We start from the raw sequence: 144,179 nt of genomic DNA, 5'->3' as shown, positions 1-144,179 counted from the left end.
TTAAAACATGATACTGAAACATTTGTATTACTTGGAGGAAGACTCCAACACATAATTATGTACTGTAACATCTCACATTTGCATTCATATGTCTAGACCTCTGCTGCGGATGGTGTCATCAGAAGACGGCACCTTGGGTCCCAGACAAATTGTCCAGGAAATGCAGCAGGGTAAATTATAGGTCCACATTCTGAAGGTACAAAATATAACATACAGAAGGTGCATACAGAAGGTGCAAAACTATCCAACAGAATAGTTGGAATTGTAAAGTCATAAGAAGCAATGATAGTTGATCTCCTCGTTGATACCATGAGGAGCCAGACTACTCAGTTTGTCAATCCAGAAAGTCTCTCTACGGTTCAACCGTTGGTTCAAGTCCTCGTGTGGATTGTTTTTCGTGATGACTTCTAAAATCACGAACCTAATCTGAGTCAAATTGTGTCCATTTTCAATCCAGTGACGTGCTATAGCTGAATTCATATTGGCATTCCGGATACAAGACCGGTGTTCATTCCACCTTATTTTGGGCATTCTAGTGGTTTGGCCTACGTAGAATTTACCACATGGGCATTTAATGCCGTAAATGGTGTTAATGCTGTCACAAGTTCCAAAAGTTTTCTGGGTAATCTTTTTTCCTGTCCTCGGGTGGTTAATGACATTCCCTTTGATTATTGCATTACAATTAATGGGAACCTTCCAGTTCTCAGGGTTGAGGGTTCCTTAAGGGGTGGTCTTGTGTGCACCAACTCATCTCTCAGATTCTTGCTGTGTTGGTATGCAAATACCGGTAACTCGCTGAACAAACTCTGTACCCTGGAGTCTAACTGTTTGATCCATTTGGATGGATCTTTAAGCGTGGTTCCGTGTGTACCAATAGATGTGTCGCTAATCAGTTCTAGAATGGCAGTTGCTTCCTCCGTTGAAAACCCTAGGGTTTCAGCACATTTGTTTGATAATCCTTCAATATCCTCAAACGACATAATAGTCCGTGTATTCCTGTATTGTAGGATGCTTTTGAAAAAATGTGAGCCTCCACTGCAGTGTGTCTCACCAAAAATGGGGGAGAAAAAGAGCAAGAAAGAGAATGAGTGGGCACCACTTAGTAATAAACAGGTATATATCGACCATCGAAAAAAGTAGACAAAAAGATCAATTTGTTCAAATATTTCTGTCCAAAGATTCAGAAAGGAGCTGGCTGTGATGGGACCGCAATAACCTTCTTCACCGTCTGAGTTTTCACCAGCCGAGTTTGCTTAGAAATCTCCCGTACAGCCAACTGCTACGGTTAAAGAAAATTGTAAGTGACCCAGATGATTGTATAGCCCAACAGCTTGTGATGAAAGACACATTTCTGGCAAGGGGGTACAAACAAAAGGAACTTGACACAGCTTCCGCCAGGGTGAGTACCATGACACGCGAAACTCTAATATCTACTCAGAATCCTAAGAATAAGAAGGAACTCAAGTCACCGGTGTATGTATCCAAGTTCTCAACACAAAGCCATAAGATTAAGAAAACCATCAGCAAACACTGGAAGATCCTGAAGAATGACTCCAGGGTACAGAGTTTGTTGAGCGAGTTACCGGTATTTGCATAGCAACGCAGCAAGAATCTGAGAGATGAGTTGGTGCACACCAGACCACCCTTTAAGGAACCCTCAACCCTGAGAACTGGAACGTTCCCGTGTCTTCATTGCATTAATTGTAATGCAATAATCAAAGGGAATGTCATTAACCACCCGAGGACAGGAAAAAAGATTACCCTGAAAACTTTTGGAACTTGTGACAGCATTAACACCATTTACGGCATTAAATGCCATGTGGTAAATTCTACGTAGGCCAATCCACGAGAATGGCCAAAATAAGGTGGAATGAATACCGGTCTTGTATCCGGAATGCCAATATGAATTCAGCTATAGCACGTCACTGGATTGAAAATGGACACAATTTGACTCAGATTAGGTTCGTGATTTTAGAAGTCATCACGAAAAACAATCCACACGAGGACTTGAACCAACGGTTGAACCGTAGAGAGACTTTCTGGATTGACAAACTGAGTAGTCTGGCTCCTCATGGTATCAACGAGGAGATCAACTATCATTGCTTCTTATGACTTTACAATTCCAACTATTCTGTTGGATAGTTTTGCACCTTCTGTATGCACCTTCTGTATGTTATCTTTTGTACATTCAGAATGTGGACCTATAATTTACCCTGCTGCATTTCCTGGACAATTTGTCTGGGACCCAAGGTGCCGTCTTCTGATGACACCATCCGCAGCAGAGGTCTAGACATATGAATGCAAATGTGAGATGTTACAGTACATAATTATGTGTTGGAGTCTTCCTCCAAGTAATACAAATGTTTCAGTATCATGTTTTAAATCCCATGCACTCGTGGGGCTGTCTCCTGATGACCGCACGCACAACATAGGGTATACATGCTTGTGTTGTTCCAACTGAACATGCCTTGTTGTGTTAACCATATTTTTCTACCTCACACTTCAGTTTTGGAGTATACAGCCTTTGTTTATTGGATCTTGTGTGTTCAACCACTTTGAGTATTTCTTTTATTTTCATCTTTCTTTTCTTTTACTTTTTTGTTTCTTTACACACTACAATTCCTCATTCATCGTTATGAGGACAGACAAATATGTTTTATTGTCTTTAATAAGCCCATCAGCCCGATTCAAGCCCATGTGTTTGTTAACATATAGTATTTCTTTCATTTCCATTACACCTCTATTCTCGTTTTTTATTTTTCAATCTTTACGCATCACAAATCCACATTCATTGCCGTTAGATTAGACAAATGTTTATATTTGTCTCACACAATCCCCTTAGCCTGATTGCAGCCTCCCATTCATGACTACGGTCACGTGTCTATAAAACGAAGCGTTGCTAAGCAACGCCTCGATGCAACAGCAACAGTATCACATGAAGGAGCTACGCGAGCGCTTCTGTTCTCCGTGCTCCGCATGGTAAGCCCACCAATATGCCTACGTTTTTGTCATACCTTACATTCATTAACACCGTTAATTTACTGAAGCTTTCTTATCACAGCCTGCCTACTGAAAGCTGTCCATCTGCGCTGATTTGCATCAGGCAGTTTGTAGCACCGCTTAACCTACCACGCCATATACTGTGTATGCACACTGCCATTTTTCAGGTAAATGGTTTCTTTTACTTACCTGACCATTTTTGATACATACTGAACAGAGCATATTCATTATTTTCCATTTTCTCTCTTTTATCTTTCACCATCCTCTTCTGCTACTACAACTAAATGGTATGTTCTTCAATTTATATATACATATGACACGTGTATGTGTGTTATGGTGATTTTGTGCATGTTGAATTTTGATAAATTGGTACATATTTTCTGTAGACCTGCCCTGATGAAGGAAATGTAATTCCGAAATGCATTGGCAACTTTTTGGTCTGATTGCAATACTATATATGGCGATTCCTTCCTCACTAAGAGTATATTAGTGATTTTCTATTCAAGAGATTCATCTTTTGTTGATAAAGCTAAGTTGAAATACAACTGAATGACAACGCTGGCGTTTCTTAAGCAAAAAGAATTTTTTTACTCACTGAATCAACTTTGAATTATTTTTCATTACTTGCATACCCTGATTGGGTCCATATGAGAGCGGCTGTGTGACCCAGTATTTCACTGGGGCTTTTTGTTGCACATGTATTTTGGATTTGGGTGTCTCCGAACCCATCACAGCCAGCTCCTTTCTGAATCTTTGGACAGAAATATTTGAACAAATTGATCTTTTTGTCTACTTTTTTCGATGGTCGATATATACCTGTTTATTACTAAGTGGTGCCCACTCATTCTCTTTCTTGCTATAGAGAACAAGCATACCTAAAACAACATTCATGTTTAATACATTTTCATTCTGCACACCGACCATGAGCTTCCATTATATATCTTTTATTAATTTTTTTTTTATTTTATATTTTATATATATTTACATATATTACAGTGTTTATGTGCCATTATAATAATCAACTTTTTAACTTCTCTGTCACTGCCTCCTGACTGTACCCATTTATTTTATCTTTTTGTGTTCAAGGGACTTTCTGTTGTATTGTGTGCATCAGTGGGCAGTAGCCCCAGGGCTTTCTGTTTCTACATGCTCAAGCCGCCTGATCTCGTGTCTGGGATGGCATGGCTTGATCTGATTTACATGGACAAACTGCTCTATCGCTGTTTCACCTTCATTCTTCAAAATGTTATACACTACAGGAGAGATCTTATCTATAATTGAAATGGCCCCTGCCAGGCTGCTAGAAATTTAGAATTTTTCTGTTTACTTTTTCCAAAATGAAACTTGTACACCTGATCCCCTACACTGTATTCTCTCACTGATGTTCTTTTATCATAGTATGTCTTAGCACTGTCAGCAGCCCTTTCCAGATTTCTCTGCACAAAAGCAAATGCATGTTGCAAATGCTTCCTCAGTTCATCATTGTACTCATGAACTGTGGATGCACTCACAAGTGTCTGCTCATGTGTTCTGTATAACAGGTGTTGTGGTAACACCATTTTCCTACATGTTAAGACCTCATGGGGGCTAACACCTGTTGCTTTGGCAGGAGTTGATCTGATTGCCATCAAAACCAACGGTAAACGTAAATCCCAGCTGGAACCTGCTTCTGCCACGAATTTCTTTAAAATATCCACAACAGACCTATTGCTCCGTTCAACTCCACCTGAAGAGGCTGCCCGATATGCAATATGTAGTTTCCTTTTCACACCCAGTATTTGCCATACCTTACTCATTAGAGTACTTGTGAAATGACTTCCTCTGTCTGACTCAATTCTTTGTGGCAACCCAAACCTTGAGAACACATGGTTCACCAGCAATGTGGCTGCTGTTTTGCGCACTACAATCTGGTGCAGGAATACATTCAATCTACTTCCACATCAAACATATCACACTTAAAATGTAACGGTGTCCTCTGCTCGACCTTTTTAAAGGGCCTACATAGTCTATTTGCAAATCTGACCATGGGAGAGTAAGGCCTCTTTTCATCAATGGGGCTCTATGCATTGGTGAAGCAGGTTTAAATTGGGTGCATACTAGACACCCTCTAGTATATAATTCCACATCTTGGGACATATGTGGCCAGTAAGCATAAACTTTTAGTATTTCCAATGTTTTTTGTGAACCTCTGTGGCCTGCAGTTATTGCATCATGTGCATGTTGTAGCATTAGCCCTCTGAATGAAAGGGGTACCACCCACTGTACCTGTCCTGTTATGGACTCTCTAATCATGAGTCCATCTTGTAATCTAATTCGTTTTTTATTCTTTAATAGTACTCTCAACTCTTCTTTTCCCATACAATCATTTTCTGTTAAAGGGTTTTGTTCAGGATCTATCAAATGATTATAATAGATTCCCAAAATTCGATCATTCTTTTGTGCCTCAATCAAATCTTGGACTGGCGTGTCATGGCCCCATTGCACCACTGGTTGATCTACCTCCTTTGGTGCTTTAAAACGTGTTACTGCATCAATTTGTATTTCACCCAGTAAATCATCAATAGGTAGCAATTCTCCCATCACAGACCCAATTTTAGCGAGGTGGTCTGCCTTATCATTTCCCTCCTTATCCTCTCCTGGTGTTTTTAAATGTCCACAAATTTTTCTCCAGTATATTGTCAAATCATTTTCTGACACCAATTTGTCTATGGCTTGTATCATTTTTCCATGTTTAAGTGGCTTTTTGCTGTATGTAACCATGCCTCTCGCTTTTCAGCCAGGTAAATACCCCACAAAGCTATTTCGTGCATAGTCAGAGTCAGTCACCAGGACAATTTCACTGAATTTATTATCAACTGCAGTAGCAATTGCTTTATAAATGGCCACCAATTCCGCCACTTGGCTGCTTCTAGCTCCAATCCTCATCCCTACACTGGGGACGCCTTCACATTTCAACCAGACATTCCCTATTCCTGACACTAATTGTTTATTACTGTCATTTTCAATGTGAAAAGCACAACCATCCACATATACAGTTGGCAGATCCTTGCATGTTTTTTCATCAAAAGCTTTGTGTGGTGATTGTTCAAATTCCTGCAAACTAGGTCCCACTTCCATTTCGTTTGATACTTGTTCAGCTAACCCTTGAGCAATTGGGCTCTTTTTATTTTGTCCATATCTCACTTCTACAGGAAAACCTTGTAATTCCAGCGTCCATGAAGTGATTCTGGACTGCGCTAGATTACCTGACCTAATTCTTTTACTCTCTAAAAACTGCAAAGGTTGAGGATTTGTTTCAATAATCACCTTTTCTCCCTGAACAATAGGGCGGAAATGTTGTAGCGCCCACACAGTGGTTAATGGGGCCTTTTCACATTCATTGAATTTCATTTCAACTTGGGAAAATGCTTTACTTGCATATGGAATAGTTTTGTGATTCACATCATGTTTTTGTGATAACACTGCTGACATACAATGTTCTGAGAACCCTATTTCTACAAAGAAATCCCTACCCTTTATGGGATATGCTAAACATGGTGCCTTTACAAGACATTCCTTCAATTTAGCTACTGCCTCAGACTGCTCTTTTTCCCATATCCAGGGTGTATTCAGTTTAAGCAGTTTAGTCAATAGTTGAGTAATTTCAGCATAATTTTCAATGAACTTTCTGTTATAGCCTGTCATCCCTAATAAACTTTTTACCTCTTTCACATTTTTAGGGTCCTTTAGTTTTTGTATGGTCTCTATTTTCTTCTTTTGTGGATTTAGCCCATGTTCAGTCACTTCATGGCCTAGAAAGTTCACTTTTTTCTTGCACCATTGTGCTTTTTGTAAGGACACTTTGGCGCCTGCTTTCTGCAATTGGCCAAGCATATGTCTTATTTCATCAAAATGGCTTTTCAGGCTTTCATTTTTTATCAGGACATCATCCACATAAACCATGGTTCCTCTTTCCGCTGCATCTGGCATGGCTTTTCTCAAAAATATGCCAAATTCACTCCCACTATTGATGTATCCGAACGGAGCTCTAAGCCAGGCGTATTGAGTCCTGTCAAATGTAAAGGAAAATAAATTCTGTATCTCCTCTGTCAATGGCACGCACCAATATCCAGAGGTGAGATCTAATGTGGTAAACACTTTTGAACCATGTACCTGAGCTAAACCCTGATCAATGAATGGTAGTGGCCATCTGGATACTGGCACTCTTTTATTTAACTCCCTCAAGTCTGCACATAGCCGCCATTGACCATTTGGCTTTAACACACCTAAAATAGGTGTATTGGATGTGCTATGAATGGGCCTGATGATTCCCCGAGCTTCCAAATTCTTTATAATCTCTGCTAATGATTCTAAACATGCCAGCGGTAGTCTATACTGGCGTACAAATACTCGACTTCTGCTACACCCTTCTGGTAGTGTGGCCACATGTAAATCAGTTAAACCGCAATCATAAGCATCTTTTGCAAATACATCCTTAAACTCCATAAATATCTCCCTCAGATTGTTTCTATCCTCATCGCTGTCACACGCATCCGCTAAGGAGATCTGCTCTTCTACCATTTTGGAAAATTCTGGAAAATCTTCTGGTAAGGGAATCTCGGCGCTTTCCTCTAACTGTGTGGCTGTGTCTTTTTGTAAAGCTGCCACTTTTAAATATTTTGGCATATCAGCTTCCACTTCAATGGGCTGATTTTCTGTTTCATTTTCATTTAAATTAAATATTATGCAATCCTCTTGATGGCAGCACACTGTCTCATTTGAATCATAAGGATACACAGAATGAATTTTAAATATTCCTTTGGGCTGGGAGTCTAGGTGTTCTGGCAACTCACCCTTGGCATCTACATACTTTTCAGGGATATTTACAATCACCATGTTATTTAAATCTGCCGTATAATGTGATTTTTGTATGGCCATTCCTAATGGGAAGTTTTCCTCTAAATGAATATCCTGACAACCTTTATTATTTACCATAATTTTTACAGATCCTTCACCAATATCTACCAATAGAATGTATTCATAATCCAGGCCTTGCTGTTTTATGGATTCATTCAGGCATACAAATGCATCAGAGTCTTTCATCTGCTGTCCATTTTTGCATTTCAGTGTTATTATAAACTGTTTTGTAAATGCAGGAATAATAGTATCTTTCCTCACTTGTAATTCGATTGCATAAGGAACCAGTTGTGCACAATGATAAGCCCTTCTTTTGTCTTCAAATTCAGGTGCCGGGCCACCTAGGCGTGACCATATTTTTTGATTAAGGAAATCTAACACCATACACATTCTGTGCATGATGTCATTGCCCATGTAAAAGTCATTTTGTGCTCCACTCACTATCCATACATTATGGTAAATGGTTTTCTGCCCAATGCTAATTTTAAGCATGCATCTGCCTGCAGTTCGGTTTTCAAAGTCTGGACTGTCCAACCCAGAAACATATTGGTTTTTAATCCTAAATTTCGGGATTTCCTCCCTCTCCATTATTTTTTGCAACAATTTCTCATTAATGAAGCTCCTTGTTGTAATGTGCACGGGCACCTGTAACGTGCACGGGCACCTGTGGAATGTTGATGCGTGTTTAGCTGTCAACATTCCACAGTGGGCAGTTGAGAGGGACGCTGAGGAAGAAGGCTGCGCTGTGGGGTTCAGACAATAAAGATTATATGTGCACGCCTTACTTGTGTCCGGTGAGACTTTGACATTGGCGACGAGGATTTGTCTGAACCCCGGTCCCACGTGTGCGCTGGCCTGGTTTCCCTGTGCCGTGGCCGGTCCCCGGCGTGATCAACGGAGGTACGCGGACGGACGACCTGCGGGAGCAGCTGCGGGCCCTGTGGGGTGTTGGAAGTGTGGCGCCGCCTGCTGTTGCCGGGTGCCCCGCTCACTTTCGAGGGGCAGTGGCGGTTGGAGCGGCGGCAGGCTCCGCGGGTGCTGAAGATAGCGGCTGAGGCGGTTGGAGCAGCTGCGCGCCGTGGGTGCAGGCGGGCCCCGCCTTCATTTCAGAGGGCAGCGGTGGGTGCAGGCTGGCCCCGCCGGCGGGTCAGCAGCTCTCCTTTGGCGGTTGGCTGCCCAGGGTCCTGTCGGCATTGGGGGAGGAGCGGCCGCTACGCTGCAAGGAGGTGCCAACCCCGCCAGCCCCGTCTGTCCCGCCTGCACGGCAGCGTAGGCACATCCAGCGGCCAGTGCTGTTCTCCCAAGGGGGAGGAGGAGGGGCTGGGGCGGCGCTTCGTAACGCAGCTGACAGCGGCCCTCGGGTCAGCTGATTGCTGTCCGCTTCGCCGGGCGGAAGTTACAGGGGAGAAGCGGAGGATTGGAGTTGTACTATCCTGAGTAGCGGCGCTGCGCAGCGCAGCTGACAGCGGCCCTCGAGTAAGGTGATCGTTGCCCGCCTCGCCGGGCGGAAGCAGCAGGGAAGAAGCAGAAGTTTGGGTTTGCACTGCCCTGAGTTTCACGGGCCCTCTTGTAGAGTGGATCGAGTGCAACAAACCTCTCGGGCTGTGCCACCTGACTGACAGGGAGGCTGGGGCACACGGCTGTGGAATAGGCCCGGTAGGTGGAGATCAGTACATTCTGGCTGGGCTGTGACAGGTGGAGGGTTTACTGTGGATCAGCTGGGATCATTTATATGAGGAGTGCGTTTTCCAGCCTGTTTTGACTCACCCAGTGCCAGTGACTGCTGGTTGTGCTCTGTACTGCAATTACGTGTGGGTGCATGTGCACAAGGTGACTGAGTGGGGACAGCTAATCATCAGAAAATCCCAGTGGCTTCCTTGGTGTTGGGCAAGTTTTGTTGGGGGCCAATTTCAGGGTATCCACTTTAGACATGTTGCATACGGCTGCCAGGCCTCTGCCTGCTTTTCTTCCAAACCCTGGGGAGCCTGCTGTCCCTTGGGAGCAGTGGGTGGATGCCTTCAAGGTATACCTCAGGGCTGCTGGTGGTGCAAAGTTCAACGATGATGAAAAAGAGGCTGCATTGCTCAATTGTATTGGTACTGAGGGGTTGAGGGTTTTCCGTCACCTGCCTGGAGAGAATGTAATGGTTCAAGGGGGAGGTGAGGGAGAAATGGTTATAAGTACTTATGAGACTGCTTTAAGGAAACTGCAAATGCGTTTTGGTAAGAGAGTTAATGTGGTTTTAGAGTGGTATAAGTTCTTTTCTAGGGCGCAAGGTTCCACGGAAAGCATAGATACCTATGTTACGGCATTACGTGCACTCATGGCTACATGTGGGTTTCCAGGTAATGGGGATGAACATATAAGAGATCAAATTATGATGAAGACATCCAATCAGAAAATCAGAGAAAGGTTGTGGATTGAGAGTGATCCATCATTAGAAAAGGTCTTGGAGATTGCCAGGGCAATTGAGGCTTCTAAGGCGAGCGTACAAATAGTTACTGAGAGGGATATGTCTAAGGAGGTGGTGCATGTGGTAATGTCAAGGAACAAGAAAGGTGTGGATAAAGCTGTTGGGCAAGGGAGTAAGGGATCTAAGAGCAAGGATGGGTGCAAAAACTGTGGATGGTCCAGTCATACTGCTGATTCTAAGTCTTGTCCTGCTTGCAATGTGGAATGCAGGAAATGTAAGCGTTTGGGCCATTTTGCACGCATGTGTAAGGGGCAGATGGTGGCTAGTGTGGTTCCAGACGATTCCACCATATTGCTAGAGGGTGCATCGGGAGGTGGATCTAGTCAAGGTGTTATACTGCGTGTAGAGGGTGGCGGGCGGAAGGGTCTATGGGTGTCGGTATTGGTGGATCAGCACCCTGTGGATATGCTGGTGGATTCGGGGTCACCCTATACACTGGTGTCTCCGGAAGTCTATCAGGAAGTTTTGGATAAACAGGTTTCAACTTTGTTGGCTTCGGACATCGCACCATGTGCATACGGGCAAAATCCAATTGAGGTACTAGGGTACAATTGGTCCAATTTTTCTTTCAAGGGGAGGCAAACCTTGGGTAAACTGTATGTGGCCTCAAAGGGCACGAGTGTGTTGGGTTGGGATGAGCAAGCTGCGCTAAAAATACAGATTCATCCTGGTGAGAAGGTGCCGGTTCTCAGTGTCGAGGAGGGGGCGTGGCAAAATGACATGAGGGTTAACCCCACAGTACTCATGAGGGAGTTTCCTGAGGTATTTTCAGACACCCTGGGTAAGCTCAGAGGTTTTACCCATCGCATTGTTTTGAAGAAGAGAGCAGTTCCCAAAGTGCATAAGGTCAGAGGGGTGCCAGTAGCGGCGAGGGAGGCATTGAAAGCGGAATTGACTAAGTTGCAAGCTGCAGGGATAATTGAGCCTATCGAGTCCTCAGAGTGGTTGTTTCCTGTGGTTTTGGTTAAGAAGGCAGACGGGAGCATCAGGATGTGTGTAGATCTCCGGGAGCTGAACTCTAGCATATGGGTGGATCGGCATCCTTTGCCGAATATCAACAAGTTGTTGTTGACTTTAGGAGATGCCAGGTATTTTTCCACCTTTGATCTGTCAACGGCGTATCATCAAATTGATCTGCACATTGAATCCAGACCCCTGACTTCATTTGTGACTCCTTTTGGGGCATACAGATTCTGTTGCATGCCATTTGGCCTTGCTTCGGCTTCTGCTGTGTTCCAGCGGTTGATGCAGCAGATGTTTGGAGGGGTGCTAGGTTTCAGTTATTTTCAAGATGATATCTTGGTTTGGGGCAGTAGCAGAGAGGAGCATGATGTCAGGGTTAGGAGCGTCATTCAGATTCTTAAAGAGAGAGGTCTAACGGTCAAGTTAACCAAGTGCCAAGTGGGTGTGGAGGAAGTTACTGATTTAGGACATACACTGAGTTCGCAAGGTGTGAAGCCCAAAGGGGAATTGGTAAAGGTGTTGAGAGAGACACCAGCTCCGGTCAATAAAGAACAGCTCAGGGCTTTTCTGGGCCTTGCAGAGTACTATGTTAAATTTGTGTCTAATTATGCTGAAAAATCGGTGGCCATGAGGGCCCTCATGAGGAAGTCGGCTAGGTTTGTGTGGTCTGAGGAGTGTGGGGCGGAGTTTGAATTAATCAAGAAGGATGTGGAGAATGCTCCTTGTCTGAAATCATTTGACCCGAAAAACAAAACTGTTCTGACGGTGGATGCGAGTGAGGTGGGACTGGGTGCAGTGCTGGAACAATGGATGAATGGTGAATGGATGCCGGTGGCTTTTGCCTCGAGAACATTGACAGATGTAGAAACCAGATACTCGGTAATTGAGAGGGAGACCTTGGCCGTGTTATGGGCTTCAAAACATTTTAGGACATTTCTGTGGGGCATACCTTATATTGTCAGAACAGACCATAAACCGTTGGTGCAAGTGTTTTCTACCAAAGGAGTCATGGCAGTATCCCCGAGGATTGCGAAGTGGTCAGTGCAGCTACAGGATTACAATTTTTCTTTGCAATATTTTCCTGGGAAGTTGAATGTTGTGGCGGACTGCTTGTCCCGTTTGCCTATTATGGAGGCAGACAGTCAGATGCGATTGGTGAAAAAGGAGGATCTGCAGGGGTGTCAGGTTGCTTGTGTGACTTCGGCCATGGAGAAGTCGTTGTGGGATGTGGAGTCTGAGACGGATCTTGATTTGAGATAGATTAGGGAAGGTCTAGTTAGAGGTTGGCACACTGTCAAGGATAGGCCTGAAGGGAAAGGTTACGCTCAAGTTCTTCATGAATTAGCAGAGGGTCCCTGGGGTGTGTCTAGGGGCAGTAGGTTGATTCCCCCGGTAAGTTTAAGAGGAAGAATGGTGGAATTGCCGCATGTTGGTCATTTCGGTCGATCTTTGACCAAGAGGAGACTTAGGGAGGAATACTGGTGGCCGTCAATGGACAAGGATGTTGAACAGGTGGTGAAAGACTGTCAGGCGTGTGCTGTCAGTGATAAAAGCAAAATACTGCACCCACAACCCGTACATCCTGTGGAGGTTCCTGAACAAGTATGGACCAAATTGGCTTTGGACATCATGGGTCCTTTTGAATGTTTACAGCCTGAGTCTAGATTTTTGTTGGTGTTGGTGGACTATACGTCCAGGTGGATTGAAGTGGCGGCTTGTTCTAGCGTCACTACTGATTCAGTTATTGCCTTCTTGAGGAAGGTATTTGATCGTGAGGGATTACCTGCAAGTCTAGTTACTGACAATGGTGTGCAGTTTACATCCAGGGCTATGGGAGAATTTTTGGAGCAGCATGCTATTTCGCATTATCGGACGGCTTTGTATAATCCGTCTGCTAATGGATTGGTTGAAAGGGCCAATGGTACGATTAAGTCGGCTATACAATTGGCTTTAGCCAACGGTTTGGATTGGCAGGAAGTTGTGTCACAATACTTGGCTGCATATAGGAGATCCCCTGCCGTGGTTACGGGGTGATCTCCATTCGAGCTCATGAGGGGCAGGAAGGCAGGTACAATGTAGAGAACTTTGGCCATGGGTGGTGGTGGCCCATGTGATATGGATCTGCAGGCTATACATCGCAGTATTGTGGCGCATCAGGAGGCTGCTGTGTCATCACAAAAGTTAAGGAAGGGATTGAGCGTTAAGCCGGGGGATTATGTGCATATAAAAATTCCCAGGAGGGTTCACAAAGGCTACAGCAAGTTCCTGCCTTCGAGGAGAGTGGTTAAGGTTGGAAAGGGCCATGTACATTTGGAGGGAAGTTCAGTCTGGAGTAAGAGACGGGTGGTGATAGATGGCTGCAAGGGTGATGATGTGTCAAATGCTGAGTCTGATCCAGAGTCTGAGGAAAGTGGGTTGGACTATAATCCTGTGGGGTCACCAGTGGTCAGGTTCGAACGGGAAGAGGTTGTTCCAGGTCCTTCGGGCGCAGATGGGAGTGTGGAGGGTCAGAATGTTTCCAATCAGCAACCCGAAGTGGGACAAGAAGGGGGCCGCCTTGCCAGGCGGTGTGGGCCCCCATAAGGTTTAGAGATTACATTTGTTAGATGTGTCATGGTGTGGAGAGGTTTATATCATTCTGCATTTTTTTTTAAACTAATTTTTGTATGTAAGAAGTTCACATGTCTAAGCGTAAAGTTACGTCCATGTTCATTTCTTGTTCTGCTTCGAATTTTGTTACAGGTTGTTGTTAATTTTTCATGTAAGGGAAGGGGATATGTTGTAATGTGCACGGGCACCTGTAACATGCACGGGCACCTGTGGAATGTTGATGCGTGTTTAGCAGTCAACATTCCACAGTGGGCAGTTGAGAGGGACGCTGAGGAAGAAGGCTGCGCTGTGGGGTTCAGACAATAAAGATTATATGTACACGCCTTACCTGTGTCCGGTGAGACTTTGACACTCCTCTCCTGTTCAAGTGCTAAAGTGGCTTTTATTGTTTTAAAACAATCATTTATACCAACATGAACCCATGGTTGCTCATCTTCCATGTGTATTTCAGCAAGAGTGGTAATGTGTTTTTCTGAATCTGTTTTAGGAGCAACATTCTGTTTGATTGTTTTCTCTTTTAAATAAAAACGTAATGTGTGCTCATCTATGGCAGTCTGCCAATTTTTCCTTGGGTCCAAGTATATTTGTACAGGTAGTCTTTCATTGTCGCTCTGCATTTTGTCTTGACACATTAATATAACAGTGACACTAGGTATGCAACTATTCTGGAGATATACCTCCACAGCATCATTTGTTTTGGCAACGGTGTGACATTCATTTATGTTGCTCTTTTGTGATTTTAGTTTCTTAGGTCTCAATGGTTTTTTGGTTAAGGACCACAGCACTCCATTCACCCCATCTATGAAAGGAGACAATCTTTTCAGGCAATCTGTCCCCATCAGAAATGGAATTTCACAAATGAGGTGATCAATACCTCTTGTTTCATTCTGTGCTTTCCTAGTTTTATGTCAACCTCAGTTACACCTATGATGGGCACCTCCTCCCCATTAAAGTTATGCACTGGACCTTGATTTTCCTTCACTGTGATCTGATTCTGTGGGGGTCTCCCGTCATTGATACTCTTTACCAGCTCCTTGGACATAATTGTGGCCTGTGCGCCAGTGTCAATCATAGCAAATGTTTGGCATTTTTCTTCTACAGTGATGGGTGCATAATATCTGTCCTCAACTTCCTCTAATACACATAAGAAGTGTGAATCCTTACTGATTTCAGGGCTCACCTTTCTCAGGCCTTTTTCACTTTTGGCTAAGCACATTGGTAAATGAAAAGACATTTTTCCCTCCTTTTTAACCATTTCTGCGCGAGAGACTTTATTCATTTCTCCATGTTCAGAGGTTTTTTGGAGTGTGGCCACTGTTCGCCCACCCATCTGGGTATCATCAGGGACCACATTACAACCTTCCAACTGAACATGTGTAACAACATCATTCAGCAATTTGTCATTGTTTAATTCTGTGCATTTGTGATCATTTAGTGTGATACCAGCCCTTTCAGCCTCTTCAAAAATATGTGGCTCAAAGAATTCTTCAGGTGATTGACCTGTACCCTCCTTTTGAGTATTTCCTTTTTCTGCCTGTGTTTGGTCATTGTTTTGCTTGCCCAGGGAAGGAGCTATAGCATCCCCACTTACTCCCTGTTCACTGGTATTCCCCATGCATGAGTCATTTTTCTTAAATCTGTCTCTTTGTTCTTTTGGAATTTCCGGTGTTTCTTTTTCATTTGCACAAATCTTCAATGTTTGATTTAGTTCTAGGTAAAACCGTACCTCTTTTTTAGAAGTATTTGCATTTTCTGTTACATGTTCATTTATTGGTGCTTTCACTTTTAAATCATTAGGCATCTCAGAGTCATTATGCAAAATTACATCAGGGCAATCTGTCTTTTTGGCACTGCAGGTGTCATAAGTACTTAGTCACTTCCCAGAAGCCCCCGGTCATTGTTAGGGCCATCAGCCCCTTCTTTAGATGGTTGTTTTTGCGCTGTATAGAGCTTTCCTATTTGCTCAGCTAAAATTTCACTTGGGCCTCAAGGCACTGGAATCTTTCCATCTCTCTAGAATCCTCTTTCTGTGGCCTAGGTCGATATTGGTTGTTTTCCCCCTGATTGGATCTATTCTGATACCTCTCAGGTGATTGATGTCTGTTGGGATGGTTTCTGAACTCTTGATTCATTTGTGGAGGGGAGCGGGGTGCACCCATCCTTTGATTATAGTCCCCTGGGGGGGAATCATTGTACTGACGTGGATTGTAGTTCATGTTTTGTCTCATGTCCTGTCTCTCAGATTGTGGGTACTGGCCCCTATGTTGATTTCCATTATCAGTAAATCGATCCACATATCGGGGTCTATCCTGATTACCATATATCATGGTGTTGGGATCAAATCTGCTCTGTGTCCCCAATGTCTGGTAGGGACCATCATGTCTTTGATCTTGATTTTGTCTCTGGTTATTGTTCATACCTGATATATCAGGCCGATATCCTACCCGGGGTCTGTCCCCTAAATACATAGAGCTAATGTAGCTCTCCCTATTACTAGGATCATGTGATTGGAACATTGGTACAGGAAAGGGCGATCTTTGTTGATTACCCCTTTGTTCAGGTGTCACATTATTTTTACCTGGGCTTTGAGCAGACTCAAGGGACATTTTGGCTGACCTGATTTCCATTACTGTGGCTGAGGGTTCTTTAGATTTAGGTCTAGTATCTTTCATTTTATCACTTTCTCTACCCTGACAATAGAGTACCTCATATAGTTTTGTGCTTTGATGTACAATCCATTCAAGGGACTTGTCACGGTCAAATTCACGGACCAATTGGGATATGATGTCTTTCTGTAGCCCATAGAAGTATGCAGTTTTAAACTCATTGGAATTTGGGTCAAAAGATACATCAAAGCGAGAAAATGCTCTTTTTAAGTCTTGTAAAAATTGGTGAGGGGATGTATTAGGCCTAGCAGTGATTGTGTAAGCGACTTTCTTTGCCACCTGCAATGACTGAAAAGGAGAAAAATGACGCCTAATTTCTTTTTCAAACTCCACCCATGTCATATTCTGCTGTTCATTTAATCCCCTTATGATGCTTGCCGTCGGGGCATCTAAAGTTAAATGAAAATATTGTCTGTACTGTTCCTTAGGTATCTGGAGTGCTTTAAAAATGTCATGAACCGCTTCTAAGTGATCCTCAATGCAGCATTCACCTCCCTTTTTAGATGGTTTGATCAGGGCTTTAATGGATTTCATTATTTGTATGGGGCTACTTGTTTCAATGCATTGAATTGCACTACTTTGTGATTCAATCCTGGTTTCAGGTGTATGGGATTGGTGGCTGCCCCCAATGGGAGTATCAAATCCCCCAAGGGCGCTGCAACCAAGTTCAGTCACTGGCCCAGTCACTGGAGCACTAGCTCTTTGGGCAGAACTAGAATTCACCACCACTCCATTGAATGTGGTACCCTGCCGCCTCTCCTGGGACCTGGGAATGCACATTTGTTGTTCTAAGTCTTTGCACTTTTTAAGTAGCCTGCGTGCTTCATTTTGCAGATAGTTGTTTTCATCACTCATTTTATCTATTACCTCCTGTATGTCGCGCATTTGTATTTGGCATTCATTGAATTCTTTGTTTCTCTTGTCTTTTTCTTGAATCATTTTAACCATTTCTTGCTCTGCACCTTGGAGATCACTTTCTTTTTCAAAATTTTCTTTTTGTAAAATCTGCATTTCTGAAACAATCTCATCTTTATCCTGTCTAATTTGGTCCACTAAGGCTTTTAAGTGTACCAATTCTTGCTCACTATCCTCAAGTTGTTTCTTGCTTTTGGATAACTGAGCATCAAAGTCTCTGCATTTTAATTGCATGTCTTTTTGGCATACATCCAATTCTGCTCTTAACCTTTCCTGATTTTTACTTGCCCCATCTAATTCAGTCTTTAACCTGTTAATTAGCTGAGTATCATTTTCCTGCATTCGCAGGGACCTATTCAAAATAAACCATATTTTGCCGCATAGCCGTATTAAACAGTCTTTCTCTGCACTTTTATCGGCTGCATTCAATAATCTTGTGAGGCAGACCTGAATTATGCTGCCTTCTGCAAAAATATTGTCTAGTTTTTCTTTCTGCACCTCACCCTGAATGCGGTCATGCCATTCTAAGGTACTGTTCGACGACCACGTCCCATGTGCAAACAACTTTGCCTCTAAATATTGCACTAGGTCTGAGAATGTGGTTTCCCTTTGTGACATTCTGAAATTCGTTTTTAGTAACACACTGCTATTATGAAATGGGTTCCCTTTAATGTACAGATGGCAGTGTGAGACACACTTGCCACGCCCAGTAGGTGCTCCGTGATCACTTTCCCGGCCTGCAACGCACCATAAAGATGTTGGGTATTTTGTGTAGATTTGGGGCCTGGCGGTATTTTCTTACTGCCAAAAATAATAATTTAGTAACGATCACTCTCTACATTCAGATTGGCATATGATACAACAATAACACAGTGGATATGCATTATTTTAGCACACAGACCTATTTAGATGGTATGCGCGGTTGGTATGCGCGGTTGGTTTGCGTGGTTGGTTGATATGGTGGTGAGCATAATTCCTTTGGTTTATTTGTGGCCCCAATATCCAGAACCCCTTGTTTTTGTTTAGTTTGTTCTTGTGATCACTAGAGAGACCTCAGGCCTACATTTCAGAAATACCACATTTTCATTTTTAGTGTGCCACCATGGGCAATTCTCACTGAATTATCTACAACAATGAGCTACATGTGGTATTTTTCACTAACTTAAATACGATAGTGAACTATGTCCCGGGCCTCCCTTTCTGCCGACTCATAGACCTCCGGCAGACTACAACACACACAGTTATTTATAATTGCTCATACTGAATGACATACACACAGCTGCAGCCAAATCTTATTTTTAGCTACCTTAAAAATGACAATTGCGCTGTCTAAACACCTCCCCACATCATCAGCACTGTATTGGTAAATATAAAACACACCACCCGTCTGCTTTCAGATATTTTTATGTATTATAAAAGTTGCATTTAAACACGATCTCACTCTTTACAGAAATAAATGAAATAGCACAGTAACAACATTATTTGTGATACACTGAAAAGAGAGTGGCAGGGAACAAGAACTCAATTTGCAACATTAAACACGTGGGTAAAGCACAGAAATCTCCTTTCCTACACTGACTGAATATTTCCGTACACACTCAGCCCCCACACCTGAGCGAGATAATTACCAGGCTTATTCAGCATGTAACTTCTTTGGCTGTTCGCCTTCTGGAGGGGTTCACCCAGCAAGGACAAGCATCTGCTGTCACTCAAACTGGGACTTGTTGACTGGAAATCCCAGTCTCTGCAACCAAGTTGAATCTGCTTTAGGAATCAGGCATCCCCAGCTATCAACCCAGTCCTTCTTCGAGCTGTGTCAAGATGTCTGTCTCTAGCTCCTTCCTCGAGATTAAACAAGAAAACTCTGGTTACCTCCTACCAAAGGATCCTAACCAATACAATTCTATCATGCCCTAACCACCCTCTGCACACAATGGTTTGGCTTATACAGTTGCAACTGTAACCAAACTGATTTCCTGCTTATTCGAGGTCTTGCTTCCTGCAGTTACTGTGGACAGAACAGCAGAGCAAAAAGAAAAAAAAACTGAATGTGCATTTAAATAATGACTTTCAGAGCCTGTCATTTTCCATTCATGTTGCACTGAAGAACACATTATTATTAGTGGGTTATGATCAGGTTAGTTGTTAATGAGGTTAGTTTATTAATTTTCAAATGTGTCTCTTGCAACATAGGCATTTCAGGTGAAAAATAGTGCGCATTTTGAATGTACAAATGTGTGCTTTTAACTGTGAAAAAAAATGATTTGCTTTTTATATGTAAAAATCGTTTTTGACTGAATAACCTGCCCTCACTTATATGTCCATGTTACACTGGCAACACATAGCTTGAAACAATTGCATCATAGCAATGCACCAAACCCATGCAGTGGGGCTGCAAGAACATGCTATACATTGATCCTGTGCAGTGGTGCTGTACTCTGTGCTCCCAAAACACGCTAAACAATCCTACGAGGGTCAACTCCACATCTAATTCCACCCTTTCCTGCTGCCTTCCCAGAGCCAAGGAAGGCATCTAGCCTCTATTCCCACTACTGTTGGGGATAAGAACGATCGTCCCAGACCCCCCAGCGCTTTCGGATAAGGCAGAGGCCTGGAGGTGTGCAGTAGGGACTCAGAGAGGGTACAGGGGGAGGGGGGTGCTAACAGGGGCTATAGTGCGGGGAACGTGGCATATGTTTCTTTGCTAGTGTACACGGTGAACCAAACGCCAGCTTAGATAGTAGCAGCCATATTGAAATCGAGGCCTATTCTGCACTGCGGCCAGGGTCGTGGCTCAAGCCACATGCACATGGAAATACATGTATGCATGCGAGGATAGAGAATAGATTGTAGTATAGGCACAGGTGAGATAGACCAGGGCTACAGAGACTGGTAGAGCCCTCATTGTCTCATGTTGCCAGCATTTGTATCCCAAAAGGACTGCACCCTGCAAGGACACAAGGGGGTTGAGAGCTCTTTGCAAAAAGCAATCTCACGAGAAGGAGGGCACGAGCCTCTGACCTTCCACATCCCAGCTTTAAGTAATAGCACTAAGATGCCCCATACCAAGACCCCTAGCATTCCAAGGTACCGGTCAGTCCCAGACCACAGACCATAAAACTGTTAGACCCCAAATCCATGAGAAAAAATCTGAAACATGGATCAGTTGCCTTCACCATAGGTCACTTGATTTGTGCTGCGAGGTGCCTGGAGGGACAAAACAACATAGGCAAAACTGGAGGAGAGAGCTTTGGTTGGGTGCCAATGTGTCTGGAATGGAGCTGTAGTTTGTTAGAAGCAATCACCTCAAAGTTTCTGATTAGCCCATATCTGCAGTATGTAAGAGGATTCAATTCAACACTACAGCTAAGTCAACGCCTAGTCTAGAATACTGAATGAAAACCCTTATTGATATATCTTTATGTCCAGTTCATGCGTTCTGGATGACTACCCCTATATAACAACCCTCCCTTGGAATCCCCCTGACCCCACTGAGCCAAGAAGTAGTTCTGTTTTGCAAGTTAAAAGGTTTATTTGATCATTTAAACAATAGATATATATATCACACTTTATACTAATTTAATAATTGAATATCACACCTAATCTGAGCAGTAATCAATAATGGATAGTCTGGCACTAGCACGCTTCTTTATAATCAATGATGAGTGGTTATAGGATGGATAAGATAGCAACAATACTTTATGGTTTCAAATGGATGCAAGGTGGAATGAAAATGCAGTACAGAAAATACTCAATATGCATTCAACAAAACAATGTAATCACTTTTCTCTGGCAATCCCCTCCCCCCTTTATGCAATGCAAGGAAATGGAAGGAAAGCACACAGTTCTCAGAAATGCAATCAACTGTAATTCAGTTCACCCCAGCAAGCTTAGACTACAGAAGTTGGAAACACAGGCCCAAAATGCTTTTATATGTGCTGGCAATGAAGTGAAAAATATGCTAAAATGCCTTTAATTCCCTCTAGAGGTTCAGGGTGAGTGGTATCAAATTAATATTAGCCCAGGCTCACTTTAGCAAGGATCTAGGAGTAACTAGCAGGTTAAACGAATTTTTGGCAACTGAAAGCAAGAAAACTGCTGTTTTCACACGTTGAGAAATTTGCAAATCGCGGCAAATTCGCATTCCAAGGTACCAGTCAGTCCCAGACCACAGACCATAAAACTGTTAGACCCCAAATCCATGAGAAAAAATCTGAAACATGGATCAGTTGCCTTCACCATAGGTCACTTGATTTGTGCTGCGAGGTGCCTGGAGGGACAAAACAACATAGGCAAAACTGGAGGAGAGAGCTTTGGTTGGGTGCCAATGTGTCTGGAATGGAGCTGTAGTTTGTTAGAAGCAATCACCTCAAAGTTTCTGATTAGCCCATATCTGCAGTATGTAAGAGGATTCAATTCAACACTACAGCTAAGTCAACGCCTAGTCTAGAATACTGAATGAAAACCCTTATTGATATATCTTTATGTCCAGTTCATGCGTTCTGGATGACTACCCCTATATAACACCCCTCCCTTGGAATCCCCCTGACCCCACTGAGCCAAGAAGTAGTTCTGTTTTGCAAGTTAAAAGGTTTATTTGATAATTTAAACAATAGATATATATATCACACTTTATACTAATTTAATAATTGAATATCACACCTAATCTGAGCAGTAATCAATAATGGATAGTCTGGCACTAGCACGCTTCTTTATAATCAATGATGAGTGGTTATAGGATGGATAAGATAGCAACAATACTTTATGGTTTCAAATGGATGCAAGGTGGAATGAAAATGCAGTACAGAAAATACTCAATATGCATTCAACAAAACAATGTAATCACTTTTCTCTGGCAATCCCCTCCCCCCTTTATGCAATGCAAGGAAATGGAAGGAAAGCACACAGTTCTCAGAAATGCAATCAACTGTAATTCAGTTCACCCCAGCAAGCTTAGACTACAGAAGTTGGAAACACAGGCCCAAAATGCTTTTATATGTGCTGGCAATGAAGTGAAAAATATGCTAAAATGCCTTTAATTCCCTCTAGAGGTTCAGGGTGAGTGGTATCAAGTTAATATTAGCCCAGGCTCACTTTAGCAAGGATCTAGGAGTAACTAGCAGGTTAAACGAATTTTTGGCAAGCTGTTTTCACACGTTGAGAAATTTGCAAATCGCGGCAAATTCGCGAGTGCGTTTTTCGCGATTGCGGCAAAAGTATCGGTTCTAGGTTCGTAGGAAAGCCATGATTCTAAGCTTTCTGAGGAAAGTTACGGCAAGTCTCTAGCACAAACGGTTACGGAGTTATGAGCGATTAAATAAAGGTCGTTTTTCAGATTTGAAATTTTAAAGTTCAAAAAGACAAGTGACAGCTAGCAACTAGAAAATGACAGGTGACCGCTTTACAAATGACAGGTGACAGTTTTACTCAAGTTAAAATAGCTTGCATTAGATTATTTTAACTAAGAGATTGGTTCTGCACAGTCTTGCTAGGTACTCACACTATATTCTTGAATTAAATGGGCCTCGCCACGGATCTGGTCAGGTTTTAGACTGGACTCTGGTCTGGTCTCTGCACTTCACAATGATCTGGGTCAGCTCTCTCTCTCTCTCTGGATTCTGGAGATTGATGGATTTGAAGTCTGGATCTTTCTGCACAGCTTTCTCTAGAGATTGATGGAGGTAAAGTATGGATTTTCCCGGCAGAGCGTCCCGCAGCAAATGGATTTGAAAGTCCCTATCTGTCCTGTCTGTCTGCTTTTATCTGTTTTGAAAATGGGTGTGTGTGCAGCATCACTAGGCTCTACCCCTCTCCACTTGTCATTGGCCAAGCTTTCATTTCTCCCCTGATTGGGGGAGCTAAGTTGTGTCAGAGTGATGTCATTTTACAGCCTGCAGAAAGTCCACTCCTCCTGTCAACTTGCACACAAATCTAGATTTGAACCAAATACATATTTGCAGAGGTACATATTCGTTTAAAATTACACGCACCCCTCACATATCACAGGAGGTATCCCCTGGTCCAACTCTGCTCTTCCTGGGAGCTTGCATTCAGAAATGGCACATATTTCACTTTTTAACTGATTTTGCAATGTCGGACATTAACCCAAATTTACACACATGTGCGCAAGGAGTATGGACATTACTTGATGAAGTGTCAGATTTTTCACATGCACACATTTTGAGTAATATCCTCTTTTCCGCTAAAACCCCCCGGAACATACCACCGGGTCCTAACACGTCTTAAAATGTGGGCAGAAAAATCACAAGAATTATGGTATCATTTATAAAATTTTCACACGTCCGCTCTATGAATGATCCATCTTTTTAGAGTTATGTTCTGGCCCCAAAGGGGTGTGGTTTCCCCCCAGCACAAGGTTGAATTTCTGGTTTTTCCAGTTCTGCCAAGCCAGCTTGCTCTCACAGGCAGTGCCCCTCCCCTGTCCTTCCAGGAGGAAGCTCCATTTACGACATCTGCAATAAACCATCTGCCTGGGTGAAAGGGATTGCATTGTTCACAGCTCCTGTATTCTGTGGGGGCTCCCCTTAATTCAATTATCAGAGAGATGGCATATCCTTAGTGTGGCCAGCAAAAGGCAGATAGGCCTGGGAACACAGCTGTGACTCAAGTTTCACTCCTGATGGGGGTAGTTGCCAGGCAGAATTCAGTTCCTTAAGCCAGGTTTCAGATAAAATGTCACTTTTTGTTACCCAGTTTAAGTCAAGACAATGTTTACATATGCAGCTAGAATGCTGATTCTAAGTTTAAAACTATGACATTTAAACAATTGAAACCTATGTGACACTCAAAAGTAGGTCACTCAGTCAATTTAAACATTTAGATTTTTAGTGTCTTTCAGTCCAAATTTACTTAAACTGCTGAAATCCACAGCTCAGCCAGTCTTGTTATAAACCTTCAAGTCACTTCAGAATATAACTTTACATTGTATCCACCTCTCAGTAAGTCTTTCTTTGGCATGTTTTGGGTTCATTTATTCAGTTTTCTACAAAAAAGTAAAATCTGGTGTTGTTTTAAAACGCCGGCTTTCTGATAGTGGTGAGTACTGGTACTGCACCCCTTTTTGGGATTTAAGAAAATGAATTCCCAACAGTTATGGGTTTGCTTTTGGCAATCAGCATTGCCATTCCCAATGGTTTCAGACTACTGTGTGGGTAGTCCAATGGTGGTTTTAGGCAGTGCCCTTCTGTGCCCATAACATCGGAAAAAATGAGTGGCAGCCTATTCTTCATGCATTTCCCTGTGCATTTTCTGGGAAGCTCTGGCCATCATGATGTTTTCCATGTCAGTACTGCACAGTTTTGAGGTAGGGCTTGGATGCGTGGATAAAAACATCCCACAAGTACCAGGTACACTTTAGGTTAAGCATAGAGCCTGTATTGCTTTTCTTCACATAATTGCCAATTAATTGTAGCTTCATGCCTGATGATGCGCAAGGAGGAACCCACGTGGAAGAAGGTGGACAGAAGGGGCTGGGAGCAATGGCCTGGCAACCCTTATGGAGCAGGTAGCCTATGCATAGGGTCTCGACCAACCAGCCATGCACGTCACTGATGATGCTGTGTGCCTTTATAAAGAGTTGCTCGTACTGTTTTGGCAGAATGTTCCATGGAAACAGAGTGCTTTGCTGGCGCATTTCTATTTCGGTGGAAATAAAGGTTTGTTCTCCTTGCGAGAGGTGTGCTGGGCCTTTTTCCCTAGAGGGTTGTATTTTTTCTGGTGTAAGCTTTGAGGGGTTTCTCTACACTACTCTACATCTATATAGCCTTCCCCCCCTTTTCTCCATTCCTAAGTGCTTGTTAACTGAGGAATGAGTAAGGTGGAGTACTTAGGGTGACTGTGAGCAGTTCTACTTTTGAGCCCCTTGTACTTAGTTCCCTAGCCTGGCCTATGCTCCCTGAAACTAATGATTGGTGCAGTACTCACCTGCTGTCCTCTTCTCCTGTCTGTGCCTGATTGTCTGGGATTTTGGAGCTGTCATCCCCTGCGGCCTCTAAGCCATTGCTGCTGCAGGCCTTGCCCTGCCTGCCATGACCGGTACAGGCACACAACCACCATAGCAGGAAGTGCTCCTGCAACTTAAAGATCTCCATGTGTGCACATTGTCTACCTGCTATCATCAGCTGCCCGTGCCTGTGCACCTGTCCGTGACTTTTGGAATTGTCATCCTCTGTTGCCTCAACATTGCTGCCAAGGCAGGCTTTCTAGCTTTTCCCTGTCTCTCTTGACTGGTGACTAGTGCAGTCAGATGATTTCATGTTACTGCCATATTATGAAATGCTCCAGGAGTTGTGAGATCGCTCCTGCAACCTGCTGGTCGCAGCGTGTATACATGCTGTTTACATATTATCATCTGCTCCCTGTGTTTGTGCCCCTGTCCAAGAATTTGTAACTTTCTTAATCCATAGCCACTACACTGCTGCCGCCGTGGTGTCTCCAGCTTTGCCCCGACTCCAGTGTTTGGCGACTGGTGCGGTCAGGTGATACCAGGTGGCTACCATATCAGGAAGTGCCTGTAGGGTGTCCTTCGCCCTGGGCATCCCATTCAAAGGGCAACCTTTTAGAGGCTTTGACTATTTCTGTTTACCCGTGCTCGCGTCAGATCATGCACTGACTAGCCACCTATTTAGCCACTTATCTATTTATTATATTTCTCTCTGTCTTCATGCCCTGTCCTATTCCTTCAAGAATAACCCATTGCACTTTTCTCCTGCTATCCTCTGCTCGCACATGCAATATTTCTAATTATTACTGCCCTTCATTACTTCTGATGCTCTCCCCAATTTCATTTTGGTCTTCTGAAAACTTGTTCAGTTTGCAACAAATATCATTATATTTTTGACTTATTTCTTCGCTCCAATTTTCATTTTCTATGTCTAACTGAAACCAGGATCAACCCTGACAACTCTTTTACTCCAGTCTCCCTTAATACTGATTCCACTTTGTTCTCTCATACTCCTTGCCCACATAGGTGTGGTGGGGGGCACAGGGTTTCTCTATTATTCCTCCTGGACTCTTCTACCTCCTCCTTCTAGTCTCACAAGCATCACCTCCTTTGAATATAACTTTTCATCCTTTTGTAATCCTTTCCCCGTCTCTCTTCTTGATGTATATCATCCTCCTGGTCCACTTCTGGATTTTCTTGTGCATCTTCATCTTCTCTTATCCAACCTTCTCCAATCTTCTTTGCCTTTATTTCCTCTTGGGGATTTCAACCTCCCCTCCTCTAATTCATTGTTTATTTGCTGCTTTTACCCCTGATTCTTATGATTTTGCATTTTCTTCCCTTCTTTTCTAATCAGTCTGGTTCCTGTCTTGATTTAATTTTCTCCTCGCTTCATTCTCCCTCCCCTGTATCTTCCCGCCCCGTTTTATGCTTCTGATCACCTACTACTTTCTTTCCCTGTTTCCCCTCCTGATCTACCTACTTCTGCCTCTTCGACTATCTTTACTCGCTTCATTCTTTCTTCTTTGAACTCTTCTCTTCCATCAATCCTGCTTTTCTCTTCCTTCTCCCTGATACAGCTTCTAGTACTTTACACTCTTCTGTGCAATCTCTGCTTGACTCAACATTTCCTTGGTGGCCTTTTTCTCCTACTCGTAAAACTTCACAGCCCTGGCTCTCTTCCAGTCGTGTTTACCTTCACGGCAGCTTGCGCAAAGCCAAACGGCAATGGAAAAACTCTTGCTCCCACTTTGACCTCGTCACGCTCTCAACTTTGCACTCCTCCTTTGATTCTGCTTTACTTACTGCAAAAAAGCATTTTTTTTCGGAACTCACACTTTCTCTATCTCACCACACTCGTTGTCTCTATCTGCTTCACAACATTCTGTCTCCTAAAGCGCTTGATCCATTTGCTTATTCATCTCTCTCTTTCTCTGACTTTGCTAACTACTTCACATCTAAAGTAGCAAATCTCCACTCAGCTTTCACTTCTCCTGTTACTCCTTTTTGTACTCCCGGTCCTATCCTACTTCTACATTCTTTCTCGTCATTCTCTCCGCTGACTCTTTTAGCTTGTGCACACCCTACTGCTTCTCCTTCTGATCTACGATCTTCTCTTATCCCTCACTTATCCTCATCTTCTCCCATATCTCACCTCTTTCATTAACTCCTCCTTTGCAAATTCTTGTTTTCCTACCACTTATAAGCATGCACTCATTCTTCTCATTCTGAAAAAACCCACTCTTGACTCATCTATTCCTGCTGATTTATGTCCTATCTCTCTTCTGCCTTTTCTTTCTAAAATACTTGAGTGGGCTGCCTATGCTCAGGTAACCCGCTATCTTCATTCTCTTCTCCCTTTCTACCTTGGGTATTACGGGGTCCATTCTTGAATGGTTAAGTTCCTATCTTTCCCAATGGTCCTACTCTGTAACTTGGACTGGGCACTCTTGTCCTTCATTCACTCCACAATATGCTGTCCCTCAAGGTTCAGTACGTTGTCCACTTCTCTTCTCTCTTTATACTGCTCCTCTTTCTACTCTTATCTCCTCTTTCCATCTTTCTTTTCATCAATACGCTGATGACATCTCAACCCTTCTAAAAACTGAGATTTTGTTCTTTCCTGCTTCTACTATTCCAATCAAACCTCAAAACCAGGGTTGTACTGGCCTATCAGTCATTTGGCCACAGGCTGAATCACTTGGAGGCCCTGGGGCGGTTTTATAAGCCACCATCCTGGGTCGGTTTTGGGTTTACACTGTTTTTGTAACTTACGTTATTTAAAGTAACGTAAGTTACGCTGCTTGCAGAGCTTGCCTGCAGCCCGCTCCAGCAACCAGCTAGCGGCACTACAGCACAGATGCATTTAACAAAGAAAGGTAACACGCAAAGCATCACAAAAGAGTAGGCCCAGCCTAAGCCAACCATGGCACCACAACAGTCAGGCCGAGGCACTGCTGTATGAAGAGTTATTTTTACAATTCACACTGGGAGTGGGCAGGGCTGCCTCCGAGCAGTCAGCATTTGCAAATTGCTTTGCTTCACTTACAAGCGCAACAAATTGCTCTGGGGGTGGAGTGGCTGGGTTGATCCTGATGTTGTGTGAGCTGACAATAGCAAAACAAAAGAGTTGATGGCTGGAAGGTTTAGAATAAATCTTGACCTCTGGCATTGCTCTGGGCAACCCTCCAGACCATCGTTCTTCGCCTGTCAAGCCATTACAAAAGGAGAAAAACCATATGCAAATCAGGCTTGGTCGCACCCCCAAAGGGGTAGTCCAGCCCGAACTGGTAGGTCACATCCCTTTTGCACGAGACCACAAGCATCCCCAGACATGTTTCAGCCTTGTTGGGCGTCATCAGTGAGGAGTAGCTTGGGTCTCTAGGCCCAGCAGGCAAGGGACCCACGTCTGGGCATACCCTTCCCACTCGGGGTGACAATAGCAAAACAAAAGAGTTGATGGCTGGAAGGTTTAGAATAAATCTTGACCTCTGGCATTGCTCTGGGCAACCCTCCAGACCATCATTCTTCACCTGCCAAGCCATTACAAAAGGGGAAAAACCATATGCAAATCAGGCTTGGTCCCACCCCCAAAGGGGTAGTCCAGCCCGAACTGCTAGGTCACATCCCTTTTGCACGAGACCACAAGCATCCCCAGACATGTTTCAGCCTTGTTGGGCGTCATCAGTGAGGAGTAGCTTGGGTCTCTAGGCCCAGCAGGCAAGGGACCCACGTCTGGCATACCCTTCCCACTCGGGGTGACAATAGCAAAACTAAAGAGTTGATGGCTGGAAGGTTTAGAATAAATCTTGACCTCTGGCATTGCTCTGGGCAACCCTCCAGACCATCGTTCTTCGCCTGCCAAGCCATTACAAAAGGGGAAAAACCATATGCAAATCAGGCTTGGTCCCACCCCCAAAGGGGTAGTCCAGCCCGAACTGCTAGGTCACATCCCTTTTGCACGAGACCACAAGCATCCCCAGACATGTTTCAGCCTTGTTGGGCGTCATCAGTGAGGAGTAGCTTGGGTCTCTAGGCCCAGCAGGCAAGGGACCCACATCTGGGCATACCCTTCCCACTCGGGGTGACAATAGCAAAACAAAAGAGTTGATGGCTGGAAGGTTTAGAATAAATCTTGACCTCTGGCATTGCTCTGGGCAACCCTCCAGACCATCGTTCTTCGCCTGCCAAGCCATTACAAAAGGGGGAAAACCATATGCAAATCAGGCTTGGTCCCACCCCCAAAGGGGTAGTCCAGCCCGAACTGCTAGGTCACATCCCTTTTGCACGAGACCACAAGCATCCCCAGACATGTTTCAGCCTTGTTGGGCGTCATCAGTGAGGAGTAGCTTGGGTCTCTAGGCCCAGCAGGCAAGGGACCCACGTCTGGGCATACCCTTCCCACTCGGGGTGACAATAGCAAAACAAAAGAGTTGATGGCTGGAAGGTTTAGAATAAATCTTGACCTCTGGCATTGCTCTGGGCAACCCTCCAGACCATCTTTCTTCGCCTGCCAAGCCATTACAAAAGGGGGAAAACCATATGCAAATCAGGCTTGGTCCCACCCCCAAAGGGGTAGTCCAGCCCAAACTGCTAGGTCACATCCCTTTTGCACGAGACCACAAGCATCCCCAGACATGTTTCAGCCTTGTTGGGCGTCATCAGTGAGGAGTAGCTTGGGTCTCTAGGCCCAGCAGGCAAGGGACCCACGTCTGGGCATACCCTTCCCACTCCGGGTGACAATAGCAAAACAAAAGAGTTGATGGCTGGAAGGTTTAGAATAAATCTTGACCTCTGGCATTGCTCTGGGCAACCCTCCAGACCATCGTTCTTCGCCTGCCAAGCCATTACAAAAGGGGAAAAACCATATGCAAATCAGGCTTGGTCCCACCCCCAAAGGGGTAGTCCAGCCCGAACTGCTAGGTCACATCCCTTTTGCACGAGACCACAAGCACGAGACCACAAGCAACCCCAGACATGTTTCAGCCTTGTTGGGCATCATCAGTGAGGAGTAGCTTGGTTCTCTAGGCCCAGCAGGCAAGGGACCCACGTCTGGGCATACCCTTCCTGTGCAGATGGGACCTGGCCTAGCAGTTCGGGCTGGGCTGCTACCTCCGGTGGCGACAGCTGCTGACTGATTTGCACATGGCTGGTCCCCTTTTGCAATGGCGCAGACGGGCTAAAAAACAGTGGTGTGGAAGGTTGCCCAGAGCAATTGCCAGTGGTTTAGATTCATTCGAAACCTTCCACCCATCACTTTTGTGGTCAGTTTGTTTCTCCTTGTGAGAGAGGGTATGCCCAGACGTGGGTCCCTTGCTCGCTGCGCCACAGGGAACCAGGCTGCACCTCACTGAGGAGGTCCAACAAGGCCGAAACATGTCTGGGGTTGCTTGGTTTTCTGTGCAGATGGGACCTGGCCTAGCAGTTCGGGCTGGGCTGCTACCTTCGGTGGCGGCAGCTGCTGACTGATTTGCACATGGCTGGTCCCCTTTTGCAATGGCGCAGACGGGCTAAAAAACAGTGGTGTGGAAGGTTGCCCAGAGCAATTGCCAGTGGTTTAGATTCATTCGAAACCTTCCACCCATCACTTTTGTGGTCAGTTGTGTGAGCTGAGCCTGAGGGAGCTGAACTCGTGCGGTGCCACCGCCATGTCAGTATCAAGTTTGCTTTCAATGGGGTGGGTGGGGGGAGTTGTTGTCTGTGCAAGGCTGGCTCGGCTGGCCCGGGGGATCTGGGCTGCACCTGCATGCTGCTCCTCCCATCCCTCACCCCATGAATGATAAATTTGACGGAAATGTGAAATGTCTCAGAGACTCATTCACAGAACAATTCCTTGGGCCTGGCACGAATAGCCAATCGAGAATCGGCCGCCGACACTGCAGCCGGGAATCTCTGGGACTGGTAGCAGGTAAGGACTGCTTGCTTATGGTCTTGTCTTGTGCATGATACTAGCTTGCTAAGTAAGCTTCCATGATATCTCCCCAAGTTGTATTTGCCATGTAATGTATACATATGTTCATAACAAGAGAACATATCAAACTGCAGAAACACCTGTTTGTTCTAAATCTTCCAAAAGGGTTGATAGAAAAAGTTGATCCCTCTTTCTTACCAGATGGCATGTGTAACCGATAATAATAGCCTGGGCTGTGCCTGATGCACCCCTGTGGGCACCTTTAAAAGGCCATAAGCTTGAGTAGTGAAACAGAAAAGGTCTAGTTTTGGTGTTAAAAACGGAATACGTAGGAACCAGAAAGATTGTGCATCCCTCCTTGCACAGATAAAAGGCATGGTATGAACATTTTTTGCAGAGGACAATGGCGGGGACATTGGCATAATCTCTGGCAGTACCCTCAAAAACCTATCCACGAGTGAGCTGCTTTTTCTCCTTCCATTTGCTGCAGTTTCTGGATTTAGAGCCCGGCATTGTAAGAATGGGCTTTGGCCTTGGAGTTTGACAGTTGTGTTTTCCCGCCTTCATGTGATCATCCCTGTTGCTGGTATACAGCCCGGCTAGTATTCAGATAATGGGACAGAATAAAGTGAAGTGCCATCTCATTGACAGAGCCTTAACCATGTGAGGGTTGAACTAATCCAAACTCACCAGATCTTCTGGTTGTTTCTCGCTTTTATTTTTCTGCCCGTCCATCCGCTAATTTACCCTCTCGGTACCTGAGTTTTCCTGACAAATTCGCACACACTTTACCATTCGGTGGCACAGCTTACACGCAGTTTCAAAAAAGATACATGGTTGGAAGTAGCTGGAGTCGTGTATCTGATTGCTAACTGCATGCCACGTGTCTTCATTACATTGTATTCATTTCATCATGCACCATTCCTCATATATTTCTTTTTAATTAAAAGAACATAGTTATATTAGCTTTTCCTGCCCTTTTAAAATCAGATTGTGAATGACATAATCCTGCAATAAAATGCAACGCAGTTACAATGATGAATATTTCGCACATTACCTGAATTCCTGCGTGTCAGGGAGCTCCGTTATGATGTCGCTCGTGTCAGCGTTATCTCTGAGGCTGGTGCAGAGGCTAAGGACCTCCGTTGTCTGCCTCTTAGGATGATCACGACTAGCACAGGCCCAGGGTCGGACTGGGGCATGCAACGTCTGAGGCCCAAAAAGTGGCCCACAGTTACAGGCAATGCATTCCTTTTGTGACAGACCGTTTGAGTAGCACCCAAGGGGGAGTGTTTGATAAAATGTGATACAAATTGTGCAATTTAAAGAATATTTATTAAGCAATGGTCACAACCACTAGCCGCAAAGTGAAGTAATCCGCCAAACTGGCCTACATTGGCCAGAAAAGTGGCCACTTTGACCAAAAAAATGGGCCCACACTTGCACACCAGCATTTTGAGTTTTTGGTTTGTCTATTTCCCAATAGGTCCGTCCGAGCCTGCTTGCACCAACAGGCTGACAAAGCAGCGGCAATTCAAAGGGAACGAGTTGACCGAACCTGCTTGTTCAGCACACTCTGCCACATTGCACCTCCAAGAGAAACTCACCCAATTGAAACACTGTTGCCCCGTCCTTCAGGACTGGTCACAGTGCATGTATATGCAATGAAGAATTGATGACAGTCACCTTGTCTGCAGTTACTCATGGTGTCACCTTCCTAAGGCGTTACTAACTGCTTACTCCTGCATGCCGTAACTAACAGGTCACCACTTATCAGAGCCGCATACAGCCCCTACTGTGAATTTCTAGTAGCTACGTGCAGCCTCGCTAAATCTCTTGCATGTGTACATGCACGTGAACAGCCACATGCAGCAGTGTTTAATATGTGCACTAATTGTAGCATTCTCTTGCAGCATTTGAACAGCTACTACGACACATCCTGGAACAACGAAATCGCAGGAGACAACAAGGAGCACTCTGGGCAACAACTAACCTAAGATAAGTGCTGCACTACTTCATGTGTGTTTATTATGCTGCTGTGCCTTTGTATACTGTGATAGTGATATTGTATGTGTGTGTCCAATCAGAAGCAGGGACGTATGTTTGTATGAGGGCTGTATAACAACAAACTGAAAGCATGCGCAGTGGTCAAACCTTACCCTAACATCCCCAACCTATCCAAAACCACTCCCTAAACCTTATTACGGTTTCCCTACTCCCCCCCCCTTTCTAGCCAACCACTGTCACCCTAACCCTCCTTCCCTGGTGGGGTTGCAGAGCCCTGTATAAGCATCGAATTGCAGGTCCCAAAACCTCAGTGGGGGTGGTTGGTTCATGCCACTCCTGCGCTTGGAACTGTGGACCCTGTCACAGAACTGTAAGTATGCAAAGTTATGTATTTAATGAGTTGTAATATTTGAGCAAAAATAAAAGTGGCAAGATACTTTCCGGTGTCATCATTTGCCTGTACTGCTTATTAAATGCAAAATGCAATGCAACTCTATTTTCATTACTGGTGGCAACGAGTAGACATGCCTTGAGTCTGGTTCTGCAAAATAAGTATTTAGCTATATGATGATTTTTTTTTTTAAAGAACAAAAGGAATGTTATCACTTTCTCAAGCGTTTACACAAAACATAACATGCAACAAACACATTAACCCTCCATAAACACTTAATCAGAAGCATTTTCTGTAAAGTCGTGAATTGAGACGGTTCATGGATAATGGTTTGAGGGCAACTTTTTTTGAGGCGAGGGGGGGACACTTTTTTAGGGTGTCCGTACCTATTTCTTGTCCCAGTCCAACCCTGCTCCAAACTCATCTTTTGTCTTCTCTTGTCTCCCAATCCTCTGGCTTTTCCCTCTTCTGTTTTTACCTATGTCTACATTTTATCATGATTGTACCTTTTTGGATATATTTTTGTTCAGCTCTTTTGGTGAAAGGTGCTCTATAAATCCAATAAAATGAAAATCGAAAATGAAAGCCGAGTTCCGTTAGGATATAAAGGTACTACGGGTGACTTGCAAAATTCTATTTGCATACGGTAGGGGGTATTTTATTCCTTTATTCCTTATAATACACAGCCGCACACCGCCATCCCTTTTAATTCCATACCTGGCCTCTTAAAAGTAAGGCAGCTTCCAGTTGTTCAGACATATAAACACTGTATAATTTTTGTGGATAAAAAAACCTCTGTTAGGCAGATTGTAATGTGGTGCAAACAAATATTTTAGCAAGTTGAATATAATGCATCTAAAAATCATGTTGTCATTTAAATTTAAAATAATTCCTAACTTGCATATAGATTCTTGTCCAGAAGTGCATGCAATAAGCATACCACTATAAACAGTTCCTTATCAATGGACGCAAAGTGTCACAAAATGATATTTAGAAGAAAGGTATTTGTAAAGCTGGTCAAAGTTTAAATTAAGTGCTGCTGTGACCGCTTGAATTCTGTTCTGTGCTGGTTCAAGCAGCAGGCTCTGTGACATCAGAATCCAAGTGCAATAACTGACTACAGTGTAGTAGTGACGCCATTTCCTTAACACAGGTCAGTAGTGGTGACACAACTAGTCTGAAAGAGAAAATAATGTACAGGCAGGGACGTCATTTAGGGGTCGCCAGGGGTCGTAACTGCGACCTCTGAGGTTTCCCTTGCTACCCCTAAAAGAAAAAAGTACAACTTTCTTTTCTTTTTTTTTTAGTGCAAGCTCCTGTGCTCTGGCCAGTGCCATGTGGCTCTTTGCTTCTGGAGGGGCTGATTTCTTGTTCAGGCCTGTTAAAAAAAACAGGGTTTCCACAAGTTTAACACTTTCAGCAGTGCCCCTAAATAAGAAAGAATAGGAATAACAAATAATTTGTCTTTCTGGAATTCTATACAATAATTGTTAAACTCACTAAAGGTTTATTTCAGAGGGTGAGTCACTGATTTAGGGCCTCATTACACGGTAGGCGGTAAGGGTTTACCGGTACCGGTATTTTACCGGTACCGGTAAATCCTTTCCGCCTTACTACGAGGTCCCTTTGCGGGTTGGGGAATTTAACACCTGCTTTTTGCAGGCGTTAAAAACCAACCCGCAAAGGGACCAGTGGAGCTAATTACGGTACCGCAATTTGCGGTTCCGTAATTAGCGCCTTCCCCATTCCCATAGAGCCCTAAAATGGGAATGGGGAAGGGCAATGGTGGAAGGGGGAATTACTGCCCCGCCAACCTTGGAATGGGCCGGTAATTCCCCTTTCCACCAAGGCGGTGCCGGTATTTTACCGGCATGAACCATGGCGCTAATAGCGCCATGGTTCACCGCCTTCCGTGTAATGAGGCCCTTAGTCTGTTCTTAAACACCTCAACTCAGCCTTTCATTCTTATTAAGTCGATAAATGAGTACCAACACAGGTTGACTGATACAGTATGCATATTGGTTCTATATAAATCGCTTATGTGTAAGTGCTACATAAGAACACATCATTATCATTTGGTCATGGACGTTTGCTTGCATTCACAGTGATTTGGTAAAAGAATTATTTTGGGGATTTATTGAACTTTTCTGTTCATCACGGTGGAACAGTTGTTTTATTGTCATTTGGTAATATGGGCTTATACACACTGATCTTAATGATGCATATGGTGATCTTTTCTTGTATGAAATGTTTATCACATTATAGTAATATCGTAACCATATTTTTCGTAGTGTATTTAAGAACAATGCTATGTGATGCAACTTCCTGTTTTGTCAAGGGGAGAAAGGTTGTGTTCCATCGCTTCCTGTGATATCACTTCGGGGTGGGGTCAAATTATATCACTTCCTGTGATGTCATCAAAGGTCAAGGGTCGTGTGATGTCACTTCCGCTACCTCTGTCATTTTTTTGTGAAATGACGTCCCTGTGTACAGGTATTCATATGAGTACTGCAGGCTGCCATTTGTTATGAGAAAGAGGCATTTGGATTTACTGCCTAAATTGTGAACTGGAGTCACTACATATTGCATTAAAGTAACAATAAGAGTATACATTGAAGAATTTGAGTGCTGTGTGGGAATTCTTAAATCGTTTTAGATGGGCCATGTTAGGATGTGGTTAGTTTTGATACATATGGATATAGTTTTTAACGAAGTACGCTTGATAACGATGAAATATGATGATTTTTCTTTTAACGAGAAATGTATTTTGGAAATGGGTGTAATATGATCTTACTTAATTGTTGGGCAGTAATGTGGATTCTTTTATAGAACACTTATTTATTGTTTTTAGACACCCATTTTATATATGTCACTTGTATAAACTATGGCTATTACGTATTGCTTAGTAATTGTTAATTGATAGCAAATGTAAAGTTTTTAAATAAATAAATAATTAAACGTTAGGGGGAAATGATGCTGCAATACACCTGTAATAGGTTATTTCAAGGGGTGTTGACATCATGGCCTGCTCTGATCCATGTCCTTAAATTAAATGCTTGCCTCGCATTGTGCCAAGTAACACTGCTGCTTTCAACCCAGTTGAAGGAACTTAAACATAAAGCAGGAATCCGCCTGGACATTCTTGGGCACACAGTGAAATCCGCGTTTTCCTGTGGTTTCCCCAGTAAAAGAAAATGAAAAAATAACACTGCTTTTTAAAGAGGTAGAGAGATCTTTCTAATTTGTTCGAAAGCGCAATACATCACTGACTCTGTGTGTGTGTGTGTGTGCGTGTGCGTGTGTGTTTTTAAATGCATCGGTGGGAAAATCCTTCTCAGCTCACTCTTGCTGCCTTGTAAGTATTATAAGACACAGGTGACCCCCTGCTGTATATTGTAAAAATATTGCAAGTCACCTCGCAGTTCCCTGACTTTATGAAGGCACTGGGCCTGAGGTGAGTCCCTGTGCCGTTATTTGGTCATAGAGCTCTCCAGTGATTTGCGATATCTTTGTAATTCGCAGTAATTGGAGCTATCAAAAACCGATCCTTGACATACCGAGCACAATCTTAGCATCACTAGTTCTTCTACATTTGGAGGAATGGGCATTGTCATTGAAACGGTTGAAAAAAGAACACACTGGGTTCACAGTGGGATAAGAATAACTCTAAATGGTCTAGCAGTATCACTCCTTCACTGAAGGGCTTTGGGCGAAGGAAACACCCTAGTATATGTGTTGCGCCTAGACAACAGCGCAGCATTTGACACGGTAATGAGATCACTCCTATGGAATAAGCCGCAAAGGTGGGGTATTCCTCCGGACCTTTTGAAGATGTTAATAATACTGCACACTGACACCAAAGTAATAGTAGGATTATGTACGGCGGGGCACGGTTCCAGAATGATCGCTACCATGATAGGTTTACAACAAGGTTGCGTCTTTGCCCCCATGCTCTTCACCTATATCTCTCTGATTTGGGTGACTGGTTGGCCAGTAACACGTAACAGGTTCCCCATAACATTTGGGAATTCAAGAATTCTTGGCTATGCTATGCGGACGACATTATGCTATTCGATTCCACACAGATCGGTCTGCAAAGGAAACTGGACGCGTTTCAGCAATACATGTTAAATAATAACCTGAAAATAAACTCAAATAAATCTAAAATGTTATTATTTACGAATGAAGTAAAGCGAGTTAACTTCGTCTGGTGACTGGGGGGTGTTCACATCGAACGCCTGTCATCGCTGAAATATCTGGACTTCCTTGTGAATGATTCAAAGAATACTAATTTCCTTTGGGACAAATTGCAAAACCCCTTAAAACCCCTAAGAGCACAGATGAACTCATTAATAACATTTATTGTAGATTTTCCTATGTGCCACTTATACAATTTTATAAGATGAATGTGAATCCCACCTTGACACACGGCTTGAATTTGGCACCAGTAAAAAGGTGAGAAGCCCTCACGAGGCTCTAAGCAAACATCTGGAAACCTTTCTTGGGCCTTGCCACTTCTACAACAATCTCATTTATACTACAGTTATTGGGCCTCTCCTCTTTAAAGGCCCATGTTTACTGGAAAAGATTGCAATTACTACGTAAAGTGTTGTCCCCAATAGAGAATTCAGTGCTTATGGATTTGCATGAGGTCTACCTCGCTAACTGGGCTCCCAAAGGTGGCCCGCTTTTGTTAGGAAAGTCAGGCACAGATGCATCAGATTGAGTCTAGTGAAATGGAGTTGCAGGCAAATCCAGACACAACCAAGAAGAAATGATGTATCTTTGATTGAGTCATGAATAAGCAGGAGACAGAATCATATGCCTCCTTCAAGGACTTTCTCCCAATCCACAGGTCTAGAGAATGGTTGCCAGAATGTAATACTCAAATTTCCTTCAGTCCCACTCAGAACATGTCTGTTGCACTTCCACTTGAACCAAGTTCTGATCTTGAGTATAGTTGACCCCTGCTTTGGTCTAACGAGAGAGGAAAGGGTCTGTAGATTCTGCAAATCCAGGGACACAGAATCAATGCTGCACCTATTGCTTTATTTCGAGGGTATGATAGCTGTTGTTAAGAAGGACACAAGTAGTCTCTAATTGACAATTGTTTGGTGGAAAAGACAGACCACAGAGAAGTTATTCAGCCTGGAACGGTGTTGCCAACACTTGCCACCCCTCGCAACAATTAATAGTGAAGTTGATGACTAATGAGTATTTGGCAACATTTAAATGTCCTATGGAGTGCACAGAAATTAGCAATATAGCTTATATCTGTTGCCAGGCGAACATAGCGTAATACAGATTAAAATGTCAGCAATAGCAAACAAAACAAAGAAGACAATGGCAATGTTAATGTCTGTTTTAAGAATACATCAGACGATTAAGCATAATAATTGTGATATTCACACGTGTTCATTTCTTTTTGTGTTTCCCCCTCCCTCTCCCATTCTTCTTTCCTCACCTGTTGATTGGTGAAATTGATCATGGTTACATTGACATATGGATTACTATGGTTTTGTTCCGTTTGTTATTGTTTTTCTCAAATTGTTTTTGATACTATGAATTTCAAATTCATTTGTGATATGTATGAATATTTTGAATCTAGATCTGTAAATTTGCCTTGAAAAAGACTGATGAGGTCAAAACACTTGTTGGCACAATTAAATTCTTTCAAGAGACCGTGGAGTAAAGACTAATAAATAATTCAAGATATTTCTGTTGATCTGCATTGTCACAATATTAAGATTTTCATATAACACTATTCATATCAGTGCATGTACATGGCACAATCCTGTTACCTGTATGTCACACTAAGCAGGGGTTAGCTTAGAGTTCCATAGTCTGCAGACAGTTTTTCAGACATCCATGACCCATTAGCCACAGCGCCCTCACACCTGAAGCACTTAACCAACATGGGAAATTATTACTCAAAATTGGGCTCAGAATGTATGTGGATTCGCATTTTAATGTCAGACTGAATATCTTTCCTACTCAAATTAAGTAAGGCTTTGGTGGATGTGGATGAAAGTCTGGCAAAAAAGAACTTGAGACTTTTAGAGTTAAGTAAATGAACTCTGGATTGGGGGTTGTGATCATTGTATTGTTACTATATGACCATGATGAAACATTAGTCATCAATTTTTACCAATGTCTGACCCGATCAGTGATGAATCATTTTTTAGTTGTTTTTATCTATACCTTGTACTGGTTCATATGTTTTGACATGTTCAATTGTGATGGTTATTTTTTAATGTTTTTTTGTTTTTGTTTTTTCCTTTTCTTTCAAAAGAAAAGGACAAAAGATTTTGTTATTAAACCAAATTAAAAGAAATAAAAGTAAAAATCGGAGTTAAGGTGCTTCATCCCATATATAACCTATTGCTGTGTTCACACAAAGCACATTGGGAGATACATGTTTGTAAATATTAGAATGTATTTTCCCTTTCATACCCAGTCTATCAGGCTAAGTCAACAAACCTTCTCCACGCTTCTGAGGGGAGTACTATGTTCATAAGAAATGTGTCCATCAAGATACATCATTCTCGTTATGTTATTCACAGAGGGAGGCATTCACATCACCAGTAACTCTTATCATCGAAAGAGCAAACGTGATGCGCAAATTCTACAATTCTCTCTCAGTATTGCAAGCTGAATCATTCTTGGCCAATACACACTAATGATAATTCCAGATCAAGGATATCTACTTTTAAATGTGGGCTCTTGTTTAACAGCTTGACCTACCAGGCAATTTAAATAAATGGACAGGGTGTCAGGTAGCCATCCCCATCCACTTATTCTCTCCCACACCCTCTAAGCCTGTGCATCCCAATGTGTATCGTCTATTGACTGGCAAACCCCTGCCTATTGCTCAGCTCAGAAATGACAGAGCAGAGATATCATTTGAGGGTCACCAGGGGTCGCACCTGCAACCCCTGAGGTCTCCTTTGCTTCTCCAGTGGTCTCCCTTGCTACCCCTGAAATAAAAAAAGAACGTGTTTTATTTTTTATTTTTATTGAAGCTCCTGGGCTATGGGCAGTACCATGTGGCTCTTTGTTTCTGGAGTGGCTGGCTTTCTTGTTCGGGCCTCTAAAAAGAAACAGGGGGTTCCACAAGTGTAACACTTTGAGCAGTGACCCTAAATAAGAAATAATAGAAATAATTGGTCTTTCTGAAATTCTATACAATAATTGCTAGACTCATTAAAGGTTTATTTGAGGCACACTTCAGGGGGTGAGTCACTGATTTAGTCTGTTCTTAAACACCTCAAATTCACAATGCAGACAAAAACATCCAAAAAGCATTCAGAGTAGAATGAGCATCCATTTCGGACAATGTATTTTGCTTTTCGCAAGTTGCAGTTATAGCATGTTTTATCTCTGCTGTTGTCTCTGTTATGATCATCGGTGTCCTCGGTCATTTGACAACATCCTTGTGCCTAACATGTGTATACAGTGTAGAAATGTTTGACCATAGCACATAAAGTGGCCCTTGATTTCATTGTGCCACAATTAATGCTTTGTTGGAATGTGTCAATCTTTCCTATCTCCATGGCATGCCATTCAGGACGTTTGTTTGCATGTATGAGGTAACGAGGGCCCAGAGTACGGCATGCCGTATGACTGCACGTCTTTCCCTGCGCTACTCTAAATTCTTTAATACACAGTTATGAACCCTCCCAATGGTATGTATTTTGCCAACCTCTGAAGCCTGAAAAGGAGATCCACGCAGCAGAGACGTTTTTATGGGAGGGCAAAAGGGGCACTTGCCCAGGGCTCCGACCTTGGAGGGGTCCCCACAAGGCTACCTGATCTAAAGAAGACTCCATTGTTCACCAGGCTTAAATAGCACATGTCAGGATATTTTATGGCATGCTGCTGAGGTTCTAAACGCGCTGCCTGTCTGTTTTGACAAAATTCTGCCTTGATGAATTCATCATGTAATACCTACTGTGTTCACTGTGGTATACATAGTCTGTGTGTTCCTAACAGCACAACTCTGTAGCATTCTTTCCTTCCTGTGGGAATTATGTTGATCATGTGCAATACCTAAAGTTGAAATGCATATTGATAAATTGATGTCACAATTATTAAGAAGTTAGCTCAGTGTGTTAAGCACTCATTGCAGAGATATGTAGTCATGTGCAAGATTAGAATAGCACATTCCAGCGAAGCTTGCTGAGCCTTTCCTATGTTTGAAGTTTATAAACCTGCCTGCATATGTACTTGGTTTAATAGCACAACATGTTCTATTATCAGCAATGTACCTGCACCAGATAGAGGCTGCTATAAACTAACATATCATCTGTATGGTGAAGGTCTAGAAATTGGTTTGTTCAGATGGGGTGTTGTAAAACCTAGGCATTCACCTGCAATGATTAGCATAAACTGTTAGTCCAAGAGGTGAATAAGTATCCAGTTTCAAGACTGTGCAACAAAAGCGTTCATACTTGTATCCTGGCTTTTTCAGCAGACGATACAGTGATCCTTGTCAAATCATCTAATACCTCTTACATTACTGTACTGTCTTCTGTGAGGTTTGCCTTCTTGCATGCAGTGGCATCGTTTAGCCCATTACTTGATATTTCTTCTTATGTAGGCCAATTGACTGGAAGAGAGTGGATCATGTGTTGCAGGCCTCGGGCAAGCATATTTTAAGGTCTGCTCGTTTGACACACAAAATGGTTTGCTTTTTTGTAAAAGTCAAAGGTTTTTATGCATGTTTATAAATGACAATGTCATAAACCATTGTATTGGAAGTATCTAAAGCTTTAACATACGAAAGAAAAACCCAGATTAAATGTGTTAAATCAAATAGATTGGTATGCGGGTACTCATATACTTCCCTTGATGATGGAGAGAATAAAGCTAGAATCGTTCCCATTTTGCACTTGTTCCTTTGATCCCTAATGGCAACACTATTTGAAAACCATATCACACTTCTTATCTCAGTCTGTCTGGATTTAGACACCTTCCTGGTAGCTTCTAATCTGCATCCACTATCCATGGTATGGTATGCGTAGATTTCTCCTTCCTTCCAATTGGTCTCCTCTAACCATGCTTGGGCACTTTTGCATTCTGTGAGGCAGCTTATGCGAGTTCTCTATCTATTCTTTGTTGCATGTACCTTTTACATATGGTCCTGCATTAATACTACAGGCTGCATACCTTCCTGGATGCTATTGATAAAAAAAAGTATCATGTATCTATACTAGAATAGAAGTAACCTCTTCGTAGACTGCACATTTTGGCTTTCAAATGTAATTTGTTTATCATTTTGATTAGAGCAAGAATGAAGAGGACAAGGGGATTTAAAGGGATTAAACATGCTTATTTTGAATGCTGCAAGGCAGCATATTAACCTATAGGTTTTGATCGCTATGATGGGGTGGGGGGGGGCATGAGCAGATATTCTTGATCAGTTAATTCCTTTGGTTCGGTTGAGGGGGGCCCCAAAGATGCCCATGCCCAGGGACCCAAGAGTGGTTAAGATGTCACTGCCACGCAGGCTTGACACGTGGCCATCTTTGCACCAGACCTGCAGATGGACTGGGCTGATGTTAAATCTCAGTTACCAGTTTAATGGTATCCACTACAGAGTGTAATTTGCTTTCTGACTTTGAGAACATTCAGACATTTAATTGCTCATTTTACTATAGCCAGTAAGATAGCTATAGCCGGTAAGATAGCTCAGCGGGTTGAGTGGTCGCTACTGTGATGTGTGTGTGTGATCTGAGGGTTGCAGATTCGAATTCCAGCAAGGCCAATTCAGCCTTTCATACTCCTCAGGTTGATAAATGAATACCAACACCGGTTGGGTGATATTGTACGTATATGTGTTCTATATAAAGCGCTTAAGCTTAAGTGCTATATAATAGCACATCATTATCATTTTGCCTTGGACATCTGCTTGCATTCACAGTAATTTGTTAATATGTGCATACTCACTGATATTAATGATACATATGTTGATACATTTTTGTATGAAATGTATATCACATTACAGTGATATCGTAACCATATTTTTCATAGTGTACTTAAGAACAATGCTATGTGATGTCACTGCCTGTTTTATCAATGGGTGAAAGGTTGTGTTCCATTGCGTCCCATGATGTCACTTCGGGTTGGGTCAAATGACGTCACTCCCTTTAATGTCATCAGAGGTCAAGGGTCGTGTGATGTCACTTCCGCTACCCCTGGCATTTTGGTGAAATGACATCCCTGTGACAGAGATCATAGTTTCCCCCCTCAGATTCCCTCCTCTCATGACTTACATGGTGGCCTACCGGTTGACAGTAAAGTCAAAGGGACACATCAGGAGTTGGGCAGTGCAGGAAAAATGCAGCGGTAGTGCTGTCACCGCTGCATTACTGCACCACCCAATCCCGAGTTTGGGGGAAAGTCAGAGGATTCACCTCCAGCTCTGAGCTGGAGGTAAATGCACTGACTTTCTGTCGATTTTCTGCGTAATTACCCTGGCGCAATTACTGCAGCTGTAATTGCGCTGAAAATGCCCCATTAAGTCCTATGGACCCAAACAAAATGGGGACTTACACCGCCCCTGACCCCTCTATTCCGGCCCTAATACCGTCGGACCAAGTTGCTGTAATGGTAATTGCGCTGGGTGGTATTGCAGCGGATTTACCACTGGGATACTGCCCAATTCCTGATAGAGCCCAAACTCTCCTCCTTGCTCAATGAAATACTGCCTCAACCCGCTACCATTCACTGACGATCCATAAGTCTGCTTCATAGCACCTTCTATGCAGCAAAAACACTATTTTGGGGCTCAGCATGCTTGACTAGGACAACAGCCTTCTAATAGGCCTCCACCTTTGCATATTACCTTAACAAAGTAACAAACTACTACAGATATACAAAGCTAATTTATCAATAAAATAACGGAATCCTCTACATTTAACGGAACAGCACCATCCGAGTGAATGCAGCCACAAAGTTCAGACTTTCCTTCTTACGATGTTCCCCTCAAGGACAGAAGACAACGTCAGAATTGTGTTTCAGGCATTTTAGCCTTACCTCTGCCTTATCTAATAAGCCAGTTTTTCATATAAAGAATGTAACAAGTCGGCTTGAAACACAGCTTTTCTCCAGAGAGCCACCCATTGAAATCCTAAACAACTAGAACCCCTTTATCGACCTAACTTTAGCATGCAAGATCCTTGACAAAACTATTGTTTCTCAACATCATGTTCAACTGGACACTGAAGTGCTTCTCAACACACTTAGCAACTCCACTCACCTACCGCACACATCCTTTGATGCAGACTCTTGGCTTCTCCCCATCATCACACCCATACCCCACATTCGTCCACCTCATTTACCACCTCAACCATACAAACCCCAGCTTTCACACTGATTGTTCTCACTTCACTGCTGACAACCACATCTGGTTACCAAGACAGAAACTCCATACTAAACAATATCCTCATCCCCCCTTGACCTCACCCAATATATCACCTACACCACACACATAATTATAATTGTTTTTATAACATACTTAATACTAAAGAGGTTTCTAAGCGTAGACACGGGATTCGAACCTGTGTTGCTCTGCATAGTTTTGCTTCCAAGAGCCACTGAGCTATACTACCCGTGCCACATAGCCAGCAACAATCTTGCCCGTTGGATTTCTGGGAAAAATACATGTCTGTGTAAAATTTAATCTAGGTGGCATGGTCTGACCACTTTGTGATCCCCTTCACACTTACTCTGCCCCACAACATACCTACATCTGCCAGGTATCCCCCCCCCCACCACCGGCCAGACAAATTAAACACATTACAGACACACCCTTAGCACGACTCATTACATCCTTACCCAGGCACTCAACACAATAAGCCCCGTGAAAGCACGCAAATACCACATCCACCTCTGCAAACCATGGTCCAACCATTCACTTCTGTCCATGAAACAGGAAGTCTGGTGCCTTAAAAGAGGCTGGGAAAAGAACCCATGCCCCGCCAACAGGACATCACTCAAACATTGCCTCAACATATACAAGATGGTCATACGCAGCGCCAAAGCAGCGCATTGCCTCCAAGAACTCCAATCACACGCAGAAACGATTCAGCATCATGAAGTAACTCCCCAACCCATCATCCACACACCCTTCCACCTCAGTATGCAACCCCTTCGTGGGCTACTTCAACTCTAGAATGCACAACATTAGACTAGCCCTCTGCAGTGCCACTCCCACCAACTACTTTCAAACCTGCCAACGCATGGGACGCATTGTGCCCACATCAACCATAACACCCTCATCACCCTGACACCAAACACAAAACAAGTACTCTTCCTGCTTGCCCAACCCAAACTGCATCCTAACTCCACATGGCTCAGCATCATCAACTCCTGTCTCGCACATAGTACAATCCCCTCCACGCTCAAAACAGGACAAATCTACCCCCTCCTCAACAAACCATCTCTCGGCCATGCACTTCCCAAAAACACTCCCCAAGCTACCATCCCATCAATATACTGTGCCATCTCACAAGAATCATGGCAAACTTTGTAACCAGCTAACTCCCACAAGAAATCACCACAAACAACCTTTTCAGCCCCTTTCAATCTGGCTTCTGACCTGGCCACAGCAGTGAGACTGCTACACTTCACATCCCCTATAACATCCACAGCATCACAGGCAAAAGACACAGAGCCCCCCTCTGCCTCTCTGCAGCCTTTGACACCATAGCCCACACTATTCTGTCAAAGATAATATACCACAGGATGAAACCCTTAGGCACTGTTCTCGACTGGCTAACCTAACAGGATGCACTTTGCCGCCATGATCCCTCTCAATCTGATCCCACTCCAGTCAAGTAAGGGGTTATCCAAGGATCCTCCTTGTCTCCCCTCCTCTTAAACCTATATGTAGAATCCCTTTGATAGACCATTAGCAAACACATCAATTTCCACCAACATGCAGATGACACAGAAATGTACTTCCAAATCTCATCCCCTTTACAAGTCCCTCCACCATTACCACCTCGATGGCTGCCCACTTCCTCAAACTAAATGCCTCCAAACAGAATACCTCCTCACATACCACCAATGCACCAGCCCAACCTCACACTTTGCATCAAAGAACTCACCATGCACAACCCAAAAATGTTGCTCCAAACCTGTCAGAGCCCTGGGCTTTACAATCGACCCCCACTTTACTTTCACAAACCACATAGTTGCCATCACCAAAACATGCAACCTACAGCTACACCACCTATGCAAGATGAGACACAAGATAAGACTCTGTACCCCAGAAAACATATGGAAACCTATTCTAGTAAGTTTCCATACCCCTGAGGAATGCCCTCTTAAAAGTCTTTCAACTATTCCCATATGTCTCCATCCCACGAGGAATGCCCTCTTACAACAACTAAAGTCCAAAGGTGAGGGCCAACAGAAAGTTTGAACCTATTGTTTTTAAGTCCTTTAGGCTCCAGGCTAAACCCAAACTACAGAAAAGGAATTCTCCAAGTTTGGCCAATAAAATGTCCAGAAAACAAACAAAAACCAGATGCTTTCCTAAACAATCCCCCAGAGGAGTTACTCATGGTTCTGTGTTCTACCAGATCTCTGGTTAGACAGATTATTTAGGCTTGCCATGGCTTCTGCTTCATTACACACATCTATTGATGTTCCATTCGATTTTATAGATGACGGCCACCCAACATCTAGTTTTTACTGTGTGGTCAGTACGTTATATACTGTATCAGTGGGGTAGAAGGGCATTTAAGATGTGGGAGGCAGGGGGTGTAAACCATGTTTTGGCAGTAAAGTAAAGATAATGTTTGGTTGTGAGATCATGTTTATCAGTGGCGTGTGCGACTGCTGAACAGGTGTTATTCATCATAACAGGGCGGATAGAATAATAAATGCATGTTGCAGCGGTGTACTAGGGATGGTAACTAGGTTTGCCAGAGTAGCTGCCCAGGGCTGCTTTGGACGGTTAGCTGTGCAATCCCTGGAGAGGATGGGAATGGGTTGTGGTGAGAGGAGACACATGGTGATGTTTACCTTGTGTATGACGGGCAGAGTATCTCACCATTGGCCCTTTCCAAGGTCTAACAGGACCCAACACGAATTCCTCTTTTCTTTATCTGCCCTTCTCTTTGGATCCCCAGGTGACACCCTGTTATGTAACTGTTAAGAAAGGAAAGTAAGGGACTGGCTAAGCAAGAAGGTGGGGCAGAGGTCACGTGACCTAGACCAATGTGCACCAGCTGACCAACTGCAAAAGAGAAGAGGCTGGAAGCCAGCTGAAGTAGGGGAAGAAAGGGTCTGGGGCCAACAAGAGTGTACAAATAAGAAATTACCTATAGATTAGCAGAGACTGATGGGTGGGTGGGCAGAAGTCATACAACCTAGATCCACTTGCACCAGCTGATCAAGTACAAAGGAAAAGAGGGTGGAAGGCTGCTTAAATAGTGAACGAAAGGGGTGAGAAAAGAAAAAGAGTGGCAAACCATGAGGGCACCAACAGATTAGCAGTGACCGACAGGTGGATGTGGCAGAGGTCCACTTGCACCAACTGACCAACTGCAAAAGAAAAGAGGCTGGAAGCCTGCTTCAGTAAAGAAAGAAAGGGGTTGGGAAAAGAAAACTAGAGTAGAACAAGAAAGCAACAGCAGATTAGCAGTAATTACCTGTTGGGTGGTGAAGAGGGTTGTTTGGCACGCTATAAATAAATAACATGACCTTGATCCACTTACACCAGTTCACCCTACAAAACCGACTGTGAACTGTGTGGCGTTTTACCCAATTGTTTGCAGGCCATGGTTTTATAAAATTTGCAATTTTAAACATTTAATTAAAAAAATTAAATGATTGGTTGGAAAACGAGAGAGGAAATAGTGTGAATTCCCAGAGGGCGGGGAGCACAACCCTAAGATTTATAACCAGTGCCTGCTGCTAATTGTACTAAAAACCCAATTACAGCCTATTTGATACGGGGCCTCATTACGAGTTTGGCGGCAGCCATGCCCTTAATAAGGCTGCCGCCAAACTCGGGTCCGGGTCCGTGGGCCCTGAATGGGGAAATACCGGGCCATTCCGAATTTGGAGGGCCCGGTATTTCCCCATTCAGGGTACCCGGACCCGGACCTTCCCCATTCCCATTCAAGCCCCCATAGGGCTCAATGGGAATGGGGAGGGAGCTAACTACGGGCCCGTTAATGACAGGCCCATTGTTAGCTCCCTCGTCCCCTCGCGGGACCCGCAAAGAACGTCTGGTAAAAACAGTCGTCCAGAGCAGGTCCCGCGAGGGAACTTCGTAATAGGGCGAAATGGGTTTAACTGCGCCGGCATCTTTACCGGCGCCGTTAAACCCATTCCGCCCACCTCGCAATGAGGCCCACGGTGTTGAACAGAGGTTATTCTATGCTGCAAAAATTCTACTGCTCTGTCAATCATATATACAGTTATGAAGAAACGTCATATTAAGGCAATAACATCACTACACATCACCAAAACAGTAAAACGTGCAGCGAGAGTGGATTGCCCACAACGCAGTGTTTCTGACTAAAATACATCACAAATAAATCAATAAAAACGCAAGTCTGGTAGGAATATGAAAAAGATGCAGGACCTGAAACCTACCACCCGGAATGGAGATGTATGTCTCACTACAAGCCGGCATAAATATAGGTAACAAACCCTCACATGCTTATGATCCTCGAATGAAACCCAGCCAAGAGATTGTGATAATGTTAACACCATAAACTGAAGGTATGGGAAATATTATAAAATAGATAATTCCGATGTGTCCTAGTTTACGACGGACAGTCGTGATTATATTAATGGCACTGAGGTATTATGGAACTCTTTATCATTGAACTGCAGCCAGAAAAGAAAATGACCACTCCCAATTCTGCTTCCCGTCCCTCCCCTTAGAGACCACCAATCAGGGCCTGGCGCTCTCCATAACTTTCTCCTGGACTCCCTGTCCGACCACGTTTCTCCAGCTGTGACTGCTGCAGGGACGTAAAAGGTAAGGATTCAACGACGAGGTAGTCCTGGCCCATGCAGTGGAAGGCTCTGCTCACTAGAAACGGTCTTCCCATCCCGATCCATGGAATCTGGGAGAAGAGAAAACAATCCAGTGTCAGGGAGCGTACGGGAGGGATAATATCACCTCTGTGTCTTTAATAGAATCACGACTGTACTGGAGGGGTATTACCTCCATGTCATTAATAGAATCAAACTCGGACTAATCATAATTCTAAGGCATGGCACGGAGACTCCTATTGTGCACATTTGAAAGCTGTGAGAATTCTACAGCCGAGCATGTGCAAATAATTCGTTTTACAGTACAATATATAAAAAGTTGAAGCATATGCCCAGTCGGTTGCCTGCAGAACATCCTCCACCCAGGCTCCTGACCAGAAAGTTATAGGCCATAGCACGTCTAACCATGTGGGCCCCAAACATATCCGTATCCACCACGGCCTCCTGAGTAACCCCTTTGATCCCCCTTGCTAGTTTAGGGGAAGAAACTGGAGCAAAAGGCTTACAAAAGGACAGAAAGAGAGTGCCGATTTTCATGGGGCAGCCATAGCATGCTTATATTGTCAGAGGCACTGAACGACACAGGTTAGCATGATTAGAATAAGTGGGATGCAGTTTTTGTATGATAAAAATAAAAGGATGCCACAGAAGAAGCCAATACTAAACCTTTAAGATCCAGGGCAGGAATGTCCGCCACACACCAAAAGGCAACCAAACACATGAGGGTAACCAATTTTGCTGAACAACTGTTTAATGGATAGCTGGGCATTAGTGGGCCATCACTCAAAAAAGCAAAGCAACAGATTAATTTCCCACATGTGAGTCGGGTACGACACAGAAGAAGCCAACTCTGCTACGAAATTCAGCACAACCATTGCAGGGTTAGACAAGGATTGGTTGACCTTTTAGAACTTCCACTTGCCTTAGCAGCCCAAGCCGATATATAAGATCTACGGGTACTTGAGGCCCATGAACTGGCAATAAAGGTGGACGCTGTGCCTGAACGTGCCTGAGGGGTCCATCGATCCCCGAAATGAGCCAGTGACCAAAGAGACTGGTTCAGCGCCCGAGGATGGGCTTCCTCCATCAACCTGCAGAAAAACATGGAAAACATTGGATGGTCATGCTGGACTACAATGAGGTCGTGGAGAACCAGAGGGTACTATTCTTGGGTTGGCCACCCAGTCGCTACTAGAATAGCGGTAGTTCTTCAGTTCCGTATTTGTGCCAGAAACCTGGGAATCAGGAGAAGAGAGGATATCATACACCGTGCATTTGCTCCAGTTGTGGGTAAAAGCAACAGCTGATAGCATGTCTGGATCCAGGCCCCAGGCAAAAAATTGTGGGAGCTGGGCATTCAGCCAGGAGGCAAAGAGATCGATCCAACAGGTCCCGAGAGGGACTGCAAGACCCAGATGACTCTGGGTGACAGACTACAATCTGCCAGGTCCTGCCAATGAAGGAACACCAGCCTGCCACCCTGTTGGCCACCCCAGAGATGAAGACCACCAGGAGCTTCAGCTGATGAGGAATGCAAAAGTCCCAAAACCACTTTGCTAGAACCGAAAGGACCATGGACCGCATACTTCTCAGCTTGTTGACATAGTACACCACCAAATGATTGTCCATGATAAGTATGATCGTTCAACACCATTGGTTTTTAGCGAACAGGGGCCGCAAAGGATCCAACAGAAATCTCTAAACAATTGATATGCCTTTGAGGCTCCTCGCTTGGCCATTGACCTCCAGCGGAATTGCCACTACAACGTGCACTCCAAACCCGAGAGGCTAGTATCAGATTCTAAAACAAAACTTGGGCTGGTAGTGAAAATAGCATGCAGGTTCCATGCATTCATATGTTGGAGCCCCTTTCTAATTGTTCTCACACTCCGAAAGAAATTCTCACCCAGTTGAATTATTGGGCGTTGTCGCAGAGCGTCTGTGCTTTCATTCGCTCTAAGGCCCTATAACGCACATTGCTTGAATGGAAGCTGATAAGAGACCCACTATCCTGACAACCTGGCGGACTGATAAAACCTGAGAGGGCAAAGAGCAAGAAATCTCCCTCTTGATATTGTGGACCTTGTCCCTCAGGAGTCTGAGCATGGATGATGAAACCCAAAAACTGATGTTTCTGTCAAGGAACATATTATCATTTCTCCAGGTTGATCAAAAAACAGAGATTGTAACAGCTTGATTGTCGAGTGGAGATGGCAACACCTCCTGCGTTTGAGCCATGATCAGGATGATGTTGAGAAAAATCAGCCATTGAATACCCTGCAATTGCAAGAAACTGACGCCTGGCAGAGGCAGCTTTGAAAAACACCAAGTTCCGGATGATAAACCAAAGGGCAGAGAAGAAAGACGACATATCATTACATGCCACTGGAAACAAAGAGAACGCCTGTGATCGAGCACGATTCGGAGCATCAGGCAGTGGTCGAAGTGTACGAAAAGAAGTAGTGAAACTATGTTCCCTACTGGCCTGCAATGCTCCCCACAGACACCATCGCCGCGCCCCCTCCCATGCACAATAAAACCCCCAAAACACATGTGCCTTCTCTTTAAGGAAACATCCAGTGCAGTGCACTGGAAGTGCAAGTTATAACTTCTTCCTAGACTTTTATTTTAAAACGAAACCGTTCTTGAACGGTAGGAATGGTAAAACTTAATTAAAAGAAGTAGAGGAGCACCGCTCCTGACCGCTCCCGCCCACTTCGACCACTGGCATCAGGTGGTCATCCTTGAGGCTCAAACGGACCAACCAATTGCCTGGCCTCAACACGTTGCATAACAATGAAATCGTCTCCATCTTGAAGTGATAGCATTGGACGAACGGATTCAGTGCACGAAGGTTGAAAACTGTGCAGAAAGAGTCAATATGGTACCCCCTGACCGTATCCAAAATCCAGGGATCTGTGGAATACCCTGCCCAAGCAGTCAGAAAATAACACAGTCGAGCCCCTCCTGGGACATCTGAAAGGGGCCGAAACAACATTTTCCCTCATTACGAATGCATAGAAGTCTCGTGGCTGAAGCCTCGGCCTTGCTGGCCTCTTTGTGGAAAAAATGTGGCTCTGGGGTGGAACTGCATCTGTCCCTCCAGATAATTACAAACACCTCGTTGAAAGGGCCGATTGTTGCCACAGCCGGAGGCCCTAGTCCAGCCAGTCATCTGACCCCAGTAGCGACCAGCCTATCTAGAGACCTGGGGACAAAAGATTTTCCGGAAGGAAGTTGGCCTTATCCAGAGAGGTGAATGAGGCCACAAACTTGACAATTTCCTTTACGGAGCCATCCCCAAAGAGTACAACCTCTGAGTCCCCTGCTGCCAGGGCATCAGACAATCAAATTAATGTAGGGTTTATTTTCATTAGGGTGCATCTGTGGCGTTCCTGGATCACAGATGCATTTGCGTCGCCCTGGAAACACGTAATGTCCGGATCCAGGGGCTCCTCCATGAACTGTGCTTCTTCTTCCACGATTTTTAAGATCAGGCTCATCGTGTTGAGGAGATGTTCTTGGCACATAGCCCAGGCTTTATCAGCACCTTTAGTTATATCCCTCCCCTACTGGGATACAAATATAGCCAATTTAGGGTCTACCATTGGTACCAACTGCTGTTTGACTGCCATGGAGGGTTTAGGGCACCCCGCCCTCATCTTACTTCTGGAGTTATTATCTGTTTTTTTTTTTATGAACAAATTGGGAAAACCTCTCCATACATACAATTCGCAGGAATTGGGGTAAGCCCAAATGGATTAAACATGGGCTCCTCCATGTGGTTAGCCACTCCTGAAGTAGATGGGTCCTCTCTTGTCAAGTTCTGGACATCCCCCCCCCCAGGAAGGGGGAAACTGGGAACTCAAATATAGGCAGGGAATGTGGGTCATCCCAAATCGTGACCCTGTTATCCCTACCAGACGACGTGCCCAAGACCCTAAACCTGGCCCTCTTTGGCAGTTATTGGTTGTCCCCTCCACCAAGTGGTGTACACCACACACCCATGAACTGTGCATCTGCCAGGCATGACTGATATTCGATGCTGAAATCATCTTCACTGTTTACTAGATCATGCTTGGTTTGCGAGATGCTTTAAGACACTGGCCCTCATTATAGGTTTGCCGGTATCCAGGTGGCAATTCTGCCAGGATTCCGGCAAACGCTAATACCGTTACTGGCACTCGATCTGGAGGTACTACTGCCGGTTTACAAGTACTGGTAAGGATTGTAAATCCCCATTCCATGATATATTATATGATATGATAAGTCATTAATAACGCGCCTGTGCACAAATGTTTCTAGTCATGACAAGATAAGGAAGGGTAGACAGAAGGAGGGCAAAACAAACGATATTACTAGGCTTTGTGTCAATCAGAGTGTGCAAGTGAGAGGGGGAGGGAAGAGGAGAAGTGCCAGGGGGAGGGAGAGTGCAGTGCAAAAAACATGGTAAGTGCTGCCAGTGTGGTGGCTCACGTAAGTGCAGGGAGACACGGGACTGTAGGGTTGCAGATTCAGTCCCTAAGTGGGTGGGAGGTCTGGAAGCAGTGCAAGGGGCTACTGGGCGTAGAGGAGCCTGGTGCCCGTGAGGTTCAGTAGGTGGCCGGGTAGCCAGTTAGTGCGGCAGAAAGGAGCATCAGCAGGGGAGAGAGAGAAAGTGGAAGCAAAGAGGAAGGTCTTGAGTTGCTTCCGGAACCCTGAGGTGGTCCTGCTCATGTTTGAGAGAGGCGGGAGGCTGTTCCAGAGGGAGGCCCCAGCCTGGAGAAGTGTCTGACCCTCAGAAAGTTGGAGGTGTATGAGCAGAGGGCTCGAGAAGGAAGAAGCTTAAAAAGGGAGAGTTGGATGTAGCGTGGTCACCGGCCCCAGAAAGCCTTGTATGCTCTCTTCTTGGACCAGACAGAGAATCTATATTGCTTTTGGGGCAGGCGGTAGGCCAGTTTGTCAGAGGAGGAGTCTGATGCCCTCCACTTCCTCTCAGCTACCCTACACTTGCGTTTGAGGGTGGCGAGGTCGGAAAACCATACCAAGAGTTGCACTGGGATGTTGGCTTCAAACAGATCCTCATGACAGGGACAAGGACATCAAGCGTGTTAGAGATTGAGAGATGCAGGTTGGTGAGGGCTGTGTCAGAGTGTGAGGCAGCCTCAGGAGTAGGAGGAGGAGAGAAAGTAGCTGCGAAAGCCTCGACTGACTCACAATTCATGGGCCGGATGACCGAGAAAGTGGGTGGCAGTGCTGGGGACGGCTTTACCTAGGGGACAGAGAGTGACAGATGAGAAGACAGAAGAAAGTTGTCAGTCCAAGAGAGTGGAGTGATGAGAGGGTTGGAGAGGGGGATGTTTGGCGAGATAAGAACATCCAGGGTGTGCCTGGCAGAGTGTGTCGGGCCAGAGGTAAGTATTGAGACAGTGAGAGAGAGTCGCCCTTCCGAAAGAGCCCAGAAGAGGGGCTAGAAGCATCCAAGTGGATGTTGACGTCTCCGGGCAAGAGAAGGTGGGAGGAAGAGGCAAGGAGGGAGGAGGAGAGGTCGGCCCACTCAGAGAGGAAGAGGGAGACCTGGTCAGGTGGCCTGTAGATGGTGGCCAGAGTAAGAGATAGGCCAGGAGAGATAGAGAGCTTGCAGACTAGGCATTCAAAGGAGGAGTAGGCCTGCGTAGGAATAACAGAAGCAGGGATCCATTCCGGGAAGATCAGGGCTACTCCACCTCCTGGATGGTTGGTTCTGGGTTTGGAGAGGATCTTGTAGCCCTCAGGGAGGAGAATGTCAAAACTTGTGATAGACATGGCCGTTAACCATTTCTCAGTGAGACCGAGGACATCCAGATCAAGATCTTCAAGGAGTCAGCAGATGTCAGAGGAGTGTGTGACAGCAGAGCTAGAGTTAAGAGTAGCGACGTGGAGCAGATTGCCACCTTTGAAAGACTTCCATGGAGGGATAAAGACATGAGGTATGCGCTGCGGAGGTGTTAGAGGTGCAGAGAGTGGGCAGAGGAGGAATAAAGATAGGGTGGAGTAGTCAGAGAGGAAGAAGATGGTGCCAGAGAGGTGGCAGAGGAAAGAGGAGGCAGAGCAGCCAGGGAAGCTGAGAAGGGTGCCAGAGAGGTGGCATTGGAGCTAGAGAGGTGCAGGTAGGATTAGCAGGAGAAGGAAGGAAGTAGATAAAACATGGGAAGCGTCAATCGAAAAGGAGGGAATTGGGCTAAGGGCCCTGGAACAAGACAGTGACATTCAGATAGACAGTAATGATGGTCTTGTATGTGTGGAAGGGGGCCAGGAGGACCTCCCACTGAGTGCCACCATTAATGGGAGAGGAAGAAAAAGGAGAGAGAACAGAGACCATATGGGGGGTCCATAGGCCTGGACAGTGAACGACAAAGAGGATGTCAGTGAGAGTCTGTCTGGAGGAAGCAATGGTGTAGGTATCAGCAATAGGGAGTCCTGGGTTGGAGACCAGAATGTTCCTTTTGAGCTTCTTCCTACCAGACATATTGAGAGGGATAGGATAGGAGATAGAATAGCAGTAAGAGAAGATAGGGGAGACTGAGCGCACCATGGAGGGGTGTGAGGCAGAGAGAAAAAGAGGAGGAGGCAGCCCAAGCAGGAGAGAGGGTGGGAGGGCACACACTAGGGGCGCACAAAGGGGAAGGCATAAGAGGAGGACGGGTACAGTGAGCACAGAGTACAGTAACAACAATAATCACAGTTAGTGGGCGTGGGGGGTCTAAAGAGAAGGAGACAGAGCAATAATGAGCGATAATACAATAGAGACCAATGAGGACCCCCATAGGACCCCATGGGGGATTTGCTGGTATTACCGCCACCGGTAATAGCGGCTATTTTTTGCCAGTAGGGTGGTGGAATTACCTCCAGCTCTTGCCTGGAGGTAATTCCACCACCCCACCAGCAACCTTGTACTTTGCCATTGCAGAAACATGCCAGTGCATGGCAATACCGGCATGTAAATTCTGCACTGGAAAAGTTGTAATGAGGCCTAGTGTCTTACTCCCCACGTCATCATGTATATGGCAAATATTCTGCTGTGGCTGCCCTGTCAGACCCTGTTGAACTACTGTGGCGCTACTGACTTCCTGAAGCTAACTGCTAAGGGGGACATAGACTTTCTGATGGCTGTCGCCACTTGACTGCCAATGCTGCACAGGCCTGTGCCACTGAGTCAGATATAAAAGAGGATAGCTGATCCTGCCATTAAACAGATACCACTGGATTTGTCTGAAGGGAAGGCTTTGCTGCTTCCTTCTCTTCATGAACCATATTCCTCAGCATCACAGAGAAGAATAAAACAAATAAGTCATCTAGAAACCGCCCCAACAATGCAAGGAAACACACCAAATCAACAGCATGGGGGATGCTGTATTTGTTTCCCGAATCCCCTTTCTATACCAGTGAATACCTGGCCCTTATGCTGGGTCCTTTCCTCAAACCTGGTGTATTGCTGACCCCTGCCGTGAACGGTAGCCTGTCAAGAATCAGACCGGATGCGGCTCGCCGCCTAAGGTAAGCCAGATAGTAGGGCAGGCAGAAGCGAAGGTCATGCCCCGAGCTCCGCTGATAATGTAGCCCGAAGGGCTAAGCACCATGTCCCAACAACAACGCTGACCAAAATAGCAACATGACCGGGGAGCCGTGCTTCTCCTCTAGGTAACCGGATACAGTGCAACCATAACCATTATCTTCCATATAAATGAGAGCTAGGTAATCGGAGGGTATACCTAACGTTTTGTGGGAGCAGCAAGAAAAGAGGATGAACAGGGAGTCCAGCAAGGGCGCAACGAACCCTGAATTTGGGGGCAGGAGCTAACCCGTCAAATGTTAGGAGACGCGCTAACTTCAGAGACTGTGGGGGAGCTGCAACCTTATTTGTGTGGGGGCATCTAAATTCTTTGCACATTCTATTTACTCTTTTAGTGCAGCTTCAATGTTACAAGCAGGAAACAGGCGAGCATGAGAGGGGGCTGGAGCCTGGTCAGCTCAATGGTGTTGCGCCACTGGAGTCCAGGGGCAGTTATGGAGAGGGCCTGATTGGTGGACTGTGAGGGAAGGAACAGGAGGACTTGTGGGAGTGGTAGTTTTCTTTCCTTGCTACTGTACATGAATATAGAAAAGTGTGTTGCATAATAGGGACCTCTGTGCCATTCCTTGAAATTGATTCTTCCTGTGTTTTGATGTAGCCGTCAGCATTGACACACTGTTACAGTGTACCTTTAGGGTCAGAACTCTTGTTACAGGTTACAATTTAGCAGAGAGAAATGGTGCCATTTTAACGGGAGCGTGCAGAATGCTCATCTACAGGAGCCAACTACCCATCACCTCCATCTTGACTGGGGTCAATGCCAGAAGGATTTTCCCACATTCATGTCCCGACCTCGTATAATGCATATCCATGCATCTGCATCTTGGCTCTGTGGTTACCTCACGTGCAAAGATTATTTGCCCAGGGATTTCCCTGACATTGTGCTAAGAATCGTCTGCCTGCCCTATCAGAATCAACTAGTTAATTTCACACAGTGAGCTTGTTAGCTTACTATTTGTAGCCAAATAATGATCGGTCAGGAGAGCGTTTCAGGCTTCATTTAGAATCACGGATTATTTTTAGAAAGCTATGTGGGTTATCTTTCCTGAAATGTGGTCAGGGTGTGGGTGACAATGTGCATGTTCTCAATGGCAGACTCTCATCCTGAAAGCCACAGCACTTACACAGGAAAAGTGCGCACGTTTATAATGCAACATGGGTCACTACACACACGATCATGTGGTTTATTTTCAGATATGAAATAATATATTTTCCACCCACCCTAACCCTTCAGTCTCGCACGGCTGATGACATCAGTGTTAATTATATGGATGAGGTGAATGAAGGGACGAAGGGTCATTGGTACATGCCCCGTTTGCGGGTTTTTTTTGCGTGGTGGTTGAGAAGAGCTATGTGACAGACGTGATTGTTATTGTACACTAAATGCATGGCTTCAAGTAAGCAACAAGTAGAGCTCGCCTTCAGTGCTCTTAAATGTGAGTGGCATTTATCCAGGGCTTCTCTGCCAATAAGGAGGCAGGAAGGACCCAAATGGCTACAGACAATGTTGCTTCTGGAACAGCACCCCTGTCGGTCAGCAGCGTCTTTTCACTTCACAAAACATTGCGGTCTGGGCATTTTGTAGTTACAAGTATGAGCCAGCAATGCTCATAGTGCCTGAAAAGTTAGGACCAGGTGCCAGTGTCACACATAACATGAGCCCAATTGGCAGGTGTACCTCCCTTATCCGTCCAGAGAGAATGGGATATCCTCTTTCCCTCCCCCAGAGTCAGCAGGCCCATCAGCCTTTACCTTCCCCACACACAGTAGGATGTGTGATCCTCAAAACTACCTGTTCCAGTGCCGGCTTGAAGGTGTGCTCAGGGGGTGCTGCCGCACAATGGCACCCCTCCCCCACACCATTGGCACAGCAAGTAAGGGCACAAAGCCTCCAGCTCAGTGTTATGGAAACGTATGTATCGGTCGAGCCCAGCACCAATTAAAGAATCACGCAGCGCTGGGCTTGGCCCTTAAACACACTTTAAAAGAACAACAAGGTGCTGTGTTCTGTGGTTCAGCTGATACTTCTTGATAGGCATTTGTGGTGGGTTGGCGTTATTAGCGACAGACCCAGGACTCCTCACCAAGGGGTTCCTGATCCATCACAAATCTCTCTAAAAAGGCTATGAAAAGCATTAGCAATGACGGAGGTGGGAACTTTGAGTTCGAGAGGAGTCTCAGGCAGGGTTCAGTGAGGCCCTGACCACTGTGACTCTCCAGCCCCTGCCTGTTGCAGCAAGGGCCCGAGTCCACGTACCCCACTGCATCCCAGGCAGCCAGCAGCCACACGCACCCCCAGCATGCTTTATATTCTTAAAGAGGAGAGCCAATATGATAAGGTGAGTGACCCATAAACTGGTGAGAATCAGAATATGGATAAAGCTATGTTATATACCAGTATTTAATACGGCTGAGACCTCTCTATTGGCCCTGTCTGAACACCCCTATTTGGCGGAAAGTAATAATAAACAGGATCATCTGGGTGGACGCTCTATTTTGATTCCTCCTGTTCATTTTCAAGCTCTCATTGGGGCAATTAATAATCTTCAGGATTGTATTTATAACGAATATAAATTACAAACATCACAACTTAAGGAGTTGGTATCGATCCTAATGCCTGCGGACAGGACAAAAGGGAATTCTATTCAGAATGCTCTCTGCAAGCTACCACCGGAGATGCCTGTGGGAAATGGCAGGACAGGCTTCCCATTGATGAAAGAGCAGAGCACATCTGAGAGTGAAATAACTGTGCCAGTAGTCATTGGAAGGGCAACAGACGTTAGTAATAAAAACAAAAAAAAACAAGAATTGGGGGTAAAAATGCTAATAACCTTTAAAAACGTGCTCAGGACTCCCTGGCTGAGTTGCGGTTTTCAAAACAATTGTCACGCAAATATTTGCGAACACTGGCCTGCCATGACATGGAGGATTTTTAGACCAGAATATAGAGATCTCCCACTAAGAAGGGCTCTCAGATAACAATTGCTGGTCAAAGTATGACTAAAGTAAATTAACAGGTTTTGACCGAACTGCAAGAGGTGGATTTGACAAGGGGGAGGAGAACCCAGATGTGTGTGTGATATAGAGGTTCATCAACGTAATGAAGAAATATATGAAGAATCTAAAATCTCTCTATAGGATTCTCTGAAACAAAACCAGCATCAGAGAGATCCGGATAACATCCATAATGAGAAAAAGTTGCGATTTACCGAAAATACAACATATGAAATATTTAAGATTAAATCATGCAAGATAGAGTTGGGAAAACAAGAGTAACTCCACTACGGAATTGAACGCAAATACCGGCAAGGCAGCATATAATGCCCACACAGATTAGCCAGTATTTCTACAGCTCTGAAATGGTGCCATCCTTATTTGAAGTCTGAAATAATGGCGGAACAAATCCCCACAGAAAATATGTTGAAAAATGAAATCAATGATTTAATCAGAAAGATTATAAATCAGGAATACTGTGGTACCCATATGGTAGGATGTGGGGTATATTTAAGGCCCAAAGCAGAAACCCCCTTCAAACCAAAAGCAGCATTTAAAAATGTGCCACGAAAAACGCATGTGCTCTGCTTCCCTGGCCCATGTGTGGCGAGCATTGAACATTGCCACCCAAAGAATGGCTCTGCATTTGCTGTATTTTCAAGTTGAATCAGAAAAAGACCTGCGTTCAGAACGGCTCTACATTTGCTGTTCTGTCCTCTGGAATACTAAAGTTGCGCACAACATTCAAGACAGTCCTGAATTTGTTCTTTATTTCATTTAAAACATCACAAAGTTGTGCACTCTATTGAAACACACCCTTGCGTGCTTTATTTCATCTGATTGACAAAAAGTTAGGCAATACCTCCCAAGAACGGCATTGTCTACTAATAAATTGCATGAGGGGCAGAGAGTTCTGCTTTTCACTCAACACGGTTTTTGTTTCCTTTTAAAGTGAACCATCGTTCTCAAATTGCAGTAAATCAAGGAAATAATGTGGTGGGTTTTTTTACATGTCAATATCAAAGAAATCCTGTGTAGCATCCTTTTGTGTCCATAAACCAACAGTATATGAAAAAAAAACCAGAACATTAATTGAAAAACCATCCTGGTCTGCAAAAACCACATTTGTAAACTTGAAATGAAAGGAAATGAACACATGTGTGAATCTGATCTTTTAAAAATAAGGAAAATGCCATTTAAAAGTTAATGTCAAATGACAGCTTTTGCTTGCACAAAAATGTGATTGGATATGTGGGTAGGGGTTTTAGCTATATAATGTACATTATATTTGTCCCCACAAGACTTGGTTACATAGAAATGACTAAGAAACCAGTAAAAGTGGGTTCTTGGCCCAGGCACTAAATTCAATGGCAGGCTCTGCCCCAGTGAAAAGTTGCCTCCATAAGTGAACCAGCCCACAATGACATATGAAAAGGCTGAGAGTGTGAGGATTCACTGCCCTGCTAGACTAGCAGGCAGCCCTGCCAGAAGGAACAATGGAAGCCAATAGGGCAGGTGCATGACCAAGAGGTGCGATTTCCTCCAGCACCCCTCTGAAGGAGGAACTGTCAAACTTCAAAGGGCATCATAAAAGTCCTTTGTTGTAAGTCGAGCCTGACAGAGACAGTTTGCTGTGGGGGTCTGCAGCACTGCCCACACATGTAACAAATCCACCCCATTGACATTAAGAACGACAGTATTTTAAGACATTTCTCCCAGCACCCTGAATGAGTAATGATTTTGTATTAAGCCAGTTTTCCATGTGATTTCTTGACAAATGTAAAGAGACCAAGTACATGTTTCTAGCACTTGCTGAACTGAAATGGCCATGAAAGATACATTTCGGGGTGAATTATTAATGGGACAAATATGAAACTAGGTGGAATGATGCAAATTGTTATTGGGAATATGTGTAGTCTTTGGCAGAATTTTTAATACTATGCATTTCTTTAAAGAAGTGAAAGTGTGCCAAAGGGTGTTGCAACCTCGCACAGAGTCGGCAGTCAGATTGTCCAATTCCCTGGGACCTAATGAATCTGCATGTCTACTTCTCATGGCGGTGGCTAGTATAAGTTTGAGATTTTGATCTATAACTCATTTTTGGTCAAAAGTAGGCTGGAGAGACAAAGAAAGGTCATGAATGCAAACACATACATAATATAATTTCCCCTGAACCAATCGGCCCAGGGGGAGGGGAGAGGACTGGTAGGCTCTCCTATCCCAGTAGAGCAATAATTTCAGAGTACTTCCCCCCAGGTTGTAAATTTGATGAGGTCATTTTGGCTATATAAGGGGGAGAGAGAGAGACACAAGGAACTGTCAGGGCTTACTCACTCACTCAAGAATCAAAATCCATTAAAGATCCAGGAAGCCAGATATATCCATCCAGGCAGAACCATTCATTCATCCAGGTCCAGGCACATCCAAGAATCCAGTGCGAGCTGGTTAAAATTAGAAATTAACCGCCTTGTGTTCAGTGTATTTCTTTAATAATTATAACCATTAAAATATAGTCTCAACAAAACTAGCCTTTATATAACTAAAACCGAATTTGCCGTTGTTTTCTGTGCTTTCCTACCTATTCTGAGTTGCATTTGTCCCATAGAAAAAGCCAAACTGTAGTTCCATTAGGAGTAACCCTTTCTATCAGAATCCTATCTGTTATGTGCCTCTGTTCCTTGTCCTGAAAACCGATTTTTCGATTTTGGCAGTCAATCTCTTTCTGTGGCTGCCTGTCATCACAAGCCCTGTGTAGAAACAAATTACCATTCTGCCACGTTTGTTTTCTTTTGCATTTTTCTTCACCAAAACCGATTTGCTTACCTTGTGTTCACCTAGCCTTGGTGCCCTGCTTAGTAGTCTGTCGGCTTCCTTATCGCTCAAGTGTAGCAACACGAATTTCTGTCCTAGCTATCCCACCATGGTTGAAAACTGCTGTGCGAGTAACAAGTGAAATCCGATCATGCTATTTTGCTCGTAAATAAGGTTTTCATTTTCTTTTCTGGCATCCCATCTTGGGGTGGTGGGCTGAATTCGAAATTTGATTTTTCCCTCTTCATACTGACTCCTTGCTACTGACTTCCATCCACAAATAATTTAGTTAGCAGATGTTTGGGGGGAGTGTTGCAGGGGGAGTGTTTAACCTGAATGCCATCTGTTGCTTTTTAAAAACGATTTCTCTTTTGCTTGCTATTAAAGGTATTGTATAGGAGTTTGAATTAACTATAATGTGGGAATGTTTGCATTTGTATTGCCACCACATTGGTGGTTGCTGCCCAATTGTTTGATTTTGCTTGATTTTTCATTTGACCGTAACATTTATAAATATCATATTGTTACACACCGGCCTAGTTCCTGGTCCATTGTGACAGGGGGGGGGTTTGTTATTTGTTAAGGTGGGTGTGAGACGGTTTGGGGGCCTACTCAAATAAAGAACCTGTGGTTGATTAAAGATAAAAAGCGTTTTTATTGTGCGCCACATTCATTGTCACGGGAAGGAGTCCTTGACTGGAGTGTGCCGTATTATAAAACTGTTACAAGGGGAAGGGAGTAAAATGACTAAAACCCCTGAGACCGGTATGCAGTTAACCCAGGGTGGAGGAATGAGAGGGGGGCAGGGCACAGGGGAGTATCGCTCAAAGAGGGGGGCAAGTTTTGAGGTTCTATTAGAGCAAAATGACTTGCTTTGGAATAATGAAAATGATATGAGTCCCGGAAAACAGTTAGAGGTAATGGCAAGAAATGTCAATTGTCCTAATAAAGGGGAGGGGGAAAGTGAAACAAATGAGATCAAAACCAATTGTCCTCACAATTTATTCCCAGAACCCCAAAGAGATGACATGGGACGAAGTCCTCGACTTACTTCTTCAAGGGTATACAGGAGTGAAATGATACATTTGAGAGAACCATTCTTTGTGGAGGATTTTTGCCTAATTCTGTCCTATATGTTTGAAGTGGGTGACCCACCGCCTCTTAATCGTTATAAAATCTTCAGCCTATTTAATGAGATTGTGTGGTTTAGGCTTATCATCTAAAGACATCAGGCTTGTGGATATTATACATAACACCTCATGTGATTATGTGAGACTGGTGATACTCTCTAGATTGGTATATGGCTTACTGGTGAGTGAAACAGTAAATCTGCAAAGGTTTGGATATATCTTTCTATTTAACCATGCCCGTAATAAAGAAAACTATAATCATTAACAAGTTAATGCTATAGAGCACTCTAGACAAGTTCTGTCAGTCTGTGACACTTCTCAAGAAAGTGAGAGCAAAAACTAAGAAATTACCTGGAGATGGTTAGCGTTAAAGCTCAAGGAATCCATTACACAACTAAAGGATTTGAAGCAAAAGCTTTAGTGCTGACAATCTCATGTTTACATCCTGGAATGTAAGAGTTTACAAGGTTACATTCCTTACCTGAACTGTGCAGTTACCTTCAGTCGTTTACCATAATATTTCTACAAGAAACATGGAACGTGGACTCAGTGATGTTTAATGGATATGAAGTCACCAGCCTGCCAGCGATCAAGGGGATAGCTGGGAGACCTGCTTGGGGTCTAGCGGTCAGTATAAAAAATGGTATTGGTTTCCATAAACATAGCGTATGGATTATCTTTTGTGGTATTTAGTTTATTTCCTTAGAGAATACCACACATTTGAATCTGAAATGGCTATTATTGATAAACATATATTGGTCCTCAAAGAATAACATAGATGAGACTCTGGAGAAACTGGTGGGGATTAATATGTGAGTGGTTGGTTGATCACAGAGGGAGCATATTATAGTAGCAGTGGATTTTAATTCAGACTGTATATCTGAGGTTATAACGGATATGGAGATGATATTGTCAGATATTAATACTGAGAGCTTGGCAGTGGAGTTGAAAGATTCGACATAGTCACGCAAAAAGATTGAAGGGGCAAAATGGAAATCTGCATTGAAAAATTGGGGTTTATCTATCATTTGGTTGGGTTTGCCAACTTGGTTCACCTGAGGACTTTCATTGACGATAGATTATATATTTGCCAGCAAATTCCTCAGTGATGGACTAATTAAAGCTGAAGTGAGATTTAATGTCTACAGTGACCATGCCATGTTATGTGTTGACTTCGGCAGTGGGTTAGTGGATGGTACATGATTGTTTCCAACGTATCTGTCCTTTCAAATGTGCAGAAATCCAGATCAACCTGGAATGTCAGGAATATGTTTAAATTTAATTCTGTAATGCTCAGGGACTTTGACAATAGTAACATGAAATGTAAAATTAAGAGCTACTCCCATGTGAATTTCAAATATATCATAGAGGGATGTATTAACAAGACTGTGAAAGGTGACTTTAACAAAGCCAGACAGGCTACGGTGCATAGTCATAGGTTTCATTACTTAGTCCCAGTAAATAAGATAGCCCTCCGGAGAAGCATTACAGATATCAATAGAGATTTGCCTAGGAGTCTAGAAGGTCAAATCAGTATTAAAAGAGTAAAGTTGTGGTGCAAGAACTGGCTTATCTCCTGTCGTCATCAACTACACCAACAAGATTGCGAAAGTATGATAGCAATGATTAGGGATAACTCAGCTAAGGCATTCTGGGCTAAAATCAATGAACTGGAGAATGGCCAATATGCCGCCCAGATGATCCCGATTTCAGAATATGCGTGGACCGAGCATTTTCAGAACATTTATGGAAAAGGTTCACAGGAGTACAGTGGCGAAGATACACTTGACTCGATCTGGTTAATTAAGAATATACAAGATTAATATTGAGGTCAAGTTCATCTAGAGCTGCTGGCCCTAACCAGTTATCAAATCTCCTGTTCAAGAATAGTCCAGATCTATGGGCCAAGGTTTAATTTGTGCTCTTTAGGGATATTGTTAAATCAAAACAAACACCTGAAAGCTGGAAAATATCATACATAATACCAATATATAAGAAGGGCCCCTTAGAACCTCCCCTAATAACTAGAAACCGATCGCAATCATGGGCGCACACTCTAAAATCTTTGCCTCTGAACTGTTAGAATGTATAGAGATCTGGTGTTCAGAAAACCATATTCTAGATTTTTGGCAGATTGGTTTTCACAAACAAATGGGGACGGATTGCAGGGGTTTGATAATTTGTAGCCTGCAGGACATGGCCTGGGAAAACAATGCTTTCTCTATCTATGTAGCCTAGATGGATATCGCGCCTTGAAACACTTGTGTACAGGCACGTTATAAATGCCATATCATATCATATCATTGGCATTTGATAGAGTGGATAGATGCAGTTTATGGCAAAACGGGATGCTTTAAGCATACTGGGAGGTCTTCTCAGTATGTTGATCCATTTTATGAGGGTTCTAGAATTCAGGTTAGGGTATCCATGGAAAGGCACGTCACTAGACAAATAAGAACATCTGATGGATTGCGACAAGGATGTATGCTGGCTCCTACTTTGTATAATCTCTACGTCGCTGAGGTGGGTGGGGTGTTAGATGTAGCATCTTTCATCACACCTTGGTGGGTTGAGATTGGTGTGGACAGCATATGCAGATGACTTTGTTTTCATTGATCACACTCCAGCTGGATTACAAAAATGGAGTGATGCCTTCGATAAATATATGACACTGAATGCCTTCAAAATCAATCCGGCGAAAAATGTTATTCTCAGATTTTCCAAATGTAAAGTGTCGAGATTCTCAAAAAAAGAAAAGTATGGAATGTAGGGGATTTAAAGATAGTAGCCAAATCAAATATAACATACTTAGGGTATCTGATTTTAGCAAATCCATCAAAGGCCTTTTATAGAAACTATATGAAGGACAAAGCTTCTAAACTGGCAATCCTGCTTTGACTGGTTGATAAAAGATTTGGCAAGTTCTCGCTGATTCCAGCTATTAGATTTTACACCGCCAAAATAATTCCAAAATTCTGCTATGGGCTTGAATTCTTTCCTTCTTGGGTTCGGAAAAAGAGAATAATTTATACGAGGAATTAATATGTAGACAAGTTTTATTTCATATCCCGAAAAGTGTTACATAAGCAGCAATACGTTACGACCTGGGCTTATTCTCAATACAAAGCATCATTGAATGAAACAGACTCAACTTGTTTTGAAAAATCAATACGGAAAACTCGATATATTATAGGTTGAGTGTGGATGTTATGGCTGGGAAGCTTAAGAAGGGATTTATTCATGACCTGAAATTTCTTCCCATGAAAGGTTAAGAATATTTTGCCAATAAGAGACTGGGGAAACACTGTGACAAAGATATTAGAATCTAAGTTATATACTCAGGTGGCTTCTTATATCAACGAACCAGGTACTATGGAATCATACTTAATATGATTTCCGAGCAAAAAGGTGAGAAATGACTTCATGCGAATAAGAATTAATGTTTTACCAACCAAATGTGAGGAATCGAAGATGATTCAAGCTGTAGATACTGTAAAGTGTAGGGCACAGTGGAAACTGTGTTGTGTTGCCCAGAATTACTTCTGTTTAGAATTTAATATTTTAGCAAGTTTGTGTCAAATACTGAATATGCTTTTATGGATTCAATATGGATGAATATGTTGCATGGGCGATCAGATAGTTTACGTTTGTCAGTGATAATGTTTTTAAAAACTGTCTGTAATATTTGTTAGTGGATCAGACACTGAAGAAATGAAACATCGCCCCAAATTGACTATATGATGAATGACATTTTTTTATTGTGAAAATGGTATTGTTTGCAATTGTATTGAATTGTTATATATTATTTCAGTTTTAAATTTTGAAAGGTGTATAGTAAACCAAAACAAATAAAAGAAACTAAACAAACATGGGTACAGTCTATTGGGGCTTTCCATCAAGCAAGTCTAATAACATAACACACATTCATTTACGACCAACTAAGCCTTCCAAACTCCTTTTCCTGCTCAGGTCATAATCCACAAACTTGGCTGTAAGTGTAGCCCTCTATTTATATTGGCGCATGGGCAGCATTAATATTTGTTAGGCATGTGTTTTTCTGGCATGCAGCGGGTTAATTTCTTTTGAACTGTAGTTCAGTGACATCACACCCACTGGTCAGTCTCATTGGTCAGATGCAGTGTGGCATGCTTCCCTGCACAGAGCAAAGAGGCACCCTATAACCTCAGGTAACATTGGATGGCTGTAGATTGACTGATTGATGCTGTGACCAATTCGGATAATGCATTTTGACAGTTGGTTCTGGGCAATGCTGCATGGGCATCCCACAAGCGAGGCAGGGTAACTGCTGTTACCATCGGCAGCTGGGAGAGGGGCAGCCCCAACCTCCCCGCGCCTGCTCCTCTCCTTCCCCCCAGCTACGGAGACACGCAGTCTCGGCAGCACAAAAGCCACGGAAGGGTAAGGTGCGAACAGTCATCGCACCCTTCCTCCAAACAGCAAGGTGCTAAGCGCCATAAGGAAAACAACCATCAGGCAGGGCCCAGGTTCAAAGATCTGCCCCCACCAGGGGGTCAGACAGTTGGCTATCCGGCCGGGGGCTGCGACAACAGCAGCCCCCACCACATACACAACAAAGACCCAGGGCCTCCCAGAGTCCTATAAATGAGAGCAGCATGCTCAGAGTAAACCCAATCTGTTTGTGGACCCTGAACGGGGACCCAAGCAAACAGGAGGTTCACTGTTTACCCAGAGTCTTCCAAATCTTCTTGCTTCTTTAGCAATTCTTGAAGTTCACTGTACATCGCAGTGTATTTTTCCTTCCTGAACATTGTACTGTTCAAACCAATTGCAATGCAGTTTTAACAAAGGAAGAAGCGGCAACCGAACGGCCAGCGCGGACGCTGTCAACTTCAATATTTTCGGCATAGACTGAAAAGCGAGCGGCGAGCGTGTCCAAACCACAGCAAACAAAGACGCGTGCTGCGGAATCATCCCCAAAACCAGCGCGAACGAAGGAGAAGCGGCACTCGAACAGCACGGCGCGGACGGCTTCCGATTCAACACTTTACAGGTGAGCCACCGCGCTGGGGCTACGAGGGAGGAAAAATAGACATTTATATCCAGAAGAGATACATCTTATTATAGTGGACCGGAACCCCCGCGTTATAAGGCAGACGGGGCAAGATAACACAAGCCAATTTTAAACTGGGCAGAGTCACAAACCAGCTTGGAAGCTCATCTTTGCTTGACAGCAACGCAGAGCTGGCGAACACAGTTCGAAGCTCGGCGGGCCCAAAGACTGCAGATTTAAAATAATTTCTGTAATATTGCAGGGCGACCTCACAGCGAAACCTATTATTTAAATCCAGTAAATCAAGCCTGGGGGCTGCCCAATTTTCTGAAATCCGGGCAAGAAGGCACCAGTCAACAGTTACCCAGCACGGGCAACAAATAGGACAGGCGCAAAGAACTCGGCGATAACAACGGTTTAACTCCGTGATAAAACCCTTTTTCTTTTTTTCCTATAGCAGGCATAGAGAAACATGGGGCCCAAACGGAAAACACAGGCACCCCCAACACCGGTGCAGAAGCCCAAATCACCACAATTGCTAGCAGCCATTGAAGCGGCAGAGCACTACGGATGGTCATGGGTTAGAGAAAACATGTACAGCCTACCCAGGGAAGGAATTGCCAGCCCACCCAGCCAGGAGGAGGTTTCTGCACCATTAAAAAGGAGAAAAATATCCAAAGACGCCAGAAAAGGTACCAAAAAATTGTCAAAATTATGTGAGAATATAGCAGAATTACAGCAACTAATGGTAGAAATAAGGGGGAAACAGACACCGCCCACAAGGGAACCCTGGGTCTCAAACCCCTCCATCGCAATAGAACCTACTATAACGGTTGTCAACCCACCCGTAACACTACCTATAGCAATTCCGCCACAACAAATACAGCAGTTGCCAATAGCACCCACAGCTATAAATACAACAGCCTCCACAACTCCAGCAACTGACCCAACAGGTGCCCTAAAAGCATGGACAACGCCAGGCACAGACAACACGGGTGCGACAGGGACACTCGGCAGCAATACAACTGACATTATATCAATATGTAATGCGCAATTAGAACAAAAAATTAAATCTTTCCAAACAGAGATATTAAATAGATACAAAAGATGCCTGGCATGGAACATTGATACCACAATCAAAGAAGCCATATGGGCCAAATAATTTATATTAATCTTTTCCCTAATAGAAGCACAGCGCAAAGGGAAAGACGCTTTTAAGATCCCAAAAAAATAGAAGAAAAAGCGATTGCCAGGAACGCCCAGGTCGAACAAAACTGGGACAACTAGTTTCAGGCCTTTGCCATTTTAGCAACAATATATGAAGAAAAATTCCCCATGGATGGTAGGAAGATCTGGGCATATGTTGATAAAATAAGGGAAGTAAAAGTAACACAGAGGGGCAAGGCATGGCTTGCATACGACATCAGATTTAGGAGGAGCATGTCAGAAAGGCCGGCCATTGAGTGGGATGAAGTCCAGAACAATTTATACACCCTCAACGCCGAACCTCTCCAGGAAGAAGATACCATGCATTCTTCTTCCAAAAATAGCAAAAATTTGCAAGTAAGCAAATCCCATGACAATGATAAATCCAAAAAAGGGGAGAAGCCCTTTCGGAGGAACCAGCCTGGGGCGGCTAAAAATAATGCTCACAGACAGAACAAACAGCAGGCTGTCAAATCCAACACCCCATGCAGAAATGTTGGGAAAAACCAGTGTACATGGGGCAAAGAATGCTGGTACAAACACGCCTGCACAAACTGCAACGGCAACCATGCAACAAGCAATTGCACCAGACTATCAGCCAAGAAAGAATGAAAAATCCCAATTTTAGAACCAAGACGAACGCCCATCAACCCGGGCAATTTTAGGGACGCCCTAAACAGCTACCCAGACAAAGAAACCAGCAGGATAATATCGCAGGGTTTCACCAAAGGGTTTTTCATCCCATTTTTAAGGGCACTGGGTCACAATACATCCCGATGAACCTAAAGTCAGCCAGGGGCAACCCCCAGATAGTAGAAACCAAAATCAAGAAAGAACTACAACTGGGCAGGGTAGCAGGTCCTTGGGACGCCATGCCTCTAAAGGACTATTTAATATCTCCACTAGGCCTGGTCCCCAAAAAAGAACCCGGAAAAATGAGACTAATCCATCACCTATCCTACCCTAAAGGCCAGTCTTTAAACGATGGCATCCCGCACACAGAATCCGCTGTAACTTACACGCATTTCCAAGAAGCGGTAAGGCTCATACAAGAGTGTGGCAGAAACGCCCTGATGGCCAAGCTCGACATCGAATCTGCTTTCAGACTCTTGCCAGTCCACCCAGAGTCACAGCAGTGGCTAGGTTTCACTTTTAACAACAAATTCTACGTATATAGATGCCTTCCCATTGGGTGCGCTGTATCCTGTGCACTATTTGAGCAATTCAGTTCCTTTTTTCAATGGACTTTCCTAAAGCAGAGACCAGGGACAAAAATAGTGGATTACCTAGACGATTTCATGGTCATAGGGCCACCAAACTCTGAGGAATGCGGCCAGGCTTTAACAAAACTGGAGCACATGGCCGCTCAGTGGGGAATTCCCCTAGCGGGGGAAAAACCACCAAACCAGACACAAACATAATCTCTCTGGGCATCGAAATAGACTCGGCAAAGGGGCTCTGCAGAATCCCCAAAACAAAAATATCAGAACTCCTGGCTAAAATACAAAACCTGATAATGAGAGAAAAGGGGACTGTAAAGGAAATACAATCCTTAGCAGGCAGCCTCAATTTCGCATCCAAAATAAAAGCCTGGAGTTCAAAATCAAATCACTCACCAAACCACACTTGAATATCCGACTAGGCAGAGAGGTGAAACTGGACCTGGAAACATGGCGAAAATTCCTCAGAGATTTCAACGGGTCTTTACTTTGGCGAACGCCTTTAAATACCCAGTCAAACAGGGTCCTATACACCGACGCAGCTGGGAGCAAGGGGTTTGGAGCCATACTAGACTCCGAATGGGTGGCAGGACACTGGCCCAATTCATGGCAAACAGCAGGGTGGACAAGAAACATCACCTTACTAGAAATATTCCCCATCTGGCTAACATTACACATCTGGGGCAGGCGACTAGCGAATACGGAACTTTTGATTTGGTGCAACAACATGGCTGTAGTGGACTCCATAAACAGAAGCTCTACGAAATGCCCTTTAGTACTAAAAGTATTACGAGCCATTACAACAGTCACACTACAAGTAAACGTTGTACTCAAAGCGAAGCACATTTCAGGGCCAGATAATAACATTGCTGATGCCTTATCTCGCTTCCAGTGGACAAGATTCCGAGAGCTAGCACCGCACGCCCAAAAACAGATGACGCCAATACCAGCAGAATGCTGGGCAATAATGGGAAGACAAGAATAACGGCATCAACGCCAATGCCAGAGAGCACAGGCCGGATGCCCAACGAAAACCAGGCACCTCTAAAACGGGTGCCAACAACACATCGGCATCAATGCCAGCACCAGAGAGTGCTGGCCGGGATGACCAATACAAAGCAGGCACCTCTAAAACGGGTGCCAACAACACATTGGCATCAACGCCAGCACCAGAAAGTGCAGGCCAGGATGACCAATACAAAGCAGGCACCTCTAAAACGGGTGCCAACAACACATTGGCATCAACGCCAGCACCAGAGAGTGCAGGCCGGGATGACCAATACAAAGCAGGCACCTCTAAAAGGGGAGCCAGCAACACATTGGCATCAACGCCAGCGCCAGAGAGCCCAGGCCGGGATGCCCAACAAGAATCGGGCACAACAACAACGGGTGCCAACAACCTCACAGGCTTCCTAACAGAGATGGCAGAGAGGGTGGTGGCAAGCACCACAGCAACACAGTACAGTAAGTGTTTGCAAACAGTATTCAAAGTCACAGGTTTAAACCATTTAGAACTAATAACGATTAAAGATATAGAAGTATTTTTAAAATGGGCCCGGCAACAGGCTTTCAAAAGGGATTGGCCTAAAAGACACCTGGTGGCAATCTCTTACTTTACAAAAATACGGGGCGAGTCAGACCCCACCCAGAACACCCTCATCTCTTATGCAATGAAGGGATGGTGCAGATTAGAGGGTTCGCAAGTGGACACCTGCCGACCCCTTGATTTCACCAAACTGGTACAGATAGCAAGCCATTTGGAAGCCATATGTTGGCACCCTTACGAGATAATGTTATTTAAAACAGCCTTTTTCCTAGCCTACTTCGGGGCTTTTCGGGTGGGAGAACTCATCACTTCCAGCACCAAGGCCACAAACGGCATGGGTGTCATGGAAATCAGGGTGAGACAGGAGAGTGTTAATATAGAAATGCAACAGTCGAAAACGGGTGCAAAAAGAACCATCAATATTTGTTACATCGATGAGGCAACAAACTGCCCGGTGTGCATCACCAACCTCTATTACGCACAACGATCCAAAGTGGGGGGGAGTTTTTTAATCCACAAGGATGCATCAGCCCTAAGCCGCTACCAATTTAAAGGAGTGCTGATGAAAGCAATCAGCAGAGCAGGGTGGGATCCCAAACATTTCGGCACTCATTCCTTCAGGATAGGTGCCGCCACCGCAGCAGGGCAAGGAGGTTTAGCACCGCAACTACTAAAAAACATAGGGGGATGGAAGTCAGACTGTTATAAAAGATATATCAGACCGCAATCAATATAGCCATCCGCCCTAACAATTTTTCTTGCTTTTACCTCCCTCCCAACACCACAGAAACAACAGGCGAATTGAGGACCACACTCCGATCAGCATGGATAGTTGGCCACTCATTCGTTTTCAGGACAGGCAGATGGGCAGAGGAGACTAAAGAAGGGCCACCTTTTAGAAACACCATTACTTCATGGTGGGGATACAGAGGCCTACGTTGGGCGGGCGTCCACGAAACATTAGCGGAACTGGTGGCATACAGGGACCCACCAGAATTCCTGGTCATACATCTAGGGGGCAACGACCTAGTCAACACAGCTAGACGCATCCTATGCGAAGAAATTTGCTCCTCCCTAGCAGGCATTTCGCACAACTGGAGGGGTACCGAAATATACTTCTCAGCCATTTTACCAAGAAAGAAATGGCTAGGGGCCAACTGCTACAAATCTATAGACATATCCAGAAGAAAACTGAATAGGACTATAGAGAGATTCTGTATGACAAGAGGACTGGGTTTCATAAAACACCCAGCCATTACACTAGGCAACCCAGACCTTTTTCTCGATGACGGCACCCATCTGTCTAGCCAGGATATGGAGCATTTCTTTCGGGAAATCAATACAACACTTGCTCACAGGGGCTGTCTCTAGGGCATACTCTTGGGGGAACACGGTCAGCCGGCAACCTACCTGTGTGTGGCAGCACGGGTCCGAGGGGGTAACCTCAGGACCCGGTGCCCAAAAGTATGAAACCATCATGATATGTGATATTCTTATTGTCATAACCCATATCTGTACAATAAAATCCTACAGCCTTTTATTGCCAACACTTGAAACAAGTTGTGAGCCTATCATTATGGGTGAGGGTTTGGGGTTTGGCCATTACTAATGCATGAATATGGGTTCAGCATTTATGGGCAATGCTGCATGGGCATCCCACAAGCGAGGCAGGGTAACTGCTGTTACCATCGGCAGCTGGGAGAGGGGCAGCCCCAACCTCCCCCGACCCCCCCGTGCCTGCTCCTTCCCCCCAGCTACAGAGACAAGCAGTCTCGGCGGCACAAAAGCCACGGAAGGGTAAGGTGCGAACAGTCATCTCGCACCCTTCCTCCAAACAGCAAGGTGCTAAGCGCCATAAGGAAAACAACCATCAGGCAGGGCCCCAGGTTCAAAGATCTGCCCCCACCAGGGGGTCAGACAGTCGGCTATCCGGCCGGGGGCTGTGACAACAGCGGCCCCCTCCACATACACAACAAAGACCCAGGGCCTCCCTGTGTCCTATAAATGAGAGCAGTATGCTCAGAGTAAAAACAATCTGTTTGTGGACCCTGAACGGGGACCCAAGCAAACAGGAGGTTCACTGTTTACTCAGTGTCTTCCAAATCTTCTTGCTTCTTTACCACAGAACCCACCCACCCTACAAAAAGGGGAGAAGAACAAAAAGAAGTACACGGCACTGTACGGTGCCCACAACAAGTCGTGGGACACAAGAAGGCGGCACGGGTCCGAGGGGGTAACCTCAGGACCCGGTGCCCAAATGTATGATACCATCATGATATGTGATATTGTTATTGTCATAACCCATATCTGTACAATAAAATCCTACGGCCTTTTATTGCCAACACTTGAAACAAGTTGTGAGCCTATCATTATGGGTGGGGGTTTGGCGTTCGGCCATTACTAATGCATGCATATGGGTTCAGCAGTTATGACAGGAGGGAATTATGTGAGAAGCATGCAGGAAGGAGCGGAGTCGTGGCCATACCGTTTCTCTGAGCTCAGTTTGCCGGTACTTGCAGCACCCTTTTCCCGCTCGAGTGCCAAGGCAGTCCGAAGTCCAGTCGATGGGACGGAGAGTTTACAGACTTGCCCATTACAGCCTTGATAAAATGCCTATTGTTAGCACCAATTCGAGAGGTGGATGACCTCTAGAGGCAGTTTTGCTTTACTGCCCCAGGTGCCCCCTTATGTGTTCAATACACGTTGAACAGAAGACCAAGAAAGGGTAAGGGGGCACTCGGGAAAATGCCCAGGGTCGGACTGGGAAATAACATTGTCTCGGGCACCAATAAAAAAGTGGTCGTCAGTTGCAAATGGCAGTTCATTCCTTTTGTGACAGACTCAACAGAGTAGTGCCCAAGAGGTTTTTAATAAAATGCGATGTACATTTTGCATTTTAAATAATATGTATTCAGTAAGGCTGGTCAAAACTACTAGCCGCACAGTGAAGTAACTTATCAAAGTGGTCCACATGGGCGAAAACAATGGTCCACTTTGACCAAAAAAACTGGCCCAAACCAGCATTTTGTGATTTTGGTTCGGGCATTGCCCTGTTACCCTATTGGCCGGTCCGAGCCTGGAAGGGCCCTTGTGATTGGAGGGGAGTGGCGAGCACAAGGTGCTGCTCGCTGAACGTGCATCCTTGTGCATCGCTGGTGCACCCCGGCCTTTACCACGTTGCACCCCTGGTCTCCAGGGTCAGGTCATTAATTACATACAAGTTTTGATGATTATAAAGGTGTTCAGACTCCAGTAAGATCCAAACATTTTAGTCAACACGAACGTACAATATGTAGCTTGAAATTCCTGAGGCACCTCCAGAAGCCTCGTTAAGCTCAGGCATGGCGAGCACTATATATATGATGTCCTACACATTACCTCACAGTGGGGCCAGTAGTGTACAGGCCCCTTATATCTGCCCTGCACTAAAGAACTCGAGAAGAACGGGGCCCCGCCCCTGTTCACAGGTTAGTGATGCAATAGTGCGCCACAGGGGGGAATAGGCGGCATGGTATATTAAAAAAAGCAGTGAGGCAAGAATGGGTTGCACAAGCGCATGCCAACAAAAGAAATGAGACGGAACAAGATGACCCTCTCCACCGGGGGTCAACATGAGATGGGACAAGATGACCCTCTCGGTCGGATCAACATGAGATGGAACAAGATGACCCTCTCCACCGGGGGTCAACATGAGATGGAACAAGATGTCCCTCTCCACCGGGGTCAACATGAGATGGAACAAGATGACCCTCTCCACCGGGGTCAACATGAGATGGAATAAGATGACCCTCTCCACCGGGGGTCAACATGAGATGGAACAAGATGACCCTCTTCACCGGGGGTCAACATGAGATGGAACAAGATGACCCTCTCCACCGGGGTCAACATGAGATGGAACAAGATGACCCTCTCCACCGGGGGTCAACATGAGATGGAACAAGATGACCCTCTCCACCGGGGGTCAACATGAGATGGAACAAGATGACCCTCTCCACCGGGGGTCAAAATGAGATGGAACAAGATGACCCTCCATCGGAATCTGAGACTATAAAATTAATTTCTTAAATTGAGGAAAGCCCTTTAAATGGAGACATTCATAGACGTTTCTCATTGGTCTATTTGCAGGCACCATGTGCTTTGCGACTCGCCTGGGACATGTTAGTGATGTAAATGCATATGAATAGATGAGTGTATTGCTGTGCAACCTATGAGATCTAGAATGCATACCCCACGTGGCTCTGAAGGATCTAGCCGTTACCTTCTTTTCTCCTCCAGCGCTTTGAAGCCCAGACTCGCCTCCCCTGTCGCCCACCCACACCTGTGTTTCTTGGCGCCCCCCGAAGCGATTCCCATTGCGTGTGATAGATATGGCAGGTAGATTCCCCACAGGCAGCCAGAGACGTTTTTATGAGAGGGCAAAAGGGGCACTTGCCCAGGGCCCCCACCTCGGAGGGGGGCCCACAAGGCTTGCTGATCTGAAGAAGTAAGATTCCATTCACCAGTCTTAAATAGCACACGTCAGGATATTTTATGGGGTGCTGCTGAGGCTCTAAACCCATTGCCTTTCTGTTTTGGCACGTGCATCTTGCTTGATAAATTCATCATGTATTACTTTCTGTGTTCACTGTGGAATACCTAGTTTGTGTATTCCTTATGGCACAACTCTGTAGCATTCTTTCCTTCCTGCGGGAGGAATTATGTTGATCATGTCTAATAGGCAATGGTGAAATGCATATTGATAAATTGAGTGCCACAATTGCTTAGAAGTTAGCTCACTGTGTTAAACACACATTGCAGAGATATGTGTTCATATGCAAAATTAGAATATCACATTCCAGCAAGACTGGCTGAGCCTTTCCTATGTCTGAAGTTTATAAACCTGACTGCATATATACTTGGTTTTGCAGAACAACATCTGTGATTATCAGCAATGTGCTTGTACCAGATAGAGGTTTCTATAAAAACTAACCTATCATTCGTGTGGTGAAGGTCTAGACATTGTTTTTTTTCACATGGGGTGATGTAAAACCTAGGCAATCGCCTCCAACAATGGCATAAACTGTTAGTCCAAGAGATGACTAAATATCCAAATTCAAGACTATGGAACAACAGCGTTCATGCTTGTATCCTGGATTTGCCAGCAGACGATACAGTGATCCTTGTCAAATCATCTAATATATCTTACATTACAGTGCTGTCTTCTGTGAGGTTTGCCTTCTTGCATGCTGCTCGTATCGTTTAGCCCATTACTTGATCGTTCTTCTTATGTAGGCTATTTGGGTGGAAGGGTTGGTAGACAGAAGAGAGCGGACCATATGTTGCAGCCCTCAGGCAAGCATATTTTAAGGTCTTCTTGTTTGACACAAAAAACGGTTTGATTTTTGGTAAAAGTCAAAGGTTTTTGTGCACATTTATAAATGAAAACGTCACAAGCCATTGTTTTGGAAGTATTTAAAGCTTTAAAATACAAATGACGAACCCAGATTAAATTTGTTAAATCACATCGATTGGTATGCTGATTCTTATATGCTTGCCCTGATGATGGAAAGAATGAAGCTAGAATCATTCCCATTTTGCATAACACCTTTCTATAATATTTTGTTTAAAAATGGTCATGTTTGGTAATGTGATTTTTAATAAAATGAGATTGTTTTAGATCAGGTAAGAACTGGAAAAGAAAGTTAAGAAGCAGAAATTGCAGAGTTGCCACAAATCCCAGCTTCACTCCTTCACCCCTTAACCAATGTGTGATCCTGGGCATCTCACTTAATCTTGTATTGCCTAACCTCTCAATATTGCCAGTCCCTAAACCTTTCAAAATTGTCAGCCCTTCCGAGTGATTTCCTTCTCATGGTAAGATTTTCATAAAAGCCTTATTCATGGTTTCACTGTGTTAATAGTGAGCATTGATATATTGCACGCCACAGGCATTTGTTACTTTGATATCTATGGCAACACTATTTGAAAACCATATCCCACTTCTAATCTCAGTCTGTCTGGATAAAGACACCTTCCTGGTAGCTTCTAATCTGCATCCACTATCCATGTTACGGTATGTGTAGCGTTCTCCTTCCTTCCAATTGGTGGTCTCTATCCATGCATGAGCACCTTTGCATTCTGTGAGGCAGCTAATGTGAATTCTCTGTCTATTATGGGTTACATGTACCTTTTACATACAGTCCTGCATTAAAACTACAACCACCTTCCTGGATGTTATTGATTAAAAGTATCCTGTATGTACTAGAACTGTAACCTCTTTGTAGACTGCTAATGTTGGTCTTCAAATGCTACTTGTTTATCATTCTGATTAGAGCAAGAATGAAGAGGACAAGGGGACTTAAAGGAAGTAAAAGTGCTTATTATGCTGAGAGACACCATATCAACCTATAGGTTGTGATCGCGACGTGTGGGGGGCGTGACCAGTATTCTTGATCCCTTAATTCCTTTGGTTTGGTGGAGGGGGGCCCCAAAGATGTCTGTGCCCAGGGCCCCAAAAGTGCTTAAAATGACCCTATAGGTGGCCGGCCCCGCTCCAGGCGACACTCTACTCGTGCCCCTTAACGTAGACCCTCAAAGGTTGCTCCTAAAAAACACACTGCCAATCGAGGATGGGCCTCGCTGACGTAGAAGATGAGCTGCCCCTTTTAGGAAGTGCGACCCCCCCTCCCGCAAACTGTTTCTGTGCTTGCTGTAAAAGTGCTCTGATGGAGGGTATAAGGGGTCAAGTCGAGGGTACACCAGGGGGGGGACAGAGCGCCCCCACCCTATTCAGAGGGTGGACTCAGTCCCCCCAGCTAAAATGAGAAACATTGAATGTCCTCTTTGAATTTATGAATTAACGCCGACCTCAGGGATCAGACCACAGTCGGTAGATTTTTAAGCCAGAGACTTCACCACTGCACTATGTAACCTGATGAAAAATAAAACTAACAGTGAAATGTCCCATTGCGGTACTGCATGACCCAGGGAAAACATTTCTATTGGTTCTTGGAGTTTAAAACATGCACACCTTTTAAAGTTTTCAAAAACACTATTAGTAGAAAATATCATCTCTTGGTTTTGTGTGTGTGTTGATTTTATGAAAGGCAAATGGCATTCGTCCTGTTCAATGTGGGTGGTTATGCCTAGGCAATTTAATGAAATGTGCATATTTCACATTGATATGCTAATTTCTGGCGACGTCACATCCCATTGCGTTTGTTGATGAGTCCCCCACTTTAATTGTTAGGACTTCACCCGTGCAGGGCATTAAAGCGCCAGCTATTAGTGCGGTGGCAATGTGCCTGTGTACATATTGGTGCTGTTACTTGAAAATATGCCAGCGAGGCTGGGCCTCTTGCTCCGTTCTGTCCTGGTGCAGGGGCGTCAAGCGACGAGCCTGTGCGTGCAATTCAAAACTGGTGAATAATTACTGCCTCACTCAATCCCGAAAGTTTTAGATTCTAAATATATCGATTCACAGCTGCCAGCTGACCACGTGTCTACCGGTACACCTTGATCCACTCTGGGTTCTTATCACACCCTTTACATTCTAGGACGTAGACCCATTGCCATCACGAAAAAGCCAAAATACATGTCCCAGAATGCAAAGCGTGGTTGGCTACCAAAAGCAGCAGTAATCACGTGGCCTTGATTCCACCGAGATTCTGTGTGATGTGTAATAAAAGCACCGGCATCAGACTTCCGAGTAAAGCATCTCCGACCTCGTGTCCTGGTGTCAGCACTGACTCTGTTGACGTGTGGCCTTCTTATATGGCGAAAGTTTAAAAGCAGGGTAAGCTCTTTACAATAACACGTCACCGAGACCTTCAAATACTGGGCAGCAAATGTGACCATTTCCTACAGAAAACACGAGTGGGGAGTTGCCCTGCTGCTGGAATCCTCTAGAACAGCCAGGGCGCCCCCAGAGGGGAGTGCGCAGCAGCAGCTGTGGTGAAATGTCAGAGGGGCCTGCACAGCTGACACGAGCTTCTGAAAACAGAGCATGGCCGCATCTCCATAAATTCCCTGTAGGCAGGCCAGCAGGGCTTATTATAGACCTGACCTAAGCCGCAGTGACAGAGTCCCTCAGGCCGCACACAGGCAGCACCTCAGACCTCTCCAGACACCCGAGAAGAGCATTGTGCCCGCGAGAGACACCCCTGTGACACCGGTGCCATCATGTCTGACCAGAGCAGAGACTCCGGCCAAGACGAGGCCCTCGACGGGGACATAGACGAAGACGAAATCTTAGCAGGCCTTTCCCCCGAGGAGCTGAGAGAGCTGCAAGGCGAGATGGAGGCCCTGGAGGCGGACACGAGAGTCCCGCTGGCCATGAGGCAGAAGGCCCAGCCCGAGAAGCCTGCCCACGACCCCGAAGCGGGCCCCGACGAGGACATCGACGAGGACGAAATCTTAGCCAACCTGTCTCCCGAAGAGCTAAAAGAGCTGCAGTCTGAGATCGAGGTGCTGGCCCCGGACACGCGAGTTCCCGTCGGGATGAGGCAGAGGGATCAGACCGAGAAACCTCCGACCGGGAACTTCGACCACAGATCCCTCATCGATTACATGTACTGGGATAGCGCGTCCAAGCGCATGGTGGAGGAGGAGCGCGCCCCCGTGACCCTGCTGCCTTCTAAGGTGAGCAATGCCTCCCCCCAGCATGCCAGGCCGCTTAGTGTTGCATGGTGTTTGTAAATCCCACCATCCGAACCAACATGCCGCCATGACCCGCTCCCTTAGTAAATTACAAATGCCTAAAAATCACATCACACATAATGTTACTGGGATCTGCCTTCCCCATGCCAAATTCTTATGTTCTATGGAATCAGCATTCCGAACACATGCTCCGAAGCTCTGTGTTTGCTCTTTCTCTAGGCGCTACACAACGCTCGCCGTTCTCTCGCCCTCTTCATTCTGTCTATACCTCGAGCTCGGCAGCAGGCGCTTTGACTCACCCGCAGGCTTCACATAGGTTCCTCTCACGTGGCAATATAACATAAAATGCAGTTAAAATGACCTTACTTCTAAAAGCCTTGAGCTTTGGGGTGTGTGAAGGAAATGTCTGTTCACGAGGCCTTGCACGTAGGCAAGGGAACCAAAAGGTGGGATGAAAGTTGCTAAGGGGAAGGTTCTCATGCATGTGCAATGACCCGAGGCAGTACTTTAGATACGTGCTTAGCTTGTCTGTGCCATTACAGAGGAGGATCAACCATGGCCAAAACCAGGGGCGTTGCTAGGGGGGGGGGGGGGGCGCAAGTGGGCTATAGCCCCTGATCTTTTGGTTGTAGCAACTGATAGAATCTCAGGAGCTACAGCCAAAAGGCTAGCTAGCCCCCAGTCCCAACAGTTCCGACATCAGCTTAGCCCCGGGTCTTTTCCAGACCTAATAACTCTCCTGGCCAAAACTATCTTGCATCTCCCCCAAAAGGAGTAGAGTAGCCTGCCTTCCATTGCTAGGACCCGGCCCCGAACACCAAGCGACACGTTTCGCCCTCACGCTGGCTAATCAGTAATCAGTAAGACGTACTCAGGACACCGTAGGAAAGGCGTCTCCCATGGGTTATCATCACGGGTGTGGTTTATGGGGAGCTCATGCCTGCAGTCTCACCATGTGTTACAATTGTCAGGCCATCTCTCATTAAATGCCGCTGTCTGATTATCCGGTTTCCATATGGGCTCACAACATGGCCTCTGGTTAAGATGGTTATTTGGGGGTTAAACTACATTTATTACAGCCACCCCCCTACAGCCACTGTCTTTAACGGATCCCTACCTGTGACCCTTGGCCCCTGCCGCATTCTAACGAATCGTGCATGGCATGGTCGTTCCACTAAAGGGTCAAGAGTCGTAACTAGAGCCTGACTGTCCGAGTCCCGGTTTGGGGGTTTGCCGCTGCGAGCCCCAAACGAGATGTTCATATGCATTAAAGATGCAGGAGTTGGGGGGGGGGTACATATCTAGACAGGCAGGCAGGCTCTGAGTGGGAGCGAAGACTCTTGAGTAAGTCTCAATAACTGATTTGGCCCTAAGGGCTTGTAATACCAAAACGTACACTGCAACCACAAAAGTAGCACCCCCGAAGAAGAAAACGCCCAGATAGTCATATCACGCGTGGATGTGATGAGAACACCCCTGCACTGCTTTTTAACCAGAATGTGGCCCAGTAATAGCGTCGACCCTCCTAATATCTGGCACATCAATTGCCATTGAAAATAAAGACAACACACTTGAAAACAAGTAAACGCACTGCCTCCTGCTGTTACCACATTGCCTACTTAATGTTGGTACTGAATCTTGCTGAGCTCGTTGGTTCATTTTTGAGAGATGTGAAAGGTTAAATCAGCGGAGTCACCAAGGAGCAATGCCCTGCTAGCTATGCCCGGTGGTGGAGGTAGGTGGGAGGGGGCAGAGAATGAAAAAGAATCCCTCATTTAGTAGCTTCGGCACTCTGAGTAATTCATTTCGAGTGTGTGGTAATACTGCCACCGCGTGGACGATGCAATGAAATGTGCACAAGCAAGAAGCAGGGAAAACAAAGACACATGTACATCCCCAGCAATAGTGCCTGCTGCAAGGTGTGTGTGCTTCACCCCTCAGCGGTAGGGGGATAGCTTTTAATTTCCTTTAATGTTGTGCGTTGCCTGTATGTTTTTCTCGCTCTGACTTTTCTCACTCTTCCGCTCTCCACGCACTTCTTGACCCAGTTTCCTTTTCACCCCACAGACTACGGAAGGGTGTCGCCCTTGACAGGGTTCCATTTAGCCTCTGCATGGACAAGGCTCAGCATTTTCAGTCCACTACGGCGATGATGTGCGCAGTATTAAAAACACATGGCATAGCGTATCTCTGTACTCGGCCGAGAAGGGTGGGTTGTAAATGGAGGGGCCATAGTACTAATGGTGCAGAAGCTATTAAAATAGCTGAATACGTTTCCTGACTCATAGGCGCTGTGTCTCCACTGCCAGCCTGTAGAAAGGAAGTAGGAAATAAGACTGGGATTGGCAGCAACAATGGGCAGCATGGAATCCATTAAAACAGGCCTATTGAACAGCTGACCAAACCCCACAGCTGCCAGATGTCTATATGCTAAGCCCTGCAGATAATCAGAGTGACAGCCCAGACAGTGCCTCTGCAGATAACTGTGACGAGTACATCCTCTTGAAAAACCACTCAAACTGGTAGCGACACTTAGGGCATATCCTTTATCTGGAAGGTCCACCTAGACCAGTGTCTTTAGCGAAGTCAGGAGATGGCATCATGATCAATGAATGCTTTGAATACTGTCAGAGGGACGATTCCTTCTTCGACTGACAGTTCTGTGCACATGCCTGGACCCCGTTGTCTGATCTTAAAACATGCAGAGACCATTTTTCATCCTATTTATAATGGGGGACCACTTGGGCAGGTGTCTTGGCCAACAGAAGGCCAGGAGTTTGCACCCCTAGTTGATGTGGCACTTTTCCAGAACTTTTTGGATGATAATAATAGGATAAAGTCTGAGATCCACCATGTCTTTGTGAAAAACTGTCCATGTTTTGGACATTGAAACGGACTGAGGCGTATTTACCCTTCTGCCTGATTCTAGCCCTTGCAAGATATCAGCTAAGCTCCCCCACCCACCCCCAGCGTATGTGTTCTGCCAGCAAGACGCAGATTAAAATCCTGGCAGGGTTGCCTCAACCTTTCATCCTTACAAGGTTGATATATTGAGGGCCATTACATAGGGTAATAAACACATTTTTGTTTTACAGCCGATAGATATGGGAGGAATCCATCTTGAAGCGCTCTGTAAAAACGAGATGTGATTATAATTACAACCAACATGTCTTTTCTGTTAGCAAATTCAATTTCAATGGCTAACATAGTTCCCAAGTAGGATTGAGCCTACATACTCACAACAAAGTTCCTGTTCCCGGTGCACAGGGGTTCCCTCTAATGGTGGAACGAAGGAGGGACATCCCTGAAATGTTGTATGCCTACCTGGTTGTAGAAACGAAAACATCTAATGTAGGGTCCTTCAACCTTTGGCTCTCCACATGTTTTGTATTATAACTCCCATCAGTCCCAGTCAGTATAGCCAAGGCTGAGGGATTATGGGAAGTCCAAAACATTGGAGGGTGGTGGGTTGCAGATCGCTGATCTGATGAGGTGTGTTTATAAAGGCCCACATTGAGACTAAATAACTTTTGCAGAAATCACCATGAAAAGCTACTATCCCTGGCAGGTTGTACTTAAAAACGAGCATCCTTCCCATGGCATGGGGTTAATGTGGCACACCAGGGCTCAAAAACATAGCAACTTGACACAGCACTGCCCATTGTGGTTGGCTGCCGCTCTGTAGCAGAGACTTGACTGTCTCACAGGTTCATCTAGCTGTTTTATAAAACGTTATGAGTCGTGCTCTGTGGCTCAGCATTTGAGCCACTGCTTGAGAAGGCCCCCCCCCCCCACCTCCCGAGGTGCATGCAGGATTCCACTAGTGGCCAATGGCAGGAGTGATTAGACGGGTATCTACCTGGGATATTTGTTTCAACATTATCTAGGACCGAACACATGAATGGCCGCAGGAATGAGTGAGGTGTGGAGAAAGCATACATCAATCCCTCGTGGAAGATTAAAAAGAAAACACCCCTCGGGTGCTGCGATCTCTGCCCATATCAGATCTATACAAAAGGTACTGTTGAGCATTGAAGAGGCCAGGTGATGGCAGTACCCATTCCAAAGACTGGAGTCCATTTCCCAGTTATGGGAGGGGAGGTGCTATATAGCTTATTGCGCCTGCCCCACTTCTGCTCGATGACCGGGGACAAGATAAATGTTACGGCTTACATACCAGTGGATCCATGGTGGCCAGTACAGAAAGATGTGCTGGGAGCTGTCTATTTACAGAAGTGGAGTTTCCTGTGCACACCACAATCATCTTCCCCTGCAGAAGCAGAAGAAATGGCTTGAGAGAACATCAGGATGGCTGGTATTTCATATACCTTACTAGCCTTCATATGCCAGAATTTCACCTCCTTGCCTCATTATTAAGAGAAATCATCGGAGGTGATGTCAAACCCCTCCCCCGTTCCAGTACTGCTCCGACTACACAGAACTGGGCTAGGAGTGACTTGATGCACAGGGATCCTCATTGGCTGGGTGTCTGAATGAGTGGTCAGTATTTGGTGCCCACCACTCATGAACTGTGCTTTTTCCAGATTTACATGGGTAGGTCCTGGAGTTTTGATTGCCATGGAAATAATGGTCCCTGGTGCTTTCTGCTTAGCATGAAGGAGACCGGAATCTCCATGTGTGTGGTCCCTTGACTTCAAAGCCCTCAATGGGCCTGTCCATGAACATGAATCATTTGAGAGGATGCATTTTTTCTTTCAAGGATAATGGCCCTTCATCCTCAGATCTTGGCTGAGACCTGGGGCGATCCTAAGGTGGGCCATGCCACATTTCTAGCACACCTGGCCAAGACTATTTTCCAGAGGACCTCTACTCTACAAGTCTCCATACATAGGCTGTTCACAAGCAACATCGGCTCCTCATTGAAATCCACACAAAGAGAGTTACTCTATACAGACACATCATGTGTCCTATCCACAATAGCACAGAGGCTCTTTTACGGAAATATCACAGTGACATGCGAGGAATGTCTGGTGGGAAGATGTGGTACCCCATGGTACCATCTGCTGACCCAAATAGCAGGGTTGGGGGAAGACCTGGAGAGTGCTGGCCAGAGTTAGGTGAAGATGGTTTCTTGGGAGCATCCTTACTTCCCTCTTGGGAGACGACCTAAAATAAGGTACTCATGTGAACAGGCACATCCTTATCCTGGTGACCTTAAAAGTGTAATTGACCTTCAGGATTTCAAAATGCCTGACTCGCTTGTGGGCCAGCTGTGCTTGTCTAAAGCTCTAATTGAAACTGTACATGAAATCTGGATGGGATTCCAGGTACTGATGTAAACAGTGGAAGATCCGATTTACAACTTCAGGCCTATGTGTGTTCCTTTTTCTAAGAAAAAATGCCTGACTTTGGCTGCTTTGATACTGGAAACTGGCAGAGTCAAGGCGCTGACGTGTGGCAGGGAAATATTTGAAGAAATGCTAATGACCAGAGCAGAACCAGCGACCTGATTTTAGCAACTTTTAATGTAAATACCTTGATGCTGTGGTACCCAAGGACATTTATGGGACACTTTTAGAGATGAACCAAAAACGAAAGCTTGAACATTGGCTTTGCCAAGGATCAATGACGTACCTTTTTCAAAAAGATTCTTGTGCCCTAATAACAAAAGACCTCAGAAGAGCAGTTAAATGAAAAAGAGAAACAGCTCTCTGGGGGATTTCTGAATGCATAGGTAAGAGTTTGCCTTCATGGCTGGTAATTGCTGATAGAAGTGCCATTAACAATTGTGGAGGATTTCTCTGTGGTGTTTATTGTTGAGAGTTCACTGGATCCCCAGCGGGAGTAAGCCAATACCTGGGGCGCCAGCTAGGCCAATAACAGTCCGGATGCTGAACTATCATGAGAGAGACCTAGCCCTGCGGAAAGCCAGAGAAAAAGGCTCATTGTCATATCAGGGGCCTTCAATATGTTTTTTTCCCGACTTTTCGGATAAAGTGCAAGCATCCAGAAGGACTTATGTTGATGTTAAAAAGAGACTCAGGGAGAGAGGCTTGAAATATGCCATTCTCTTCCCTGCCAAACTCAGGGTGGAACATCAAGGGCAGGCACTATCTTTTCCCTGAAGGAAGTTTACACATTTCTAGAATCACTGCTGAGAGTTCCACATCGAAGAGGGAACAACGAGCAGAGGGGAGTGTACTCCGCATGAATTGGTAGTTGATGAAGATTGTGGTAACACTTTTCTGCAGAAAACGTGGCAGGGGTGGATTGAACTGACCGCAGGGGTGCTGAGGTGACTGGGTGCTAGAGTCTCCTCATGCAGAAGCTTTTGTTTGCTGTAAGGGTGTTGGGGGATGGTGGTAACTGAAACATTGGGGTTTCTGGTGGGTGAGGAGGGTAAAGTTGAGGGTTGGATAGGACTTGGGGGAAGGCAGGATTTCTGGGGGCTGTTCTCTATGACTCTCAGATTTCTTGTTACTGCTTGATGGGGTGGTGCAGTGTCAGTAGCCATACATTGGAGAGCCCCAGGGTTTTCATGGACTTGACTCAGGAACATGGCTAAGACACTTAAATGCATGGCATGGAATGTTAGGGGTTTGAACTGTCCATCTAAATGTCACAAGGTATTACTGTATATGCAGCTGACACTAGGTTGATATAGCATTTCTCCAGGAAACTCACTTGACCCCGTCGGGAGAAACGAGGTTTGGGCAGAATTGGGGTTATCACTGTTATTTTTCCACATACTACTCCTATTCTAGAGGGGTGTGCATATTGCTGAAAGCTCTGTTGGGTTTCGTATGGCCTCCGTAACTAAAGATAGGGAGGGACAGCATTGCTGGTATGTAGGACTATACATGGACACACAGTTAGTTTAATTAACCATTACGGTCCCAATCAGGATTCAGTGGAAACCCTGGAGTGGATAGCTCAACATTTGGATAATAACTCGTCTGGGGCGGTTATTTGGGCTGGCAAATTTAACCGAGTGCTGGAGCCCAACCTTGATAGAAATGGGGGTGCATAAACCACTTTTGAAAGTGACTTGCAAGTTACGGGATTTGAGTTGGGCCTGGGAGTTAAACAATATTTGGAGGACTAGACACGTGGGAGAGGGGGGTATACATTTCACTCCTGAACAGGGGGAGGTAAAATTTGGGGAAGGGGATATTATTCTGGAATTCTGCGCATTCTACACTCAGTTGTATTCTTCGCACACCAGGTCTTTGCAATCTGAGATACATAGTTACTTGGACCAGGTGGCGCTATATTGGTGTACGGATGAAGAGAGAGAATGGCTGGGTCGTCCTATAACAGGTCAAGAAATTCTGCTGGCAATCAAGTCACTGTTTTCAGGTAAAGCCCCGGGGATGCTGTAAAAGAATTTCATTTGGTGGAGTGGCCATTTGTTTTTGCAATATTGCAAAGATGGCGATGGGGGAGGGGTTCATATCCATGATTTCATTGCTTTATACCTTGCCTAGTGTAAAAATAGTGTATGGCCAACGTACAACAAATATATCATTGGAAAAAGGCATTCAACAGTGATGCCCTCTTTCACCGTTGTTGTTTGCCTTAGCGATTGAACCGTAGCCGAATTCACAGAGGGATACAGCTTTGTAATCACAAGGTGGTTGTTTTCCTCTTAGCGGATAATAGGGTAATCTATGTTAGGGACCCACGGGATAACCTGGGCCCGATTATGGTGCTGGCCTTTGGAGACCTCTCTGGGTTGAGGATTAATGTTACATAATTGGTATTTTTCCCCGCTTACAGAAGGTACAAGTCGGTTTGATGATGGGTATGGATTTCAGTGGCATGCAATTTATACTCGATTTTTGGGGATAGATATTGCGCCATCTCCAGAGGAGTTGCACAGGCATAACTATGGGCAGGTGTTGGAACACGCTCGGTTAGCGGTGGGTAGGTGGATGGAGTTGCATCTCACCCTTTATGGGAGGATATCGGTGGTGAAAATGGTCCTGTTGCCACAATTTCTCTATGTGTTTCTCAATATGCCCTTGGTGCTACCGAGGTTGTATTTTTGAGGGATACAGTCGGAAATATTGCGGTTCTTTTGGGCAGGCAAACAGGCGTGTGTCCTGGGAGAAGTTGGTTGTGCCATTAGGTATAGGTGGATTGGCACTGCCCAACTTTGAGACGTATTACGCAGCGGCTCATGCAGGATTTATAATATATTGGTCTGGGGACCACATAGATACGAGACATGTGGAAGTGGAGAGAGCCCTTGCAGCCCCATACCTCCTGAGAGTGGTCATGCTAACGGCCTCAGTTAGAACTTCCAAAGTGGAGAATATGGTGGAGTTGACCTGTAGATCATGGGTACGTATCAAAAGAAAAGCGAGGGGAGGGGTTCTCTATTCCTGCGACTCCCGCGATTATACATATCTCAGGATTGCAAGTGATCAATGAGTTGGGTTTTGCAAGCTGTATTAATTGATTGAATATATCCTGTTCCTGGGGTACTTTCAGTCTGTGGAAGATATGAGGAGTAAAGGAGTTCTAACGTCTTTGGATTTGTTTCTGTATTTCCAATTGAAACAATTTCTGAAAAGACTCGTCCCCACCTTCCCCAAGGGGCTGGAGGTGGCACCTGTACTGGACGAAATGTTGGAATCGGTCGGTAGTGGGAAAGTTGTGTCTGATGTTTACAGTAGAATACAGGGTGTTTGAGCTGGGTGGGGGGACACCTTCCGGTAGAAATGGGAAAAGTCACTGGGGAGGGTTGTGTCGCATAAGGTGTGGGCTTACTGCTGCGGACAAACAAGGAAGGTAGCCATCAATAGTTGATTTAAGCGGATTCATTTGAAATACCTTCATGAACTTTATTATGCCCCTATTAAGTTGCATAGATTTTTTCCAGATACCTCAGAAGGGTGCGGTAGGTGTGCCACTGCAACGGCGGACTTTATCCAACATAAGATGCTACAATTTGGACTCAAACGCTTGCACTGGTAGCACGACCAGGTGTGATTTACATGTGTTCGATTGTTTGATCCCCTTCAGAAATGGCACGGATGCACTAAAACATGGTGGACGAGAAAGCTGCCCGAAGAGATTTCCATTGCACATTATGGGCCTGATTCACAGAAGTGTTTTATAATGGCACAATCCCATAGGAAAACGTTCCATTAATCAGGCCCTATGGGTTTAAAGCTTTCTGCGCATCACTTTTTGGTGTTTTTATGTTTCATCAATGTGGGGGAGTGAGCAGTGTGACAGAAGGATCAAGGCACTTTAGGGAGCGGGTGATCACGTGATTCTTGAGGGTGTCTGTAGTGCACACAGAAACACTTCCGCTTCTTGCAGAGACTGCCCAGACACACACAACAGGCTTTATTGCAACAGGCTTACATGAAATATTTACTAACATCTGTTCATTTAAAAAAATAACACGCATCAATTCTCCCTATAGCAGAGAACGGCACAAGTACATTTAGTGCATTAAACCATCTTCAAGAATAGGCCTGAGTATACAAGAACCTAACAATAATGTCAATCCAAGTCACCCTCTTGAAATAATTAGTGATTTTGTGATCAGTAAACACATGAAACATGAACACTGCATTGAGAGCAAATCATAGTACAGAAAACATTATAGTATAATTCATGTCTGTGAATGTGATGACTTCTAAAATAATACTAATGTCACATTTTCAACTAGTCCTTCATGTTGGATTTTTCCCACATCTAAGCGCTGCAATATTAGTTATTGCCCAACTTGATGGTACACCCATTATCAACCAACCTTGCAAGGTTAAAGGATTGTGTTGACCCTGCTGTGCTTCGAACCTGTGACAGCAGTTTGTACACAGACCTCTCGAGTGAGTGCTTAATGCACAGAGGTATCTTACCAGCTTTGATGATGATGTATTGGAAATTTGGTCAATTGAGATCAGTTGAGATAAGGAGGAACAATCAATTTTCAATGTTCTTCATCTGTTCATAATTTATCTTTAGAGAAGTCTAGAAGATGAAGATGTGATGACACTTGGTGGTAAGGACAAGGGAGACCTAACATGCCAAGACTTAAATGGATCAATTGACAGAAATGCAGAGGGGGACAATGAAATCGCACCACAGTCTACGAGGAAGGTTGAAAAGAGAAATGAAAATAAAGAAAATGAACAGCACACCCTGCCACTGGTCGTCGCAGAAGACCATTTATCCCCAAGGATGGTGAAGAATACAGAGACTGCCAATGCAATTAAAAAGCAATCAGAACCGGAAACCTACAGAGAATGTATTGAAAATAAAGAGACGGAGGTGATCCCAGAAATGGAGCACCACAACAATAACCAAAAACAGGAGGTCTTGAGTGATGTGATGCCAGAGCCGGTGGAACAGAACGAAATCAAAGAGCAAACTGAAAAGAAAATATCAAAATTAAATATACCAAAGAAGTTGGCGTTGGATACCAGTTTTATTAAAATGAGTGCAAGGCCCTCTGGGAACCAAACCAATTTAGATGAATCATTGGCAAGTGTCAGGAAAAACGATCCTGCAGTAAAGGAAGTCAACCTCAACAACATTGAAAATATCCCCAAGGAGATGTTGGTGAACTTTGTCAATGCCATGAAAAAGAACAAGCATGTGAAAACCTTCAGTTTAGCCAATGTCGGAGCTGACGAAATGGTGGCATTCGCAATTGCCAACATGCTGCGAGAAAACAGGAGCATCACTACCCTGAACATTGAGTCAAACTTCATCACAGGGAAAGGAATTGTAGCAATCATGAGGTGCCTGCAGTTCAATGAGGTCTTAACTGAACTGCGGTTCCACAACCAAAGGCATATGCTGGGTCACCACGCAGAAATGGAAATTTCTCGACTTCTGAAAGCAAACAACACCTTACTGAAAATTGGGTATCATTTTGAGCTTCCAGGCCCCAGGATGGTTGTTACCAACTTACTTACTCGGAATCTTGATAAACAAAGACAGAAACGAAAAGAGGGTCAAAGGCAGCAGCAAGTGAGAGATGAAAATGAGATTATAGCAATGTTAGAGAATGGCTATGGTCTTCCTCCAGGATTGTGGGAAATGTTAGGAAAGCCCCAACCCAACCTTGGACTGCAAAGTATTTCAGAGGAGCCAAGACTTTCCATTCAACCAACCAAGCATGACGGCAGAAAAACCGAGGCGACAAACACCCTCCATGAAAGAAGGAACACTGATGAGCCCTCATCCTTCAAAGTTGTCAAACTCAAAAAGATGAAGCCAAAGTCAAATCTTCAATTATACACAGAACCTGAGAAACCCAGTCTCCGTGATACAATCAAGCTTAGGAGAACCAGCAAAAAGTCTAGTATGCCAGATGATACACTACCAGCAGACAGAGCCAACCTCCGAGATGTCATTAAGACTCTTAAACCAGTTCCTAGACGACGACCACCACCTGTTGTAGAAGTTACTCCGAGAGATCAGCTATTAAAGGATATTCGTCAGAGTAATGTTGCTTATCTGAAAGCTGTGAGTATAGTATTAATTTGTTTTCTGTTTGAGTGTGTGGATATGTGAGATCTCAAAGTTCTTACTATACTTGCCATTGAGAACATAAAGAACTGAAGAACACCATCCCTCCACAGGTTAGATACTCCACAAGTAGCAGGAATGAAAACCCACTCCCACAGCAAGGCATTTGTGTTTCATCATTGCTCAAGCGAGAAACGGAATCTTGTCATAAGGGCTTTTGGAATCAGTGCACATTCAATATATCCACTCTTTGTACGATCACTAATAAATGCGTTCAGTAGTCCTCACAGACACATTTTACATGCACAATAATGCAATCGCCAACTGTAAATACTATTATGGGCATTATCTGTTTAAGAACTGATGGCCTAGAAGTCAAAAACCTGGTAGACCTGTGAAGAACTTTTAAAACGTCTAGTCTTCCTAAACAATGTTGGTCAACCTACAGAGAAATGCATTTGTTTTCATAAATATTTAGGGCAGTCATGTTTCAATCTGAACTCTCCTGTTGGCTTTGAGTCAACACTCCACAATTTAATTCTAATAATTTTGAAGGAGAAACTTGCAAACTTTTAAAGCTCATGTCACTGAATTGCAACTATTCAAAAGCATCTTGTATTCAAACAATCAAAGATCCTGAGCATCCTTTTTCATGTCTGACATGGTCTTCTAATACATAACAGTAAAAGACTCTTCTCCTGCGTCAACGCGGAGGAGCTATCTGTCCCCATTGCATCATAATTCTTTGTCCATGGACAAAGCATAACAAATATCAAATAAATAAGCAATCAATAACATTTTCATACTGTTTTTCTGCACTAGAGGAGGGATCCTCAGCTGCTCAATGAACCCTGGCAGAGCTCACGCTCGACTGATTATTTATTCAGATCTCCATTGGCAACCCAGAGTTCACCTTGGATTTGTAATTGTATTCAGATCTGCAGTTCCAAAGGCCAGTGGGTCACGCTGCCAGGTGCAGTGTGACTATGACTAAGCGCCTTGTTATGAGTTCAACGGTTCAGTAAAAAAGTGGCAGTAATTCCATTACTGCCACTTTCTTTGACAGTAATGGAATTACCTCTGTTTTTACCATGAAAGCGAATTCCGAGTTTGGAGGGAAAGTGTAGAATACACCTCAAGCTAAAAGCTGGGGGTAAATCCTCAATTTCCCCATAAATTGGTGGCTTTACCACAGCAGAATTACCACTTGTGGTAAATCTGCCAAAATCCCTGTGGAGTCCTATGGACTCCAGAAATGGGAATTTAAACCACCTACCACCATAATCCCTTGGTAAGCCCGCGAGATCAAGTGGTGGAAATGGAAAACTATTTTGGCAGTAATTTGGCAGACTTATCACAAAATTACATCCAAATTCGTAATGAGGCAATATGTGTGGGCCAGAGCCCCAGTGGGACAGGACTGGTATGGCTTAAAGTTCAGACTAGAGAGTAATATTCCCATCCTCTACACCATGCTTCCTTTGCCGTGGCAGGACCTCTCCTCCAATGACTGGAAGTAGGCTGGTTAATGTGGAAAGCTCAACAACTCACCTCTGCAAGGCATCATGGCGCTAAGATGTGAATAAGTCAATAGCTATCAGTGACGCACCCAGACAGCCAAAATCACATTAAATAAGAATCAAGAACGTTTTCAAGTTGCGTCTAAACTCCTTGCGATCTTCGTTGGAATGCACGGAGGATGGTGAAAAGGGGGCATTGAAACCCAAAGGAGACAAGTCAACATACCAACGTTTCACTGCCAAAGACCAGGGGCGGACTGAGGCATAAAAGTGTCTCCGGCACCAATGAAAAAGTGGCCCAGAGTTGCAAATGGCAATTCATTCCTTTTGTGACAGACTGTTTGAGTAGTACCCAAGGGGGAGGCTTTTGATCAAATGGGATGTAAATTGTGCATTTTAAAGAATATTTATTCAGTAACATTGGTCAAAACTACTAGCCGCATGGTGAAGAAACTTATCAAACTGGCACACATGGGGGCCCACTTCAACCCAAAAAAACAGCCCCACACTAGCATTTTGTGTTTTTGGTTCGGACCTTGCCCTATAGCCCCATAGGCCAGTCCGAGCCTGCCAAAGACCACTACAGAGTGCTGCTAGAACAAAATAACTTTTATTCCGTTAGAATGTGCCTTCCACCTTTAAGTACTAGAAGAAGATGTTTTCACCAACAAATTGGAGTCAAGATTTATCAGCTTTTGTGGATGGCTGTAACACTAAGTATCACACTACAGTTGTTATGTTGGAGGAAATTGCCTCCTACATGTTTTCCTGCCATTTTCCCCGAGACCAGTTTCACTTAGACATGGTATCTGTACCACAGTTCCAACAGGCCTAGGCAGGGCTTAAGAGAACGCTGACATGATATTGCACTCCTTGAAGGCAAAAAAATATAAAAGGTACCTGGTATTGTCTCAGACCCCCAGGTAGGTAATGAGTATAGACACAACAATGGACCAAGAACAAGAGGATGGCAGGCAACAATTCAGCACATTTCTGAACAGAATATATTTATTTTCATACACTGTAAATATTCAGTAGTGGTAAACAGACCACTACATTAAAAAACAATTCTCAAAATTGTCTGTTATGGCTCACACTCCATTCAATCTACTCCATCAAGCGTACTCATTCATACATACATTCACAATAATCATTCACTATACATTTCATATATCAGCCTTGTAACATAAATGGCCCCTTTTATAATTATTCACACATTTCCCTATACCCCATATATGTACTATTTTGTGCCTCTATTCTACAACAAATGGTGTCAAATGTTGTCAACACGTGTTTCAGTCGGAAAAGGCAGTCCCGGTACTGCAGCCCTTAATTTCTCCAACCTTCTTCAGGACGGAAGTGGATACCTTGCTGTGCACCCCTTCTGCGCTATGGAGTTGAAATCAGAATTTAAAAATAAAATAAAACAACCCTGTTACCACCAGTATTCAAGCCACCGTCAGTTCATTCTGCATTTGAGCACATCAACTTGTGCATGTAACCAATAAATAGTTACAAAACATGAACTTACCCCTAGAGAATTCTGGATAGAGGTTCACGACCGTGGGAAAATTCCCCAATGCTCACGCATCTAGATCACTTCTGACGGAGCCTGTCAAAATAGGGAATTGACAACTCCTTGAGGGCAGTCACAATAGTTTGGACTTCATCAATGTCACCTCCACCTATAAAGCACAGGATTTAAAGCCTTCTCTTTTAGACTTTGGCCATCAAGACATCTCCACGAGCACTAACATGGGCAGCTCTAAGGAAAAGTGAAACATGCATGAACTACCACCCTTTCACATTAACATTATGTGAATAAACCATTAAACCCCAAACCGGATACATATCCTCATTCCACAATCCCTTTTCCTACTAACCTACTTACCTTTATGCTCCCTACCTTACACTACATGCACAGCCCCCTTACACACTGCAGTCAAACATCTGCTAGTGCCAACCCCCACCTCGCACTAACTGTAGTGGAGCTGTGCAGAGCTCACTCTTCACTACTGTCGACCACCTCTGCCTCCCCCACATCATCCATGCCTCCCACTTTCCTAGTAGACCTTCCCTGGTAGTTAACTGAGCAAATTAGTAACATTTGATATTCCCCTTGCATATATGTATCTGTGCCAATGAACATATCAGGAGTCTTGACAACTCCTTCCTCTTATACCATGGGCCTCCTTCCAAGTCCGGCGGTAACCCGCCAGTGCTACCAGCGGTTAATGCCGGATTTTAACACTGTTTCTGCCCCCTGAGATTCCGGTGCCACTGGGACATTACAAGTCCTGGTGGGCCGGGATATAAGGCAGCGGAAATGTAGTCCCCAATGGGGACTCGGATGCATCAGCACCATTGCTTTCTGGGGTCGTTGCACATGGCAGATCAGACGTGCCGGGTGCACAGGCCCAGGAAAGCAGAGTTGTAGTCTGCCGGTCCGGAAAGGGGCCTGGTACGTTGCTACCGGCACCCTTAGTTCCAGACTGACCGACTTGTAATGAGGCCCATTGTCTTCCCCTCCTATACCACATTTTACTTCCAGAACCATGTGGCACAAGACCACCAAAATGGCAGACGTTGTGCTACATAAGACCACTTTAGATTAGATTACATTTATTTTGGTCACTATTATTTAGCTACTCTTGAATTATACTATGATCTACGAGCAGAAAAATAAAGTTAAACGCATCTTAGTCCCCATCTTAGTCCATTTTTAAATTCCCACGAGATGCAGCTCTGGATATCTTTTATTGGACTAACTGAAAATACTATGCAGAGATGGAACGAAGCATTATCTTACAAAGTTCTAAATACTTCTTCATCCAATGGTGCAGTGTGAAATGATTCGTGAAGAGAAAGCCACAGTGCAGTTTGTTCACAAATGAAGGGGAAAACCACATTGTACACTTAATTGGCTAAAGGAACATTATGCCTGGAATGAGGGTCTGGAAACTGCTGCCTTATCTAAAAGACGAAGGAGACTACACTAATACTGTCTTATAGTGATAGCGGGTGTGTACTCATGGTTAAATTGCTAAACTCATAGGAAGACCACTTTTTTTTTCAGTGGCTTATAACTTCACCCCCTAGATGAATCGTCACCAAACTTTGCAAAAAAAGTAGATGGGGTCTGACTCTTTTCGCCGATTTGGGTGAGGTTTTGTGTGGGGGGGAAAAGTTATAGGGGGGATCCACATTTATTTTTCTTCCATAGAGTGAATGGGCAAAAACTTTGCGCACGGCTACAGCCTGAATGGCTGAACAGATTTGTAACAAATTTGCAGCAGGAGCTGGGGCTTGGGCCAGAAAGTGTGCTTTTGTGTGTTTGGTGGGAATCCGTCCAGTATTTATTTTTAAAATGACCAAAAAGTAGGACTAAAAAAATGAGTGATATCTATGTCCGCTGCACAGACACACTTCCCTGTTCGCTCCGCGGACAGGACACCGATTGGACAATTGGCTTACGTCATGTCCGCAGACATACAACATGTTCGCCGATTGGTTGGAGTGAAGCGCGAGGTGCGTCACATTTTCCCGATGCGCCCGCCATCTTGGATTCACGGACATCGGCTGGTGTCCGCGGACATCGTGGTAAAAACATATTAAAAAACACAACATTGCACTTGTCAAACTTATCAAATAAGGGATGATGAGGATGGGATGGGATATGGCTGCAAAAAATTGGTGTTTTTCACCGCGAAAGTCCGCGAACAGTTCGGATGTTCGCGAACAGTCCTGTGAAGTTGGCTGGCACCTCTGCATTACATTGGTGGTGAAAAGCAGTTCTTGGATGGCTTATAACTTTGGCACCACTTAATGATACTGCATGAAAATTTGCATTTATATTCTTAACTCGATTCTGAATGGGTTTGACAAGTCTGGTGGGATTCTGTCAAGAGGGGGCAAAATTAGAGCGGGGTCCCAAAATAATGTAAAATCTTATAAATGAGGTGCCATTTGACGAATCTACACTTAGGTTGGCAAACTGATAATGGATCTAGATATAAATGTTTTTGCCACATTTCGTGGGATTTTGTCAACAGGGGGAAAAATTAGAGGGGGGGTCCCAAAATATTGTAAAGGCTTATAAATTTGGTGCCGTTTGACAAGAATACACAAAAGCTTTGCAAAACGATTTTAAATCTAGATATACATGTTTTTGCAAGGTTTGGTGGGATTTTGTCAAGAGGAGGCAAAATTGGAGCGGGGTCCCAAAATATTGTAAAGGCTTATAAATATGGTGCCATGTGACGAATCTGCAGAAAGGTTTACAAAAAGATTTTTGATCTAGATATGTATGTTTTTCCAAAGTTTGGTGTGATTTTGTCAAGATGGGCTAAATTAGAGGGGGTTCTCAACATTTTCAGATGGCTTATAACTTTGTTCCCATTTGACGATTGTCCACAAAGGTTTTCAGAAAGATTATAGACCCAACCTTGTATGTATGTTTGTGCAAAGACTGAATTGATTTTGTCAAGTGTGGGCTAAATTACATGACTATTGTATGTACATACATTTGACACTTTTGAAAAAATAAAACATGGGGGGATTTCCGGCAAGGACTTAAAGCATGGTTTTGCAAATGTGCCTGCGTTTTATTTATTGACAAGTGACATAATGTAGGTTCTAAAAATAGTGATATACCTTTGGTGACTGAGATATAGTCTGTGGCCATGGGCAGTGGCCAGATTGTCCGGGTTATGGCATAAGGTCATGATCCAGACAATCTGGCTACTGGCCATGACCACGAGGGATGACCAATGGGGTTAAAGTGGCCATGTCCACCAGGGATCGGCTATGTGGTAAAGTTATTTGAAAAAGTGAGATAGGTTTGAAAGGGAACACAAAATGGTGCTTTTGGTAATATGGTCATAGGGTTCTCTCTTCGTCTTCTGCAGGCTGCCATGGAAATGGAAGAGGGGCTCTATATGGAGCCCTGCCTTCCCTTTCTATGGTGGCCATTTTGGAAAAGGATTTTCCTTCCTATAGCAGGACACCACGTGCGTCCCAGTGTAGGAAGAAAAATCCTTTTTCAAACATTACCTTAATTACAACACACTTCAAACAGACATACTATCACACTTACACTCATATAATTATAATCATTTTTTAATTCCTCTATGGGCTGATAATTTGGGCTTTGCTTGGGCCGATAATTTAGGCTGCCGGGCCATTATCCCCCATTCCAGTCCCTGAAACGGGGGATGAACGCCACATTATACCCATTAGCATAACACAAAATGCTAATGGAAATGGTGGGAAAATCTTATTGAGTCTATGTACTTTACTGAGAAATGTAAAGTAGATGGAGTCTATAAGATTTATTTTTTTAGTTCTCTTTTTTAATTGTGAATGGTGGTTCCTAAAGGAACCTTTCGTTTGTAGTTTTTTTAAATTTGTTTTTGTTGTAGGAGAGGTTAGGACGTGATGTGGGGAGAGAAATGAGGGAAGAGGCACTAAGCACTAATATGGAGGGGCAGGTGGACAGGGGAAGATGTTGCGTGTGTGTTAACTCTAAGTTAGGGGGCTGTGTTGCATATGCTCCTTGATTACAGCTTCAAAAGCACTTCAAAATTGCTCCCCCATGCAGAGTGTCGTGTTGCAGTATATACAGAGGACTGTTATCTTCGAAAGATATGGATCAACAGCCTCGTTTATTTTTTGCAAGGTAGCTGGTGGTATTTTGTTTCTGAGAGAAGTAGGCTGTGTGGTTACACTATTGGTTGAGGAAGACAGCCTACTACTTGCTAAGAAAGGAACAACCTTTCTGAGAGCAATGTGGTGGTTGGATTTAGTGTGGCAGCGCATGAAGGTTGTCCCATAGGAGTACTGGCCAGGTAGTCCATGACTGAGTACAAAGTTGCACTTGTTGCATTTCACTTTGGTAGCTTTAGCATTTGGTACATTCCCAACAGTGGAAAAGAACTGCCACACCCATGTTTCTCTCTGGTTGCTAGAGGTAGGCACTTCCTCTACCTAATTTTCTTCATCCTCTTCATTGTCTTTGGAGGTACTGTGCTTTTTTTGTTGTGTAGGTCCTCCAGCTGGTGGTGGCCCTGGAGGAGAAGGGATGGTAATAGCTGATGCCATTTTTAAGATGAATAGCAGTTTTGCTAATATTCTTCCAAGTATGTCTTTTGTACTAGATTGTTAATGGATAATGAGTAAGCATAGGTGTAGGAGCTGTGTAAGGGTAGATTTTGTGCTTAATAATTCCTAGATCAGTAAAAAATGCATTTCCGAACCGTCTGCAAAGCACCGACCCGCTCACAAAGTGTGGACAAGTCATCATGCCGCGAGTGAGCGCGTGGTCATGATGCACTGTCCGGAAGATCCGCGATGATGTTGAATGTTCTCGAACGTCGACGGACAAAAAAACAGTGGAAATAGTTGCAAAAAGTTTATAGAAGTGTTAAAAATGATGCTAGAAGGTGGGAAATGGTTTTAAGGTGAAACTGTAAATTGGACAAAAATGTTGCTATATTGGGGTAAGTATGATATTAGTAAGTTGTAGGAAATTAGCATGCACTGGTAAAAACCCATGAAATTCACTGAGAAAACTTTGTTTAAGGGACGTTATGGTTACAAGTTAAACCAAAAAGCCCCAGAAATTCACCAGTTATGGTAAACTAAGCAACCATAACTTGTGCCACCACTGTGCACTGCTAAGACTAACACCCACGACATCAAAGATGATATCACAAATGGTTGAGCTTTTCACTCACAGAATTAGGATTAACGAGAACATATGGTATCTTGCTGCCATTGCTCAATCCCTGTAACAAAAAATACTAAAATGTATATGGAAGCACCTGAGAATCCCCTTAGAAATTGACCCAGATGCGAGGTCTGAGGAACCATGACATTAAAAGAAACAATGGACTACTGAACAATCTCCCATATCTTGGTAGAGTTAGAACAAAAAGTAATAAGGTTTCCTTGGGAGTACCTCCCCTATCTCAGAACCCTTGCTAGCGTGGCAAGCAAGTCTCTTCCCTCATCCAGAAAAGATACCCTTAACTATTGGAATAACAATAATAAATTATTATCCAAAGGCGGTTGTTTGAGGCCATTGTCCCTTATCATGGAGAATCCAGAGTTTACCCTAGTCTGCACAACCCAACACTGCCTTAAATGCTTGGAGGAACGGAGGAGCGGAGGATTGAAACACATATTCAAGCACAATACTGTTCTGGATTTTGAGACTTATAAGACAAACCTGCATCTTTCTGAGCAAGAACGATTTCATTACACGCATATCTGACATTTGTCCTCCCACCTTCTAATAAAGGCTGAGGAAACATGCCAACCCACAGCTTAGGAGCTCACTCTTTTCTCTGGTGTACATAAATAGTTTATATCGTACCTATGTAGGCTGATCAATAGGCTTAATTCAATAAAGATGCAGTATATGAAGAAATGGAAAGGGGAATTGGGGACCCAGATCAGATCAGAATCTTGGGGTAATATTTGGACCAGGGCACATACATCATACAGCTGCATCACAAATAGGGAATGTGCCTATAAATCCTTGTTCAGGTGGTATCTCCCGCCCCATCGCATTATTACAATTGCTCCTGCCTACTCCCTGTTATGCTGGAGAGATGGTGGCAAAATGGGAACTCTTGCTCATATGGGTGGTTCTGCCCAAAAGCTAAGATTTTCTGAGAGGAAATTCTTTCCAGAATAAAAGACTACATCAGCAAAATCCTACCGTTAGACCACCTGATGGTGGTTCTGGGAGACATAGTAGAGGTGATCTGTCCAATGGCAGGTCCAACAGCTGAACGAATCACCTGTCACAGCAGCCACACTAACCCTTGCTAAAATTGAAAACATCGAGAAGACCCAATTCTGAACATGTGGTGGGTCAAAGTTGGGAAATTGTGGCAAAAGGAAAATGATAGCCCTCACCTGCAGACATTTTCAAAAATATGTACAAATATGGTCCACACTCAAGTCTTTTTAGAGACATAATCCACAACTGGTATTTACGTCCTATCCCTACGCAAATGTTCCCCTTTTCTGTGCACTGGGTGGCTTTGCTGAATATTCAGAGTGGTTTAGAAATCCTGCAAATTACTTTCATTGACATTTTTAAAGTGCAGGTATCTTGCCACAGAAATATACTATACAAACAGGTTCATGTACATTAAATGATTATGCTACACATCACTTGACTTAACCCCACTTCTTTTTGTTATTGTCTTTTTATTTTGCACCAGAAGCACAGTTTTGATGTATACAATGCAAATAAAAGTTTATAAAACAAAATCTTAAGATATCTTTGCCAGCACAGGGAGTTCTTTGAAGTAGCATTTCAACATCCTGGCTGACTCTACCCAAATCACTGCTTGCAAAACACACGTGGAAAGTATTTCCATGTGTTGTTCCATGTCAGTAGGCCACTAACATTCAGTCACAGTCTTTCTTGATGTCACACTGTATTTATAGCGACACCCTGTTTGTTTATTAATAGAGAAACTGCTGCCATGTCACGGGGCCTGATTTACAAGTGTTGTTCAATGGATTGCGCCATTGTAATAGGCTTTTTTGAATCCGGTCCTTAAAGTGTTGTTGGTAAATGTGTCACCTTTGTAGCCCCCACTCCTCCTCCTTTTTGTGAAATACTAACTCTAGTCTGCCTCTAGGTCATGCAGCCGGCTCTACGAGTCGCCATGTCAGCTGGGCTACTTTCCATCTCAGGCGCCATTTCCACACAATGACCTACATTTTCCAACCATACCATACCCCATAGTGCTCACTTTCCTACGGCCTATTCTATTCGGAAGACTGTGCAATTGTACATTTTCCTCGTACACACTCACTTGAAATGTAAGCATATACAGAAAGAGCACTAGCGTAGTATGGTATCATTTTGGTTATTGTGATTATTATGAGTATAGTGTTGTTTGAAAGGCAAGAAATAAAATACGCGTTACAAAAATCGATTGGCATGAAAAACCAGAAGGCATGATGTTAAGAATGCTAAAACTGGGGGATGTGCTATGGCAGATGCCCTTATTTACATAATGCATATATTAATCTTAGACTACATACTTCCCATTTTGGTATACTTAAGAGGGTCGTTGTTGTTTATCAAAAACTATCATCTCACCCACACATCTCGCCACTATTTTGGTCTCAATGTATCTCCAATATACAGTTGGCACAGCCATGCAAGACGCTGTCTGTCATTTCGACGCCAGGTGTCTCCTTGTCATTCAACGTGGGTTGAATCACCTGCATTGCCGTGCCCTGGCCACAACACACACGGATGCACCTTTTTCAAGTGCATAGGCACTCTGACACGTGTCATACATAAACCGTGGCGTCTGGGAACAAAACGTCAGAGCACTTGTCTGGTAAAGCTTTTATTAGGAGGGGTTTTCAAAGTCTAAGCATTAGTGAATCAAACCTGGGACAACAGGATTAAACGTAGCCACTCTCAATGGATGCTAGGCAGCAAGGCAGCAAGGTCGAGCAGTCATGACGAACTAAGGAAGGGGTACTGTTGGGTAGAACAGTTAACACAAATATGATACCTAAAAAGGCAGCAGACAGGTGTACACAAGTACAAAAATACTCAAATGTATTACACTATGGCCCTCTTTACGAGTCTGCCGGTAACCCGCCGGTACTACCAGCAGACTCACCTTACCGTTACCGGTGCCCGATATCCCACTGTTACCGGGATATTACGGCTGCCGACAATGGCGGTAAGTTCACATTCCATCGAATCCCATAGGACTCTGTGCAATGAGAACTACTGAATCACTGGCACCGCTGTGAACGATGCTGGTGATTCAGTGATTTCTCTGCTGGTATGGGCCTGTACTCCCGGTAGGTCAGGCCTGCTGGTAGTTCACTGCCCCTACTGGCAGACTCTGAGTGTGCTGGTCCAGGAAAAATGCTGGATCTGGTATTAACGGCTGTTTTACCAGCATTTTTCCCAGAATGACATACTCATCTCCAATCTACATTTTACACAATTAAAGGTAATTTAAAAAAAAACTCTATGCACATATATATATATATATATAGCACATAGCGTGGCAACCCATTATCGGTTGTTCACTACTTTAGCATTGAACACAGATATCACACAATATACTGTACTTGTTAAAGCAAGGGAAAGCTGTTAGCACATCAAATACATAGACTTACATTTATAAGGCAGCTCAAAACGCAGTGTAGCTAGTTTAATAAGCACAATCTCTATCTAATAAAAGTCTCACAGAGTCTTGAGGTGACCCAAAATGTTCTTTAGAGTCACAGGCCAGTAGCACTAGAAGCAGCCCACCCAATTAGGGAGTTTGTTACAATGAGTGTCTTTCCTCCTGTGTCTTCCCTCTATTCCATTTCCTTCCCTGGAGTAGTGATGTCAGTGGAATGAGGTGATGTCACTTTGCTTAGAGTGTTGTCGTCTGAATATGTGTTCCATGGGGGGCAGTTGGAGATAGTGAGCTGGCTGGCAAGGATGTGCCGGTGTTTCCTGCTGTGTACTTAACTAATAAACCCATAATAACTTACCTGCTGGCTCAGGTGTGTTGATGACAATACGACATTGTTACAGAGTTCAGGACAAAGCAAGCATCAAGTTTACAAAAAAAGTAATGTTCAGAAAGTGCTAAAGTGGCTGATGTCAAAAGGTAGGTGTTGCAGGAAGCAGCTGCCACACTTATGGTCCTAGCGGACATAGCCTTGAAGTACTGGCCTGGCCACAACGGTCCTGGGTCAGCCCTGAATAGCACAGTAAGCAGAACATTGCACCCAATCCAAACGCAATGATGATAGGGGTGATTTAAAAGATATAAGTGATCTCACACCCTGCAGGTCCGACAAAGGTAGTGGGTGCAGAAGCAAGGTTACGACACAATAGTGGTATGTTTTTGGGCAAAGACCTTTCTTAAATTTGAAAAGGGGTTGGAAAAATACTTCTCCGCCCCTAAACCTAAGAGGGATTCCCTGCCTCTAAGAAAACTAAAGAAATGGCCAGAATGTCCAAATTATAAAGTCTGTCACTGTCATATGTCAAAAAGCCTACTTCTGTCCCTAAAACAAACAACTTAAACCAACTGTGCAGAGATGATCTCTTCCTAAAGTAAAGTGTTCTTTGTAGATCCAACCAACAAAAAGTTCCCAGTCTCTTGGGTAATCAAAACTGGTGACAATAAAGAAATATTCATAAATGTAGGACTCCAAGGTTAGGCTCGCAATCCTCTCCACTAGATTCCTTTTTATAATGTTCTTCTGCTTTTGGGTCCTCGCGGTCTTTATACAAATGTCAATAGGCTGTTCACAAGAACATACTCTTTATGTGTTTCCTATTTATCCCACCAACTTGGCACTCTCCTTTTGCCAAGAGTAGGAAATTATTCATGTATTCATCACTCATTTTGGGTGCAGGTCCCAGACTTGCAGTATTCAGAATGGCTTGGTTTGCTTTTCTGCCAAGCAAATGTCCTCCCATGGACTATCCCTCTTTTGGGTGCGGGTCCCAGATTAGCAATATAACTGCTTGCTTCACTCTCCTGCCAAGTAGTTATCTTTTCATGAAATTCTCATTTGGGTGCAGGTCCCAGACTCTCAATATTCAAATCGGCTTGGTATACTCTCCTGCCAAACCCTCGCCCTCTCATGGACTGTCCCTTTTTGGATGTGAGTCCCAGACTCGTAATATTCAAAGTTGCTTGGTTCACTCTCCTGCCAAGCAATAGTCCCAGCGTGGAGTATCTCTCTTTGGGTCCCAGACTCACAAGATTCATATTGGCATTGTTTCAGTTCCTCATATGGATGCAGCTCCCAGACTTTCAGTTAATTTCCAGGGTCCCAGACCCTCTTGCTCCAGCTTCTACCTTTGCCCCCTTGCTCCCACGGACCTCCTGCACAACTCGGATAACCTGCATACCAGTTTCCTTCCTTTTGGTAGGTACCAGCGTTTCCTGAGCAGCTGCTGCGTCCTTGGAGGCTCTGGTCATGTTCAGGACTTTGTCATGGTCGGCAGTGGCTCTCCTAACATATGCCTTTTCCCTGGCATGGTGTCCTCTCTCCTGGATGCTTCGCCAGTGCTCTGGATGCCCAGAGGTTCCACACGGCAGCAACCCGAGCGGTCCTTGCTTTGTGGACCTTGCTCGCATTCTCCTCCACTCTCGGCTTCCCTCCAGCTCGCTCTCGTCCCTTTTACTGCTACACACCTTGCTGGATTCCTCCTTGGAGAATAATTCTCTCCGTGCCCCTCAGCTGGGGAGCGTTTGGAAATGACAGTACTTTGGCCCAATCACATTTGTTTAGAAGCTGGAATGCTCATTCTGTTTCGCTATAGTGATGCTTGGACTCCTGGTCATCTTCTTCTTCCCAGTAAATGCCATGGAGTCCGATGTAACATTCTCTGTATTTTCTAATATTTCCGACTTGTCAAGTTTTCCAATATTTGAAGTAGAGTGATATGCAGCATAATTTGCGTTCTCTGTTGTTTTTAATTACGTCAAGTATATTAGGTTTCCCAATATTTGAAATAGAGCCAGGGGGAAGTGAGTCACGTATCATATGGTTTAGAGGTGCAAAGCAATACCAAGATTCAGAGTAAAGAGGACACCACTGCAGACACTCTCCAGTGTCCTATCAATAGACAGGAGACCATCCAGGAAATAATGAACAGGATTCCTAATCAAATTCCAATCCAACTCAACCACGTCAACACTCGGGACTGGAACTCACTTCCATCACACCGGCGAGAAATTGAATCTCTGACGGTCTTCAGAAAACATACTTGTTTGTGTAAAATGAAAAGCTGGTGCACTGTGTTCTTTTCTATCTCTATAGATAAAATCTGCACCTGGATACAGCTTGCTGCTTGATTCCTTTGGAAAATGCACCATATAAGTAGAAATAAAATAAAATCAGTATGACTCGATCCATGAAAGACACTGACTGTAGATATCTGCAATAGCTGTACAACTGGCCTCCTGTTTTTCACACTTAACAATGCTTGACACTAGACATTTACAGTAATTGCATAATATTGATCATAGTTAATGACAGAAACCTATGCGATTTAAAGAGATCTTTACAATGATAAAAAAAAACAAAGGAAGCACTGTCGCTAACTGATAGCCCAACAGCAGCAACTCTTCAAAAAACCATCAGTATTATAGAACCCACAACAGTTTCTGCGTTCTATGCAGAAAGCCTAGCCAAGTTAAGGACTGACAAAAAAAGATATTCTAAATACCTGTTCAGACCTCGTCCTTAATGAAAACCACACCAACTCATGTGGCACTCATTTGGAGACTCCCTGCTTCTGAACAAAACAACTCTCCAAATCAGAGTTCCACAAGGAACACAACCCCAGATACATAATCAAGATGATCCTGTAGTCATACTAAGCCAAATCACTACCCCGGCAACACCCCTCAAAGTAAATAGCCTCCATCTCATGGTCTTTCCATTCTTAATAGCTGTCTGCAGACCCACTCGGGAACATAAACAGTTCCTTAATAACCACCACTGTTTAACGATAGTGAATGCAAAATACTCAATATTACAGAGAACATGTTCATTGGCAGCTCAAACAAAACTCCCTATGACTTTTGAAAAGCAAGGTATTGTTCTGTCAATAAATATAGAGAAACTACAGTGGGAGTATTGCTCGCACACACCATAGATCTGATTTCATAGATGGTACTTGCTCATCATTTGAGCGTACCATCATACAGTATGTCATCAACTCAAAGAGCTCTCTCATTAGTCGCATTAGTCAACTGCCTGCCTATTTGCATTTTTGGATGAAATCCTCTAAATGTCACTTTACATACAAATCCTGTGACAGGAAGTCTTAATTATGTGAAATGTCATCATATGGGTGTCTTGTCCAGAAATCAAGCCTGCAACAGATCTGATTAACAAAATGAATGCTGCAGATTTCACTCACATTAGTGAACATATATTGCACCTCATAATTCACAAATAACATGAAAGCCTCTGGCCTTAGACTAAGACTGTAGTCTGACCATTCTCTGATCACCCTAATGCCTATTAAAGTTCAAGTACTACCCTCTTCCTTACATCCTCCTCCGATCTTAGTCAGCCAACACATTGTATTAAGGAAGACACATTTTGATTTGTGCAAGAAAGCTGCTCGCATTGATCCACCCATCACCTTAAACCCAGTTATTCCTACAGAGTGCTTCAGCTTATCACAACATATCTCTCAGAATTAAAAAAAAAAGTTATAAAGCAAAGTGACCGATAAATAGTACAACTCAGACCGTGTCCAGTTGAAATGACTGCTGTAATCTGAAACGGGAATGGGGCAGGTCTCTCTCCAAAACAGATAAGATGTAATGCAAGGGACTCAGAATACAGTTTCACATAGCTATTAAGAAAATGTATCTAAGTACACCAGTGAAATCAGTAACCGAGCAGATCCAGAATCCATTAAAAAAAACTCCCCATTAGCATCTCAGAAACATTGCGAGGATCTGCTAATCTTGTTGAATTCTAAAGTAAGTTAAGTCAAAGAACCCATAGAAAATAGCCTCAATCTTTATCCATATCCGCTATCAAACCTGCTTGCTCTGAACAGTCATGCCTTCCAACATTTAAGTCCAAGAAGGAAGAGGAAGTATCCCGGTCAACAGTCAACTTCAAGCGTTCACATTGGGCCTCATTACAAGCCTCCCGGTCCGGAAATAAGGGTGCCAGTAGCAATGTATCGGCACACTTTCCGGACCGGCAGACTGCAACTGTGCCTGTCGGCACAGTTGCATGCAGCCGGTCTGACATGCCTGGTGCTGCCGAGTCCCCATTCCCATGGAGTCCTATGGGCCTCCATGGGAATGGGAACTAGCATTTTCCGCCGCCTGATATCCCAGACCGCCAGGACTTGTAATGCCCCGGTGGCACCGGGATCTCAGGTGGCCGAAACAGTGATAGAGACCGGCGGCAACCCGCCGGTGCTATCGGCGGGTTACTGCCGGGCGTGTCATGAGGCCCATTGTAAGTGAAACCTTGGCCAGCTCTCTGCATCAGGTAATTCTTCCCAACACTTGCCACTTATCAAAAATGGTGGACGCATCCTTCATTATTCAGTCAGTGCCAGAGCCCTTGATGCATACAAGAGTCAACCCACCCTGAAGAAAACTACAACTAACACCCAGGTATTGTCCAACTACTGACCCATCTTCAACCCTCATTTCCTCAGCAAATGTCCTTCCAAAAGAAGTAACAAGACAATGAAAGGATTTGTGCAGCACAAAAACCTGATACATGACCAAAAATTCCACCTCTAATTCACTATAGGAAATTAAACAGCAATGGTGTTTATCATTTGACAAATCCTTGGATGTCGTCCCTTATCCTCTATGGGTAGCCCCTTGCCATGAGGCCAAGGAGGTGAGGATGCTACCGCAAAAGGCCCCTGGCGTTGGTACTCAGTGGGTGGATGCCCTATGGGACCAGAAACGACTGTCTGGGAAGAATGCGATATGCCCCAAACATGTTACCCCTTCCATCACCCTTCTACCCAATACAGAGTTGCATTAATCCCACACACTTCAATGAACATGTGTAGAATAGATAATCTGACCTCCTCAAAGGTTCTGGGATGTAGAAGAGTAGGGACCACCTATTTGAGCCATGGGTGGAAACTGGGACGAAAAGGAGCACAAGTGAACCAGTTGAAGATAATAATCTAAATACTGAGACGAGGAAGAGGCGTGGAGCAATGCAGAGTGTCCCACGGAACCAACATGAGCAGCCCAGACATCTGGGAACAGGCAAGTCCAACCGGATGATAAAAATGGAAGAAGGACTTCACAGCTTGTCCAATCCTTTCTGGAGGAGCCGCGAAGGAAGCACTGAGGCAGTCCAAGACGCCAAGAGTGGAGCACAAAGATCCGAAGCTGGTCAGAGGAAGGAGAACAACCGAGCAAACCACATCACATAAAATCCTGCTAAAAAGGCTAGAAGAGTGGTTGGGAGTATTGGTTTGTATGGTCATCTGGATCAAATCATTTATCCACAATGTAACTAAATCATGTTGCAACCAGGGGATATGCCATACTGTAGGTTAATTACCAAAGCATGATATGATCCCCACTGGGTTAGTAAGGTGCAAAGAATCTACTCTAGTACTAGATAAAATGAGATATTGTGATATTGTGTAACACACTATATATTTGACATTGAACAGGGATGGCACGCCTTAATTATTATTTATAGCACAACAAATTATGTTGGCAAACATGCAAATATAAGTAACTGTAAGGGAACGGCCATACACTCGGAACATTAGATATAATTATTTAATAGACTTTAAGTGCCTGGGAAGGGGGTGATAAAATTGCATGTAACCAATCACTATGGCTGCTCAACCTATCTATGAACTTTGCTACTAAATTAGGGGTTCTTTTGATCAGGTAGCACAGCATTTGACAAGTGCCTGCGGTGGTTTTCTATTAGTATAGAAATATTCAAATGACAATAATTTCATAGGTTTATCACACTGTTGTATAATAGTATAGAGCCAATAGTGAAAATCAATAAAACACTCAAATAATAATTTCAGAGTTGTATTACATTGTTCTATACCAGTATAGAGCCAATAGCTAAAATCAGTATAACTGTTTAGTAACATAGATGTGGACACTATGTACATTTTCATATAAGGGAAAGCGGGATTGACAACCGGCAGATGCTCGATCATTGTTTACAATTATGACCTGACTCTGCGGCTGACGTTGCGCATCACTTCAGCCGCTCTATATTAACCAATAGGCGACCACGAGTGAAAAGCATGCTGATGCCGAACGAAGGCAGGGTTCCCAGATAGAGGGAACTCGAAAGTGCTCAAGGAGACTTGAATATTATGTAAGCCAAATAATAGCTTGCAGATGGAGTAATAGGTTTAGTCTGTATTATTACACACTAAGATACTGCGACAAGTTTGATAATGGATGGACTGCTTCATAGATTCATAGGAAAGAGGACAGATACTTTATAGAGGGGTCAAGGACAGTTAATTATTGAAGTCTGTGACAGTGGTAAGTTACGTTAGTCATTGTTTCTACGATCAACCCATAACAGAATTGAAGAGACACTTACTATCGTCTTAATATTATATATATATTTATTTATTTTATCGTAGTTCAACATTAAGGACAGGCCAGTAAAGTAAGTTATTTGTATCTAAAGGGAAACGTTATTCACTTTTAAGTGGTTCTGATAAGGAACTCGAGGGTGAGTCAATCCTTGTAGGAATGGGTACATTGGAGATGCTTGGAATGTCAGGATGATCTAGAGAAAATTATTTGATGCATGTCGTTATTGACTAAAATAGTGACGATCCATAAGACTGGAAACCTATTCCACACTTAAAGAAATAGGAGCCAGATGGAGGCGGGATTAATCTAGTGGTCCTGAGAATATGACTGTTCTCTTGAAAGATAAGACCTGATGGAATGGTGATTATGTGCTGAAGATCATGGGCCTCATTACAAGTGTGGCGCTCCCGTAATGAAGGGTTCCGGTACGGGACGGCACCCTTCATTACGGGAGCGCCGATTACGAGGTTCCCTTTGCGGGACCCTGTAAGGACTCTTTGTAAAACCAGGCGTCCTTTCCGGATCCCGTGTGGGGAAGTGGGAGGTAATAACAGGCCAGTTGTACCTCCCCCCCATTCCCATTGAGCCCTATGGGGGCTCAAATGGGAATTGGGAATGGTTCCTGCAAGGAGGAATTACCGGGTCCTACTATGTCGGAATGACCCAGTAACTCCACATTGCAGGAACCCGGTAATGGAGCCCGGTTTGGAGGCAGCTAATAGCACCATGGCTGCCTCCAAACTCGTAATGAGGCCCCATGTGTGCTAATTTGAGATGATAATCAGTAACTGCAAGTCTAATGGTATTGCATAATGCTATGTTATATGTTAGAATATATATTTAAGGAGTTCTCAAGAACATTATTGAAATTGGGATGTACTTATTAATTAAAAGTGTATATCTAATGTGTATCTTTTGTTTTCCCTATTTTCTGTCTCCTCTTTTCGTTTGGTATATTCTTTTGATGGTTATGCCTGATTTTCTGTTTTATGATTTAATGTTCATTTCTAATGTGAATTCAATATTAATGCATTTGTTTAAAGGAGTTGTTAAACTGAGATTTGCCTTGAAAAGGACCATGTTGGTCGAAACACATGCCAGCAATTTATGGCAACTCATGTATTTAGAGACATTTCTTTGACAATTAAAAACCAAGAATCTTGATATTGATTGATTGAGGCTTTGTTAAGATAATGTTTAGCAAGCAGTGAGGTAACATGTTTAGAGGAGCGCATTAGATGAAGGCACCCCCTTTTTGTTTTGTCACTTTTAGTACATTAGGCGGGGGCTTAGCCTAGAGATGCAAGAATCTGTAGCTATCTAACACCACACTACCCTCCTGTCAAAAAGAGGGATCCTTGGTTCATCTCCTTGTAAGTTTATTGGGCAAACAGATTGACCGACCAGGGCTAAAATGACACAGTGGACATGCCATAATGGTATTAGTTGATGGGATAAGGTTTGGGTCCCTTACCATTAAAGATTTGATGACACTGCAAAAGCATTCCATGTTAAATAGAGAATTCATACTCTCCAAATTAGACGTGTTGTTTGTTCACAAAACAAAATTCATAAATGGAAAGGAATTCAAAGTCGCAGGGAAGGAGCTAGGAGGGGCCCTAGGGTCGCCAGGCCAGCACAAGAAGGGAGGAGAGGGCATTATATACAGGAAATTCTTAGATCTCCAATATTGCAGATTCATAGGAATGTGGAGGTGAGGTATATTGCAGTGAAGGGGAAGGTGAGGTCACGCTTTGTGACTCTCTGTTCGACCCATGCGCCCAATCAAAATTAGTTGGCCTTCAGCAGCAATCTTTTTGCCTTCCTTGAAGACTGGAAACCGGGTCTGTTAATATGTGCAGGAGATTTTAGTGTCATATCAGATTCCATTATGGACTGGGATTCCATGAGGCAGGGGGCACGCCCCCCAATCCGGCCAGGTCAGCTATGGATTCCCCAACCTTCTGAAGGCTAACTACCTAATTGACACATGGCGAAAGGTGTAGCCTCGGAAGAAAGCGTTTACTTTTTACTCTCCGCAACATTTGACATATTCACGAATAGACTACATTCTCATAGAAGCCACATATAAATATACAATATGAACTGCTAGAACTAGATTTGGCCCGCCTCCACAGATGGATCACAAATGGATCTGTAACAACACTCTTTATAAAGACCCGTTGTTTAGATATACCCTCGTTGAGGAGATCACAAGTTATTTTATTATTAATGATACAGGGGAACGTACACTAAAGACAGAATGGGAAGCGGCCAAAGCTACCTTCCGGGGCGTCCTGATAGCAGAGGGGGCTTCAGGACTAGAACCAGATTGGTAAGGGAATCTGCATTGAAAAAAGAGATTAACTGAAGGAATGGTGCCTTCAAACTCAAACAACCTGTAGAGAGGAAACCTTGGCGAACACCAGAACACTCCGGAAAGAACTGAGTGGCATATGGCAGAATAAGGCGTTGATTCAGCTCTGGTATTTGAAACACAAATTTTATGAGAAGGGCGACAAAGCTCACACTATGTTTGCAACACGCTTGCAAAAACAGAGGGCAGACAGGGCTATTCACAAGATGAAAGATGAAAAGGGGAAAAACATGCTTAATCCAGGTGAGATCACTAAGCGTTTCGCTCGATTCTATGCTACTCTATACACCGCAGAGCGGGGAGGCACAGAGGAGTAGATGGCGCAATATTTATCAAGATTTCCTCGCACCTCGATGCCCAACGATAGCCAAGTGATGCTAAATGCCCCAATAACGACTGAGGAAGTTCAGAATGCCATATCCAAACTAAAAGTAGGCTCGTCACCGGGGCAGGGCGAGTTCACGCCAGCCTTTAATAAAGCTAATAGCAACCCCTTAGCTCTTTTTTCTGACAAAGCTGTTCAACGAAATTCTAAAAATCAGCCAAGCCCCAGCTTCATTCACAATCTAGAATAGAATCTTAGTTATCCTGAAGGAGGGCAAGGATGTCAAGGAATGCTCCTCATACCGTCCAATATCACTAATAAATGTAGACACCAAGACCTAGGCAAGTGTCCTGGCTTGCCGACTCTCCCAAGTGTTACCTTAGTCAGCACATATCCAGGTTGGATATGTAAGGGGCAGGCAGGGCGTGGCAACGTCTGTTTAACTCTAGATCTGATTGCCTCCATTGTTGATTATGACGATTGTCCCACCCTGATGTCAGTCGACACAGAGAAGTTGTTCGACAGGGTGGGATTGCCTTTTCTTTGCACAGTAATGCTGTGGGCAGGGTTGAGCCAACAGTGGCTGACCGGCAGCCGGGTGCTATATATCGAGATGCAACAGCTTAAGTGGTGGTTAATGGTATCTCATCAGAGTCTTTTTTCTTGTCGCGGGGCATGCGTCAAAGCTGCACTCTATCACACCTTTTGTTCACCGTGGTCTTAAAACCACTTGCACAAGCGATCCGGGCAAATGTCCTAATACGAGGGTTAGTCAAGTCGTGGCATGAATACAAACTCGCATTATTTGACGAAGAAATCTTAGCATACATAACTCAACCAACAGAGTCGACCCCAGCCCTCTTCACAACTTTGGCAGAATATGGTGATTTATCAGGGGTTCACGCCAAACTAAACTAAACAGTCACACTCGCCTTGAAGCAAACCTCCGCTCTCCCGAGCCACTTGGTGGCGATTTGGGGATTTCAACTACAAGCAGAGGGGATCAAGTACTTGGGTGTAGTGATCACAAATAAGCTAACAAGCCTGTTTCGTACAAACTTCATGCCTTTGTGTGACACTATTACATGGGATTTGCAGAGGTGGTCCAAAATAGCGCTTTCCTGGATGACCAGATTCACATCTATTAAGATGTACATTCTTCCAAGGTTATGTCTTTTTCAATCGCTTCCAGTGGTTATCACAGAATCATTTCACATATAAGTAAAGCGTTCCCTGCTTACATTTCTGTGGGCTGGCCAGAAACCTTGGGTATCATATAAAACTTTGATTACACCCAAGGATAAGGGAGGTATGGGCTACCCAGATTTCTTTGAATATTGTAGGGCATCTCAATTTCACGTGTTTTTAGATCACTTGGGGGAAAATTCTGATAAGCCGACGGTAGGTCTCGAAAATGGACTATTAACCCCAGTAACCCTGGACGAGTGGCTATGGGTCCCTTATGGTTCCATGTCTCGTAGAATCCGAGAGCACCCAGTGCTCGCAGTATTGTGGTCCCCTTGGCATCCCTCACAGGAAATGCAAGGAGTGACAACTTGGCCATCCCTGCTCAGATGCATATGCCCCCCCCCCCCGATAAGACACCAGTTGGTTAACCCAAACTGCTTTTAGCCCCAATACGAGGGTGGCCTGCTTAGGGAGGGGCAGCTGTGGAAGAACGGTACCATTGTGACAAAGCCTGAATTAGAATTAGCTCAGCAGTGCATCATTATATCACTGTTGCATTATTTGTAGCTAAGGAGTGTGCTCCTAGACCCGCGCTGGAGCGACTCCCTCCGAAGGCCGCTCAGTCCATTAGAGCGCACCTTGAGCAAATGCCTCGGCTCCAGAGGGCTGGTTGCAAAATTATACTCTGCTTTAATCATTAGCAGGCACCTACCGCAAGCAAGTACAAAGACTAAATGGGAGGCATAGTTAGGTCTGCAAGATTGCCGGGGCACTTGGGCAGTGATACTTAGAGCGGTTTGGTCCACCTCAATATCCATGCAGTACAAAATGCATAATGGGAGGTTACTTATGCAATGGCACCTAACCCTGCAACGATTAGCAAAAATGTGCCTGAGGGTTACATCGTATTGTTCGAGGGGTTGCCCCGAAGTCGGTGATTACTGGCATCAATGGTGGAGCTGTCTGAAAGCTCAGATGTACTGGAAGGAAATTCTGGGCTGGATACAGGCCATTGACGGTATTCATGGAATCCTATCCCCGTTATTAATGTTGTTTGGGGTAGTAACAGACACTGAGGGAATAAACACGGTGCTGTCACATGTGCCCAGGAACTTGCTCTTGGCGGCTAGGGTCTGTCTAACAATTAGATGGAATGTAACACTCTACCCACAAAAGAGGAATGGTTGAACAAAGCTCACGAGATATACCAGATGGAGAGCATCACGGCTGCCTTGTTGGAAACACATTCCCATATAGATATGACTTGGCTCCCCATCCTGGAGTATTACACTGCGTACAGAGACGCATATACGCAGACAGCGTAGTGACAGGGGAACGGTGAGCCAACATTATTAGTAAGACTGCATTACTCATTTAGCCACAATAGCCTTGGTCCTGCAGAAAGGAGTGTCTGTGATTTATTAGCCTGTTCTGATAGGACAGTGGTGTTGTGAAACCAGAAACATTTGAATTAAAGTTACATTTTTACCGTGATGTGTGGGGAGGGCTGTTGGGAGGGGAGTGGAGGGAAGAGGGGAGAGTAGAGGGAACCTTTTTTCTTCTTGGTTACCAAAACGGTATACAGCCACTCTGGATTTGTCCGGCAAATGTTTGACTCTTAGGACTGCTTCATTTAAAGAGACATTCTTCTTGCCTTGTATAATTATGCAGTGTATACGATACTTTACCTGGCTGTACTTACATGTTATTTGTTGAATCTATGCTGGTAACAAAATCAATAAAATACTATTATAAAAAAATAAGGATCCGATCTGTTTATTTGTATAACCTAAGCGCCCGCATACACTTGGATCAGCTCCATCAATTCTTGTAGCTGATGGCCAACTTGCCTGGTCAGTGCGCATCACAAGCAACAGAGATTTTCATATAGGCACACAGGTAATGGGTACTTTAAACCTGCATCCATAAACACCAAAGGTTTCTGCATCTGCCTTCATGCTGTCCGACTAACACACCCTGCACTCTTTCTTACAGAGCCATGCACAGCGAGGCCAACATTATTGGCTGAAGGGTGCTATGAAAGACTACTTTACATACATTTCATGGTTCTTTCATTGTGCATTTATGCTACTCAAGTCTGGCCAGGCCCTGACATCTGATGAAGGACTTATACCAGAGATGGTGACTTAGTCAGATAGACAGTGTAAAGGGATTTCAATCAGGCACACACCCAAGTCTCGCCCAGCATGTAGTGCGCATATGAAACACTTATTTATTTTTGTCTATAAATTCAATATTCTGAATGATATACCATTCATATCACACACTTCTCAAAATACACCCCCCTCCCCGGTGACACTGAACAAGTAATCAGGCTAGTTTGGAACGGTAAATATTTGTTTATTTATTTAGAATTTAAAACACTATATATTTTTAATAGGTAACAACAATCACCAATGGGGTGACAGAACCCTGAATAATATCTTTAATGCACTGGGAATCGGGTTATGAAAAAAAAGAATTCAGCACAGGAAAGAATACTTTTGGGTTGGTTTGGAACAGATAGCACTATGGTTAGAGGTTCCCCCTGCAACACCCCTCAACCCACCAATAGGCAATTTAAATAGATGTGAGGAGAGAGCAGGTACTCAGGAATAATACAGACCAAACAGAATATCACCCACACCTTCCCCTCTTAAACTCAAGAGAAAAACGGATTTGACTTTTCAACTGTCAGAATGGCTTTGAAACTGGGTGAGCAAAAACCCTAAGAGGCTGATTCATGGAATAATTAGCGCGGCGCAAGTGGGCAAAAACGTGCGAATCGCAGTGGAATAGCGAAAATCGCAGTGCAATTGCGAAAATCGCACGAAAAGCAGCGCACGTCGATTCATGGAAGGCCGTGCGCGAGAAAACCAGCGGATGTGCGATAAAAAGTGCGCGGCGCACGTTGGCGCACAGGCCATCTAACAGCGTGCGCCAGGTCACTGCGAAAATCGCACAGGCCACAGCGAAAATCGCACATAGCGCGGCGCACGCAACAAAAGTAGGCGGAACACGGGCGTAACACTCGGAATGGGGAACAACTTGCCAAAACGTGGGCGTCACGGGGGAAGTACAGGGCACAAGTGCGCGGAACGCCCACACGCTCGCCTACAACACGTATTCATGGAATAGAATAGGGGAAAAAAGCGCACGCTCAAACCAGCGCACAGGCACAAACACGACCGCCACAAGAAAGCAGGCGGTAGCGTCTCTGCGGCTGTAAGAAATGTGCGCCAAAAGGTGCGCCAACAAATCGCACCTATATACTGCCATGATGAATGTCCCATACTGTGGCCCTCCAGGAAAAAAGACGTGCAAAGGGGTACCCACAAACACGGACACCCGCTGACAAAAAATACGTGTGCGTGTATACCGGGGTGCGGGAAGTCTAACACGCGATTTCAGCAGGGTACGTGCATCACAGGGTTTCGCGTGAAGTTTCACACGCGATCGGGTCTGGGGGAGCGGGCTACGTGTATATCAGGGGTTCGCGTGAAGTTCCACACGCGAACAGCCTGGGCGCGTGTATTTCAGGGGTGCGCGGGAAGTTCCACACGCGAATAGCCTAGGCGCGTGTATTTCAGGGGTGCGGGGGAAGTTTTCAGGGGTGCGCGGGAAGTTCCACACGCGAATAGCCTGGCCGCGTGTATTCCAGGGGTGCGCGGGAAGTTCCACACGCGAATAGCCTGGGCATAGCCTGGGCGCGTGTATTTCAGGGGTGCGCGGGAAGTTCCACACGCGAACAGCCTGGGCGCGTGTATTTCAGGGGTGCGCGGGAAGTTCCACACGCGAACAGCCTGGGCGCGTGTATTTCAGGGGTGCGGGGGAAGTTCCACACGCGAACAGCCTGGGCGCGTGTATTTCAGGGGTGCGCGGGAAGTTCCACACGCGAACAGCCTGGGCGCGTGTATTTCAGGGGTGCGGGGGAAGTTCCACACGCGAACAGCCTGGGCGCGTGTATTTCAGGGGTGCGCGGGAAGTTCCACACGCGAACAGCCTGGGCGCGTGTATTTCAGGGGTGCGCGGGAAGTTCCACACGCGAACAGCCTGGGCGCGTGTATTTCAGGGGTGCGGGGGAAGTTCCACACGCGAACAGCCTGGGCGCGTGTATTTCAGGGGTGCGCGGGAAGTTCCACACGCGAACAGCCTGGCCGCGTGTATTCCAGGGGTGCGCGGGAAGTTCCACACGCGAACAGCCTGGGCGCGTGTATTTCAGGGGTGCGCGGGAAGTTCCACACGCGAACAGCCTGGGCGCGTGTATTTCAGGGGTGCGCGGGAAGTTCCACACGCGAACAGCCTGGGCGCGTGTATTTCAGGGGTGCGCGTGAAGTTCCACATGTGATTTGACAGTGTGGGTCCTCCCAGGTGTACCCTGTACACCCTCCACGGCCCCTGCAGGCAGCCCACACCACAGGGGACTACCCTGCATCCCTGGTCATGTCCCGCAGGCAGCCCACCCACCATGGGCATGCCCCCCAGCAAAGGCACATGTCTCCTTGAACTAATGAACACCAACTCTTGTCCCCTTGCACCCCCACCCCCCAGCACTGTGGGGCACCTGCCAGCAGGCCCCCACCCATGTCCAACTCATGTCCCCCACCCCCCCCACCCCCCAGCACTGTGGGGCACCTGCCAGCAGGCCCCCACCCATGTCCAACTCATGTCTCCCACCCCCCCCACACCCCAGCACTGTGGGGCACCTGCCAGCAGGCCCCCACCCATGTCCAACTCATGTCTCCCACCACCCCCACCCCCCAGCACTGTGGGGCACCTGCCAGCAGGCCCCCACCCATGTCCAACTCATGTCTCCCACCACCCCCACACCCCAGCACTGTGGGGCACCTGCCAGCAGGCCCCCACCCATGTCCAACTCATGTCTCCCACCACCCCCACCCCCCAGCCACCAGGGTCACCCTCCACCAGGCCCCCACTCATGTCTACCACCACCCCCAGCCACCAGGGTCACCCTCCACCAGGCCCCCACTCATGTCTCCCACCACCCCCACCCCCCAGCACTGTGGGGCACCTGCCAGCAGGCCCCCACCCATGTCCAACTCATGTCTCCCACCACCCCCACACCCCAGCACTGTGGGGCACCTGCCAGCAGGCCCCCACCCATGTCCAACTCATGTCTCCCACCACCCCCACCCCCCAGCCACCAGGGTCACCCTCCACCAGGCCCCCACTCATGTCTACCACCACCCCCACCCCCCAGCCACCAGGGTCACCCTCCACCAGGCCCCCACTCATGTCTCCCACCACCCCCACCCCCCAGCACTGTGGGGCACCTGCCAGCAGGCCCCCACCCATGTCCAACTCATGTCTCCCACCACCCCCACCCCCCAGCACTGTGGGGCACCTGCCAGCAGGCCCCCACCCATGTCCAACTCATGTATCCCACCACCCCCACACCCCAGCACTGTGGGGCACCTGCCAGCAGGCCCCCACCCATGTCCAACTCATGTCTCCCACCACCCCCACACCCCAGCACTGTGGGGCACCTGCCAGCAGGCCCCCACCCATGTCCAACTCATGTCTCCCACCACCCCCACCCCCCAGCCACCAGGGTCACCCTCCACCAGGCCCCCACTCATGTCTACCACCACCCCCACCCCCCAGCCACCAGGGTCACCCTCCACCAGGCCCCCACTCATGTCTCCCACCACCCCCACCCCCCAGCACTGTGGGGCACCTGCCAGCAGGCCCCCACCCATGTCCAACTCATGTCTCCCACCACCCCCACACCCCAGCACTGTGGGGCACCTGCCAGCAGGCCCCCACCCATGTCCAACTCATGTCTCCCACCACCCCCACCCCCCAGCACTGTGTGGGACCTGCCAGCAGGCCCCCACCCATGTCCAATCCATGCCCCCCTGCACCTGGGTCCCAACATTCCCCAATCATGTCCGTAATGCCCATCCTCCCCTGCCAAAAGGCCCAACCAACTATCACACCCACCCACATATCAAAGGCAATTACATGTTACACCCCCAATGTAAATAATGCAATTTAACACATGTCTGTCACACACAATGGCTGCAAGTGAATGACAAAACACCCAACATGACATGCCTGAAAGCAATGAGATGATACGACACATTGAAGATTAAAAAAATAATATGTATTGAACAGCAAATAAGAAAAAACACAAAGCAAATCAAACAAAACAAGATGAATGTCCAAGAAAAAAATCTGAAAAATTAAAATAAGCCAATTAAGAAGATCATCCTGGGTCCATGAGCCCTACCAAATTAAACCTAACTGACTACTAACTAAAAAGTGAACTATATACAAAAAAGTGGTGCATTGTCCAATCGCAACCAAAAAAAAATCAAAAAAACAAAGGAAACCTAACCCTAACTATACAACTATATACAAAGGCAGCGGGCTATTCGGACGGCTCACTGGTTGTTGTCATGGGCCAGGGCATCATCGAACTCCTGGTCAATGGCTTGGAGGCGGGCATGTTCCCTGGCCCCGAGGTCCCGCAGGGATAACGCAGTGTCCAGCTCAAACTCCCTGCGAAGACCCTCGAGGCACTCAGCCCGCCTCAGCGCCCTCCGCATGGAGTCCTCCGCCCTGACCATCGTGAGCCGTTCCTCCTCTGCCCGCTGCCGCTCCGCACCTATCCGCTGGCACAACCTCTCCCACACGGAAGCCACTCCCATTCCAGGGTTCTCCTGCCCTCCGGCCGATGCCTGCACCCCTGATGTTGATGGCCCCGAGCCATGATGCCTCCCACGTTGAGCCTGCTGCTGCCTCCGACGCAACTGCCTGTGCCAGCACGACGGCATCCAGGCTGATGGAAACCACCGACGCCGTCGTGCACGTGCCCTGCCCGATGATGCCGTCACATCCTCCATCTGCTGGGGTCCAGTTGCTCTGGTGTCCACCCCTGCTGGATCTCTGACTCCCGACTGTGGCAGGGATGGGATCCCCACCGAGCTGGCTGCATTGGTCGGGGCAGGTCCACAGGGGGCCCTGGTGGCATCTGGGCTGGAAGACGGCAAGGAGAACGACTGGTGGATAGCCTGCACAGAGGAGGAGAGGGCCGCCACATTGGCCAACACATGCAGGAAACCCCCGAACATGGCCGATCCCAATTGGGCCACGTCGGCACGGTGCACTTCGTGATGACGTGCGTGCTCCTCCCGGGAAGCACGCACGGCATCACGAATCACAGCCGTGCGCATCGCGACCCCAATCAGGACCTTCTCCGCACGGCCAGGGGTTCCCACGTCCGCAGGTGGAGGGGAGTCAGGTGACATGGACATCCCCTCTACCTGCGGACAGGCCTGGGACGGGGCATCCCTGCTGGTGCATGGTGGTGCACCCACAGGGTCAGGGACAGCGACATGCACAGGCCCCTCCACGGTGACCTGTGCTGCCTCCTGCCCCTGGCCCTGGACTGCACCACTTGCACCAGCAGGGATGCCCCCACCAGGCCCCATGTGTGCCCCAGTGGCGGCCTCCTCCTCCTCTGTGCAAACCACCAACCTGGATGGCTCCTCACCGTCTCCCACCGTAGCAGGCCCCTGTGGGGGCTCACCCACCCCTTCCGCTGCAGCCGTGGGGGCATCCCCGCCGCCTTGCTCCACAGCGCCGTCTCCGCCCTCTTCTTCACTAGCCGCTGCATAGAGGGAGACAAAGAACACAAGCATCAGGGCACTGTACAATGGTCCCCTAGACAGGAAGCAATAGCAGATGAGCACCACTGTCAAAGTACACTTCCATCATGTCCCTCCACAACACATGGGTCAGTCCAGGCAAAACACACACAGTAACAGGCATGGTGCATGCCATGGACATTTCCATGCATGTCCAATGGACTCTTGAAACATTCAATGATATGTAACTCACATGCATCATGCCTCATGCCCATCACATGCACACACTTCACCTCAGTCACATCCATCTGGCCCCAAACACACCAAACACAGCGGTTACAAGGGTAATTTGGCTGCTTTACTGAATCTCTGCATTGTCACACACATGTGTCATGCATCCATGGCATGCACAAGTCACAGACACGCAGGTCAGGCACACAGACATGGCTACCATATATGTACCTGGCATCAGCACCCATCCCTCACCCCCACCCATGTCCAGGTACAGAGACTAGCATGCTCTCATGTTCAAAATCTGAATAGGGCTCCCCATGCGGCATTTCAACACATGCAACAACCATGTGCATCACACATCACTGGTCGCACATGCATTACCATGATGTCCCTGCACACATACATGCATACATGGCCTATGGCACACATACAGGCAAGTATCATAGAACCAGCACACCGCAACATGCCCTGTCTCACACAGTAATGCATGGACACTTACCGCTCAACTCCAGACGGGCCTCCCTCTCAAGGATCTGGGCGTGGAGCGCTGGGCGTACGCGTTCCAGGACCCTCATCTGGATGGAACTCATGCGGCCCCGGCCCCCCTCCACGAGGCGCCGGGCCTTCACAAGGGTCCTGGACCTCAAGTCCTCCCAGCGCTTCTTGATCTTCAGGACGTCGCGGGTTGCCACCCCCTCCGCGTTGATGGCAACCACACAGTCGGCCCAGATCCTCTGCCGTCCTTCCTTGCTGGCGCAGGACGATCCAAAGAGGGCATCATACTGCCCCAGGACATGCTCCACCAGGACACCAACTTCGGTGACAGTGAAGCTGGTGCCCCTCTGCCCCTCTGGCCTGGGGTTGCCACTGGTGCCAGATGTGGAAGTGCCCGACATGGCAACCCCAGAGGCAGGTGTGGGTGGGCAACTGGGTCCTGGTGCTGGGCTGTGGAGCGATGTAATACCAGTCGGGAGTCTTCAGTTCCAGCAGGGGTGGACACAGCAACTGGACCCCTGCAGATGGCTGATGTGCAGGCACCAAATGGCAGGGCACGGTGGCAGCAGGCAGGCAGGCAGGCAGCAGCAGATGGCACGTGGGAGGCTGCTCGGGGCACTGGGGGGCAGTAACTCAGCCTTCTGGGCAGGAGCGTGGGCTTCCGTGTGTTTTCGCGTGGCCAGCTTGATACGGAGTGATTTGGCACGTGAAAATCCTGCACGTCAGCGTGAAATCCGAGGAAAGGCCCTTAGCGCGTAAGCGCGTCAGCACGCATACGCGATTCTATTGGACCAGAGTCCCTCAGCGCGTAAGCGCATCTGTGACGTGACCCGCACGGGTGTTCCCCACTCAGCACGTGATGACGGGGCACACGTGGAGATACTGCACGTCAGAGTGTCATCGCGTGTAATTGGACAAAAGTGTATTTAATGGGTGCGCGGCCACTTACACACGCAAGTACGTCAGCGAACCTGTATCACGTGGTGCGTGTGAATTTCCGCACGCTATTGGACTGGGAACTGGATTCCAGGGGTGCGCGGGTCACACGCTGTATCCCGTGGTGCGTGTGAATTTCCACACGCTATTGGACTGGGAACTGGATTCCAGGGGTGCGCGGGTCACACGCTGTATCCCGTGGTGCGTGTGAATTTCCACACGCTATTGGACTGGGAACTGGATTCCAGGGGTGCGCGGGTCACACGCTGTATCCCGTGGTGCGTGTGAATTTCCACACGCTATTGGACTGGGAACTGGATTCCAGGGGTGCGCGGGTCACACGCTGTATCCCGTGGTGCGTGTGAATTTCCACACGCTATTGGACTGGGAACTGGATTCCAGGGGTGCGCGGGTCACACGCTGTATCCCGTGGTGCGTGTGAATTTCCACACGCTATTGGACTGGGAACTGGATTCCAGGGGTGCGCGGGTCACACGCTCGCCTAGAACACGCGCTAAGCATAAATTGCGGACTTTAACAATAACAAGCTCAGACGCCAGGATGAACATACCGTTCCTAGCAGCAGTGGCAGTGGGCTACCAAAGGAGGAGGAGGAGGATAGTCAGGGCCAGAATATTCACACCCAGAACCAGCCTTTTCGGGATGCCTGATGACCAGGTGTATGGGAGGTACAGGTTTCCACCACACATCATACTGGACCTGGTGAGTGAGTGGGAGGATGACCTCACATCACCCACCCTGTGCTCCCAAGCACTCAGCCCCCTGGAGAAGGTCCTCAATGTACTGCACTTCTTAGCCACTGGATCATTTCAGCGGACAAGTGCCATAGTGGGTGGGGTGTCACAGGCCACCCAGTCACGCTGCCTACACCAGGTCTTGAACATCATGACTGCACGCCCATCAGTCCGCAGGCACATATACCTGCCCAGAACACCTGCAGAAATGCATGCTGCCGCCCTGGATTTTTACGCAGTGGCACGATTCCCCAAAGTGCTAGGTGCCATCGACTGCACCCATGTGGCTCTACGTCCCCCCAGGGCATCTGAGCACATCTATAGGAACCGCAAGCACTGGCATTCCATCAACGTGCAGGTAGCATGTAATGCCAAGGGAATCATCACCTCAGTATATGCCAACTATCCCGGCTCCACCCACGACAGCTTCATTTACCGAATGTCCACCCTAAGCCGGGACCTAGAAGCTGGGCGGCATGGCGATACATGGCTGCTTGGTGAGTATGTATGCCACTGCACATGCATGCATGTTGGATACTGAGCAAGGTCACAACCTCACCAATGATACCAATCCCCACCTCCACAGGGGACAGTGCCTACCCTCTCAGCCCCCACATGATGACGCCAATTCGGAACCCCACCACGCCACCCCAGGTAAGATTTAACACAGCCCACATTACAACCAGGGGCATAGTGGAGCGCACATTCGGAGTGCTGAAGTCACGCTTTCGCTCCCTTGACCGTTCTGGCGGGCAGCTGTTATACGCTCCCCCAGTAGTGTGCAGGATCATAGTGGCAGCATGTGTCCTGCACAACGTTGCAACACGCCGGGGCCTGGCCGTGGACATGGTGGTGGCCCCACATCCCCAACCACATGCACAGCCGCTGCGCATGGGAGGGGAAAGGGCACGGGGGGAGGCAGCCCGTACACAGCTAGTGGCTAATTACTTCACATAGAAATCACACCCCTGTGGAGTGCACACTGCCCTGGCACATTCCATCTGACAATCAATGATGACTCAACCTGACACTGATCCTGAATGTGTGGAGAATGAACCGGGAATTCCATGTCAGCCTGAGATTGTTCACCTGGAAGTGTCACAATGTGTGCATCCCTACCCACACAGACACCACCAATGCAGTTTTGTGAAGTTACACATTGAAGCAGCTAAAATGAATACCCACTTGCAAAATGCAACAAGAGGACAGTGCCATGTCAGCCAACCCAACCCCAGCACTGCCACACGACACACCGTGCCATGTCATGCTAATTGCAGGTAAACAAAGTAATCCCCACAACATGACATCACTCTCACTATGTACAGTGGCACTATTAGAAACCTGCAACACCTGAAATGCTCACAGCAATGCCGGACCAACAACATACTTGAGCACGTATTACCATTAACATGACATCAAAAATGTTACATATTAGTAGTCTCACCACCTGGAAATGCCTGCACTCCCACCACTACCAACTGTGCAGTGTTGGCGCCATGTAGAGTTGTAGGTGCACTGCTGCCAACATGGTCCCCATCGCCAGACTAGAGGTCCTTGTGTGGACTTGAGGAAGGGACCTGCAAATTGGGAGGTAGACACAGAAGAAGAGTTACACATCAATGCAACATGCAGTGTACAACACAACAGCAATATGCACTATGAATGTATACACAGTATTGACTACAGACTGGCCACACAGCTCATGGGAGTCCAACGTCACTGTGTAATTCACTGTCACTTGGGCACACCCTTTGCAAGCCCATGGAAACGGGAAGCAGGAGGGGTGTGTGTGACTCAAACCCAAGCATCTGAACCAAATACATTACAAGCCTGCATGTGCCCAGCCACAATGCAGCGTATGCCCACAGGAACCACGGAAGCCAACACATCGAAGCCAACACATCGGAGCCAACACATCGAAGCCAACACATCGAAGCCAACACATCGAAGCCAACAGATCGGAGCCAACAGATCGGAGCCAACAGATCGGAGCCAACAGATCGGAGCCAACAGATCGGAGCCAACAGATCGTCCCAAAAAAATTGGGAATAAAAGAAATCAAAATAAAAATAAGAAACAATCAAAAATGGCCATTGATGGGCCCGGGGGGGTTGGGGAGGCCACCCAGGAGGTCCGAGGACAGGATGCACACCAGAACCCACCTGCGTGGATCCTGGGAAGATAAAACACCTCCATGGGCTCATGGCCCACACGGCTACCCTATTGTGGGAGTATCACTGCTGTCGCTATTATCACCCTGTGCAGCTGCATCCGGAGGTGGTTGCACTATGGGAGGCAGCCCACGCAAGGCCCTAGTCTGCTCCTCCATGGCTGCAAGCATGCGGGTGTGGTAGGTCTGGTTCTGGAGGATGAGTGTGCGGAGGTCCCCATGCAACAACTCACGGGATGCCCGGACCTCCGCCCTCGTTGCCTGCATCTCAGCTGAGAGCGTACGGGTGAGACGCTCCAGCTGCTGTTCTGTCCTTTGGTGTGTTGAAGCCTCAAGCTCAACAAGAGTCGTCCTGAGGTGAAGGAGCTCCTGCCTCAGGGCTTCCCTGTGGCCCTGGGACTCAATGGAGATGGCCTCCTGCAGAGTCGCCAGTGCCGCCCGCCTGTCCCTGTTGGACCCCAACATGTCCTCCCTGTGTGACTGGCAGATGGAGTCGGTTGCCTGCTCTATTCGCTCCATCAGCCTTTCTGGGGGGACAATGGAAGTGGCCACCCTATCCATGGCCTGAGCCATCATCTCGGATGATGCAGCCTGTTGGGTAGCCATACCGTAAATGGATTGCTCCCATGCGGTATTGCCGGGTGGCGTACGGCCACCACGTCGGCGGGCACCACACCTGTCTGGGGCAAGGCGAACTGCGCCTTGCTGTGCCGGCACTGCCTGAGGCTGCAGGACTGCATTCCCCCTCTGATCTGCTGGCCCAGGAACAGGATCAGATGTCGCGGAGTGTGACCCTGCATCCGTAACCACCGAAGGCGTAGCTGCCAACACTGACATCCCCATGGAGGGTACTGACCCTGGTGCAGGTGGGTGAGACAGAACAGAATCCCTCCCTGGAACACTCACCTGCGACGGCACGTAGGTCTCATCCGAATCAACACCTGAGTACAGCTCGGGGGAGGTGCAGCCAGAGACACCCCTTGAGAGCACGACCTGCAGCACTTGTGGGTTCTCCCCCACCACCACACCACGTCCCTCACTGGTGGTTGGTCGGCCCTGGGACACCTCCTGGGTCTGCACCATCTCCACAACCCCAGCAGTATCAGGTGCGTCTTCCCCTGCAAAGACATGAAAACAAAGTAATGGAAACAGGCATTAGCACCATGGCACACATTGAGGGCTGAGAAGCAAGAGAACCAGTACTTGATTGACACATGTCCCACATGACTAAAACCCTCCCATGCATGCACCCTCACTGCGTATGAAGTGCAGGCAAATGGCACACACTGATGACACCAAGATGGAAGATGAACACATTTTCTGCATGCTGCCTGGCAGTGGCATCACACATTGGCCTGTGATTGGCAGGTGAAACACACATGCCATCACACAGATGGCATGTACCATTGCTATTGAGTGAAGATGGAGAGGAGGGCAGCACCTATTCATTCAGTCCAGTTCCCGCATGTAATAGCTTTTCTGATTCTAACAGGTCAGATTTTTCACCTGGAGCTGCCAGTCTGAAATGGTCAAATTGCACAGGGACATGTGTGTACAAATGATATCCAGGTAACAAAGTCACTCCACTTTACCATACCCATGTCAGACATGTGACTAGTGGACAGCGACATGCCTAGTGAAAGTGGTGGAATGCAAACAAACTGACTGAATGAACAGTGAAAAATAAGCAAATATGTTGTGTCAAGGTGACACTTCAAGGGCAACTGGCGTGCAGTTGTGCTAGATGTCTACTGTTGGCAGAAGGGATACTGCTATGGCCAAATGCAGCTGCGCAGGAAGTATTGCATGAAGCACATGGCTGACCCATACGACTGAGGCGCACACACTCTCACCTGGCACCCAAACAGAAGCCCTCACACACACACCATGCACATGGATGACACACACATGCATGTGCACTCACCGGACAATGCCTCGTAATCAGCCAGATCTCCCACGCCTTGGATCTGTTCCTCCGTGACGTAGGTCCCAGCGACTGACTCATGTGGAGTGAGTTCCATGTCTACTACTGGAGACCCACCTCCAGTCACTAGAGTTGCGGCATGACTTGAGGCCAGCTTACTCTTTGCCCTGCGCTTTAGGTCATTCCAGCGCTTATAGCAATCATTGGCTGTGCGCCTCACGATTCCAAGGGCACTTACGATGTCCGCAACGGTCTGCCAGTGTGCCTGGCGTTGTGCAGGTGTGGTCTTGGATCCTGCAACAATGACCATCAGTTCGTCATCCGTGAAGCTGGGCTTCCTGGACGGGCCGGACTGTGTAGCCGTGTCTGGGGCATCAGCCTGTGCCGGACGAGCACTCTTCCTCTTCCGCTTGGAAGGTGGTGGTGATCCTGAGTGTCCTGCGCCGCTCTGGACACTAGGGGCAGGAGCCCTGGTGGACTCTGTATCAGGAGTGTGGGATTGCACACTCAGCATGGGAGTTGGTGCAGGCATTGGCTCTAGTGTGATGGTGTCAGGGGGAATGTCAGCAGCATGGACTAGGACCGACACTGTCCTGGCTGGGTGTGTGAGGGCTGGGGTGGATGGAGCCGCAGCTGCCCCTGCAGCCACTCCGCCCTGCCTCCTTGGTGCAGCAGATGACCTTGCTGCCCCAGATCCACGTGGCATGATGGCATCAACGTGCACCAGCGCACGTGTCGTAGCGCTGCTGACCTGGAAGTCAGCCATGGAGTCAGCCAGGTCTGGTGCCACAATGGGCTGGTCCAACAAGGGCTGAGCATGGATGGTGTCAGCCACTTCAGCCTCAACGGGAGGGGGGGAAGGGGGGAGGGGGGGGATGATGGGTGCCCTTGACTGGTCCTCCACACATGGGGGGACAGGCTCACCCTGCAAGTTACGACCACGTCCCTTACCGGATCCACCACGGCCACCACTTGTGGCTCTTCCACCTTTGCCACCCTTACGGAATCCTCGCCTCCCAGCCATGGCACTGATATTAATGTGCGTATGGGAGTGGCTGTAGACAATTGTCCTGGGCAATTGGGGGTCAAAGGGGTTGGGTACCAGATGGTAATTGTACCCTAGTGCTCTAGCACGGCTGATTGTAACCCCTGGGGAAAGATGACGGGTCACGCAACGCACAGGAGGCCCAAAAAAGGGAGATGACGTGCACGCAACCCCTCCTAGACCACGTGTGCAGAAAGAAAAACCTGCACTACGCTGTGGCACCCAGTAACACAAGAATGAACGTATGCGTGTCACACGCAGCCTAGAATGACCTCTGAAGGGGTAGGCTACACACGGGGCAAGCACAGAAGTTGGATACGTGCGTGACTCACCGTCTGCCAGGTAAAAGAGCGTGAAGAATGAGCGCGTTTGGCTGGCTAAACCCCCGCCAAAAGAAGATGTGTACGCTGTCTGAGAAGACAGGACAACAGTAGAAGGGGACACTGTTTGAGGGAACAGGCCCAGGTAAACCAGTAAAAGAGAAAAAAGAGAAAAAGCTGTCAGAGGTAACAGGGAATACGAACTGGAAACGCCGTGAAGTAAATCGCGTGTGAAACGACAAGAAGTACAGAATTCACCCACTCGCTCTCCACGAAAAGCACGTACAAGGAAATGGTGTTCTACATGTACCTTATATACAGGCCCACACGTACAGCGTCACTTACGCGGCGTGTACGTTCACCAATCACACGCTTTGTCACTTCTGCGTGTAGATCCATTTTCACCAATCACACGCTTTGTCACTTCTGCGTGTACATGCATTTTCACCAATCACACGCTTTGACACTGGGACGTGTCACGCAACAATTTCCTGCACGTGCAGGTGACTATAGGCGCGCATATGCTGTTGACGGGTTTACGCGCTAAGGGCCTTTGCTGACGTGTGGGATTTCACTCCCTATCAGGCTGTCCACGCGTTCACACACGAGAGACCACGCTCCTAGCCAGGAGGCCAAATTACTGCCCCCCAGAGCCCTGAGCACGCTCCCACCTGCCATCTGCTGCTGCCTGACTGCCTGCTGGCCACGTGCCCCACAGTGCTGGTGGGTGGGGGTGTTGGGAGACATGGGTGGGGGCCTGGTGGAGGGTGCCCCTGCACTGGTGGGGGTGGTGGGAGACATGGGTGGGGGCTTGGTGGAGAGTGCCCCTGGTGGCGGGGGGGTGGGGGTGGTGGGAGACATGGGTGGGGGCCTGGTGGAGGCTGCCCCTGGTGGCGGGAGGGTGGGGGTGGTGGGAGACATGGGTGGGGGCCTGGTGGAGGCTGCCCCTGCACTGCTGGGGGGTGGGGGTGCAGGGGGACATGAGCAGGTGTGCAGGGTAGTCCCCTGTTTTGTAGGCTGCCTGCAGGGGCCGTGGAGGGTGTACAGGGAACACCTGTGAGGACCCACCCAGCCTAATCGCGTGTGATGATTCCCACGCACCCCTGTAATACACGTACCCTGGCCAATCGCGTGTTAAACTTCCCGCATACCCCTGTAATACACGTACCCTGGCTAATCGCGTGTTAAACTTCCCGCGTACCCCTGTAATACACTTACCCTGGCTAATCGCGTGTTAAACTTCCCGCGTACCCCTGTAATACACGTACCCTGGCCAATCGCGTGTTAAACTTCCCGAATACCCCTGTAATACACGTACCCTGGCCAATCGCGTGTTAAACTTCCCGCGTACCCCTGTAATACACGTACCCTGGCTAATCGCGTGTTAAACTTCCCGCGTACCCCTGTAATACACGTACCCTGGCCAATCGCGTGTTAAACTTCCCGCGTACCCCTGTAATACACGTACCCTGCCTAATCGCGTGTTAAACTTCCCGCGTACCCCTGTAATACACGTACCCTGCCCAATCGCGTGTTAAACTTCCCGCGTACCCCTGTAATACACGTACCCTGGCTAATCGCGTGTATAACTTCACGCGTACCCCTGTAATACACGTACCCTGGCCAATCGCGTGTTAAACTTCCCGCGTACCCCTGTAATACACGTACCCTGGCCAATCGCGTGTTAAACTTCCCGCGTACCCCTGTAATACACGTACCCTGGCCAATCGCGTGTTAAACTTCCCGAATACCCCTGTAATACACGTACCCTGGCCAATCGCGTGTTAAACTTCCCGCGTACCCCTGTAATACACGTACCCTGGCTAATCGCGTGTTAAACTTCCCGCGTACCCCTGTAATACACGTACCCTGGCCAATCGCGTGTTAAACTTCCCGCGTACCCCTGTAATACACGTACCCTGCCTAATCGCGTGTTAAACTTCCCGCGTACCCCTGTAATACACGTACCCTGCCCAATCGCGTGTTAAACTTCCCGCGTACCCCTGTAATACACGTACCCTGGCTAATCGCGTGTATAACTTCACGCGTACCCCTGTAATACACGTACCCTGGCCAATCGCGTGTTAAACTTCCCGCGTACCCCTGTAATACACGTACCCTGGCCAATCGCGTGTTAAACTTCCCGCGTACCCCTGTAATACACGTACCCTGGCTAATCGCGTGTTAAACTTCCCGCGTACCCCTGTAATACACTTACCCTGGCTAATCGCGTGTTAAACTTCCCGCATACCCCTGTAATACACGTACCCTGGCCAATCGCGTGTTAAACTTCCCGAATACCCCTGTAATACACGTACCCTGGCCAATCGCGTGTTAAACTTCCCGCGTACCCCTGTAATACACGTACCCTGGCTAATCGCGTGTTAAACTTCCCGCATACCCCTGTAATACACGTACCCTGGCCAATCGCGTGTTAAACTTCCCGCGTACCCCTGTAATACACGTACCCTGCCTAATCGCGTGTTAAACTTCCCGCGTACCCCTGTAATACACGTACCCTGCCCAATCGCGTGTTAAACTTCCCGCGTACCCCTGTAATACACGTACCCTGGCTAATCGCGTGTATAACTTCACGCGTACCCCTGTAATACACGTACCCTAGCCAATCGCGTGTTAAACTTCCCGCGTACCCCTGTAATACACGTACCCTGGCTAATCGCGTGTTAAACTTCCCGCGTACCCCTGTAATACACTTACCCTGGCTAATCGCGTGTTAAACTTCCCGCGTACCCCTGTAATACACGTACCCTGGCCAATCGCGTGTTAAACTTCCCGAATACCCCTGTAATACACGTACCCTGGCTAATCGCGTGTTAAACTTCCCGCGTACCCCTGTAATACACTTACCCTGGCTAATCGCGTGTTAAACTTCCCGCGTACCCCTGTAATACACGTACCCTGGCCAATCGCGTGTTAAACTTCCCGCGTACCCCTGTAATACACGTACCCTGGCTAATCGCGTGTTAAACTTCCCGCGTACCCCTGTAATACACGTACCCTGCCTAATCGCGTGTTAAACTTCCCGGCTACCCCTGTAATACACGTACCCTGCCCAATCGCGTGTTAAACTTCCCGCGTACCCCTGTAATACACGTACCCTGGCTAATCGCGTGTATAACTTCACGCGTACCCCTGTAATACACGTACCCTGGCCAATCGCGTGTTAAACTTCCCGCGTACCCCTGTAATACACGTACCCTGGCCAATCGCGTGTTAAACTTCCCGCGTACCCCTGTAATACACGTACCCTGGCTAATCGCGTGTTAAACTTCCCGCGTACCCCTGTAATACACTTACCCTGGCTAATCGCGTGTTAAACTTCCCGCGTACCCCTGTAATACACGTACCCTGGCCAATCGCGTGTTAAACTTCCCGCGTACCCCTGTAATACACGTACCCTGGCTAATCGCGTGTATAACTTCACGCGTACCCCTGATATGCACGTTACCCGCTTTGCGTTCCTTGTTTGGCAGCCCTGTAAACTGGTCCAGGGTTAGCGCAGCCCTTTGCGATGATTTAGCGATTTTGATGGCTTTTCCTTGCGCGAGGGCGTTCTTGGGGGCGTTACTGGCGCTGCTGCAGGGTCGCTGCGATACTCTGCGCCACGGCTGGTTTGGGAGCATGAAATCCATGAATACGCTGTGCGCGGAAATCGGTTTTAGCGCACGTGCCTGGCGCAGTCAATCGCACGCGGACACTCTGCGCCAGCCGCTTGCGACACTTTTCAGCGAAATTCTATGAATTACCCTGTCAATATGTTAAAAAATGCATACATTATTATAAATTTCTATGGGAGCCGCTTTGAACAGATGCAAGCAATCACAAGCAATGATTTAATCAAAAGAAAACAATTGGAATCTTAAAGGCAATTCACACGTGTAAAACTTTTGCAAAATGTAAATTTGCTGCAAACTTTTACCATGCGATTTTTGATTAAAACGGGTCAAATACACTGTTTCCCAATCAGCGGGATGGCAAGTTCATCAGGCAAGCATTATGGTAGCAAGCCAGATAGTTTGAGGATGCTTCCCCACACCACAGCGCTCCACTGGGTTTTAAGGATTAGTTGAGGATTAATTGAGGGTTGAGGCCTAGCTGAAAATGCTTCAGCTACTGCTTGGCCTGGTGATTGGCATCTGGATCTGGAAGGATGTTAAAGGCTGGATGTTGGATGCTGGATCAGAGTGCTTCATTGGAATCAGAAGAGAGAGTGTGTCTATGTGGTGTCAGCTGTCTCTATTTATCCTTTCCAATGACATCACAAAAATGGTTGTATGGGCCGGCTTAACTAAACTTGCCCCTGTGAACTGGGATTGGATCAGAGCCTCATTTCCGCCTTGTATCCGAGTGATTGGATCAAAGACAGATGATGTCAAGTTTTATGGTTTGGTTTTTACAATACTTAGAAACCTCCCCTAGCCACTAGTATCAAACTCGAATTTTGTCCTAAATACATATTTTATCCATTTGTAACCTCTACAAAAATCACATAAAATGATTACATATTTTATGGAGTATTTGTTCATCAAAATCCCACAGCTGTGAGACCTTGTTTTGCCTTTCTGCAGCATTTCGTCCATTTCGCCCTGACCACATTTTCCAAACTTTCTCCAAAATTCCACAAATATGTGTGTTTACCATATGAATGTGTGTGCAAAGTTTAACAATTCTAGCATAAATACAGTTCCCATAAAACAACATATACTGCCATTCCTGTTCAGAATATGCTACACAGTTCTACCACGTTTTGAAATGTAGGGCCCTTTTTATATTTTTCACCACTTCTGACAGCAAGTTATAAGTCTCTAAAAAATGTTCATTACATATTCTTAGCAGGAAATGGTCAGCCTTTTGTCTGTCTCTGGAGGCAAGGAGCAGCCCCCACCTTTTGGGATTTCCTTCTGCAAGCCTAGTTTACAACCTTTTCACACGTCCATTTCCTGGCCTGGAGAATCTGCCATTGTTCAGTCCTTGGTAGCAGATAAAAGTCTGGCATACCCCACAATTATAATGTGTCTGTGAGCATCTGCTGAGAGGAATGCCCTCCCCTTGGGTGGAAACCTGTTTTTCATCCATCCTCTTGCAGGCCCAGCCAGCCTAAGTTAATTATTCATTTCTTGACTTAAAATCCAGCATAAAATAAACTTGTTGCATCAGATGACATAGATAAATTACATTCTTAGATTTCAACCCGTGGGATCAAAACAACTGAGATCTGTGTTACTTTCAGCAACAGTTCTTTTATATTTGCTAATCCGGCAAATCTTTTAGACAACTTTAAAGTTTAATCAGGAGAGCCCTTTTGACAAGGGCTGTCACTCACAGGTAGGCCAGTGTGGCTGCACACAGATTTTTGACAGGAATTGTCATTCACAGGCAATACAGTTTTGCTGAGAAAATGTTTTGCTCTTAACATTTCAGGACCTTGTAAATTCACAGTGCTTCATTAGTCTAAATTAATTTTAGTGCCAAGCAAGATTTTGAGTGTTGGAAAGTGTTATATACAGGCATTTTGAAGTTTCAGAAGCAAAGTAAATGTCATTTACAGGCACATTTTGGAGTTTCACTTGCAAAGTGCTGCTGCTCCCTCTGCACTCTATGTTTACTTGTCATGGAGCCCACTGGAACTTTTTCTGCAGCGTGTGCTCTGTTCCACCACACATGCACCATGGGTGTCAGGTTGTGCAGCCATTTTTTTTGTGTGTTGAAAACGCGGTTTTGGAGGTTTTGGCACGCACAAGGGTTTTGACACCATTTTACTGTTTCTTGCACCATAGATAGCAGAGTAAGGCCACATAGTATAGCAGAGTGGGTCAATACATCCCACAACAGGAAGGAGCAAACATAATCACAGTGTTGTACTCAATGCAGCTGGCTTTAAAGATGATGCATGCTGGTAGGGGTAGCCAATAAAGTTCGCCGAGCATGCTAATTATGTGGTCATTTCAGCGCAGGCTTCTTGTAAGATGGGCAGCAGAGTGGAGGATGCTTCTCATAGCTGATAGGGTGGTGATGTAAAGGCCATAGTGCAGGGTGTTGCATCCGTCCAAGTGAGCAAGGATCAGGGACTGTACAATGGTTGTGAAGTTGGTGTCTCTTGGCAAGTGCTTATTTTTTCCCCATGGAGGGTTAACCATCAAGATAAGGATGGATTAAATGCTGGAATGTCAGTGTCATACAAAAATCCAAATATATTACCGGAATAGCACACTGCTTTATTAATGGGTATTTTCAGAGAATTACCCAAGTGGAAATTACAATTTACTTGCCCCAACAATTGGCAGATGACTTCCTAAGGCTTGTCACAACCAGAATTGGAACGATCAAATGCAAACATTGACATACAACACCCAACAATCATTGAAACCTTTTTCTACCAAGACACCCAACTCAAACTTCACAGTCTTCCACTCAGTAGCGCAAGTTGAGACCTCCTTCTCACACACACGTACTGCATTTCCAGTAAGTTGCATTAAACAACATAAAAATACTCTTCCTCAAGCCTTAACTAGCAGGTTTAATCACTGGAACTATGTTATTCTGTCACTTTCTCTGTCTGGCAACTTTTGTCCCTGATGCTGTATTCACAGATTGCACTATTTCCCATCATTTATCTCTAGAGTGGATTCCACTTCCCTTCTTCCCAACGGCCAGCTTCGTGGCACTTATTTCTCTATTACCCCCCACCCCCCTCTGCTCCAAACTCTGGCTGCCTCCCATTTTCTATACCACTAACCTGCTTCCACTGCTTTCCCAACCCCCACCCCCACTCTCTGGCACATTCCCCAATCTTCAATCCCCTGAACCTGATTCTACTGCTCTGATGGTCGGCTGCTCCTTTCTCTACATCTGTTTTCCAGCATCCTGTTCTGTTGTTCTCTTCTATACCAGCCCCTTACTTCCTCTGCCTTCTCTTGGTTCTGTTTTTTCATCAGGGTCTTTCCCCTTCTTGGAACCACCTTGCCTTTTGCCAACACCATTCTCTGACTCTTTCTTCATACCAATTCACCAGTCCTTCCCATTGGTATTCCATTGAACTTTCTTGTTCGCAAAAATGTATTACAATTGTTTTTGTGAAACTGTTTAATAAAAAGTCAACAATTTGTTGTAGCATGACGCCAGACTATATTAACCACACAAATTGCCCCAGTATACATGCCATCCTTCTCTAAAGCCTACAAGATACACTGTGATTGGTGAACTGCTATTACTAGTCTCATCTTCCCTCAAAGTTTCAATTCTCACTGAAAGGCATTCTGAGGAACCTACAGGGGCTCCAGTCTGGTTGGAACTGGTCAGAAGATTATTACATGTTATAGCCAGGCCAGATGGCTGTTAGACCACCTTGAAATGCTTCTTCATTGTATGCAAGACAGGTTAGAAAGCAGATAAGCTCTATAAATGTACTTCAGGGACCCATCAAGGAACACAAGGCTTCAATTTCAAAAGAGAATTTGTGACCTAGTTCATTGTCGATCAATCTCAAAAGTGCATTAGCTAGGAGATGTCAATTGAAGAGCTGAATGACAATCAGATGCAGTGCGGACAGACATCGCCTTGTATGAGTCAAGGTGAAAGGACAATGAAACTATGCACAGCTAAAGAAAATTGCTTTGGCTAGGATTACATTCAGAGGGAATATTAAGGCAATGCATCGTCTCTGCCTGCTAATGGAGAACAGCTGGTTGCAATTGCACACCAAAGAAATAAATGCACTTATAATGAAGAGAAAAATACTTAAACTGTGTAAAAATGTAATTAAGCAGCGCATCGCCATGCAGCATCCGATTAATTAGAAATTTAGATAGACTGTAGATAAGGGTAGTTTATATCAGATTATGTCAAATAAATTGGGCTCCTCATATTTTAAATTGCCTGTAAATAGTAAAAACATGTATCATTGTCAAATGTCATTGCACAATATTCATTAAACATCTCAAAATGTTTGCCCTGAATCATAGAAACTAATAACATATGTTTTAACAAGATAGCACATATGGGTCAGAAGAAATAAGAAAAGCGACGTTAACTTCTTCTGGTCATGTGGAAAACAAACCACTCCTCTGTGAGAAGCCAGGGGTGGGGTTGCAGGGAAATATAATGGCATCCCATAGAACAGAAAGAAGAAGTCTGGAGAGATGAAATATCAGGTGAGAAAGATTGTGAATTCGAATGAACTGGAGATTGGAGAGCAAAAGGACTAGCTTTACCCAGAGGGATGAATTGTCATTGAGAGCCAGACCAGAGAAGGAAGACCTGTCAGCGCCATCTTGTTAACTCCACTGTTTTTGTGTAATGCAAGGTCAGGTTATGTGGACGACAGTCAGTCAGTTGAGGACTGCCTTCCTCGGCCAAGTGAGCCGCAGAGGTAGCTGGGGTTCCTCAGAGGATGATATTGGTGTTTACAGCAATGTTTATCATGCTAACAAAAGTCATCTGGCTGTCATCTTCTGTTTAGATCAGGAAGGTTCCTGGCAATTTAAGCAGATTTGCCATTTCTCCTCAGTGTTGCATGTCTCTCTTTCATGCTTAGGAGGTGTTCTTGCTTGGGGTGGAAGGACGGGGGGAAAGGCATGATGCCATTGCAACTTCTTTATTACATGGAACTGGTGGCGCTCTGCTCAGTCATGTGGGTCTCAGTGCGCCAGTCCGGGATAGCCTTCCTCGGTTGCAGGGGAAGCAGGAAGGTAAATTGGTTGCTAAAATTATGGTGTTAGTGGGTGGAGGGATGTGCCTTAGGCTGGTTGCCACTTTTGGTTGGGTGCAGGAAGGTTACAGATTAATTGCTCTGTCTCAGTAAGATGGCATGCTTCTCCTCGATCATACATTCCCACCTTTTTTTAACTTTAGCAGATGTTCTTGCATGGGAACAAGAAACATTTATTTGGCTGAAGTAATATTTGTCAGTGTTTAGGGAGTATTTTTTGCAATAGTGATAGGTTTTGAGCTATTTTGTTAGACCTTGCCGTATGTGGTCAAGAATAAAATACCCTCAATGTATAACCCCTTGTGCACCTATATTTTATTTTATCAGCTATGTAACTATGTTTTTGCATTATATGCCATGTGTAATCAGAACTACAATGGCACTAAACCAACAGCCAACACTATAAAAACAGTGTACCCCAGCGATGTCTTGCCACTGCCTGGACAAAGAAACTGTTAGAATATATAAAGGGAAGGTCACGTCTCTAGTTTCTGGAGCAACAGGAAAAGCTCTGATAATAAATCCAACATACTTAAACAATGGATAAATGCACTCTCTGGTATTACAACATTTACTTTAATAGTTTCATAAAAAGCGCAATTATAGTAAAATCATAAGATCACAGGCACTTACATGTGAAAAAAGTGTTAACATTCATCCCTTACCCAAGAACAAAGATACCAAATTATTCTGGCGACATCATACACAGTTTAAATCCAACAAATTGGTATCAATCTGTGTTCAAACATAGCCCAACATGTTTCTGTCCTTATGATGTAACCTAATACAGGACATTCCGCAGGGGCTGAGCAATAAAGAATGTTAGTGTAATCCTTAGTATTCATCGAAGTGCAGCATATATTCTTAACTGCTGAGTAATCCATGGTACACAAACGTCGCCATAAATTCCCCAAATCTTCACTACCAATGTTGAAGTCTTCAAACAAAAGCCATGTAATTATGGCTACTCAACCTAGTGTACCGTGCCAGCTCCCCAGCATAACATAGAATGAAGCGACTTCAGATTCTCAACCTTGTCCACCCACAGGATCTCTGCAAAAATCTTGGCTTTCATCAGGATGCATCGATCGTTTCTAAATCCCTCCGGTGTCTCCCTCTCTGCTTCACCAGGTTCACCAAGAGGCAGCTGTTCATATGCTGCCACAATGTTAGCAAACCACAAACCATGTTGACCATGCCTGGATTCGAGACTTCCCCACAGACTTAACACACATGGCCGAGGTGAGCTAGGAATAGAAAATGTAAAGACAAGTGCAGACAAAGTCTTTGGCATCTCTAGATCATTTGGGGACAGTTCGGATTTCTGAATTTTCCCTTCTCCAGTACAATATTCACTATTTTCAGGACCTTGCAGTCAATAGTGGGATGAAGCATATTGGCCATTTGGCTATGAGGTGTCAGGTTATTTACATTCCAGTTTTCCTGCATTGTCCATTGTTTGGTATATACTCATTCTCATAAGGGGTGGGTAGCTCTAGCTCTAGGATAATTAGGTACCAAGAAGAATCAGAATTCTTTGCTCAAATTCTCTTCCTAAATCCCACATAATGGCTCAATGATTTAGGTGATTCAAAAAATAAATCGAAAACTTAAAAACAAACCATGGGTAAAAAATGGTATTAGTTCAGTACCTAAATCAAAGTCAGAAAAAGAAAATCCCCCATCACACAACCAAATATTAACCTACGTAAACACCACAATTTGGAAAAATAAAAGTTTGAAGACCTTTTCGAAAAAAGCATTGGGGCTTTGCAAGTCAGAGATACAGTACAAGTAGTCCAAAGCCTGGGAATAGCATGGAGAAAGGCTAAGTTACGCACGTAGAATTTCTTACATTTGGAATGTGTACTAAGGACTTCCTTGATGTTTCCTGAAGTTTAGTAGCTACGTGGGAGGGCTGCTAAAGAACCATACCTTTGTAAACTGAGCAGATTTGTGGCTTTCAATGTGAGAATGTGCTGTCTGTTAAAACAAAGCCAAGATAATACAAAGTGGTCAAAGTATTGTAGCACAGACCCAACCTCGGAGAGGATTACAAAAATGAGATTGAGCCTGAGGATTGAAGGAAACTATTTGGACACCTCTAATTTTAACTGCATTGTACATATTGTATAAATCTCATTGAGCACCAAAAGTGTAAACACTCACCTGAAGTGTAATACTGTACTATGAATTAATTCAATTTCAGGTGTAGTTTTAGGGCTACCTAATGGGGCAAAACTATTGGTATCATATGCACTAGAGGAGATGGGAGTGCGGAGGCAGGAAAGTCAACAGATGCCCTATGGGAGGCTTCGTTTTGGCTCAGAGGGCACAGTCCCATCACTATTAGCTTTGACTCGTGTCGCTTTTGTCAAAGTGTTGGCTCCATTGGGGCCCTTGACCGAGACCATCGGCTTTGGGTTCATCAATAGTTTTGGCACGCGTGCTGCTTTAGTGGCCCTATAAGGTTTGACTCACATGTGACAGTGTTAGAACCACAATCTGTTTGTGCCCATGTGTGTTGGGTTTAAGGGTTCACTCGTGGCTCAGAGAAGGTGCTTCAGAACCACCTAGTGAGACTGTATCGTTTTGGTGGGTCAAAGGTGGTGTGTTAGCACCCCTCTTCATGTTGGTTCATATGTGGCACTTTAGGACTATCTAGTGAGGCTACATAGTTTTGGCTCACTGGAGAACCTTTAGCACCAATAGTAGTGATAGCTTGTTGCTGGCCATTTAACACAAATAAATGGAGTCAAAGGTATTGTTAAAGCTAAATGAGATGTGGCATGCTGCAGAAGTACTCGGTGAAAGGCATTGAGGGTCGCGGGGTCGGGAGAGAGCCTGCAACCATCACTTCTCACCTGTTTCGCTGCTCATCCTGTGAAAGAGGCTGCCTCCCTGGTCCTTCTTCCTGGAGCTGAGAGGACGCCTGATGACCAAAGTAGGGCCATTTATAATGCTTGTTTACTTTGGCTGCACCAGGGATGGGCAGCCGTAGTTGATGTCACGTGCGGCTGCATACCATATGTACACATTTGCTTCCTCTTAAAACACAATGAAATAATGTATACAAAAATAATCGCAGCTAAATCAAGGAATGTTAATTAGTATAATAATCAAAACGTGGTTTGTCACTAGCCTCAAAACCGAATCTTCTATACTTTCTCGGTACGCTTTTCATCCGACAAATAAAAAGTGTCTATCTACAATACATAGAATGAATAAGGACTTGCTGGTCACGTGGGAACGAGCCCTTTTTATCATTACACAGACTGACACTATTGGATTCATATTTTCTCCCTGATTAACCATTAAATTGACATTATTTCTTTGTTTAATGGAAATGATAAAAATAGATTATTTTTCATGCTTAAAATAGAAAGGCGCAGATAAACACAATCCATGTAGACTCACTCATTAACATGTTTGCTTGTTTTCGCCCTGCACAGGTGCCTTTGCCAAAAGAGCTGGAGGATTAAGGAGATCCTTATACTGGAATAACTTTCATTAAAGACTTTTCAAGTGTTCCTTTGGATGCCGTCGTTGGCCATTCTCTGACGAACCAGGAGCATAGGAGTATGCAGAAGAAATCTGCAGGGCAGCAAGGGGCAATGGAGCGCCACGCCATGAATGATTGCTCGATCTGACATGCTACATATCAAGCCTCGAGGCTGCATGGACATCTCTGTTCCCTCGGCCCATGTGTACACCACCTCTGGACTGAATCTAATATTCTAATAAAAATCAAGTAAACGTTACCTGAAAGAGCTGGGAGCTACACTGTCACTCATTTATCCGAGCGTACGGTATAGCATGTTTCCTCAGTGTGTTAGAATGTGTCTGGTAAGTTATGATCTCAGCATTTTGCCCAATCTTCTCAATATGATGTCTGCCTTATTACTTTTCATGGGAGGCAGACAATTTTACAATGTTGCACATTGTAAATGGCCTGGCACCACCCATAACAAGGCAGAGGCATTATTATATGAA

General features: G+C 45.5%; 1 protein-coding gene across 2 annotated transcripts; it reads left to right on the top strand.

Moving 5' to 3' along the window:
• Window positions 1-81,350: 81,350 nt before the first annotated feature.
• On the top strand, window positions 81,351-143,954 carry LMOD3 (leiomodin 3). 2 transcript variants are annotated; one of them, XM_069643811.1, is made up of 3 exons: window positions 81,351-81,967; window positions 91,931-93,439; window positions 113,120-113,240. In XM_069643811.1, the coding sequence occupies exons 1-3, from the start codon at window positions 81,509-81,511 to the stop codon at window positions 113,132-113,134; spliced, it is 1,983 nt and encodes a 660-aa protein (XP_069499912.1). In that variant the 5' UTR covers window positions 81,351-81,508; the 3' UTR covers window positions 113,135-113,240. The 2 variants fall into 2 exon arrangements, with proteins under 2 accessions (XP_069499912.1, XP_069499911.1); XM_069643810.1 differs by lacking the exon at window positions 113,120-113,240 and adding an exon at window positions 143,639-143,954 and having other exon boundaries at window positions 81,354-81,967.
• Window positions 143,955-144,179: the final 225 nt, after the last annotated feature.

The sequence above is a fragment of the Ambystoma mexicanum genome, chromosome 2p (assembly GCF_040938575.1).
Source record: "Ambystoma mexicanum isolate Mex_15411 chromosome 2p, UKY_AmexF1_1, whole genome shotgun sequence".
Lineage (NCBI taxonomy): Eukaryota > Metazoa > Chordata > Amphibia > Caudata > Ambystomatidae > Ambystoma > Ambystoma mexicanum.
This window is presented reverse-complemented; position numbering and strand designations above follow the sequence as displayed.

What these genes read in the sequence shown, in the direction of transcription:
- LMOD3 (XM_069643810.1), top strand. Translation starts at nt 81,509, where the DNA reads ATGTCTGACCAGAGCAGAGACTCCGGCCAAGACGAGGCCCTCGACGGG. An exon ending in TGACCCTGCTGCCTTCTAAG is followed by an intron (nt 81,968 to 91,930) that starts GTGAGCAATGCC and finishes ATTTATCTTTAG; the next exon opens with AGAAGTCTAGAAGATGAAGA. An exon ending in ATGTTGCTTATCTGAAAGCT is followed by an intron (nt 93,440 to 143,638) that starts GTGAGTATAGTA and finishes CGCCCTGCACAG; the next exon opens with GTGCCTTTGCCAAAAGAGCT.